This window comes from Lampetra planeri, chromosome 1 (genome assembly GCF_965212315.1).
Source record: "Lampetra planeri chromosome 1, kcLamPlan1.2.h2, whole genome shotgun sequence".
NCBI lineage: Eukaryota > Metazoa > Chordata > Hyperoartia > Petromyzontiformes > Petromyzontidae > Lampetra > Lampetra planeri.
The window spans coordinates 19,931,180-20,061,798 of NC_136107.1; the positions used below are offsets into that span (position 1 = coordinate 19,931,180).

Here is a 130,619-nt window from a genome sequence, read left to right on the forward strand (position 1 = left end):
ATAATAATCATTTACACACACCACACACAACTACTTACTAACAGTGGTTTTGTTATACAAATGTAGCAATTAATGGAAAAATCAAACAAAATCAGTCTTGCAGATATAACATAAGGGCACGTGTCGGGCCGTTCGTTTATACTGCAAAAAAAGCCTCCCAAAAACCAACCCCTATCCACGTCGTGGGAGGTGCTAACAGGTAAAGTACAGGATTGCCAGACAAGGCGAAGTATGGTGGGTGGTTCGACCACCTGGGCCGCTTCGGTAACCAAGAAGGCCTGTCTGGACTCACCTGGAAACGCGCTGGCTAACGGGGCTCTGGTTAGCCACTTAGGCTAAGGGAGTAAACCCCTGATAAAATCCCGGGTGGATACCAAGTGGCCAACGGCCCACCTCGGTGGGGCGGATGAGCTACGGTCCAGATGGCCAACGGCATATGGCGGAGGAGCCACTGGATGTCTGGTGCTTCAGGACAAGCCTTCCAATCTTCTTGGTTTTCTGCCTCGCCGTTGGACCCAGGCTTGGTTCCTGGTTAAGCCCCATGCACTAGCTGGTGCGCAACAGCAAATCTTCTATTCCCAGCTCAGCCATGGATCACGTGCCCCCGGAGGTCAAAGGAAGTGACAACCTTAAAATGCACCTCAAGCGAAGCCACATAGATCCAAACAACTGGGAAATCTATGCTCTTGATAGAACATCATGGAGGGCCAAAATAAACAATGGAACTCAGCATAATGGTAGGTTTTTACCCTTTTAACTGGAACAAAACTGACACCTTTATTCAAGGCATCATGTTTGCAATGACCACAACACAAGTAGTCAATAAAGCAAACAAAAAGAAGCAACTCTGGTAAGGATAATAATATGCACTGTCCTTGAAGTTGATTGGCCCACACCCGAGACGGCTTTCTTTAGAGCCTAGTCCCCATTGGTGTAGGGCCAGATGACACCAGAAGGCGTACAACTCAAAAACAGTGCAATATCAGAGTATTGAGAGTTCGGGGTAAACATTTACACTATGAGATCTCTTTTACCAGTGGCAAAATATAATGGTAGGTTTTTACCCTTTTAACTGGTACAAAACTGACACCTTTATTCAAGGCATCATGTTTGCAATGACCACAACACAAGTAGTCAATAAAGCAAACAAAAAGAAGCAACTCTGGTAAGGATAATAATATGCACTGTCCTTGAAGTTGATTGGCCCACACCCGAGACGGCTTTCTTTAGAGCCTAGTCCCCATTGGTGTAGGGCCAGATGACACCAGAAGGCGTACAACTCAAAAACAGTGCAATATCAGAGTATTGAGAGTTCGGGGTAAACATTTACACTATGAGATCTCTTTTACCAGTGGCAAAATATAATGGTAGGTTTTTACCCTTTTAACTGGTACAAAACTGACACCTTTATTCAAGGCATCATGTTTGCAATGACCACAACACAAGTAGTCAATAAAGCAAACAAAAAGAAGCAACTCTGGTAAGGATAATAATATGCACTGTCCTTGAAGTTGATTGGCCCACACCCGAGACGGCTTTCTTTAGAGCCTAGTCCCCATTGGTGTAGGGCCAGATGACACCAGAAGGCGTACAACTCAAAAACAGTGCAATATCAGAGTATTGAGAGTTCGGGGTAAACATTTACACTATGAGATCTCTTTTACCAGTGGCAAAATATAATGGTAGGTTTTTACCCTTTTAACTGGTACAAAACTGACACCTTTATTCAAGGCATCATGTTTGCAATGACCACAACACAAGTAGTCAATAAAGCAAACAAAAAGAAGCAACTCTGGTAAGGACGACAACGAGTGGAAGCTCCAGGATGGGCCATCCATTCCCCCACTGTGCCAAGATCTGCAGGTCACGGATTGGTCTATTCAGCCGTCTCCGGACCCATGGACAGCCAGGTTCACCTCACAACACGGACAAGTGACACCTGGAGGGAAATCATACTCGACTCCAAGGGATCCCAGAAGAAGAAGACTGAAAAAAACCAGCAAAGAATACTTTGTTAACCAAATACAGACCGACAATATCTTACAATGATTTTGAATAGTTTTATACATGGTACAGAATGTAAACATGAAGCTCCCTAAAAACTAACAAGAATGCCGCCCCCCCTCCCATCGACAAGGATGTGCAGGCTGAAGGCAGAACAAGAGGCAGTAAAACATTAATTGAATATTGAGACTCACTCAGAGGTGTCTGCAGAGCCAGACGCAGCTTGTTTCGTCAATAAAATCGCGAACCTAAAACCCACGTGCGCGAGCAGCGTTCATATTTCACTTCTTCTTATCACCGGTGACCAAATATAACATAAAATAGACGAATTGCCACACTTACTCGCGAAAACAAAGACCATCTGTGCCAAGCCAAAGTAGTTAAACCTTTCATTGCCTCGTTATATCTTACGTTCCACAAAGCTCGTGTCTAAAACCAAGGAACATGTTTTTGGTTAAACCAAGCACACACAAAAAAAGAGGTAAACGAATGCATTGCACAGGCAGCCAATTCAGCATCACCATTAGCCGAGTGTTGTGGGGGGGGGGGTGCAATTACAGGGTGTGTGTGCGTGGCATCTCTGGGTTGTGCTAGGGGTTTAATAGATTCAGTGTGTGGGTGTGTGCATCCACGCGAGTACATTTTACTCAACACATCTGGCCACCAAAAACACCTACCACCAACCCCACTCTGAGCAGAACGGCGCATTCAACTTTTTTTTTCTTTTTACGTTGGGCACAAAAAACTCGAAGTCAAGCCTAGAAAACCTGTGATGCAATTCACACAAAGGTACCTCATTGCACACTCCAGGAGGAAAGCATTTACGCTCCTACCGCTGCTGCTGCATAGGTACCCGCCCGCGGTCGTGAGGAATAGCTCTACCGGTCGATACGTTTTTCTGGTTGTGCCACGTGTCTAGCATGAAGTCCGAAATTTCGCTCATCATCATTACGATCCATGGGCAGATTGCCCGAAGGTGTCCACTGCACATTTCGTCATTTGTTTCCATTTTCCTCTGTCGTGTGCCAATACGCGCAAGTAGTGTCACATCTCTCTGGCACCAATATCTTATGTCGTCAAGCCAATCTCGCTCTACACGCGGAGGGCAATTCCCTTGCTAAAGAAGCTCCCCAGTACGAGGAGCGAAATGTCAGACACGACGTAAAACAAGAAATACGGTGCTGTACATCAGAGAGCTCTAGTAATTTACACGGAACGCTTACTCATTAATAGTCGAGCACTTCTGTGTTGTACAGAAATTTCAGGCCAATCGCAGCTAGTGGGCTTGTAGTCACAAATGCTGTTGTGGCCAAAGTGCTGACGGCATTTTTGGGGGGAGTTTGTTTCAAAGTCGCATCCCTTGTTTGGGATTCCAATTAAGTTTCGTCACATTGTCAACCTTGCTTTCCATTAGTAAAGCGATACGTTCAAAGTGAGCACAGAATGTGAAAATACATTCTCATTAAAAGGTTTGTATTAGTTAAACTGAGTGCCAGATGCCGAAGTACTGTACTCATCATCAGCAGCTATTGTTTATCCACTGCTGGATGAAGGCCTCCCTGCACCATCACAATCGCAGCGGCTTCTGGCTAGTTATCGAACAAAGATGGTCATCGCATCGCATGCTGTCAGATGCGCTACTGTGGCCGTCTGGAACGCTCTTCCGTCCAATATTAGGAAGCCACTGGAATGCACTTTTTAATCTACGAAAGCTTCAAATCGAGGTTTTTTCACGTAGGTAAAAAATAATAATAAAATAATAATATATTTTTTACGTGACTTTACCGAAAAAAACCTAAGAGAATGAATCCTTGCAGTCACGAAAGCTTCAAATCTAGAATATATTTATTTAGAACTGCTTTTTGTGTTGAGTTTGTTGTCCTTACCCCACACCTGCGATTTGGTTACTTACAAGACGTCACTTATGGCCCAGTGCTGCTATCATCTATTTCACTTTTTGCACATGAACCAATCTAATAATAGTAGGTTTTTACCCTTTTAACTGGTACAAAACTGACACCTTTATTCAAGGCATCATGTTTGCAATGACCACAACACAAGTAGTCAAAAAAGCAAACAAAAAGAATCAACTCTGATAAGGATGATAATATGCACTGTCCTTGAAGTTGATTGGCCCACACCCGAGACGGCTTTTTTTAGAGCCTAGTCCCCATTGGTGTAGGGCCAGATGACACCAGAAGGCGTACAACTCAAACACAGTGCAATATCAGAGTATTGAGAGCTCGGGGTAAGCATTTACACTATGAGATCTCTTTTACCAGTGGCAAAATATAATAGGTTTTTACCCTTTTAACTGGTACAAAACTGACACCTTTATTCAAGGAATCATGTTTGCAATGACCACAACACAAGTAGTCAAAAAAGCAAACAAAAAGAAGCAACTCTGATAAGGATGATAATATGCACTGTCCTTGAAGTTGATTGGCCCACACCCGAGACGGCTTTCTTTAGAGCCTAGTCCCCATTGGTGTAGGGCCAGATGACACCAGAAGGCGTACAACTCAAACACAGTGCAATATCAGAGTATTGAGAGCTCGGGGTAAGCATTTACACTATGAGATCTCTTTTACCAGTGGCAAAATATAATAGTAGGTTTTTACCCTTTTAACTGGTACAAAACTGACACCTTTATTCAAGGCATCATGTTTGCAATGACCACAACACAAGTAGTCAAAAAAGCAAACAAAAAGAAGCAACTCTGATAAGGATGATAATATGCACTGTCCTTGAAGTTGATTGGCCCACACCCGAGACGGCTTTCTTTAGAGCCTAGTCCCCATTGGTGTAGGGCCAGATGACACCAGAAGGCGTACAACTCAAACACAGTGCAATATCAGAGTATTGAGAGCTCGAGGTAAGCATTTACACTATGAGATCTCTTTTACCAGTGGCAAAATATAATAGTAGGTTTTTACCCTTTTAACTGGTACAAAACTGACACCTTTATTCAATGCATCATGTTTGCAATGACCACAACACAAGTAGTCAAAAAAGCAAACAAAAAGAAGCAACTCTGATAAGGATGATAATATGCACTGTCCTTGAAGTTGATTGGCCCACACCCGAGACGGCTTTCTTTAGAGCCTAGTCCCCATTGGTGTAGGGCCAGATGACACCAGAAGGCGTACAACTCAAACACAGTGCAATATCAGAGTATTGAGAGCTCGGGGTAAGCATTTACACTATGAGATCTCTTTTACCAGTGGCAAAATATAATAGTAGGTTTTTACCCTTTTAACTGGTACAAAACTGACACCTTTATTCAAGGCATCATGTTTGCAATGACCACAACACAAGTAGTCAAAAAAGCAAACAAAAAGAAGCAACTCTGATAAGGATGATAATATGCACTGTCCTTGAAGTTGATTGGCCCACACCCAAGACGGCTTTCTTTAGAGCCTAGTCCCCATTGGTGTAGGGCCAGATGTCACCAGAAGGCGTACAACTCAAACACAGTGCAATATCAGAGTATTGAGAGCTCGGGGTAAGCATTTACACTATGAGATCTCTTTTACCAGTGGCAAAATATAATAGGTTTTTACCCTTTTAACTGGTACAAAACTGACACCTTTATTCAAGGCATCATGTTTGCAATGACCACAACACAAGTAGTCAAAAAAGCAAACAAAAAGAAGCAACTCTGATAAGGATGATAATATGCACTGTCCTTGAAGTTGATTGGCCCACACCCGAGACGGCTTTCTTTAGAGCCTAGTCCCCATTGGTGTAGGGCCAGATGACACCAGAAGTTGTACAACTCAAACACAGTGCAATATCAGAGTATTGAGAGCTCGGGGTAAGCATTTACACTGAGATCTCTTTTACCAGTGGCAAAATATAATAGTAGGTTTTTACCCTTTTAACTGGTACAAAACTGACACCTTTATTCAATGGGGACTAGGCTCTTGCCACTGGTTAAAGAGATCTCATAGTGTAAATGCTTACCCCGAGCTCTCAATACTCTGATATTGCACTGTGTTTGTACGCCTTCTGGTGTCATCTGGCCCTACACCAATGGGGACTAGGCTCTAAAGAAAGCCGTCTCGGGTGTGGGCCAATCAACTTCAAGGACAGTGCATATTATCATCCTTATCAGAGTTGCTTCTTTTTGTTTGCTTTTTTGACTACTTGTGTTGTGGTCATTGCAAACATGATGCCTTGAATAAAGGTGTCAGTTTTGTACCAGTTAAAAGGGTAAAAACCTACTATTATATTTTGCCACTGGTAAAAGAGATCTCATAGTGTAAATGCTTACCCCGAGCTCTCAATACTCTGATATTGCACTGTGTTTGAGTTGTACGCCTTCTGGTGTCATCTGGCCCTACACCAATGGGGACTAGGCTCTAAAGAAAGCCGTCTCGGGTGTGGGCCAATCAACTTCAAGGACAGTGCATATTATCATCCTTATCAGAATTGCTTCTTTTTGTTTGCTTTTTTGACTACTTGTGTTGTGGTCATTGCAAACATGATGCCTTGAATAAAGGTGTCAGTTTTGTACCAGTTAAAAGGGTAAACACCTACTATTATATTTTGCCACTGGTAAAAGAGATCTCATAGTGTAAATGAACCAATCTTATCGCTGAAGCGTCTTCTTAGATGTGTAAATCCCCTTTGGCTGCCATTCCGTCACCAGTCTTGTCCATTGGCGGTCATCCTGATGGGCGCTGTGTTCCACCCTCCCCCAGTTACACTTCTTACCCATGCCATCGACATATTTATTCATTTTACAAGCACGTAGTCCAGGGGACCGCAACCTATGGCTCTTTAAGGACTGCATTGCAGCTCTTGATATATTGAGGTTTCGTTTTTACTGAATTTAAAGAAAATAGCTCTTCTTGTTATTTTGGTTGCCGACCCCTGGCCATGTGAGTCCAGTTTACCATGGGAGTCCACTTTATTATGTGAGTCCTGTTTACCGTGGGAGTCCAGTTTACCATGTGAGTCCACTTTACCATGTGAAACCACTTTACCATGGGAGTCCAGTTTGCCGTGGGAGCCCACTTTACCATGGAAGTCCAGTTTACCGTGGGAGTCCAGTTTACCATGGGCAGGAGTCAGCAACCTGCGGCTCCAGAGCCGCATGCTGCTCTTTAAGGACTGCTTTGTGACGTTACTTATTAAGGACCACCACCGGCTCGTAATTCACCACATGCATTGCAGCTCTTGAAACATTGAGGTTGTTTTAGCGAATTCGACAAAAATGTGTCTTCTCGATGTCGTCCAATAAGTAATTCACAGAAACTAAGAAAATACACCACACACATATTGACATATTAATTAGACTGTATACCCTCCGGAAAGCAGGCTATTACTGTGAAGCACGTCTAGGAACTATATACACACATTGGTGAACTTGTACATTTACAATGTCTGTTAAAGGGAGTTGACTTTGCCATATATTAACAAACATGATACCTATTCTTGGTTCTTTCGGTAAAGTCACGAAAGAACCAAGAATATGAATCCCTGCAGTCACGAAAGCTTTAAATCAAAACATGATACCACTAACAAGTGATGTTTCCCATTTAATTGGCTGTCAATGACATTTCAACACTTTTGCAGCAAAGGGAATCTGTAATTTCTCAAAAAGTAATTAGTTGTTGGACACATTCAATATCGTCATGGTTTGGATATACAGTGCGTGTGCTGTACTGTTCAATGTTATACATTGCTTATTATCTTTGTTTACATTTATGCAAAAAAATACCCATTTGGCATTATTTTGTGAAAATGTTTAAAGTCCAACTGTTGCAAATAGAATTCAGTCTTCTTCCTCCAAAACTTTCACCTTGGCCAATATCAGTGCAAAATATCTGCATGATGGGTATTCAACATTTAAAGGCTTGCGTAAGCGTTTCCTAAACGAGGTGTTTGGCTGGCACTTCACAGCGATGCATCTGGGAGCACAATGACCAGCTTGGCCATATGGGACTCCTTCTTTAAAAACAAGGGAGTTAACTCCACTGTGCTTAACTTGTTGCTCGTTGTATACTGTATCGTGCCATTTAATGAGGGATGTGGTATGAATGTCATTTGATATCGCAGTACTATGCACAGGGACAGATTAACACAGGGGAGTTAAGAGTTTGCAGCCTGAGGTCTCAGATTTTGAGGGCCCCCAAATATATACAAATACTGTATATACTGCTTTAAAATGGTTGAAACACAATACCATAGCACTATGATACATCATTTAGGTGACTGCATTAAAGCCACAGCATCACTATGTGTAATACTATTGTAGTTATGTGCCAACAAATAGTTTCGTTAATTTTAACTTTGATCAAAGCTTGAGATTTGTATATCACATTTTGAAAACTGTAACTAAAATAACCAAGTAAAAAAAACAAGGAAGTGTTTGGCATTGGGCATAGGTGGTGGACTGATGCAAAGGGATGGAATTGAATACAGTGTATTCCCGCATTATTCACGAATATGCTCTACGCGATTTTGGCTATCCGTGAATCACATCTGGAACTCTTATATGACCGCATCGATAGCAATAAAGTGATGAGAGATAAAGAGTTGTTATTATAATAATGTTCATGTATGCAAGAGCTTATTTATGTAGTTGTCTAATGTAATTAATTACAATATATGTTTTCGTAGTCCATTATAATTATCTGCGACATGTGCTATTCAAGAGCGTCTCCGGAACGTGTCCCTCGCGAATAACAAGGGAATGCTGTCCACAAAAAGGGCCCCCAAAACTTTGACAGCCCCGGGGTTTCCATCAAACTGAATCCAGCCCTGACTGTGGACGCACACACACTCGGAAAAGTGCAACCTTGGAGCACACGGGCTGGACGGATTAGGGCATGTGGCATGCGATGTTCACGCTGCTTGTGAATCAGAGCTTTGTGCATTCAATGTTTTTGGGTTAGATCGCGTAAGTATACGTGTGTCGTACTGGTAGGAACCTCCTGGTTACACCAGCCCACAGGGGATTATTGTGTCCGTCCGTCGTGCAGGGAGGGGCTGGGTGGGGAGGGGCTGGGTGGGGAGGGTGGAGAGGGGCTGGGTGGGGAGGGGAGGGTGGGGAGGGGCTGGGTGGGGAGGGTGGGGCTGGGTGGGGGGGGTGGGAGGGGTGGGGCTGGGTGGGGAGGGGCTGGTCACCCCGTGGTGCCCTTATAAAACTCAACGTTTAACCTACTCACGCCGGCTTGTGCCCGCCCTCACAGTCGGCCATATTTGCAGAATACACCACGCCGCCGTTCACCCTGGCCATTGACCGAGCAACCCAACGTTCCTATCAGCTCCCTCCGCAGGAATGTGTTTTACCTGCCACCACCAGACACAGCCGACCAATAAGATTTGTCTCGTAAACAAAACGCGCCAATTAGTTACTCCTTCAGGATCATCGGGCGATTTTTCCAGAATTCTGCCAAAATCTACTTCCGATGCTGCTGCATGTAATTATGAAAAGTAAGGTGTTACCCTTTCTGACAATAAAACAGGTATTAACATATGCAAACACCAAATATAAACCTTTTGCAAAGTATTAAGTACTGCATTAACCACACGTACTTGTGGTGAACATGCAAACAAACATGTTCTGATAATATATGGCATTGCCTTTGAAACTTATTGGGATACACCAGACAGCCTTTTTGAATGATTATTAAAACATTATATTGTTATTAAATATGTGTGTTTGTACTTCACTGTATACTGTACACAGAATATTAATCATGCAGCAGTGAAGGTCAGTTGAATGTAATGCAAATTCTGCCTCATTCTCGGTGCATGAAGAACGTTATTTAATATGCATCTCATTTATACAGTACATCATTGCGATGATTGACTTTGATTTTTGATCATTTTAACCAAGTTCCCAATTGGCTAGAACCACAATATTTTTTTCTATAGGTGAATGAACGTTGTTGACAAATAATCTAAGTGTTGACCTAATCTTTTGAACCAAAAATAGGGTCACCAAACACGTGAAACTCTAAGTGTGAGCGTACGAGCAAGAAACTACAGTGGGGCCTCAGCTACAACGTGACTTCTAAACGTACATCAGACTCGTGCAGCATACAGAATTGATACATCTAAGCTAAAATAAGTATAACAATGGATGGCACATTATCTTTGAAAAACACGCAATTGGCCTCCTTCACAAGTTAACACACATCAATTGGTGATGCTGCACTGGCAGTGGTTCACAAATAGTTTACAACATATTTTACAACATATTTCATTAATTTTGATGTTTTACCTACGTGACTTTACCGAAAAAACCTAAGAATATAGTTTACAACATACACTACAAATTCGTTAATAACACTGCCTTTAACGCAGTGTTCTTGGCAAATGTGGTGAGTTTTTTTTCCTTCTCGTTCACAAGAATGACTTTGCATGCCGATGGGATGAGGCCACAAAATGTATTAAAGCCTCCAACCATAACGTCCAGCGCTCCAGATAAGGTTTGCATTGGGAGCTTTACGTATTATAAAAATATTAATCACCGTACGTATGACATTTAAAAACGGATGCGTGTGAAATGTGATCCTTGGGGCCCAGGAGGTGGAATTAAGTAACGTGTATCACCAAACGACAATGCGTTGTTTTAAATTATTTTAAAATAAAAATACTACACGTTTTTGTTAAGCATAATTAAAAAAAAAATTTCAATCGATAAACTCTCAGGTTTGATAGAATGAGCCCTTGTGCAGGAAAGTCAACTTTTTGTACGGAAGTTTAGAGGGACATTGCAGTTAAAAATGTAAGGCCCTAGTTAATGCACAGACAACGGGTTGTAATGCGTATGTCGAAATTATTCAAGACTTTAAGGCAATGCTAGATTTCACTGCATGAAAATGCATTTTAGTCACATAGCCTCAAAATTGCGGGGAGCATTACAAAGACACAAACCTTAACTGGAGTGCCGACATCGGTGTTAGGAATGGGACATTGCATTGGTACCTTAAAAAGGAAAGACGTTTGTGAAAACATTGCTCAAATGCTGCATGTGACGTAACAATGAAAATCACTCCATGGACGAGCTTGGGAGATGACCTCCAGTCCCAGTGTTCTGTGAAACCTCGGGTGCTGCGCCGCACAGATGAGTCCATGAGAGCTGCACACGCCTATCCTCTCTTGCCAATCACCCCAAAGCAAACACACACGACAGAGGAGATGCAGGTAGAATTCCTCGTAGCACTCCTAAGCCCCAGGCGATGACACCTCTGCAGAGGCTCCTTGAGAGTATTCGTAGGTGGGGTGTGACTGCCATTGCCGTGAAGTAATTGGTTCCTCTCCTGATCAACCGCTGAATTATCTGGGTTATGAGCAGCAGCACACGAGAAACACGAGGCAGCTCGGAGAGATGTGTCTGCGAGGGGAAGCGTTTGATTCATTCTGTTCGAGTAAGTGTGAGCACTGCAGCGTCACATTTTGATTGAAGCAGGACAGGTATTAAAATAAATTTCGCTCCCCATCTTTTGACGCACGCTTCTGTCTGTAAATTAAATCAGCCAAACAGATTTAGAACGACCCTAGATTCGTGGCGATCACTGTTAGAAATGAGCTATGCAATCAAACGACTGCCCAGATCTTGTGGACCAAAATGAGCCCTATGCATCTCCTCGACAGAGGGGTTCCCTTACAGAATATACCCAACTGTACAGAAAAAAATGGGTATATTCTATAGAAGCAGTCAGTCATTAAACAGAGGCAGTGAGTGGACAGCACGGATAGCTGGGAGCTCCAGACTACGGGGGTGGCAAGGGAGCGTGGATGATCTCCTGCTGAGCGAAGCCTGACTGGGGGTTCTGACAAAAATATTTGTTGCTATTAAATGCCGCACATGCCTGATGATGAGTAAACAAGTCCCACACGATGCAGACAGCGCCAACTAAAATTGAGATCGAGATCCTATGTGTGGCGACTATGTCTCACATGATGTATGGAGAATGCCAATTCAAATTACATTGCCCTCTCTATATGTTATGGTACATGTTTACTTATCGTCAGGCATGTTCAGCATGTAACAACTTCATTTCTATTAAGACAGAAAAACAACTGGCATGCGTCGAAAGGCATACACCATGGGTGTATCACAAGAATCAGAATATATCGGAAACCAGAGGTCGCAAATGGGTTTTGATTCCTTGCCCGTACCCGTACCCGGCCGCACCAGGGTCGCAAATAGGTTCTACCCGTACCCGAAATGAGTGACAAACGGTTACTCACTAGTGACTCACGGCCTACCCGTACCCGTACCCGGCCGCACCAGGGTCGCAAACGGCTACCCGTACCCGTACCCAGCCGGGTACGGGTAGCCGGGTATCGGGTAGGGTACGGGTATCGGGTACCCGGTTGCGACCTCTGTCGGAAACCCATACCATGCAAAAGCAGCCCTTCTGTTGGCTGCTTGGAGGTCCCTATCAACAAGAAGTGACGCTTCGTTAATTTTCCATTGGGTCATACCAACCCAAGTGGTGTGGTGACTTTGTAGGCTGTTAAACACGTGGCTCATCCAAGCTTGTACATTTTATCTCCAGCTTATGCGTTCAGAAGGCAGCACGTAAAATAGAATCACAAAACCGCTTTTGCGTGCCTACTTGGTAAGACATTAATCCATCACATTGTTGGCTATTGTCCGGTGAAATTTTTTTATGTAACACGGCAGGACGTTAGATGCAGACTTAGGCACCCCCTGTGGGCTAATGATCACGAATTGATAATGTTTTATTGGAACCCTCTGGACAAAGCAAATCTTCAATTCGACACCATCCTCTCCCACGCCTCACCCCTGGAACAAAGCACTTACTGCCAAATGGCAAATGCCGCAATAAAGGCAGCGGCATAATAATACTCACGTCAGCAGTCGAGCACGGAGACGTAACTGCACCGACTTCTTTTGTAGCCAAACGGCGCTCCCCCACCCCGTCCCCCACAGCGCACCGACGCTGCGGGGCCGGTGGCTGCACAAGGCGAGGTCGACGCGACCTTGACAATATCGAGTGATTATGACGAACGATTCCCGAGATTAGAAATAAACCAATACGGTGGAATGACAGCTGCTGCTTAACAAAGGGTTGATGATTGCGACCAAGACGGTGAGGGTGGTGGTGATGATGATGGAGATGACGCAAGATGCTGAATTTCGATTTAAAGCTTTCGTGACTGCAGGGATTCATCTTCTTGGTTATTTCGGTAAAGTCACGTAAAAGGAAAATAATAAAAATAAAACGGCTGCTTGCGTTGTGGCCGAAACGTCGTGATAATTATTTGATTATGTTTTATTTTTATTATTTTATTATTTTCCTTCTACGTGACTTTACCGAAAGAACCAAGAAGATGCTGAATGTTTAGGGTTGATTTTTGGCGGTTTGGGGGTGTCTCTGGAAACAGGCGAGCGAGCACTTCTCCTGTTCTCCCGTTGGGCTCAGAAGCTCGCAGGGGTCGTGCTCGTGACCCACGTTAGCCGGGAGGCCTGCCAGTGGAGTGTCCTCGCCTTCAGCCTCGCCTGCACACCCAACGCGCACGCACAGGTAAGGTCAACATGCACTATGCACACGCGCATACACAGAGGTGAGGTCAACACTATACACAGGTGAGGTCAACACAGGTGAGGCCAAGACAGGTGAGGTCAAGACAGGTGAGGTCAACACAGGTGAGGTCAAGACAGGTGAGGTCAAGACAGGTGAGGTCAACACACAGTCCACAGGCAATCACACACAGGTAAGGTTAACATAAACAGTGCCCACACAAGTGAGGTTATCACACGCCAAGCTACTGAGCACACACACAAACACAGCTCCCACTGCCTGAATACCATTGTTGCTTTATTCGTATTTCTAACGTTCAATTCCAGGAATATCACTGAATGCATTAAGCTAATCATCACGCCTGCCAGGTGTATGCTGTTGTTGTATCTGAATATGAATTGCTAATAGGCTTACCCACGTGCACACACTGCTTCCCCCTCAACCAAGTAAATTAAACCAAAAGTGTCAAAGTGTCTCCCTGTACAATAGGACTCATCTCCATTCTTGGCTCTGAAACCGGCAATGGAAATTCCACATTCTAATAGCAGTAAGGGCAAGTATTTTAATGCCACAAGTACCTTACTCATGTAGGAACTGTGCTTGTCACTGTATGGCGCCGGGGCTTGCGAAGCCACGGCCGGTAATGTGTTGTCATTACTGGCAGCCCGGGTTACGGGATGTAGTACCAGCCCTAGCGGGGCTTGGGTGAGCGCTGGTTAGCGCGGAGGCACCGCGAGCAGTGTGTGGTGTGGGCTCCCGGTGAGGGAGCAAGAGGGAGCATCAGCCAGCCAGGGCTACTTTGGGGCATGATACGTTGGTTGACCCGCTGTCACGTGACCGGACGATATTGGAGGGGGGCCACCTGTAGACGGGGGCTGTAGTGTGGTCACGTGGTCCAAAGGAGCTCTCGGGAACCTTCGAGAAGGCGCTCGAGAGACCTGGAAGGTGGGCGGAGCGAAGGGCGGAGCCAGCCCCAGCCCGGGGGCATATAACGAGGGCCCTGTGAGGAGCTCGAGGTTCTTCATGTGCTGGTGTTACGAAGATCCACGTCGGGGAGAAGAAGCCTCAAGCCACGTGGTCCGGGACCCCGTTTGTGGTCCGGACCAGGATAGCGAACCGTGTCTAGATTCTGCCGTAGCGTGGTTAGATGGGCATTCGAGACCAGAGTGTAGATCGTGTTGTGTTGTGTGTTAATGCGGAATAAATTGTGTTGCTCCCAAGATAACGTCTGCGACTCAGTTGGACTCACTACAACTGGTGTCGGAAGTGGCCAACTTGCTAGGCTGTAGCTAGCGGTAGACGAGTTATGTCTCCACGTCGCAGAGTTTGTGTACGTGCGTCGACGACGAAGACAATGAGGAGCTGATTCCGCCCACGGCCACCGAGGACGGAGCAGAGACGCTGCCCGCAGAGCAGGTCGCAGTCGGGGCCCGTGGCGCCTCGCCTTCAGTGGAAGAGCTCGTCAGGGACGCGCATGGCCGTCTCGCTGACCTCCTCCTTTTCGGACACCCCAAGGGCTGTTCGAGTTTAACCGGCTTCCGATGGGGCTCCATTCTACACCGGGTACTTTTCAGAGGCTGATGGAATTGGTCTTGGCGGGCCTCCAGTGAGATTCGTGCCTAATCTATTTAGATGACGTCATCGTTTTTGGCCGCACGTTTGATGAGCATTTGGATCGCCTGCGGGCTGTTTTCGTTAAGATGCATGCGGCCGACTTGAAATTCAAGCCCCAAAAATGTCATCTGTTCCAAAAATCTGTTCGATACTTGGGCCACATAGTCAGCGAATCGGGTATCATGACGGACTTGGCCGACCCCCACCTCGGCCAGTGAGGTGCGCAGTTTTATCGGCTTCGCCTCTTATTATCGCCGATTTGTTGCGGGGTTCGCGTCCATTGCTGAACCTCTCCACGCCCTGATGGCTAAGGGCCAAAAATTTCATTGGGGGGAGTTGGATGAGGCTGCGTTCTGCTCTATTCGTGATGGGTTTGTTAAGGCCCTTCCCCTGCATTATCCTGACTTTTCGTGGCCGTTCATTTTGGACACGGACGCCAATAATACCGGCATTGGTGCTGTGTTATCCCAAGTCGTAAATGGCGTGGAGCACGTGGTTGTATATGGCAGCAGGGTGCTGTCCCGGTGGAGCAGCGGTACTGCGTTACATGCTGATAACTGTTGGCCATTGTGGTTTTTATACAGCCATATTTGTACGGGAGACACTTTGAAGTGCGCTTCGATCATGTGGCGCTCCAATACGCGTTGGGTATGGACCAGCCCTCTAGTCAACTGTCACGCTGGCTTGAAATCCTGCAGGACTTTTCATTCAATGTCACGTATCGTAGGGTTCCCGCCATACAAACGCCAATGCCCTATCGCAATTGCCAGCGCCCGGAGAGTGCGCGTGTTTTTCTGGTTCGGGTCGTTGTCGACCGTGCGGCTCGACCTCCCCCTCCCCTCTCGTTGCGTCTGCCGCAAACGCAATGGGGGGGGGGGGGGGGGGACGGGCGACGTCCCCGTTGCAGGAGATGCAACTTTGGGTCTGGACTATGAGGTCTGGGGACGTCGACAGGCAGAGAATGCGTCCTTCCTTAAGTTGCGCCGGCATGTTAGGGTGACCGCCGATGGTACGGCTCCACGGTATGTTAACTCGTTTGTGCTGCGGGGAGGATTGCTCATGTATTGGGATGGAGGATTGTGCCATTATGCTATTGTTGTCCCTACCGCCCTGCGGAGCGAGGTTGTGTGGGCTGTGCATAAACGGCTGTTGCACCTTGGAGTGCAGTAGACGGTGGCCGCACTTAAATTGGATTTTTATTGGCCGGCCATGGCCTCCAACGTTGAGGATCTTCTGAAAGGCTGCGTGCAATGTGCCTGGCGGAAGCCGCTGGCGAGATCCTGTTGTCCTCCGCAGCAATCCATCCAGGTGTCACGAGTAAATGAAATTGTTGCCCTCGATATTCTTGGGCCATTTCTCGCTTCGGCGAGTGGCAACAAATACTTACTCATGGGCATTGAGTATTTCTCACGCTGGCCTATGGCTTAGTCACTCCCAAATCAAGCGGATGTGGCTATCACTGAGGCGTTCCTTAATGGCTATGTTCGGGATAAGGGGGCTTCTGAGCAACTCTTGACGGATCAGGACAAAACATTTTCCTCCAAGCTGCTGTGTGAGGTTTGAGATCTGGGGGCAGTGGGCAACTGGGACAGCTGAAAGCTACGAAGGGGGGGGGGGGGTGATGTAGTGACTGTGCTTGTCACTGTATGGTGCCGGGGCTTGCGAAGCCACGGCCGGTAATGTGTTGTCATTACGGGATGTAGTACCAGCCCGAGCCTGGTTAGCACGGAGGCACCGCGAGCAATGTGCGGTGCGGGCTCCCGGTGAGGGAGCGAGAGGAAGCATCAGCCAGTCAGGGTTACCTTGCTGGTTGACCTGCTGTCACGTGACCGGACGATATTGGAGGGGGGCCACCGGTGGATGGGGGCTGTAGGGCGGTCACGTGGTCCAAAGGAGCTCTCAGGAACTTTCGAGAAGGCACTCGAGAGACCTAGAAGATGGGCAGGGCGAAGGGCGGAGCCAGCCCCAGCCCGGGGGCATATAACGGGGCCCCGTGAGGAGCTCGAGGTTCTTCATGTGCTGGTGTTACGAAGATCCACGTCGGGGAGAAGAAGCCTCTAGCAACGCGGTCCGGGGACCCCGTTTGTGGTCCGGACCGGGATAGCAAACCGTGTATAGATTCTGCCGTAGCGTGGTTAGTTGGGCATTCGAGACCCGAGTGTAGATCGTGTTGTGTTACGTGTTAATGCGGAATAAATAGTGTTGCTCCCAAGATAACGTCTGTGACTCAGTTGGACTCGCTACACTTGTATAGTTTGTTAGATATGCTCATTCCTTGCTCACAATCTCGCATGCCTGCTGGGAATGTTGAAGGAAAGAGTGATTTAAGCATTAATTTTGTACAGTCTGTTTTTTCTTCATTAAGAACTTGCTGATAAGATGGGCATCTACACACTATTTAAAACATTTAATTAGATAAATATCAAAGTGTTTCACTGAGTGATTTACCATCAGTGGTGGAGAATAAAATCTGTACCTCTGATATTCTGGGTTAAAATCAAGGTTTCAGCCATCCGATTAAACCGGGTTCTCAAAATAAGTGAGTTGATGGTTTTAGCCTGGTCACCAACGATTGTGTGAAAGAACCATTACATTAAATGTGCGTGTTTAACCTAATTTGGCGTACATTTCTAAGCAGCAGCAGGGCGTGTGCGACACTGTGTCTGAAGCGTGTGGATGAAGACGTTTCACTTGAAGTGGTCTCAGAAGCAGTTCTGAGGTCTCATCTTCTCTAACGCTCGGGTGATGCTATGCACCGCTCTGCGAGAGTTCTGAATGGACAATTCTTCATCTCATGAGACGATGCCGAGAACACAATTGGAATACAGTTGGGGGAGGAAAACTCCGTAACATTCGTAAATATAATGTTTTACGTGATGCATTTGATATTACAAAATCCAATAGCTTTGCAATGTCAAAATCAGTATCCTGCACGGGTCTAGCACCCGTGAAGAGATACCAAAGATAAACACAACCCACTGTGTGTACCACTGAGATAAAAGCATCCTCCTATGATGTATTGGATCTGAAAGGATATTTGAGTCACGCATCACGACTCCATTTCCTTCAACAGGAACAGAGAATCTGGAGACTTTCAAACACCGCATTTGAGGTATGAAAACAACACCAGGACCACAACGCAACGAATGAGTGGGCTAATTTGATATTCTTCTTTATTCTGGAATGTTACCAATGTCACGTGTAATACGTCTACTGATTTTTGATGTCCATTACAAATGGATAAAACAAATGCTTTTGTCTTATTGCCAATTTTATTCTAATTGTGGTATCAGTAACCCTTCCTCTCAACCACCAGGGGCCTCGCTCCCATGCGAACTATGCTCCGCTGTGAAGATGCGGGCCGCCTACTCTCTACTCTATAGATAGAGGATGAAAGAATCTCTCCAACGTGTGACTTTGGAGCACCCAAACAAAGATTGCACTCTCTCTTGGCAGAACTGTGCCACTATATTTATTCTCAGGAGGGCCAAGAGGAACACATTCACAATCTCTTAAAGCCAACAACCGCATTTTGAAGTTAGACAATTTACATATATGATTTCTATACAAGCGTCATCCATAAGACACAACTAGTTTAATTACTGCTGAGACCCAGGTTGAGAACTTGGTTTCATTACTGGTGGCTAAAACTTGGATACAGACCCAGGATCTCAGTGGTGTGAGCTCAGAGTTCTCACTTCCAAGCCCTGAGTCACCCAGCCTCCTCAAAAATCATCATCATCATCACGATCCATGGGCAGACAGCCCGTAGGTGTGCATTGGACATTTCACTTTCCTCTGTTTTGTGCCAATTTGCCCTCAAAAATAAAAATCACAAACAATATTTGTGAGGCTCAGAAGAGAAGGTCTGGTCAGCACCATGTCTCGCTAATCTCTTCTGCATTAGTCCCTGTCATAGGAATGTGGATTTTCCAGGAATTTTATCGGCAAACGGACATTACATGCATATGGACATTTCACGCATACGCTCGAAGAGTATACGGCCTTATGCTCTGCGTCTGAAATAAACTGTGGTAATGAGCGTCCCCTGCTGTTGAAACCCCATGGTGGTTAAGAGCCTTACAACCAAAATCCAAGTCTGAACCTGGAAATTATTGAAGAGCGCTGATGTAACTTATTGGAATACAGTTCCCTTACTATACTGTACCATGTTGCGTACGAGTTGAAAGAGCCATCAATTATGGATGCATTTTAAAACAAACAAAACATTCAGGGCAAGTTTGTCTCAAAGAAGTGGAGCATCACCACACAATGGCAGTGTATTATAATTTTCAACCCATTGTAACGTTTAATAAGTCTTATAACCAAGGGGCATTTGAATAAATATGTGAAATTTGCAGTGTCAAGTGAAATTGCAAATAATCCTTAGGGTTATCACCACTTATTGAAGAATGTTAAGTGGAAATAAATGTCAAGTCTGTTGCTGTAATGTTGTAATCCTTATAAATTAGTTTTTGTATTTATTGAAATGCTCAAGTGATCTTCAACACAAAATATTTAGGAGCAGCCCTTCATCAAGTATTTTACAAAGAAATAGCTGATGATAATTAGAATCCTTAATTTCGTGTCTTTAGTGTTATCAATAATTGCATGCAAAAAAAACTATTTCGAAAAGAGATGATTGGTTTACCAACCTTTACCAACGTGGCGAAGTATGGTCAAACAGGCCCCATGGATGACACAGCATCGTGAGGTTTGAACTGACAAAAGGCTGCAGGTTTTAAATAAATATATTTTTTGTAATGGCTAGTCACGTGACCAGAGACAAATTCGCGGTGTGCTTCTATGAATTCTGGATTCAACCATTTATTCTGTAAACGATTATCGACAAATGGATGATCGAATAACAATGGTGATGATTATGGCAATGATGATATTGATGACAATAGTAGTGATCACGTTGAAGAATATGTTGGATTTGGTATCCTGTTAATGATTTTAACAATAATGACGTTGGTGTTGATGGTGGTGATGACAGTTGCTACAATGCTGATAATGACAAAAGACCACTGAAATGACGAAAGCAATGCTGATAGTAGTGACGATATTACTGATGACAATGATGCCAAAAAATATTAATAACGTTCAAAGTGGTTGAAACAATGACTTTGAAAATAGTGATAACAATGACAACCGCGATGATAATGACGATGTCTCTGGTGGGCGTCGTCCTGGCAGAGCGATGGGCCTTCTTGCTGACACACGCATATGCCGTGTTCCCCCACCCCAGTACCTCCGATTATCACGGTTGGCTACGTACGGCACGAAATAAGTTCAACGCGAATACAGTACGTACGTACATTGCTCACCCTTGCTGGCTGCGAGGAGCACATCCTCCGCCTCCCGGCCCAGGTCCACACTCAACGTCGCGTCGCGCAGCACGCCCCGCCGCTGCTGGGCGAGATCCTGCGTGGACTTGACGTGTCCGCTCTGGAAACCCGAGCTGCGGTCAAACACAAAATGCATGGCGGGCGGCCCACTCAAGGCAACGAAGCCAACCTGCACAGACTTGCCCAGGGCCATAGCAGCTCTGAGACTCCTTACGTCCTGCGCAATTGCAAACACTCCCCCCCGCCCCCACCCCTTTTTTGCCTCTTGCTTATTTTCAAAGGAAATAAAATGCATCGGTTATATATATATAGATTAAGCCGTATGATTAGATTTTAAAATCGGTTAAATGGTTTTAGAGTCAGCAGACTAGTGCTTAAATCGGTAGGGTTGGCAGTTGTGATTAGAAAAAAAAGTTAATTCTTTGACGGTTCAGTTATTGTCTTATATATTACAGTCACAAAAGTTTGAAGTGTTCTCAAAATGAAACGTTCAGTGGAGCTCACTCCGGTTGGCAGTCCTGAGCCAGTGGTGGAAATGCCACGATCCTATGGCAAGGATTTTTTGTTATCGAAACATCATGGGACAACCACGACTGACTGTAGCAAATGGTGCAACCTCAACAAGTGCTGCTCATTTCATTGATGCCAAACAGATGAAGAAGTGGGGTCCACCGTGGCCTGGATGTCAACTCGTGCTCGTATAATTGGGTACCTCATTGATGCTTTATTATTCTAAACTATAATTTATGTTTTATTTTTACCAGGTAAGGCCCACTGAGCTCTACAGATATTTTCAGAAGCGACCTGGCTGCAACGAAGTGGCTTGTCACGTGGAAATGTTTAGGAGCCAGAAACTCGAAACGCATGTTTCTAAATGTGGAGGGGAAAACCAGAGGACCCGGAGAAAAATCCACGCGACCACGGGGAGAACATGCAAACTCCAAATATACAGGTGTCGGGCCGGGATCGAACCCACGGCCTCCTGCATATCAGGCGAGGTACTTAACATCTCGCCACCATGGTGCCAACCGAGCAATGTCCTGGTGCTCACTGCGTTATGTAATGATGCAGTGATTCATCGATAAAAATCAATGATTATGCTGTTGACACATACAATGAATATTTCACGCAATAATTCACTTTTTACTCTTCATGAAAACGATAACAAAACTTGGACAAACTGAACAAGTGAAACAATACAAACACAAATCGTTGGGGATGAATCGCTACAAGCCGTAGCCCAACATCAGTGCGATGTTACACTGCGACATATAACACAACTAATTGTATGTATGCAGTACACGCATATACTCCACAGGAGTATATGATGTATGTAATCAGTGAGTTAATTTCCAAGTCAGCTGCCAGGTTTTGGTCATTAAAAAAAAGCAATCACGATCCTGTGTTGGTAGTGATGACAAGCCAAACTAATTAAAACGCTCGTTGGTGAATAACGCTGCCTTAACACATTCCTGCGGAGGGAGCTGGTAGGAACGTTGGGTTGCTCGGTCAATGGCCAGGGTCAACAGCGGCGTGGTGTATTCCACAAATATGGCCGACTGCGAGGGCGGGCACAAGCCGGCGTGAGTAGGTTAAACGTTGAGTTTTATAAGGGCACCCAGGGTGACAAGCCCCTTCCCACCCAGCCCCACCCTCCCCACCAAGCCCCTCCCCACCCTCCCCTCCCCACCCAGCCCCTCCCCACCCTCCCCTCCCCACCAAGCCCCTCCCCACCCTCCCCACCCAGCCCCTCCCCACCCTCCCCTCTCCACCCACCCCCACCCCTCCCATTTTTGGATGCACGACGGACGGACACAATAATCCCCTGTGGGCTGGTGTAACCAGGAGGTTCCTACCAGTAAAAGTATAAATATCTGAGGCGACGTTTGCGGCATACATGGCCCTTCATTTTGAATTAAATGTTCTTCATCCCAGCTCCATTGTGCACCAACAATCAGTCTGATACTCGGTCCGACAGCCCCTTCACAGCTCAAAGACCCGGCCGGCATTTTATTTGCGACCCATGTAACTGTGGGGGTCGCTAGCCCCCGAGATCCCTCCCTCGATAATGCTAACGGCCGGGCTAACATCATCAATCGCCCCCCCCGCTGCTAGGTTCCTCACCCATGGTGTGGGAGCCGTCGCCCGAGGATTCCCCTCCACCGCGGGTCCGCGTAGTAGGCATGGTTGGATACCGCGTAGTATTATGTCCCCCTTTACGCTACCACGATACCTCCCTTTCCTAATCGCGTACCTGCGACCCACACGGAGCGAACGTACGCACACACACACCGCTCCGTGCGCTCCAACTCCACACTGACTACTCGTGTTATGATTGTACACCTGTATCACACACGGAGTGAACACACGCGACACCCACTCTCGCACCGCTCTGCGCCGCGCTCCCCCGAGGCGAGCCGCAGCACTACAGAACCACTGCGTACACACGCTCACCCACGCGCTCACGCTGCACGACAAGATCACGCGAGACCACGCTTCGCTATTGATGATTTATTATCTGCTACCTGGTAATTTAATGTTATGTCAGTATGAATCGACTAGGCTGGCCTATCCTACTTCCCCTGGACCTATTCCCTATTTATCGGCTTACGATACCCTACTTCACCTTCTTACTCCCTGTTAGATGCCCACGGCGGTTCGTTGATCCCGTACTCGCAGCGTGCCTCGATGCGTCTCACGGACGTTCGGGTCGCTGGACTGGAGAGCGTCCTGTCGCCTGGCTCTGGAGAGAAGAGAGCCCGATTTCCTCTTTGCGCCCACTATTTATCCTCCCTACCTCAAAGGGAATGCGGCTCTGGACAATAGGCTCGCGACCTTCTGGCACGCGCACCGCGGTTCCGGGCGCTTTTGATATGCTACTTAATGCTCAACCTGCGCGGCGCAAATTCCAATCAATCCGCTTTTGATATGCTAATTAATGCTCAACCTGCGCGGCGCAAATTCCAATCAATCCCTTTCTCACGCAGGCCCCCCCATTATCGCAGTTTATGCGGCGGCGTCCGTCACAAAGGTGCGCCGTGGGAATTTGTGCACGGCTCCCCGCGTGACCCCGCTCTCCCGATTACTCATACTAACAGCCTTATCCTTTAACTCCCCTAACAATGGTGCCTGCGTGCCCGAGCGTAATTATGCCGTCCCTCCGCTTCCTGTGCGGGGGTGCCTGATTATGCAATTCAGATGCGCTGCGTGTTTTCTAATGATGCTCCTCCATCACAATGCTTATTCCCTCTGCCTGCCCCGTCGATACTTGCGTGTGTGGGGTGTGTGGGATGGGTTTCACCCGCGGTGGCCGAGTGGCCCCTCGCTGCGACCTTGCAATCTTAAGGCCGGTCGCAGCGCCGCGGTGCAAAGTAGCGTCGGGGGAGGTCGTCCAATTCCCTGGTCGCCGGAAACCGTGAAAGTTTAATCCCGGTAAGGGCTTCTCGGATAAAAACCGGTTGGCCAGGTGACCTCCCCTCGGAGCTCTATGGGGGGGGGGAAATGCGTGCGGGTGTGTTCATGTGAGGTGAGGTGAGGGGGACGCGGGGTCGGCTCTGTCGCTTGGTGGTGGCGAGGTCGGGGATGGGGCGCCTGCTGAACGGCTTCGTGGCGGCGGCATGACATAACCATGATTGTGAACTACGTTTTTTATTTTATTTTACCAGGTAAGGCCAACTGAGCTGTATAGCTCCTTTTCAGGGGGGACCTGGCCATAATTGATGGCTCACCGAAGTGGCTTATCGCGTGGAAATGTATAACAGCCAAATACTCTGAACGCATGTTTCTAAATGCGGAGGAAAAAAACGGAGGACTCGGAGAAAAATTTACGTGATCACCGGGAAAGAGACACCGCAAACTCCAAATATACAGCAGGGTTGTCATCGATCCCGCGACATCCTGTATTCCAGGCGAGGTAGTTAAGATGTCCCCACTGTAGATTGAAACTAACATCTGTCCTGTATAACCATGAATGTAACAACTCTATTGTATAACATTTGTACTGCTGCTGAAACAAAAGAAAATCTACATGCAGGTTTTACGCTCAGAACCCACGGCCATGATAAATGAAAGGGTCTTTTGTCTCCGCCACTCAGCTGTTCAGCGCCACTCGATTGGCCTGCGAATGCGCAGCTGCTCCTCCGGTGCAGAGCTGGGCGACGATGCAGAAATCAAAGCGCAGCGCGTGCCCGGTGTCTGTACTTGCCCGTCCGGCCGTTCTAACATCCACAAGGGATTCGACTGCAGAGCACTGCGAGCAAGAGACGGTGTTCCGCGAAGTTCTGCTGCGACAAATTACAACGCGGAGCACAGACCCGACAGCACGGGCCTTTGGCCAGCGTCCGGCGAGCGTCTGGCACGCCTTTTGGCAAGGCTCTCGCGTGTGTATATCTCAGCCATCGCCAATGTGAAAGTGGATAAAATTCGTACCACATTGTGGGAAGTGCGCAGTGATTGCTCCGTGGAGAAACCAGCCACCGCCTTGATACCGTGGAATTTTCACCCCTGGCTTAGGGGCCCACCAATGAGGAGGAACACCATCCTGTGTGCTTGCTTTGGCAGGGCGACACTTTGGCTTTGACAGTCCCACCGCTCAAGAGGAACTGCATCATTCAACAACGTGGACTTCACTAAAGCGTTGCAATGGGAATTATCAGCAAAGACAATTTGAAGACCAAACTAGGACCTGCGTGAGGCATTTGTGATCCCAGTTTTATGCAACAGGTCTGAGAATTGCTGGACTCTGAAGGAGAGAGGATGAACAAAAAAGATACTGTCAGAAGAAATGAATTGGATGAGAATGAGACTGGGAGTACCGAGACGACAACCTCTAGAAAATAAGACCATAAGAAAAACACAAGGGCAGTGAGAGACTTTGGTGCAAATGATACGAAGGTCCCGACTTCTTTAGTTTTGAAAGTGCAACAAGAATGGAGGCCAACAGATTAACATCGATGGTCTCGCACCGCCATGCGGAGGACGCAGGCGGTCCGTGCAAGAGGTGGATCAATGGCATAATGGAGGACTTCAAGGAGAAAATTGAAGGTCTACAGGAAGCGATTACCATGATCGTAGTAAAATAGGAGTGGACTAAGTTTATTCTACGTTATCCTCAGCTGTCGTGTGACAATTATGGGTTAATTGTGAATTATTTTATTCATCAACATTGCCTCCTACTGGCAGACCAGACACACTTTTCAGATTTAGCACTGCTTCCCCTTTATGTCACATAGGGACATCTGCCACCGGAGGGATCCTTTGGGCTATATTACAGTCAGGCATTGAAACTATTGAGATTAGACAGCAGGTGCTTTTAGTCGCTAATGTAATAAAAGACTCGGACGCTTCTCTCTGTCCTGTGTCCTTTATTTGGGTTCGATCTCTTTTCCCTCACGGCACTCCCCTATATACTCTCTGCTCTGCAGCCCCAGGCTGCTGTCGCTCACGTAGCCCAACTCCCTCCTAGCAGACCCGCTGCTGTCTCGTCGCGCAGACCCCTGCTGCCCAACTCCTCCCTTGCAGACCCGCTGCTCTCTGCAGCCTCCTCGCTGCTCCTGCTGCCCGGGGGTCGGTCACCGTTGGCCGACGGTGCCGATCCTCGTGGCCCGGGTGTGTGGCGATCTTGCCACTCTCTCTCTCACCCTTCGCCCTGCGTGGCCTCACACTTTCCCAGTCTCCGATCACTCCCCACTGCTTCCGGTTACCCCCCTTATAGACCTCTACCCTCTCCCCCACGTGACGTAACTCCTCCCCCCATGACGTCACTTCCGGGAGGTCGTTTACGCCCGCATTACACTAAGATATGACGGCAACGTCCCTATAAATCCTCACCTTCAGTTTGTTGTCCTTCCCCCGCACCTACGATTAACACGGTTGGCTACGTATGGTGCAAAAAAAGTTCAACAACAATCGCCATTCGTCACTAAGTGGCACTGACGTTACCACGGCGCTTGTGCCAGGCCATGTGCACTTTAAGGCCAAGTGAAGTGTCGAATGCCCGCTGGCAGGAGGTCACGGGACAGACCCAGGTGCCATGGATTGACTAAGATGACTGGCCGGTGCAGCACCTATCCCCCTTACTTTGCCAGCTTGCTGTGTTGTAGCGTCGCTCCTCTGCCCTCCGTTGTTGCTGGAGAGCGACTGCCTCCAACTGCCTATAGCGTCCTTCACAAGCCTCCTCCAAAGAGGCCAATCTTGACACCGCTTGTACCAGTTCTTGGCAAGTCCAAAGAAATTCAACACATCCACACAACTGACAGAGGGGAACAGGAAGAAGCTCAGGGCCAGACGGGGGCACGTCTCCCCCCCCCCCCACTCACAGCTCGGCCTGCAGCGCCAGAATGGTCGCCTCCATGCCTTGCCGCTTGACACGCCAGCCCAGGGTGATCTCGTGCTGCCTCTGCACGCCAGCCGTGTGCTGATCCGTTGCCTCGGCGAGCTGAGCCTCGCGTACGCGCACCAGCTCCTCCAGGTAGCACTGCCCCGTGGTGGGCGGCGGGGGGTGGGGGGGGAGACGGAACGTGGAAAACAGAAAGGGGAAGCGGAATGACGATCAGTAGTGTCCGGCGTCATTCTACTATTTTTTTTTTATTTTGACCAGGTAAGGCCCACTGAGCTATGTGGCTCTTTTTCAGAAGCGACATGGCCACATAATGAGCTCAACGGAGTTGTTATTCACGTGGAAATGTATCGCAGCCAAATACTCTAAATACACGTGGATTCTAAATGTGGCGGGAAAAACCAGAGCACCTGGAGAAAAATACACGCGACCACGGGGAGAGAGACACGCAAACTCCAAATATGAAGGCGTTAGGGTCGGGATTCGAACCGACGATCTATACACCAGGCGAGGTAGTTAACATCTCAGCCACCGCAGCGTCCTCAGGCTGCAGACGTGACGACCCCGCGGCACACGGAGGCGCAAGCACCCTGAGATGATTTTAGCCAATGAACGAGTGTCTGTGCGTGTCACCTGCGGTGAGAGCGCACCGACAGCCAAAGGCGACTCCAGGTCTCGAATGTGGCCTCGTAGGCAGCAACATAGCAGGGGCACAGAGTCGGCTATTGTCTCACTCCCTCCTCCCCATCTCCCCATCTCCCCCGTGCCCCCCCCCCCCCCCCCCCAGTTTAGCAGACTCAGGTCTGAAATATTCACTACTCATGGACAGCGAGTACGGAGCCAATTTTACCAGGAAAAATTATGTAAAGGTGCAGCCCTGCAATTGCTTGCTTTTTTCCACTAATGGAGGAAGTACCTCCACTGGCTCTAGAGAGTCCCCTCAAACAGATGTTTGGCCTCCTCTTTGATGCTGGTCAGATGTCTAAGAAGATGTCGGGGTTACCCGCACTTTACCTCCACCAGATGCATCTTGCTGATTGACTAATGGTGGACAGTGGCCGGAGATTTAAGAAATCTGCTGGTTGTTTAACCTGCCGTGCAAGGAGAATAAATCAGTGACCTCCGGATTGCAAGTCCAGTGTTAACCATTTCACCACCACCACCACGGCAGCAACCGAATTCCTAATCCTACCATCAAGTGGCATCGACACGTAAGTTCCAAACTTCACGTTGTGTTCATGATATTTCCGAGCGCGGATGGAATAAGTGAGCAAGCTCGCAAATGTTCAAACGAAACTTTGTAACCCGAGCGGAGGTCACCTCTCCACGCAAGGTACCTTCTGCTCGCAGGCCAGGCGGTACTGCTGTTCCAGACGCTTGTACCTGCTGTACCAGCTGTTCTCGTTTGCCAGGATCTCAGCGGGAGGGGCGTCCGGGGTGGCGTCCTCACTGCTGCTGCCCAGCGTGCGCATGTCGTCCCCATCGCTGCTGATCGTGCCATAGCTACACGGACACACACACACCGAGACAAAGATCCCCCCGCCCCACACACACATAGCCTCAAGAGACTGTTGGGGCAAGTGCTGTTGGGCGAGCAAACCTTTCAAGGCCGGCACGGAACACGAGAGGAGGGTGGGTAGCCAGCACCGCACCTTTGTCTCCCACAGTGGCGATGTTGACATATCGCATCAGGTCCAGGACTGGTTCAGATAACTGTCACCGATCTTGGCCGTGAGCGGGAATTGAACTCAGGTTGCCGAGTTCGTAGTTCAGCGCGCTAACACTACCACTCCTCTAAAAATGTATACCCATTCAAACACACGTATATACACACACAAAGCTCCCCCATGTACTCACCAATTTCCATGCAGACCAGTGATATGTGCTGTTAGAGCCAGTCCTGTTAGAAAGCACCTATCAAATCTGCCATGGCAAGTAATAGGGCGGTGAGACCAACACCTTCGGCAGGCTGTGTTTTCCCGACGCTAATGTTGATACATCACACCATATGCTCGCTTTTGGCTGCATCAAACTAAGGGAGTCCATAATAGAGGTTTTTTTGTTGGGTTAGATCGCGTGAATATATAAATGTGTCGTTAAAACCCGCCACCACCCGACACAGCCAACTAGTAAGGGTTATCACGTAAACAGAACGTGGCCAATTCGTCACTAGTACAGCACACCGGTGCGTTGGAGAGCCAAGCCACAACATTTACAATCTGAGTACGACGTTTTGCCAGTAATTACAACTAGCTTCATCAGGCAACATCCAGATTTGTGGCTTGGCTCTCCAACACACTGGTGTGCTGTACTAGTGACGAATTGGCCACGTTCTGTTTATGTGACAACCCTTACTAGTTGGCTGTGTCGGGTGGTGGCGGGTTTTAACGACACATTTATATATTTGCTAGCAGAAGTACCCAGCGTTGCCCGGGTGAAAAATATATTTCTTAATAACCTTACATATATACACAGATACTAAGGTATTGTCAAAGCCCGGTGGGCTTTGACAATACCTTTCACCACTCACAACTCACCCTCACCACTCATCCTCACCACTCACTACTCACCCTCACCATTCACCATCACAACTCACCACTCACCAATCTCCCTCACCAATCTCCCTCACCACTCACCCTCACCACTCACCAATCACCTATCACCACACACCCTCACCACTCACTCTCACCACTAACCCTCACCACTCACTGTCACCATTCACCCTGACCATTCAGCCTCACCACTCACCACTCACTCTCACCATTCACCCTGACCATTCAGCCTCACCACTCACCACTCACCCTCACCACTCACGCTTACCACTCACCCTCACCACCACCACTCACCCTCACCACTCACGCTCACCACTCACTCTCTCCCTCTCCACTCACCCTCACCCTCACCACTCACCCTCATTACTCACTAATCACCCTCACACTCACCACTCACCCTCACTACTCACTAATCACCCTCACCACTCACCACTCATCCTCACTACTTACTACTCACCTTCACCACTCACCTTCACCACTGACCCTCACCGCTCACCCTCACCACGCATCCCCACCACTCACCCCTAACCACTCACCCTCACTACTCACCATCACCACTTACCCTCACCACTCACCATTCACCACTCACCCTCACCACTCACCCTCACCACTCATTCTCACCACTCACCATCACCATAAACCCTAACCACTCACCCTCACCACTAACCCTCACCACTCACCCTCACCACTAACCCTCACCCTCACCACTCACCTTTACTACTCACCACTCAACGTCACCACTCTTCGTCACCACTCACCCTCACCCCTCACCATCACCACTCACCCTCACCACTCACCATCACCACTCACCCTCACTACTCACCATCACCACTCACCCTCACCACTCACCCTCACCATTCACCACTCACGCTCACCACTCACCCTCACCACTCACCCTCACCACTCACCCTCACCACCACCAATCACCCCTCACCACTAACCCTCACCACTCACCCTCACCCTCACCACTAACCCTGACCCATCACCACTGACCACTCACCCTCCCCACTCACCCTTCCTACTCACCACTCAATCTCACCACTAAACATCACCCCTGACCACTCACCCTCCCCACTCACCACTCACCCTTCCTACTCACCACTCAACCTCACCACTCACCCTCACCACCCACCACTCACCCTTCCTACTCACCACTCAACCTCACCACTGACCACTCACCCTTACCCTCACCACTCATTCTCACCACTCACCCTTACTATTCACCACACACCCTGTGTGTGCGTGTCCGGCCCACTCGAGCGGCGTAATGAATGGGCGCTATTGGGCTTCGGATCGTTATTCACGGCGAACTGGAAGCGTAGCAACACAACTTCATTGCGTGTGCGTGCGTGCATGTGTGTGTACGTGTGTGTGTGTGCGTGCGGTGTGTGTGCGTGCGTGTGCGTGTGTACGTGTATGTGCGTGTGTGCGCGTATGTGCGTGTGTGTGTGCGCGTGTGTGTGCGGTCGATATCCCTGTACCGGTATTAGTATTATTCCTACCAGCCCACCCCGCAGGGTCCTGTTTGCGATTAGACAGTATTATTGTAGCGCGGGGGGGGGGGGGGGTAACGGCCCCAGTACCCAGCCTCAGCCGGGTGGGCAATCTAGGCGAGGCCGGAGGCTCTGAACGGTACTAGGCCTCGACACCACACACGTCTTAGACGACGACTTTGTGGTATAAACTCGATATACCCAGCGTTGCCCGGGGGGAAAATACATTTAAAATCTTCTGAAAACTTTCAAACATTACATACCAATGAAAATACAACTGTGTAATTACTTTTAAACCCGACGCGCCAAGAATCGATTCTCTGAATCGCGCAAAGGAATCGAAGGTTGTAGATTCCTTTAGAATCGGACGATTCCCGTTTACTATAAGTTGGTTTTAGTCGATATAAACTGCTACGAACGGGAAATATCCGGCGTTGACCGGGGCAAAAATGTAATTAAAAACTCCTGAAAACATTAAAACATAACATATCAATGAAAATAAAACTCTGTCATTCAAAATGTAAACCCCCAACATGCCAGGAATCGATTCTTTGAATCGCGCAAAGGACTAATCGAAGGTTGTAGATTACTTTAGGATCGCCCTTAATATTTCCGACACACACATTTACACATTTAGCTTTTACATTTAACATACAAAACGTCAGCATGTACTGCTGTCATCAGTGGTAAGAGTGAGTGGTGAGGGTGAGTGACGGTTGTGAGAGGTGATTAGTGAGTGGTGAGGGTGAGTGGTGAGGGTTAGTGGTGAGCATGAGTGGTGAGGGTGAGTGTTGAGCATGACTGGTGAGTGGTGAGGGTGAGTGGTGAGGGAGAGTGGTGAGGGTGAATGGTGAGAGTGAGTGGTGAGGGTGAGTGGGGAGGGTGAGTAGTGAGTGGTGAGGGTGAGTGGGGAGGGTGAGTGGTGATTGGTGAAGGTGAGTGGTGAGGGTGAGTGGGGAGGGTGAGTGGCAGTTGTGAGTGGTGATTAGTGAGGGGTGAGTGGTGAGGGTGAGCGTGAGTGGTAAGGGTGAGTGGTGATTGGTGAGGGTGAGTAGTGAGGGTGAGTGGGGAGGGTGAGTGGCAGTTGTCAGTGGTGATTAGTGAGGGGTGAGTGGTGAGGGTGAGCGTGAGTGGTGAGGGTGAGGTTGAGTGGTGAGCGGTGAGGGTGAGCAGTGAGGGTGAGTGGTGATTGGTGAGGGTGTGATTGGTGAGGATGAGTGGTGAGGGTGAGTAGTGAGGGTCAGTGGTTGTTGTGAGGGTGAGTGGTGAGGGTGAGTGGTGAGTAGTGAGTGGTGAGCGTGACTGGTGAGGGTGAGTGGTGAGGGTGAGTGGTGAGGGTGAGTGGTGATTGGTGAGGGTGAGTGGTGATTGTTGAGGGTGTGATTGGTGAGGATGAGTGGTGAGTGGTCAGGGTGAGTGGTGAGGGTGAGTGGTGAGCGGTGAGGGTGAGTGTTGAGGGTGAGTGGTGAGCGTGACTGGTGAGTGGTGAGGGTGAGTGGTGAGGGAGAGTGGTGAGGGAGAGTGGTGAGGGAGAGTGGTGAGGGAGAGTGGTGAGGGTGAATGGTGAGGGCGAGTAGTGAGCGGTGAGGGTGAGTGTTGAGGGTGAGTGGTGAGCGTGACTGGTGAGTGGTGAGGGTGAGTGGTGAGGGAGAGTGGTGAGGGAGAGTGGTGAGGGAGAGTGGTGAGGGTGAGTGGTGAGGGTGAGTGGTGATTGGTGAGGGTGAGTGGGGAGGGTGAGTGGCAGTTGTGAGTGGTGATTAGTGAGTGGTGAGAGTGAGCGTGAGTGGTGAGGGTGAGGTTGAGTGGTGAGTGGTGAGGGTGAGCAGTGAGGGTGAGTGGTGATTGGTGAGGGTGTGATTGGTGAGGATGAGTGGTGAGGGTGAGTAGTGAGGGTTAGTGGTTGTTGTGAGGGTGAGTGGTGAGGGTGAGTGGTGAGTAGTGAGGGTGAGTGGTGAGCGTGACTGGTGAGTGGTGAGGGTGAGTGGTGAGGGTGAGTGGTGATTGGTGAATTGTGAGTGGTGATTGTTGAGGGTGTGATTGGTGAGGATGAGTGGTGAGTGGTCAGGGTGAGTGGTGAGGGTGAGTGGTGAGCGGTGAGGGTGAGTGTTGAGGGTGAGTGGTGAGCTTGACTGGTGAGTGGTGAGGGTGAGTGGTGAGGGAGAGTGGTGAGGGAGAGTGGTGAGGGAGAATGGTGAGAGTGAGTAGTGAGTGGTGAGGGTGAGTGGTGATTGGTGAGGGTGAGTGGTGAGGGTGAGTGGGGAGGGTGAGTGGCAGTTGTGAGTGGTGATTAGTGAGGGGTGAGTGGTGAGGGTGAGCGTGAGTGGTGAGGGTGAGGTTGAGTGGTGAGCGGTGAGGGTGAGCAGTGAGGGTGAGTGGTGATTGGTGAGGGTGTGATTGGTGAGGATGAGTGGTGATGGTGAGTAGTGAGGGTCAGTGGTTGTTGTGAGGGTGAGTGGTGAGGGTGAGTGGTGAGCGTGACTGGTGAGTGGTGAGGGTGAGTGGTGAGGGTGAGTGGTGATTGGTGAGGGTGAGTGGCAAGGGTGAGTGGGGAGGGTGGGCAGTGAGGGTGAGCAGTGAGGGTGAGTGGTTGTTGTGAGGGTGAGTGGTTGTTGTGAGAGGTGATTAGTGAGTGGTGAGGGTTAGTGGTGAGCATGATTGGTGAGGGTGAGTGTTGAGCGTGAGTGGTGAGGGTGAGTGGTGATTGTTGAGGGTGTGATTGGTGAGGATGAGTGGTGAGGGAGAGTGGTGAGGGAGAGTGGTGAGGGAGAGTGGTGAGGGAGAGTGGTGAGGGTGAATGGTGAGGGTGAGTGGTGAGGGTGAGTAGTGAGTGGTGAGGGTGAGTGGTGAGGGTGAGTGGTGATTGGTGAGGGTGAGTGGTGAGGGTGAGTGGGGAGGGTGAGTGGCAGTTGTGAGTGGTGATTAGTGAGGGGTGAGTGGTGAGGGTGAGCGTGAGTGGTGAGTGGTGAGGGTGAGTGGTGAGGGTGAGCAGTGAGGGTGAGCATTGAGGGTGAGTGGTGATTGGTGAGGGTGTGATTGGTGAGGATGAGTGGTGAGTGATCAGGGTGAGTGGTAAGGGTGAGTGGTGAGGGTAAGTGGTGAGCGGTGAGGGTGAGTGTTGAGGGTGAGTGGTGAGTAGTGAGGGTGAGTGGTGAGCGTGACTGGTGAGTGGTGAGGGAGAGTGGTGAGGGTCAGTGGTTGTTGTGAGGGTGAGTGGTGAGGGTGAGTGATGAGGGTGAGTGGTAAGAGTGAGTGGTGAGGGTGAGTGACGGTTGTGAGAGGTGATTAGTGAGTGGTGAGGGTGAGTGGTGAGGGTTAGTGGTGAGCATGAGTGGTGAGGGTGAGTGTTGAGCGTGAGTGGTGAGGGTGAGTGGTGATTGTTGAGGGTGTGATTGGTGAGGATGAGTGGTGAGTGGTCAGGGTGAGTGGTGAGGGTGAGCGGTGAGGGTGAGTGTTGAGGGTGAGTGGTGAGTAGTGAGGGTGAGTGGTGAGCGTGACTGGTGAGTGGTGAGGGTGAGTGGTGAGGGAGAGTGGTGAGGGAGAATGGTGAGGGAGAGTGGTGAGGGAGAGTGGTGAGGGTGAATGGTGAGGGTGAGTGGTGAGGGTGAATGGTGAGTGGTGAGGGTGAGTAGTGAGTGGTGAGGGTGAGTGGTGAGGGTGAGTGGTGATTGGTGAGGGTGAGTGGTGAGGGTGAGTGGGGAGGGTGAGTGGCAGTTGTGAGTGGTGATTAGTGAGGGGTGAGTGGTGAGGGTGAGCGTGAGTGGTGAGGTTGAGTGGTGAGTAGTGAGGGTGAGTGGTGAGGGTGAGTGGTGAGGGTGAGTGGCGGTTGTGAGTGGTGATTAGTGAGGGGTGAGTGGTGAGGGTGAGCGTGAGTGGTGAGTGGTGAGGGTGAGTGGTGAGGGTGAGAAGTGAGGGTGAGTGGTGATTGGTGAGGGTGTGATTGGTGAGGATGAGTGGTGAGTGATCAGGGTGAGTGGTAAGGGTGAGTGGTGAGGGTAAGTGGTGAGCGGTGAGGGTGAGTGTTGAGGGTGAGTGGTGAGTAGTGAGGGTGAGTGGTGAGGGAGAGTGGTGAGGGAGAGTGGTGAGTGGTGAGGGTGAGCAGTGAGGGTGAGCATTGAGGGTGAGTGGTGATTGGTGAGGGTGTGATTGGTCAGGATGAGTGGTGAGGGTGAGTAGTGAGGGTCAGTGGTTGTTGTGAGGGTGAGTGGTGAGGGTGAGTGATGAGGGTGAGTGGTAAGAGTGAGTGGTGAGGGTGAGTGACGGTTGTGAGAGGTGATTAGTGAGTGGTGAGGGTGAGTGGTGAGGGTTAGTGGTGAGCATGAGTGGTGAGGGTGACTGTTGAGCGTGAGTGGTGAGGGTGAGTGGTGATTGTTGAGGGTGTGATTGGTGAGGATGAGTGGTGAGTAGTGAGGTTGAGTGGTGAGGGTGAGTGGCGGTTGTGAGTGGTGATTAGTGAGGGGTGAGTGGTGAGGGTGAGCGTGAGTGGTGAGGGTGAGGGTGAGTGGTGAGGGTGAGCAGTGAGGGTGAGCATTGAGGGTGAGTGGTCATTGGTGAGTGGTGAGGGTGAGTGGTGAGGGTGAGTGGTGAGGGAGATTGGTGAGGGAGATTGGTGAGTGGTGAGTTGTGAGGGTGAATGGTGAATAGTGAGTGGGAGTGGTGAGTGGTGAGGATGAGTGGTAAGGGTGAGTTGTGGTGAATGGTGAGGGTGAATGATGAGTACAGTCAATATGCACTGTTGTAATCATAGCAGGTACCACCACCACAGTATGTACTGCTCTCATCAGAGCAGGTACCACCACAGTATGTACTGCTGTCGGCATAGCAGGTGCCACCACACTCGGTATGTACTGCTGTTATACCAGGTACCACCACCACAATATGTACTCCTCTCATCATAGCAGATACCACCACAGCAGTATGCACTGCTGTAATCATAGCAGGTACCACCAGTCACTATGCACTGCTATAATCATAGCAGGTACCACCAGTCAGTATGCACTGCTGCAGTGATAGCAGGTACGACCTCAGTTGGTATACACTGCTGTAGTGATAGTAGATACTGCTATCGAGTTGGTAGATACCGCTATAGTAAATACTAAAACAGTCAGTATATACCACTACAGTCAGTCAATACTGCTACAGTCAGTATATACTACTATACAGGCAGTACATACTACCACGGTGAGTAGCTACTAGAGTCAGTAGATACTATTATAGAGTGAGTAGATACTGCTATAGATTTTGTAGTTACTATTATAGTCAGTGGATACAACTATAGAGTCAGCAGATACTATACAGTTAGTCGTTACGAGTATATAGTCGGTAGATACTACTGTAGGCCCAGTAAATACTAATATGGTCAGTAGTTATTACAGTCACTAAATACTACTACACAGTCAGTAGCTACTACTGGCTCAGTAGATACTACGGTACAGTCAGTAGATACTACTACAGAGTCAATAGATACCACTTCCTCTGTTGTATGTGTAGTGGTGGTGTTGACGCGCGCCGACAGTGATAGATCACGGGGCGGCGCGGGGTGCGTGGTTGTGCGCGCTGACACAAGGTGGGAAATAGGATCGTGGGCAGCGCGCAGTGATTGGTCAACTGGGGTGGGTGCTCTCAGCGACGTCCGCATGAAGGACTATAAAGGGGGACGCGCGGTAGCACTCGGGGAGTTGATAACCAGTGGAAGATCGAAGACGGAGTTGAAGAGGTAGGGCCCTGAGACCCCTAGTCCCGCTGTCCTTGTAAGGGCCGGGACCCTGTGTGGCTCGGAGGCGAGACTGTGGGACCCGTGGTCTGACGTCCATGTGGGGCGAGACTGTGGGACCCAGAGTCGAGACGGACAACCCAGCCGGGCGGGTTCCGAGAAGCTACGGGGCGTAAGAGCCCGTGTGGGTGTAGCCAGGGGAACCCCGTGGGTTAAGGCTGCAGTTAGCCACCCGTGTAATATAAGTTGGTGTTAATAAAGAGTGTGCTACCCGTAAGGTCGTCTCCCGCCAAGTTACTACATTACAACTTTCGTCAGAAGTAAACCTGTCTTCAAAAGGATGGATACTAGGAAGACTACCCGTACTCACGAGCGAGATCGGGAAGACGACGGCGTACCGGAGCCACAAGCCTCGGAAGGCGAGGACGAAGAGATGCCGCCGATGCAGCACTTCACAGCGATGGCCGACGCTCCGCTCGCCTCCGACACCGGCCTCCAGGATGCACACTCCCGCCTGGTGGAGTTGCTGCTCGCCGCCGCTTAAATTTTGGCAGAAATCACCGCTTCAGGAGGCGGGAGGACGACTACGAGGTTGGAGGAGGGAGCGCGGCCGGAGGGATCCCGCCAAAACGCGCTCCACGCCGAAAGTTTTGAAATTGGCGCCATCTTTGAGGGTCCACCATCGATTGGCGGGAAGCGTGGACACCACGTGGTCGGGGACCTCCACTCTACACAGCCCGTGTTATCGGCGCGCGCCAAAACTCTCCACCAGGCGCCTGCCGACGGAGCCGACATTTTCGTCAACCACAACGGCGCGCGGGAAAAGCATTCATCGGAGGACGACGACCAGGTCTTCCAACAAAGACTGCCCGCGCTGATGGCGTTCAAGGCGGACGGGGGCGACTGGGGGGCCTTCCAACGAAGGTTCCTCGCACATCAAGAGATGTCGGGGTGGTCCGACACCACTGCCTTACGCGCGCTGCCGGCGACGCTCGACGACGACGCACTTGCGGCCTTCACATCCGCCCCAAGGTTGTCCCGCTCAACGCTCCAGGCCGCGCTACATCTCATGGCTAAGGTGTTCGGACCGCCCTCGACCTGTCGCCACCAGTTCTACGAACGGCGTAAGATGGATGGAGAAACTACGCTCGCCTATCGCACGTCGCTGCTCGCCCTGGCGGACGTCGCTTTTCCCCGCATGGACAAGGAGGGGAAGGACGCCAGGATGACAGAGCAGCTGCTGGCGTTGGCTCACGACCTGGGAGTCCCCATCAATACGGCGGACGAAATGGACATCTGCTCCTTGGGGATTGCTACAAGTATCCACGCACACGAGGTCCTCAAGCGCAAGCGGACGGTCGTCTGTGCATCGGCAGGGATCGCGACACCTGCCGCGACGGTCGCCGAGCCTCAGACTGCTACGGCTCGGGAAGAGGCCTTCACCGTTTCGAGACTGGGGTAGTGGAGATCGGGAGGTCGTTCGCCCATACGATCGTCCCGCAAGCTGGAGCAACCGAAACCTACGACGTCCCTCGTCATGTGTTACAACTGCGGCCTTCGGGGTCACGTCGCGTCCGGGCGACGACCAAGGCCCCAAGTCGTCCCAGCTAACCCCGACAAGTCGCGGCACCCCACACGCTCGGTCCACATACACGGCACACTTGGGTCGCCGCTTCGCGGTGGGGGGACCGCGTATGGGTACTGGGGATTCGGTTCGGCGAGGGGGGTTCGTACACGGCCCGGGAGCAGTCAAATGGTCCGAGTTGGCTCACAGGATAGTGGCTGCGTCGGCCGGGTAGTCCGTAGTAACGGGTTTTATTGACGGAGTTGAGGTCCGGGTGCTGGTGGACACGGGTGCGTCGGCCACTATCATTTCGGACCTTATTTATAACATCCTCCCCGTCCAATGTCGACCCCTTCTTCCGGTGGACGTACCGTTTTACGCGGCGAACGGGGGATCTTTGGGAATCATCGGACAGATTTGGGCGACTATTTGTATTGGCGATATCAAATTGGCGGGTCCTATTTTTGTGTCATCATCTCTGGCAGTTTCTTGTTTACTGGGTACGGACTTTCTGGCTAAATTGCCCATTAAAATTCTCGTCGATCAGGCCTGCATTGAGCTTCCATCGGGTCGGCGGGTTGCATTTTTAATGAGTCCTACCAAAATACGCACGGTTTGTGCAACGGTTCAGGCGCTGGCAACTCAGACTGTGCGGGTGCCCCCGGGATCGCAAATGTTGGTACCCCTTCGATTGCGAAAACCCCTCGGGGTGGATGCGGCGGAACAAGGTGTTCTGTTGGGGCCGTCAAACAGAGCTGTTGGGGGCCTCGACTTAGCGGTAGCTCAGACCATGGTGCGGGCGGACAGGGATCCGTTCGTTATGGTTCTGAATACGGGGTCGCGGCCAGCTGTAATTACACAGGGCACGGTGCTGGCTCACGCGGCGCCGCTACCCGTCAATGAACAGCTCGTTGCACATGCGGATTCTAGCCTCGATACGCATCCTCCATTGGAGGAGGGGACAGAATGGTTGGACTCGTTGTGTGCTGGGTCTAGTAACTTGTCTAGTGTGCAGTTGGGAGCGTTGAGGGGCCTGCTACTCGAATTCGCTGACGTGTTTAGCAGACACAAGTACGATATTGGCTGCACGGACCTGTTGCGCCACCACATAGCGACGGGTGACGCGGCCCCTATTCGGCAGAATCCCTTCCGGCTCAGCCCAGCCGAGAAGGAGCATGTGCAGTCGGCTGTTAATGACATGTTGGCTGCCGACATCATTTCGCCCTCTTCCAGTCCGTGGGGTGCTCCCATCGTCCTTGTTAAAAAACAGGACGGGTCCTTGCGGTTTTGTGTGGATTTCCGCCGCCTAAATAAAATCTCGATGGCCGACGCGTATCCACTCCCCAGGATGGATGAGTCGCTGGATGCCTTGGCGGGAGCACAGTTTTTTTCGACGCTTGACCTGCTTTCGGGATTTTGGCAATTGCCCCTCGATGAGGAATCGAGACCAAAGACCGCTTTCCGGACACCAGGAGGCCTATTTGAATTCAATCGATTGCCCATGGGCTTACATTCCGCTCCCGCCACGTTCCAGAGGCTCATGGAATTGGTTTTGTCAGGACTCCAATGGGACACCTGTTTGATTTACCTCGATGATATCATCGTTTTCAGCCGGACATTCGAGGAGCACCTCCAGCAATTGAGAGGGGTGTTCCTCAGGATGCGTTCCGCTAAATTAAAATTTAAACCGGCTAAATGTCACCTGCTTCGGGAATCGGTCAGGTACTTGGGGCATATCGTTGGCCGTTCAGGGATCTCTACAGACCCTGCTAAGATGCACTGCGTCAGCTCATGGCCAACGCCAACCTCAGTCACTGAAGTCCGCAGCTTCATAGGATTCGCCTCCTATTACCGCCGTTTTGTCGAACATTTTGCCACCATAGCCAGGCCCCTACACGCTTTGACGGCTAAAGGGGTAAGGTTTCACTGGGGGCCGGAAGAGGAGGCTGCGTTCTGCTCCCTTCGGGACGCCTTGGTGTGGGCTCCTCCCTTGTGTTACCCCGATTTCACGCAACCATTCCTGCTTGACACGGATGCCAGTAACACGGGTATCGGGGGAGTGCTCTCACAGGTGGTCGGGGGGGTCGAACGGGTGGTCGCCTACGGTAGCAGAGTTTTGTCACCTGCGGAACAACGCTACTGTGTGACACGTCGTGAATTGCTAGCGATCGTTTTTTTTATACAGCAATTCAGGCCGTATCTCTACGGCCGTCATCTTACTGTTCGTACGGACCACGCGGCTCTCCAATACGCTATGCGGGTGGCGCAACCCTCCGGCCAATTGTCCCGATGGCTGGAGGTCCTCCAAGACTACCAATTCACGACGATTTACCGTAAGGGATTGCGGCACTCGAATGCGGATGCCTTGTCGCGGTTGTCGCCTCGCTCGGAATGCGCATGTCTTCTGGGATCGGCGCGGTGTAAACCCCCTGTCGCCGTCCCCGCGGAAGTTTTGCTCGCCGCCACTGACGCTCCGGGGGTCGACGCGCCCGCCGCTCCCACGGGCGGGGACTCGTTACTCGCGTTGCCTCTTATCGAGTGGGGCCGTCTCCAAATGGCCGACAGCTCCCTACTCACGTTGCGTCGGAAGGCAGACGCTCCCGGGGGGGGGGAGACGCGGGTCGGTTCCTGGGTGGTCAGACAGGGCCTCCTGATGAAGTGGGACAATATGTCCCGGCGTCATACGCTCGTTGTGCCTTCTGTTATGCGGGGTAGGGTCGTTCTGGCTGCTCACGAACGACTCATGCATTTGGGATTTCATAAAACGCTCGCCCTACTCCAACGGGACTATTATTGGCCGGGTATGGGCAGCGACGTGGCAAACATCCTCAAGGGATGTGTGGGCTAATCCACCGCTACAATCCATTCAAGTTTCGCGCACGAACGAACTGGTTGCGCTCAACATCTTGGGGCCCTTTCCCGCTACACCGAGGGGTAACAAGTACCTGCTGGTTGGCGTAGAATACTTCACCCGATGGCCCATGGCGTGGCCACTCGCCAACCAGTCGGCTGCGGCAGTGGTGGACGCCTTTGTCCAGGGCTATGTTTTGGACAAAGGCGCCCCCGAACGCTTGCTGACGGACCAAGGAAATAATTTTTTGAGCATTTTGTTGCGCGAGGTGTGCGACCTGTTGGGTACGAAGAAAGTGCGTACCTCCCCGTACCACCCGCAGACTGATGGAATGGTTGAACGTCTAAACAGGACGATTACTTCTATGCTGTGCCAACAGGTCTGCAACGATCAGGTTGATTGGGACTTACAGGTACCTGGGGTACTCGCGGCCTATCGAATGGCCCCCCATGCGGCGACGGGGTTTTCCCCATTTTTTCTCATGTATGGGCGGGAGGCCGATCCGGCCATGGATGTCCAACTGGGAATTTCCCAGCCACGTGCGAAATCTAAATTGGCCGACCACATCAAATTTAATATCGCCAAACTGGCTGAAGCGCGAGAGGCTGCGAGGTTGAATTCAAGGTCTCGCCAGATCGCTAACGAAAGATTGCATGCACGAAAGGTGTATACGCACGATTGGAAACCAGGCGATAAGGCCTGGCTGCACTGCCCACATGCACCGTTGGCTACGTCCCCTAAATTGTTGAGACCATGGAGGGGACCGGCGGAAATCGTGCGTATTGCGCGACCCCAGAGTATCCAGATTAAATGGGAAAAATGCTTTAGTACGTACACCCCTCCCGGCTGAAACCCTTCGCGGCACCACATGGCCTCCCTTTGTGCCGTAACGACCGAGCGTGTGATGTGGCCGTTGACTCGGGGAGGGATGTGTCGCAGTCTGATCCTCACGTGTCTCCACCTGACCCACTCCCAGGTGTCTCGGACCTGACGGCTGTTGACCGTCGTGAACCGGAACCCCGAGGCACGCGCGGATCTCCGATGCCTGGCCCGTGCCTTCCTGGACTGCCGCCGCCACCGGACGGTCAACCGCATCTGGTGCCGTACGACGGACTGGCCAGGCGGACTCGTGCTAAGACACGACACTTTTCATGAAAAAAAAAAAAAGAGGGGGGCCTGAGGTTGCAGCTCGTCGCCGCGTTCCCCTTCTGCCCGGTATAATGTCCCGTTATAATGTTCTGATTCTTGCGGATGGCGGAGTTCTTGTTGTGTTGTTTTGATTGTTGCTTGTGTTACGGGGCACACACGGGGGGGGGGGGGTAATACATTTTTTTTATAGCAGCCGGGTCGGCTGTGAGCTATGTGGTAGGGGGTGATGTAGTGGTGGTGTTGACGCGCGCCGACAGTGATAGATCACGGGGCGGCGCGGGGTGCGTGGTTGTGCGCGCTGACACAAGGTGGGAAATAGGATCGTGGGCAGCGCGCAGTGATTGGTCAACTGGGGTGGGTGCTCTCAGCGACGTCCGCATGAAGGACTATAAAGGGGGACGCGCGGGAGCACTCGGGGAGTTGATAACCAGTGGAAGATCGAAGACGGAGTTGAAGAGGTAGGGCCCTGAGACCCCTAGTCCCGCTGTCCTTGTAAGGGCCGGGACCCTGTGTGGCTCGGAGGCGAGACTGTGGGACCCGTGGTCTGACGTCCATATGGGGCGAGACTGTGGGACCCAGAGTCGAGACGGACACCCCAGCCGGGCGGGTTCCGAGAAGCTACGGGGCATAAGAGCCCGTGTGGGTGTAGCCAGGGGAACCCCGTGGGTTAAGGCTGCAGTTAGCCACCCGTGTAATATAAGTTGGTGTTAATAAAGAGTGTGCTACCCGTAAGGTCGTCTCCCGCCAAGTTACTACATTACATATGTAAGGTGTTGTTAGTATATATACCTACGAGGGGTAAATATATGTTTTGAGGGGGGGGGGGGGAGACAACAATTTTTGGAAACCTTTTGACATCAACTCTTTACCCCACACTTTCTACAACTTTTTGGATTTGTGAAAGCCTCTTATATATTTGTTGGTGGAGAAATGTACAAACAGCCAACCGGGCTTTGACAATACCTTAGTATCTGTGTATATATATGTAAGGTTTTTAAGAAATATATTTTTCACCCGGGCAAAGCCGGGTACTTCCGCTAGTATTAAATAAATAAATAAAGAGAAATCGCACTAAATCGATAATCGGACCGATTTAAAGGCGACGGACGATAAATCGGAAATGCCTAAGCTCACCGCGGGGCCGGGGGCGTGCCCACCTGCAAAATGTTTTCTTCCTAAACCCCACGGCCCGAGCGCCAAATCCCTCAAAAGCGAGCGTATGCAGAGGGACAGACGGACAGACAAAAAGTGACGTTTATAGGTTAGATACGATCTAACCCACCCCCCCCCCCACAAAAACCTGTATAATGGATGATATTGGTCGCGAGAGCCCATGTGTTCAACTAATCTAAGGGAGATCCAGGCAAAGTGCAGATCCATTTTTGGACAGTGTTGTGCACAACCAGGAATTGTACCCACGCCACGGGATCATGTAGCACATCACCGTGCCACACGCAAACACGGGTACTTGTGCACAAATGTACACGAGTACTTGTGCAAAAATGTACACGTGGACATGCGGTAGAACTGTATATTTTCTACATATTTATTCAATACATTGCAACGGCGACCTGTTATTTGGTGTTTTTTTAGTGATTATGCAACGGTTGTCAACAAATCTCACCGAACGTATTATTCATTAGAGCTCCATTACAGTGCACTCAACACACACACACGTGTGAAGCAAAAGACTAATTTCACACTTCTATCATAACACAAATTTTGGAGAGGTATGCCTTTGGACAGGCAGTGAGATTAACAGCCGAGAGATGGCGGGAGGGGGCTGAGATGTGGGCACATGTAGACTCATCTCGAGCTGCCGCATGAGATTCTGCAAGCAACCAACAAGACGGCAATAACCAAACAAATATGTGCACGCACGCAACGCTGCTCACAACGCTGCTCACAACGCTCACGTGCCCTGCCATAGACTGGAGGCAAAACCACGCACTTAAAGGGCCGGCAGATAATGTGACAGACACGCGCACGCAGTGTGTCACGATGTCGGATGTAGATTTATGACGCTCTTCAGATGGGGTGATCGTAACAATCGTAATTATAATGATAAAAAAATATATATACCATGGAATCAGATGCACTCAGACAAACTTGATTTGCCATCGACGCCGTTGGGAGAGTGATGGTACATTAAGTGTTGTGCATCTGTCAAACCGTTCGCTAATACTGGTAGGAACCTCCTGGTTACACCAGCCCACAGGGGATTATTGTGTCCGTCTGTCCGTCGTGCATCCAAAAATGGGAGGGGTGGGGCTGGGTGGAGAGGGGACGGTGGGGAGGGGCTGGGTGGGGAAGGTGGGGCTGGGTGGGGGGTGGGAGGGGTGGGGCTGGGTGGGGAGGGGCTGGTCACCCCATGGTGCCCTTATAAAACTCAACGTTTAACCTACTCCCGCCGGCTTGTGCCCGCCCTCACAGTCGGCCATATTTGTGGAATACACCACGCCGCCGTTGACCCTGGCCATTGACCGAGCAACCCAACGTTCCTACCAGCTCCCTCCGCAGGAATGTGTTTCTACAACTACGCCACGTTTTACAAGACGAATAGTAATACCTTCATAATAACGCCACATATGCTTTATTAGGATGTTTTATTTTGTAAATTTTACTGCAGGTCGCTTAAATTGAGGAATCTGCCGAAATCATGTTCAACCTAAACCATTAGTGTCGTATTCTCTTGTTAATACGAGAACCCGGTCTCCCATTGCACGGCCATTTCTCAATTTATAACAATAGTTATTCATGCACTGCAGCCACAATGCATCCCAGCCAATGTAAGTGGTTGTCCTTGGAGTGTTTCACTCGAGGAGAGTTGACATTTCAACACAAATAGATTCTGTGAATTGTTAAGGTCCAGGGCCACGATTTATAATTCAACGGGCACGTTATTTTTCATCTCTCATTTTTTAGGGTGCTAATAATTGTGTTGACACGATAAGCATGTCGCTTGCGTGTCGCTTGCAAAATCGATTCTCACACGCGTGAATGTGTCACTGTGGCGCTTAGCGCTGCTGGCACGGAAGGGGATCGGCAGGTGTAGTAGCCCTGTTGTCTCGGGCTAAGCTCAAGAAAAAAAGAGGAAATATTGAGCTGATGAATAGCTGCATTGTTTCACCTGTAATTGAAACCACGATAGCGTCACTGATACTGGTAGGAACGAAGTGAACCAGCCTACAATAGATTATATCGTCCGTCCGTCCATCCGTCCGTCCGTCCGTCCATCCGTCTGTCCGTGTAGCAACATCGCCCCCTACTGCAAACACTTGGCAGGACCCTACAAAAACCTTTAGACTCCGTGACGCTTTCCTGGCTAAACAAGTGTAACATTCCCTTATAATTCCCTGAGATAGCTTTTTAATTAAAATACCTTTAGACTCAGTGACGCTTTCCTGGCTAAACAAGTGTAACATTCCCTTATAATTCCCTGATATAGCTTTTAATTAAAACATTTAAATTAAAAATTAACTCACAGCGGCCTCAAGCCTACAGCTAGGCCTAAAGCCTAGAACTAGGCCTCAAACTCTCCCTTCGTATCGTACCCCCGCGTGTGTGAAAGGGAGTTAATGTTTAACAATGTTACATTCCCTGATGTTTTTAAATAGAAACATTTAAATTTAAAGCTTTTACATAAATAATTAAAACATTTAAATTAAAAATTAACTCACAGCGGCCTAAAGCCTACAGCTAGGCCTAAAGCCTAGAACTAGGCCTCAAACTCTCCCTTCGTATCGTACCCCCGCGTGTGTGAAAGGGAGTTAATGTTTTACAATGTTACATTCCCTTATGTTTTTAAATAGAAACATTTAAATTTAAAGCTTTTACATTAATAATTAAAACATTTAAATTAAAAATTAACTCACAGCGGCCTAAAGCCTACAGCTAGGTCTAAAGCCTAGAACTAGGCCTCAAACTCTCCCTTCGTATCGTCCGATTAGGTGTAGCAACATCGCCCCCTACTGCAAACACTTGGCAGGACCCTACAAAAACCTTTAGACTCAGTGAGGCTTTCCTGCCTAAACAAGTGTAATAATACATTATGTTTATATTCTTTGGTTATTCGTTCCTACCAGCCCACCCCGCAGGGTCCTGTTATATATCTCGCGGAACTTGCAATACTCTTCATGAGCATGAAGAATGGTGCACAGGAGATATACTGAAGTTGAACTGGGCCTCCATGCATTTACCCCAATGGATTTGAGCGACGGCACTCACCTAAGCTCTCACGTTGGATTCAGCGACAACCTCACGCAAGTTGCTCTCAGCGCGAGAAACCGGCCGCGCGACGTCAAATTCCCCGTTGCCTCGTGGCTCAGTCCAATCGATTAACAGACGCATGCAATGCAATTCTCGGTGCCGTACCTCTGCGTGTATTTCAAGTACGGGGTGTAGTCAATGACTGCGTTGTTCTCATTCGCCAGGTCCTCTCCCTTCAAGCAAAAGCTGTAAGAAACGAGAAAAAATATCCATGAGCAGCATTTCACACCGAGCCTCGGACAGAACGATGCCAACACGGTCAGGCTTCTGTAGCTGAAAGTGGGGTCACACATTCTGATATTTCCCAGGCAGCTTTGCCCGCTATTCGTTTGGCAAATACACACAGGAGCAAGGCGTGCGTGAGAAATCAGCGCGTTTGTTTGCGTGGCAAGATTCGTTATTTGGCCGCATTGGGTGGAGGAGGGCGTACGACACATTTTGGCATTTTATACTCACGTGGCGATCTGATTAAAAAAATCGATTATGAATAAAGAACACGAACGTTTGGTTTTGGATTCGCATTGCAGAATACGGTAGATCATCCAGCAGTAATACGATACCAATTACTTTTGAGTCAAATTTCGATTTAAAGCTTTCGTGACTGCCAGGGATTTATCTTCTTGGTTCTTTCGGTAAAGTCACGTAGAAAGGAAAGAACCAAGAATATACTTTTGAGTCCCCGAATTATTACGTGTGATTTTTAGTCCTGGTTGCTGGCTACATTTCCCCCTCATCTTGAGGAGTTAACTCTGCTGTGAAACTAAAGCCTCATGTTACACCGTGTGTTGACTTCTCATAACACATGCACACACATCGATTGTTATTATTTTGTATGCATTGCGTGACATAAATCAAGCCATTAGGAAAAGTGGGCTTGAAAATAAGTGAATTCCTCAGTGGGCTTTGTCTGTAAGAATAGGGATGGTTTAGTTTTATTTGTATGTATTTGTGTTCCTGTTATTTGTTTACCTTTCCTGTACTTTGCACTCATATCGTGTTTTTGTACTGTTTGTTGTTGTTGTAACGTTCTGACCCAGTGCCCAGACTGGACATCTGTGAAAAAGAGCTTCATAGCTCATCGGATTCCTCCTGCAGTATAAATATTCAGATTCTGATACATTCATGATGGAGTTGCAGCAAAGGATTGGAACCTCTCTGAGAAAACATACACCGAGGAGATGGAGCAATGAAATCAACCCATGTGCAGTTGGCTAGGTAAATTGTTACACCTCAGGATCATGAGAGGTGACATTGGCTTTTGACAGCCTTCATCCAGCCGTGGATTAAACATGGCTGATGATCATCGCATGTACCAGAGATATGCGACGATTGTGTCTCAAATTGGATACAATTATAGCCGAAGAAGTAATTATTGCTTCAGCTATGAAGATTATCGAAATGGGCTGATGCATTGCGTACATGCCAACCCCAAAGGGTTACTTACAATCGGTGAGGTCTTGAGAAAAACCCAAGAAACCCCAGTAGCAATCCAAGACAGAGAGAAACCCAAGCCAAAGAGGGAAAGAGCTGTTGAACCGTCCCAGAAGGGTGAGTCTACTTTTGGAGAAGAGGCAGCATGGGGAGGAGTGACAAAATGAGTTTGCTTAGCAACAATAGAAGGCTAATGTACACCACTTAGTGAATACCCCCCACGGTGAAGAAAATAATAATCACATTGGACTGTTGCTATGAGTTTCCCACCGTTTTCTCATAGAAAGTCTGCGAGTAAAGATATCACTTTTGGAGCTGATCCTTGCATAAGACCTGAATCATCGGAAGCTGCCGGTGCCTTGCAGTAAACAGGACTGAGAGTAATTATTTACAACATGTAAACAACAACAAAGGTGAGCATCCATTGCATGGCCTTGAGACACTCAACATTGTGAAAAATTGTGAGTCTTAGGCGTAGTCCTCGAAAAAAAGGTTTAGCTTAGTTTACCTTGACGTCAATGCCGAGAAAAATGGCTTATCAATATAATGCTTTTGAAATATGTGTTGACATCAACATAGTAATGGGAACACACTAAACAACCAACGAAGACGCACAGACACACACGCAATGCTAATGCATGTAACAGGAAGGCAGAATGCATCAAAGAAGGGTGCTGAAAACAGGCTTGGCATGGCCAATTTGACTGCAAAATTACCCCAGATTATCCGAGTGTAGAGCGTGCAGTCTCCGTGGAAGAACACTCGGATTAAATGAGCTATCTTCTGTGCAGGATGAAACTTAATGGTTGAAAAATTAAAGACATTCGTTCATGAATTAATTTCCATTGTTGAGAACCAGTACACGGAAACAAAAATGTATCTTTAAAAAGGGAACCTGGATTAGGGTTGAATCGAGCAAATAATGTTTCACACAAGATAAGGAAAGCGTGCATGAAATAACCAAGACTATTAACACTTTACGCAAAAAGCCTTGAATCGAACAATTCACACGTTTACTAAAACGTAATAATGTAATTCAATGACAGCCAACATACCGCATTACTATGCCTGATATTCAATCTAATTAGGGCCGGACACACTAGTTGAACATTTACGAGTCTCTTGTATATATATAATTGGCTTGTTTTGAGACATGACACACACAAAACGCAGACCAGACCGATAACCTTCATAGCCCAGGCAAGAATATTAGGCACTCCGAGTGCCAGACAACAAGGAAATGCAGGCAAAGAACCTCAACAGACTTTTGGGGCAAGGGCTGTGAGCGAACACCTACCTATGGAGGCCAGCAAGGCACACGAGGGGATGGGTGGCTGGCCAACACCACACCTGGCCGCCTTTGTCTCTCTTGTACAACAAAGACAAAGATGCCCCGTATAGTCTTAACAGATTGTTGGGGCAAGTGATGTTAGCGAGTCGGCTGACACGGCACACGAGGGTGTGGGTGGACAGCACCCCGCCCGACCGTATTTGTCTCCCCAGTGGCGATGTTTAGACATCCCAGCAGGTACTCATTTGAGGCTGGGTCGACCAAATGGAAGCCCAGTACAGGATTGAAATATTTCTTCACTGCATCATTCATTGTTCCTGTCGTATTGCTGTATTGCTCTTGTGTCAGATGTCTTAACATATGTTTGTGCGAGTGTGTTGTGAGTTCGACAGCCTCAAATGAGTACCTGGTGCGGTGTGTAAACATCGCCACTGGGGAGACAAAGGTGGTCGGGCGTGGCATTGGCCACTCACCCCCTCGTCTACCGTTCCAGCCTTCATAGGCGCTCGCTAACATAACTTGCCCCAACAGTCTGTTAAGGCTATACGGGGGGGTGGGGGGGGGTATTTGTTTGAGTGTACATCTGTTCAGTTGTTACATGACCTTGTGGCGGTAATGAATGGATAGACGTGGGAAATTTGGAAGGATTTGAAAAGACTGGAGCCTGTGACCACATTAAATATCAGAAGCTACGCAGGGGGTTGAGTCTGGAAAGTGCATGGATGGGTGACTGCCATGAATCACAGATGTTACAGGTTTTCATTTTATTTTATCAGGTCAGGCCCACTGAGCTAAATAGCACTTTTTCAGAAGCTACCTGACCACAAATGATAGCTCAACGAAGTGGCTTATCATCATCTGGAAATGTATAGCAGCCAAATGCTCTAAATGCACGTTTTTAAATGTGGAGGGGAAAAACTGGAGGACACGGAAAAAAATCTGCGCGACCATGGGGAGAGATAAAGCAGACGTTAGGGTCGGAATTGCACCCACGACCTCCTGTACAACAGACGAGGTAGTTAATATCTGGCCATTAAATTGTGCGGAGGGCCCTCGTACAAAGGCTGTTTCACGTACATTCGAAAAATATGAGAAGGCAGAGGAGTGGGGAGCTTGGTCAGTGTGGAAAAAATGTTGCGGCAAATTTACCTGAAATCAATTGAGTTGAGGGCCAAGAACATTCCAGTCAGCAGAAGTGCTTCGTCTCCAAGCATGGCTGCTCCTTCTCCATAAAACCTCCTGTGGGCCCATGACAACAACGGCACACGCATGCCATTATTGTTAGATTTCGTGTGCACGCAATCGCCTTGCAGCAATCTGGCTGAGGAGGATCCATTTAGCTCAAGATGAGGGCATCTAGTCCGGACAAGCATTTATCATGGGACAATTGCCCAATTTTAATAATAACACGATGTAACACAATTTTTGTTCCTGGGTAGTAAGTGTTATTTCGTAATTGTTTTGCCTAAAAAGTATATAAAATGGCTATTATTACCCACAAACTTTGCTTTTGTGACCAGGACAGTGATATTTAGAAATTTTCCTATTTTCAATGAGAAAACGGGCGAATTTGTATTTTTTCGTTCACATAAAGTCATAAAAAACAACATGAATACCAATTAACATGTATTTATATTAAGGTAAGACAAAAATACGAGAAAAGATTTAGAAGTGAGTAGTTTTTCGAGATTTTCGATAATAGTGTAAATCACTTTCACGAATCAGCCCCCAAATGTAGTCTCCCATCATGTTCTCGTTATACTGTCCTTGATAGTGGCGTTCAAAGTACAGTATATCCTGGTGGAAGCGCTCGCCTTGCTCCTCCGAGTACGCTCTCATGTTCTCATTGAATTTATCAAGATGAGCATCAAGGATATGTAATCCTCTTTGAGGTGCACCGAGTGAGCCAGGGGAAGAGACGGGTACTTGTTACCATTATGAAGAAGCATGGCTTTGAGGCTCCTGGATAAGATGTCAATGAAGAGGCACCACTCATTCTGGTGACAGGCGATTCTGATTGCCTCGAACAGACTGGTCACATTGTGGCAGAAGCAGAGCCCATCTTGATGGGTGAAGAAGTTGCAAAAAGGTTGGTGACGCTTCATCTGATCTGCGACTTGCACACTTTCATCCAACAAGTTCCACTGCTTGAGTCTAGACGTCAAAAGTTCGGCATTGGACTTGGCGAGACCAAAATCTCTGATCAAGTCGTTGAGGTATTTTTTGTTATAGTATGGGTTTCTCTCCTCAGCTCCACCTCTGAAATTGTCATCTGGATCTACAATGTCTTCCTCGCTCTGACTTGCTGCTCTCTTCTAAAGACGGCTGCTCTCTCTCCGGAGGAGTGGGTACGGGGAGCTCATGGCAAAGTGGCACCGGGACAATGGATGAAAAAAAGTCCGGATACGTGATAGCAGGTGCATTCTTGCCAGTCCGACGTTTGGAAGGGTCCACCATGCAGAAGTAGCAGTTGCTTGAGTGGTCAGTGGGTTCCCACCAAATACTTGGGATAGCAAACTTCATAGCTCTCTTTTCCCCTCTGTACCATCCTACAAAAATACATTTATTTCACCCATGACTAATGTGTAAGAGATTGTCGCAACAGTTTTCATACATGATATCTTTTTTCAATTAAATTGAAAATTGTAAAACATTTCAAAATGAAAAACTTTCACAATAAAATTTTTAAAAACAAATTTTAGAACATAAAATTCCGAGCAACAATTGTACATCTTACCTTCCAGAGTTTTTTGCATTGCTCGCAGGTGAAATTAGGTGCCCAAGGTTTGTCTTAATCCCCGACAGGCATGCCGAAATATGCTTTGTAGGCCTCAAACATCTTAGCAGATGCTTCCAGAGAGTAATTTTTCGCTCTTGTCTTGATAAATTGGCCGCAGACATAGCAAAATGCGTCTGCCGGATGCTTGCAGCCTCTTGATGCCATCTCAGAAAAATGCAGATATGTATCCACGTAGTCAGCTGGAACTAAACTGAACTGATAGGCTTAAGGCCCCTGTATTTATACTACTATTTACATTACTGGAAAGTTCTAGAATGTTCTAGAAGTTGCTACAAGTTTACTCAGCACTGAATCTATCTGAAATTCATATTTTATGGTTCTTTCAGTAAAGTCCGCCCCCCCTGTTCCTGATGACGACCGCTTGTGTTGCGATCGAAATGTCGTGATATTATATTATTTTGTATTCACTTAATTTTAATTTTCATCATTATTCTTTTATTGTTATTATTTTTCTATCTACGTGACTTTACCGAAAGAACCATAGCATATGAATTCCTGCAGTCACGAAAGTGTTAAGTCAAAATAGATCTGGAATGTTCTAGAAAATAGGTAAATTTCAAAATATCACTGTGCTGGTCACAAAAGCAAAGTTTGTGGGGAATAATAGCATTTTCTGTACTTTTGAGGCATAAGCAATTCGGAAATAACACTTACTACCCAGGAATTTTTTTTTTACACAGTGTAATACAACTCTTATTTCCCTACAAAATCAGCAAACGATTGACTATTTCAATCTAGATTTGAAGTTTCCGTGACCACAGGGATCCATACTCTTTGATTCTTTCGGTAAAATCACATAGGTTTAAAATAAAATAAATTAAATCACGACGTTTCGGGCGCAACACAAGCGTCCGTCATCAGGTGGGACAACCACAGCAAGAAACATTGCAATTGTTTCTTTACCGAAATAACCAAAGAGTATGGATTGACTACTTATTTGAATAATATAAGGTATCTTCCCCCCCCCACCACCCGAGATTGAACATAAGGCAAGCTAGTTGTGTGTACCAACAGTGCACAGTGAGGGATGTGAGGGTGAGATACGACCCAGGTGAGAGGGCACCTCCAAATCCAACAGGAGTGTGCGCTCATTGCAAAGACACACGACACCACACAACCATATGGGGACATCACACCGGCGATTAAATACCCCACAATAGGTAATGGAACACTGACTAATTGACAACAATCAGCAAGAGATAAGTCCTGATTGTGAATGTGGCACCCATTAGAGAAAAGTGTTTAGTTAATGAAGCATTGTATTTATTATTCAAAGGCCAAAATAATGAAGGACAACTGATTTTCTGGAAATTAAATATTCTCCCTTGGGAAATGTGTTGACCTGGTTTTGGCATCTGCGAGACATTTCCTGCAGAATATACCATGCTGTTTGAAGGTGTTTGTGCCTATTTCTCTCCATGAATATTACAATAATAATGATAATTCCATATATTTAGCCAGGAATGCCCGAGTCACAAGACTCCTTTTATGGAAAGTCCTGCATAGGAACGTTGGCAAATTCCATTTCAAGGAGTATTTGCACATAGGAGGAAGGTGAGATTTTTTCATAAAGACTTACATTCTTTGCAAGCCTGCTAGATAAAGGCCTCCACATGCCATGTCGGTAATGGCAATCTGTTTAAACCATACTACACCATGCTGGTCAGTGCATTTTGGTGAAGGGAAGGCCCTTTCTACGTGACTTTACCGAAAAAACCTAAGAAGAAGGGAAGGCCCTTCACCAAACCGTAATCACAACTCAGATAAGTGAATTCAAAGTGGAGTGCACCACATCGCCACTGCTCCAGTCTGGGTGTTGAGTACCCCAGAGGCCCCAGGAGAAAAGAATGGCACCATGCCCTCTCAGACACCTTGCAGCTCGAGGAAGAGTCAGTAAATTGGATGACTGTAATTCATTCACATTGAATATTGGCAATGACAGCGAGACATGGGATATGCAAAGCAGGTTTCATTTAATTAATATTGAGTTGAACAGTTAGTGATTTGTATTCACAATTAGGCAAGAGGAGTGGCACTCCAAAACTAATAAACACATCAAACATTAAGATACACATAGGAAATATAACCCCTAATCAAGTGGCGTATGTCAATCTATTGTGGGTTTTTCCATGTATTTCTGATGTTGCGTGTAGCATGTGATGTTTACGTGTGTGTACGGCGACTCGAGTTCTATTCCCGCTCATGGCAAACATCAGTGACGAACTGGTCCTCAGACTGCCCAAGGTCGATGCAGCCTTACATGATTAAGTGTATGGGTGTGTTAACATCGGCACTCGGGAGACAAAGGTGGCCGGGTGTAGTGCCAACCACACAAGCTCCTTGTGCACCGTGCCGGCCTTCTTCAAAGGTCCCCTGCTAAATGTACTTGCCCCAACAACCTGTATAGGCTACATGGGGGATCTTTGCCTTTGTTTAGGAGGGTAATATTGCATAATTGATGTTCTTACATGTGTAATAAACGACTCTGGACCACGATGTCTGGCTCAGTGTCCTTTATTATTCGGTTCGTGCTGTACACCCACACGGCTGTCTTGACTCGGTAGCTTCTCCACGGTGCTGACTCCAATGTCGGCCCGATCCACAACAGCAGCTCTGCTGCTGTTTCTCTCACACAGCCCCCCTTGGCTGTACTCTCTGCTGCTCTTCTCCCTCCGCAGCTCTCACAGCTTCTTGCTCTCTCTCTCTTCGCAGCTCCTCCTGGCAGCCACACCGCTGCCTCTAACACACAGCCTTCCTGGCTGTACTCTCCTCTCTCTTCGTCGCTCCTGCGACTCTCTGCAGCCACACCGCTGCCTCTAACACACAGCCTTCCTGGCTGTACTCTGGGGTCGGCCCCCGCTCGCCGGCGGTGCCTCCCTCCTCTCGTTCGCCCTCGTGGCCTCACCACACTCGCCCCCGTGGCCTCACTCTTTTCCGCTCACACCCCGACTGCCTTCCCCTTCCGGTTTACCCGCTTAAAGCCCCGAACCTTCCCCCCACGTCACATGACTCCACCCCCCGTGACGTCACCTCCGGAAGGTCGCTTACGCCCGCATTACACCACCCTCCCCCGTAGAAAAATCCCAGCCGACCTCGGCTGACCAATAGCAAATCGTAATGCGGCGAACCGAGCTTCCCCCCCTAAAGGACACTAAGCATTTAATGTAACAACAAGAACAACAACAACGCAAAGCACAACAACGCACATCCGCATGTCGTACACGACAGCCCCCCGGCCCCAGGATAGAGATGATGTAATTCCGGGCCGCTTAAGAAACCCCCAATAATTACCCAAATAACCGCGATGGACGCCCCAGTATTTACATTAGAACAGCAATATTATTTACACGTGAAACAACAACAACAAAAAAATTTCTGCTCTTACCCACCAGCAGTCCTCCCTTGAGGACCAGCACAGACCTCAGACGTACACAGCATGTACCCACAGTCACTCTCAACAAACCAACAACCCCTAATCGCACACCCTCGCGTGGAGAGCCACGCTCCCCAGCGGTAACGTTTAACTCGCCGTAACCCTCACCGTGGTCGTCAACCCACAGCAACATCCATTTACCATACTCTCGGCTAGTGCCATTTCGGGGATGAGCAGCACTCGGCCATGCTCCTCCCTTACTATCCCATCAGCGATGGACACACACCAGCCTCTTATAGTCTGACGCTTTATAGCCAAGGGAAGATCAATCCCTCGGCAAGGCCAGATATCAACGACCCCCCCCATGGGGTAATGTTCTCTTATAGAGACAATAACGCCCTAACCCAAATCCCGTGAGCCCCCGGCACACCAGGTTCAGTCTGCCACCGCACAACTGAACCATGACTCCCCGAGCCATATGAGCACACGGCCCATTAGTTTAAGACATACCACGGAGGTTTCGCCTCCCGGCTGTCAGGTCAGCCATCAGCCATAGGCCGACGTGACCACCACTCGTGCATCACCCAATCAACAATGGCAGGCATAACAGATGGAATATTTGCCCCACCGAGGTTTTTCCCGCGCGCTCAAAATGGCGGCCCCCTTCGCCCAGCGCGTTCGCACAATATCTCGCGCGCACTCAAAATGGCGGCCCTTTCCGCAAAGCGCATCGACGCCATACCCCGCGTGTGCGCAAAATGGCGGCCCAACGTGCGAACACGTGGCCAGTTTTCTCCATTCGTGCACCCCAGCTTCCCTTTGCTGGGGGTCACAAATTGCATCCCCCGTCTTATTGTAACAATCCCAACAACGATAGACGCACAGCCCCAGCTTGCTGCGCGCAGCAGTCATATCGGGGAATTTTTAACCAATATTTTACCAACCACATTGGTTACACAACCCAACTCGCAAAGCAACTCGTGGCTGCATGCGACCAACCGAATACGCGCCGCAACTTGGCGCCAATTTACGGTCCCCTTAGCATTAACCTTTGAGACACCCACAACGGCGTCATCACGCACCCCCAAAGCGCGCTCTCTCTCTCACAAAGCGCCGTTACCCATAATATACACAAAATCGCGTGTACATAACATCCATACGACCAAATAATAGGGTCCCCCTCGAATTTGTTACCAATTTCCAAACAGGTACGCACAATTAATAACATCCCAACCCCAATAGTCAATCAATGCATCGCACCCCATAACCGTACAGAACGGTGTAACAGCACATACAGTCAACATATCGCGATCACACGCGCACATTTAAGCACAATAGCAACCCGATCTGCAGGTAACCAACACACCATTAATCCAGTCGTAACATTGCAGCAACAACACCAATATTCTCTCTCTTGCAACAACCACATCGCACCTAGCACCTCGCAGCACAATACACCAAAAAAAAAATATATATTTTCCAATTAAGCCCATCGCACAAGGTAACCCACGAGATGATACAGCGCAAGATACCCGACGCTCCCGAGTTAATAATTAACTTCGCCATCAATATAACAACTCCACACCGCAGCGCACACACTCAATTTAACACTCAGCAAGCACAGCATACTCTCCGTCCATTCTCAACACACGTACACACTTTAATTGACACCGAGCAAAAAGCAGATAGCGCGTTCATCGTTATTACACACACATACACACTTTCCGAACCGCGCTCCGCACAATCGAGTCATGAGAGAACAAAATCGCCCCCACCCGGCCCTTGAAAGATGGGTGAGGTGTGTGTAAAGGCCGGTTGCGTATCGTTACGACCCGCCCGGGGCTGCAGCAAGAAGAGGATGGCAGGGCGGCAACTTGAGTCGTCTCGCAGAACTCGTTCGGCGACTTGACTGCTCCGTTGTCACGCACCCGAGCCAGGACGGGAGAGCTCCCGCCCCAGCAGCTGTAGCGTCGTCGTCCTCTCCTCGCAGCTCCCCCTCGCAAAACAGCAGCTCACAGCAGGCTGCTCTCCCCGCGGCACCTCCAGATGGCAGCGCAAGGCTGCCTCTCCGCCGCGATGTTGAAGATGGCGGCGTCTCCCCGCCGCGGTGAAGACAAGATGGCGGCTTCCCGCCGTTTCTCCCCTGCCACGCCCAAGATGGCGTCTTCGTGCCACGTGGCAGATGGCGCTGGCAGCGCAGGCAAGGCGTCGGCCTGCAGACCACCATCGGCTTTCCCCACTGCCGTCGTCGGCGTGGTGAGCTCACACGGTTTCGCCAGCACGATTTTCCAGGTCTCCAGCTGCGCCATCTGTCTCAATCGTAAGTCGGATGATGTAGCAGATGATGGCACAGGAATATTCTTTCTTCCGAGCCGTCTTGACAAGCCGTTTCACTTCTGACACCAGTGTAATAAACGACTCTGGACCACGATGTCTGGCTCAGTGTCCTTTATTATTCGGTTCGTGCTGTACACCCACACGGCTGTCTTGACTCGGTAGCTTCTCCACGGTGCTGACTCCAATGTCGGCCCGATCCACAACAGCAGCTCCGCTGCTGTTTCTCTCACACAGCCCCCCTTGGCTGTACTCTCTGCTGCTCTTCTCCCTCCGCAGCTCTCACAGCTTCTTGCTCTCTCTCTCTTCGCAGCTCCTCCTGGCAGCCACACCGCTGCCTCTAACACACAGCCTTCCTGGCTGTACTCTCCTCTCTCTTCGTCGCTCCTGCGACTCTCTGCAGCCACACCGCTGCCTCTAACACACAGCCTTCCTGGCTGTACTCTGGGGTCGGCCCCCGCTCGCCGGCGGTGCCTCCCTCCTCTCGTTCGCCCTCGTGGCCTCACCACACTCGCCCCCGTGGCCTCACTCTTTTCCGCTCACACCCCGACTGCCTTCCCCTTCCGGTTTACCCGCTTAAAGCCCCGAACCTTCCCCCCACGTCACATGACTCCACCCCCCGTGACGTCACCTCCGGAAGGTCGCTTACGCCCGCATTACACATGGGAACGGGTTACCTTGAGCAAACCTCTTGAAGGCCGTAAGGATACACAAAGAAGTTGGAGTGAAACATAAAATCGTGTTTGTTCATACATTGATCAATGCATGGGGAAATACAACTAAGGAGAAAAATCGCTGTTTCGCTGCCCTGTACATTAGTGTAATGAGAGAGCGCCATCTAAGGAACGACGAGGGGTAATTGCATAGTCACTGCTGGGTAACTAATATCCAATGAGAAGGAAGGGTTCCATCTGGGCCAAAGGTAACGGGCGGAGCTCGTGGGTATGTACGGGAACCATCGGGAAGCTTCCACGAGAGGGTGTCTCTAGAGGCGGAGCCTAGCTCCGCCTAGGGCAATATAAGGAGAGGCAGTGAGAGGACTCTTGGTCGGTGTGGGGAGCCTGGAGTCCGGACTGCATCATCGCCTACCTCTACTCGCCACCGGCCACGTGGCGGCCTCTGCCAGCGAAGCCTTCTCTCCCTCCAGCACGCCGCCAGCCAGCGGCGAGCGTGGAGAGAGAAAGAGACACGACGGTGGAAGAGGGAGTGCACGCGTTACGGCAACACATAGCGAGAGGGAAGCCATCCGGAGAGAGAGAGAGCGGAGCTGTGCAGTAGTTCTTCTTGGTTCTTTCGGTAAAGTCTCCAAGGCGCCCCTTCCCCCCTCCAACCCAGCTTAAATATACGCTGCCAAGCCTGGTGGTGCCCATTCAGACGCTGTCTTCCCGACAGACCTGTTCTTCACCTGAGGACGGCTGCTTGCGTTGTGGCCGAAACGTCGTGAGAATTATTTTATTATTTTATTTTTATTATTTTATTATTTCTCTACTACGTGACTTTACCGAAAGAACCAAGAAGATGAATCCCTGCAGTCACGAAAACTTTAAATCGAAATTTGTGCAGTAGTTGTTAATAAAAGACACCAGCCAATATTCGTCGTGGAAGTGCTTTATTACTTTAGCATAAGGTGACCCTTTGAGACAACTGTGAAAATAAAATGAGATTTTTAAAAAAGTTTGTTCTAGTGCTAAATGCATTTCACAGCATATTGTGAAATTGTGCATTCGAGGGGGCTAGACAAAAAAAAAACACCAAGTCAAGCCAAAAGACCGATCATTTAAGGATAAATACGAGGGCATATGGTGATCTTGCTATCATTTCCTTAAGGGTGTGCTGGGAGTAAGCTAATTGGATTTTCCTTTAGTGGCCAAGTGCGATTTTATTTCTCAATGTGTAATCGTGTCCGATAGCCCTCCACTGTTTTGAGCGCACTGATAAATTTTGCTCCCGACAGAAATGAAGAGGTGGATCCGATGCATTCCCAACAGAGGTTTTAGGTATCAGGCTCTAGTAATCGAACATGAAGTATGTAATTTCACAGTTAAGATAACTGAGGAAAAAACACCTTAAGGCTGTCATGAAAAGCAATGAACTACGAGTAAAGAATCAAAGTTTAATGTAAATGGTGCGTGAGCTATAGGCATGCAATGATTTGCCCTCTTCGAAACTATACATTGTCATGATTCGACTTAAGAATAAATTCTTGTTTTTAACTATCGTGGTGAATGTAGCGTTTAGGACTTTAGGGCAACAGCATTGAAGCAAAGGCACACGCAGAACACTTCAAAACTAAAAGCAGGCAGACCTCACAGACAAGGCTAATTCCACGTGTTCACATTAATTCCTGGTATCCAATTTACAAGTGAAGAGAGATAATTACAGCTGCAATACTGTAATTTGGCGACTGCTTGTAATATCGAATTGAAAAAAATACTCAAGAGTCTGGCAGGTATGAAAACGTTGTAAATTTATTCAGCAAGTCACGAATTTGCCCTTGGTAATCTGCTTTCAAGGTAACGGTTGATTTAATGTCTTCCGCCAGTCTTAGGGTTATCTCCAGCTGTTCGTGGAGGTTAATTTGGGAAGTGATGCATTCTTCAAGGATACGAATGTCACAGTCAAGCCAATAGCCTCCTTAAGGTCTCCCATAAACGTGTAGTGACTGACTCAGAGACACTAAGAGTAGGAGGTACTCTGTTTATTAACACGGCCTGACAGTAACACTTAGTAACTACGGTTCCCAGTCAAGACAGCTGGTAGACTGCCTGACTGGCAACGCCGACAGCCCCGAGGTCCCCTCCCGGGGCCCCTCTTATACTGTCAGCGTGGCCCTGGCTCCGGCCCCGGCCACGCCCCCTTCTGGAACCTACCAGCGGGTTCTCGATGTGCCCCTTCCGTGACCTTTCCCCTCTCTGGTCTATCACGTGGCCTACTGTCAGTCAGGGCTGCTGTAAGCTGCAGATCCCCTTCTCTGCCAGCAGCCAGCGCTATGCTTCTACGGGACCAATTCTATGTCATACTCTTAGGTTTTTTCGGTAAAGTCACGTAGGTAAAAAAATACAATATTAAAATTAATAAAAGTAAGAATACAAATAAAATTATAAATCACGATGTTTCGGAGGCAACACAAGTCTCCGTGAGGCCTCACTTGATACAGTAAATCTAGCTGTGACGGTCCCACCTGATGACGGAGACTTGTGTTGCCTCCGAAACGTCGTGATTTATTATTTTATTTTTATTATTACGTTTATTAATTTTAATTTTATTATTTTTTTACCTACGTGACTTTACCGAAAAAACCTAAGAGTATGAATCCTTGCAGTCACGAAAGCTTCAAATCTAGAATTAATTCTATGTCACTACAAACGTATAAATGCATCTCACGGTTTAGATGTTTACGGGATTAGAGTCTCACAGTTCCAATCACAGACTGTGCCTTCAATAACCTTCCCGTGTTTTCCATATTTAGCACAAGTTATTAGAGCAGTGTCCCATCCTCGGTTTTGAGATCTTTTCCTCCCTCTTGTTTGAGTCATCGTCAAGAACTCAAATGCTCACTGATGTGGTGATCATCTCCTCTATAGAACCTTTAAGACAGCAATGGACATTCCACATTACTCCGGAGGGGAGAATGTCACCATGAGGACAACCACTGTTGACTTGCCACAAAAGTGGTACTAATTGTATTGACCTCGTAGAGAGATGATGGGCTGAGTCAAACCCCGACCAGGATTTGAATGCACAAATTTCTACATTTGAGCCACTCCGTCTACCGCTGAGTCACTGTGTTCATCAGATTAGTCATTTAAGAAGCTCCCTGACACATTTGTCTGTGCTGCATATCATTCTCGTTGTGTGCCCTGGTGGCAAGAAGGTTGGCGAGATGTTAACTACCTCGCCTGGTATGCAGGAACTCGTGGGTTCTATCTCGACCTTGACCCATATATATTTGGAGTTTGCATGTTCTCTCTCCCCCTGATCATGTGGATTTTTCTCCGGATCCTTTGGTTCTTCCCTCCACATTTAGAAACAAGCATTTAGAGGATTTGGCTGCAATACATTTCCACGTGATAAGCTATCATTTTAGTTTTTCGTCCTTCTCCGCACCTCCGATTAGCACGGTTGGCTACATACGGTGCGAAAGAAGTTCAACACGCATACATTTGTGGCCAGGTCGTTTCTGAAAAAGAGCTATATGATGGCTCAGTGGGCCTTGCTTGGTAAAATAAACATATATATTTTTAGTTTTCAACGTGACCAATGCTGTGCAGTGTAGCCATTATCACATGTGCTTAACAGGAGTGGGTTATTTTATTAGTTAAAAAGATTTAACTACACTTATTTGGACCATCTTATTTGACAGACAACTATTACAGGTTATTGATAGACAGCCAGGCTTGTTTTACCATGTTTAGTTGTTTCTTTTTTCACACTATTGTTATGTAGGCCAGGCTTAGTCACAAACCGTACCTCTCCATAACAAAGGCTCAGCCTCTTAAGCCTCACCTTACCATATTAATAAAAAGTGTGCCATACTTGGCCCTTCCCCCTCTCCAACCATTATATATACGGAGTGGTAGCTCTTGTAATCTCTCATTTACTTGATACAGCTGTCGTGGCTGTGACGGTTCCACCTGAAGACAGAAGCTTGTGTTGCCTCCGAAACGTCGTGATTTTTATTTTATTTTACTTTTATTAATTTTAATGTTTTACCTACGTGACTTTACCGAAAAAACCTAAAAATATGCCTGTACATTAGTCAGGCGTCTAATATAAGGGTGACAATTTGTCACTGAAAATGTAATACGTACATAGCCAAGTTTGAGATAATAGGAACACTTTTGAAAGGGTTATAAAATAGGTACATATCAATATTATCACTTACGTTCGGCCTCAATTATGTTTAGGGCTTATGCTCTCGACAGTATCATAACGAGCGTTGGGGCAGGGGGTGCCTTGGCCTCCCCTGGTGACCAAAGCTGGGGCCCCCTTGACAACCACCATGAGATAAGTTTTCAACAACAGTGTAAAATAACAAACACTTATTTAAAATGCAGTTTAAACGTATTTTTTTTATGAACATGCCTTCATTTACGTTCCACATTTTATTTAAATTTAATTAGAGCAGTCACGTTTGTCTTCCCACAAAATTGCACAGATCAAATATTGGGGCCCTACCTGACCAATTGCCACACATACATCCCCCTGAGCTGACAATGTCGTCTACTTCGTTCTCCTTCTTAGAACGTGTTTCTAATGCGGGTGTCCACACCTATCAACATCTGATCCTGTGTCATTTTGTGCTGAGATATGAGCCATGATGCCTTCCTGCAAGGTGGAAAACAGACGATGAACTGTAATCATTTGAGTTGCCCATTCAGGGCCGGATTACGGTTAAGGGGGCCTGGTGTGGTTATCGTTTTGGCAGGCCCTCTTTTGTTTATATAATTCCTTTCCTTGACTGTTTTACTACCACCCATGCCCAATGCCAAACACTCCACTATTAGCTACCTTGATATACGAATCGTAAGCTGCATTCAACTTGAAAGAAACAAAGCTCTTTTAAATTCGACATGCAACTAGTAAAAAAGACGACCTGGGCTGTTTTCCCTAAAGAGACCCTGGGCCCATTATCGACACCTCCGATTAGCATGGTTGGCTATGTACAGTGCGAAAGAAGTTCAACATACACACTTTTAGGTGAGGCCGTGTGGATCAGAAGGCTCTTAACACCCATTCCGCAGCATCAATAATACCGCTGGGATCTCAGTTTAACATATTGGCAGTCAAGGTGATTCGGCCACGTTCTTAAGTTTAGCGAGCCGATGGCTTCACCTCAATAACCAACAATTTCAAAAGTAAAAAAAACATGTAATATTATTATTTTTTAAATACATTTTTTACTGAATTATACTCAGTCTAAGCTTCTAAAATAGTGTTTCGGGGACTGACACGTGATAAACGATTCACTTTTGAAGCGTCTCATGAGAGCGACTCGTGAAATGACATCTTCAAAGGTTGTTCTGTCACAGATAAAGTTGATCAAAGCCATAAATGTCATGATATGAATTCCATAACCGGAGCTGGTGATAACACTAAAATATGCACTATGTTTGAAACGTAATTTGCTACACTCTTGAGTAAGTGGAAGTAGTATTGCTCTTTACATTTCATACGACCATTTTCAATTATATATTTTCTCAGATCTGCAAAAGTAGTTGATGCATTGAACTGAGGTGGGCATCAATAATCAGATAATATATTTAGCATATGTTGTGTATTCATGAACAAATTAAGGCGATATCTTTTGCATGGCACATGCCTGACTCGATTTTTAAGCATTAATGTGGTGTTTAGTCTCATAAAAGTAAAATACTAATAACGTGTGGCACTTTGTCAATCCAATGCTGGATGAAGGCCTTCCCATGCTATGTCGGTCATGGGCATTTGTTTGTGCATTCATCAACACCCTGGGCAGTCCGAGTTGCCGAAGGGGGGCCCAGGATGTGTTCGGATATCACTCTCCAGTGATGTCAACCATAAGCGGAATTCAAACTCAGGCGGCCGGGTACATAGCGCAGTGTAAAAACCACGCTCACAATCGCTACCAACTAAACTGTCAGGTTGCTAGGCAAAGAATATATGCAAAGCGTGGGAGATTACGCTCCGTCTTAGTTGCTCTGCTAAACCTGCAGGATGTAAGATTTTGGGTTTTCAATGACGTGACAGCTGCGCTGACCTAATGGGGCATATGTCCCATGTGGTGTTCTGAAAAAATTAATATGGGGTTAGGGCATCTATTGGATGCTGAAATAACAAGCCCTGTTGATTCCTTTTGACCCACGTACCACGCTGAAATCTCATAAATGTCAAAACAAATAATAAATGTAAAAAAGAGACCATCAAAGAGACCTGGAATGGTTCAACAAAAAGCAACCGGAACGATCTTGCTCTCGTGGCAATTGTCGTGAGACATTATTTATGAAATGAAAGCCTCGACTTAATCGCATGACTCTTATCAAGATTGAACTAACATGAGTTGTTTTACTGGAAGGAACCTCCTGGTTACACCAGCCCACAGGGGATTATTGTGTCCGTCCGTCGTGCATCCAAAAATGGGAGGGGTGGGGCTGGGTGGAGAGGGTGGGGCTGGGTGGGGAGGGGCTGGTCACCCCGTGGTGCCCTTATAAAACTCAACGTTTAACCTACTCACGCTGGCTTGTGCCCGCCCTCACAGTCGGCCATATTTGCGGAATACACCACGTCGCCGTTGACCCTGGCCATTGACCGAGCAACCCAACGTTCCTACCAGCTCCCTCCGCAATGCTTAATTATGTATTTATGTATCTATCAATGCGCGTGCAAGTAAAACGGAGTGCACGGAAATAAGACGTATCCTACAGACCGTGCAATGCCCTTGATCACCATGCATAGGACTCAGGGCTGCTTGATGCAAAATGGAACAGCTTGCAGCACAGCGTGAAAGGAGCTGTGACAATGGTGATGACACCAACAACCACTTGTAATTTGCCGTTATTGTTGTTCTGCGCCATGACTGCATGGCACGTGCAGTATTCCCGCGTTATTCACGAACTTGCTATCTGCGATTTTGGCGATCTGCAAATCGCATGTGGAACTCTACACGAGTGCATCGAGAGAGAGAGAGAAAGAAAGTGATGAGATAGTGATGAGAGGGAATGGGATGCGAGAAAGTCATGAGATCAAGCGATGAGGTAAGTTCATTAATAAACTATTCTTTAATACTTTTATATTGCTTTGTATTTGATTTTATTACAAGTCTTTTTTGTACTATGCAATTTTTCATATATGTGATAGATTATTCAATGTAAATTCATTACAAAGATAGGCTTTCGTAGGCTAATATCACTATCCACGACATTTGGGAATTCAGTAGCATTTCCGGAACGTATCCCTCGCGAATGACGAGGGAACTCTGTAGTTTGTGATCAGACCGCTCCTTATCCTAGCCGAGTAGAATGCCCCACTATTTTAACAAAAAAAAACCTGCATATAATTGCCAGGAGTGATATCACAACTCTGTTTAGTGAATATTTGACAGCATTCCTATTCTCTTTGTTTACCCGTGTGTACATAAATGACAAATTTTAATACTCTTTGGTTCTTTAGGTAAAGTCACGTAGATAGAAAATTAATAGATCACGACGTTTCGATCGCAACACAAGCAACCGTCATCAGGTGAGACAAACACAGCAGGAGAACTGCTGACGTTTGTTTGTTATTTTCTACCTACGTGACTTTACCGAAAGAACCAAAGAGTATGGATTCCTGCAGTCACGAAAGCTTCAAATCAAGATTGGCATATTTTAAATACTTTCCGACTACGGTTGACAGCGTTAACACGTGAGTTCTCTTCGTCTGCCTCCCTGTCCATCTGTTGTAACGTGTAATTAAAATAACGCTCATATGAATTATCCAATATACAGTCGGTGAAATGTGAGCATAAAGCTGTGTCGATATTAGAGACTTACCCCAAAGCAATCTGGTTTAAGGGGTTACTCAAAGCTTGGTGATAAAAAAACAGCGCTAAAAGCATTTGCTTTTTCGGTCAAGATGATGACATCACACGTCAAGGGCGCACCTCGCCTCCCCGTGACGTCATTGTCTGTGAGATGTCGCAACATCACTGATTAGCACGGCTGGCTACGTGCGGTGCGAAAGAAGTTCAACATACGTACATCACACATCATTAAAATGTTGATCTAAAGCTTTCGTGACTGCAGGGATTCATATTCTTGGTTCTTTCGGTAAAGTCACGTAGAAGGGAAATAATAAAATAATAAAAATATAAAACAAAAAAATTCTCAGAATTTTTAAACAATAAAATTCTCAGAATTGTATTGGTTTATATTTTTATTATTTTACTATTAAAATCCTCAAAAATGTTTTACAATAAAATTCTCAGAATTGTATTGTTTTATATTTTTATTATTTTCTTATTTCCCTTCTACGTGACTTTACCGAAAGAACCAAGAATATCACACATCATGTTTTCTGCGATGTCATCCCATTTTCTGACTCGGAAGGTAAAATTTGTTAAATTACAACCGCTAATTACCGCACTTCCAGGATCACACTTACACACGTTGGAAAGCTGTACAGAGGTCGTGCATTCACACGAGACATATTTTTTCCCAGTTTTAAATTGCGCCATGTTTATACGCGTACATTATTCATGTTTAATTCAGGATTTGTCTGAAGTCTGTGGCTTAGTTAGGACACATCACAGGGAACCCCCCCCCCCCCCCCCCACTTAGCGGGGAGGTCATCGACCGAACATCTCCGAGGAGGCAGATTGTAGTGATTCATTACAAGCAGCTGCTCAGTTTCCTTTGCACAGCTACAGCACACGCAGGAGGTCAGGGCGCGCATGTACTGCGGCTTCCTCCTAGAAGCTCTCACCTGCGTGGTAAGTACCACCACTGCAAACAATAATAATGCGTTGAATTGATATAGCATCTGAGCACCAGGGGAAAGTACGTATACATGTTTAAAACAAAATAAAATAAGCATTTACACCATTGGAACCTCATTTGCCAGTAAAACATATGATAATTGGTTTTTTACCCTTCTATCTGGCAACAAAACTGACACCTTTTTTTACAAGGAGTCATGTTTGCATAGACCACAATACCTGCAGTCATAATGCAAACAAAAAACACAACTCTGATAATGTATGCACTGTCCTTGAAGTTGATTGGTCCACACCCGAGACAGCTTTCCTTAGAGCCTAGTCTCACATGGGTTGGACCAGATGACGCCAGAAGGCGCACAACTCAAAGCTCTCATACTCTGATGGTGCATTGTCTTTTTGTTTGCATTATGACTGCAGGTATTGTGGTCTATGCAAACATGACTCCTTGTAAAAAAAGGTGTCAGTTTTGTTGCCAGATAGAAGGGTAAAAAAACAATTATCAAAAGAAAATAAATTAGCAAAACAAAATGACAAGTTGAGCAGATTGAGCACAACAAGTTGCGCACGGCCGTCTCAACATTGTGAACCGAACTGTCGCATGCTTTCGGATAGTCAACAATTCTTGTGATGACGGCCAGATGTTAACTACCTCGCCTGGTATACAGGAGGTCGTGGGTTCGGTACCGACCCTGACGGCTGTATATTTGGAATTTGCATGTCTCTCTCTCTCCCCGTAGTTGAATGGAATTTTCTCCAGGTCTTCCAGTTTTTCCCTCCACATTTAGAAACAACGTGCGTTTAGAGGATTTGGGCTGCTATAAATTTACACGCGATGAGCCACTTTGTTGAGCTATCATTTGTGGCCAGGTCACTTCTGCAAAAAGAGCTATATACAGTAGCTCAGTGCGCCTTACCTGGTGATGTCAAAAAGTTTAAATAGTTTAGAGTTTAGAACAAGGTGCAGATTAGAACATCCTCCTGAATTGTTTGAGGTGGACGCTGTGCCGACTCTCTTTGTGATCACCGTACCGACGTACCCATGTGCTGGTGATACGTTCGGATGGCTTCAATGTAAGCATTCCACTGTCACGCACAATTATTTTTGAACGCCGCCTCATAACGCGTTTTTTTTTAAAGCCGAGGATCAAGCGAACACCGTGGAAATGGTTGTGGGGAAAATCCAACTGCTTTTAAATAAATTTAATGTGCACGCCTCGCTGGGCTGGACGTCCCTCCTCACTTTTCTCTTCGCCAGTCGAAGTTTTATCCCCAAAGCACTCCGCCTCCCCCCATTCCTCATGGACGTGACCGCACAAGTCTGGAGCACCGGTAAGTTCACGAGGACGTCCAACATTCAATGAACACCCGCATTTCATAAAAAAGATTTATACTTAAATTCGATGAAACCCTTCATTGGCGAGATGTTAACTACCTTGCCGAGTATGGAAGGAGGTCGAGGGTTGGATCCCAACCCTTACGCTTGCATGTCTCTCTCCCCATGGTTACGTGGATTGTTCTCCAGATCCTCCGGGTTTTCCCTCCACATTTAAAATCATGTGTTTAGAGTATTTAGCTGCTATAAGTTTAAACATGATAAGCCACTCTGTTGAGCTATCATTTTTGCCCAGGTTGCTTCTGAAAAATAGCTATATAGCACAATGGGCCTTACCTGGTAAAATAAAAATAGTTTAGTTTAAATAGTTTTTAGTTTATTTAGGGTGCTGACATAGCTGAGCAGTAGCGTGTTTCCCACTTTGTTTGCAGAGGTTTGAACCCATCAGGCAGCCCTGGTTAATTAGATTCGCTTTCGAGTCTTTGTCCATTGGTGAAATTCCGCACAATGCAAGCTGTTTATTATTATTATTACTATTTATACGATGGGTGTATGAGTCAACATTTATATCAGCTGCTTCACAGCGGAGCTTCAAAAGATGTGGTGACATTAAACGAAAAAGCGATGACCAAGGGTGCTGGCATCACCGTCCAAAATTTGCCATATTTCAAAACGACTCATAAATTACCCAATTGGATAAAGCCCCACAGCAATATCGCTCCCTGTTTTGAAACCACCGCGGGCGATAATAGTCTCTCAAACACTGCACTTTCGGGATAGCCTTGCCTCGCTAGAATAAATTGCCAGAATACCAAATGAACTAATGATTTGATATCCAAACCGACAGGTGTGACCCCACACCAGGAGGTCATACCTCCTGTTGTGGGGTCACCGGGAGGAAGGGCTGTATTTAATGAGCGTGTGTGTGTGTGTGGAGAGAGTGGGTGTACCGCGTGGTCTTGACGTCGCGCAGGGCGGAGGAGATGTACTCGCCCAGGCGCTTTTCCATCAGGGTCATCCGGATCCAGGCTCGACCCTGGGTGAAGTGTGGTCAAACAATTCCCGTGACTTACGTGACCTAGGGAGGCTTCGTCCAGCAGTGGTTTGAATAACTAAACTTTTTTTTTTACCAGATAAGGTCCACTGAGCTATATAGTTACTTTTCAGAAGCGACCTGGCCACAGGTGATAGCTCAACGAAGTGGCTTATCACGTGGAAATTTATAGCAGCCAAATACTCTAAACGTTTCTAAATGTCTCCAGATCAATCCATAGCCAGCCATATTTCTAAATGTGGAGGGAAAAACTTGAGGACCTGGAGACAATTCGGACATAATTTACCATTTGGGCTCGTCCTTCCTTGTGTAGTAGTATTCAGGAGGCTTGACGACGGGATCGGAGGCACACTTATTTATTGACACCAACTTGTGTACACACAGTACTTAAGGGGTTAACGTCCCCTTTACTCAACTAACAGGGAGACACGACATCTAACCCCGCTAACCTAAGCCCGAGTCCTCCACTACGGAGCTAAGGGAGGCTACCTATCCCAGCCCTGGTCAAGCTGGGATCCCGGCACCCTGAGTCTGGGCTCTCGGGGCCACGCCACCGGCTTGCCCTGGTCGGCCCTGACAAGGACAGCGAGCCAGGGGAGCTCCGGGGCCTATGCTAGCTGGTCTTTGGTCTTCGCTGGTTAAAGCTGATACTCCGACCTCGAGCACTCCGGCTCACCACCTTTAATAGTACTCGGCCCCCGGGAGGGGCCCGTGGGGGATGCAGGTGCGGACGTCGGTGTGAGCACCTCCTCTGTGTACGGCCCTAACCACGCCCCTTGTGTTTGTTCGCCATCCGCGCCCATACACAATTACACCTCTACACTTGTGTTGAAAGATGGGACAGTAAACTTCCAGGTCGATTTGTGTAGGAGAGTAGTAGTTTTGTCATGAAGGAGTTTATCTAGTGTCCGCCTGAGTTTATGTATTTCTGATATTACTTCATTCGAGTAAGAGGTCATTAGTTTCTTATGTGCCCCTCCTATTCAAGCTGCAGTATAGAGGTGTTTCTACTCCTTGCTTTATAAAGCACCTAGTGTAATAAATTTGCCTCTGATGACTGCCTTTAAGGCGTCCCATAAAGTACCTGTGTCAGCTCTATTTTGGTTGAGGAGTTCCGATCCCAGTAGTCTCTAATGTCGTCTGAAATCTGCATCACTGTCTTTTTGTCTTGCGTTGCATTGAGGGACCATGTTCTGGGAACAACGGAGGGTAATGTGAGAATGGTTAAATAGTTAAAATTTTAAGATTTTGGGCTCTGTTATTTGCAGGAGCAGTTTTCTGGTTATCAGAAATAAGTAAATTCTGGATAGCGATTTGTGGGCTCGGGATATGTGCATGTAGTTCTTTTCAAGGGTGTGTGTTGTACGCCAAGAGTCTATGAGAGAGAGAGTCGTGACATCATAGCTAAGGAGGGCTTCTCTTTTGCTGTCCTTTTTCTCTTGAGGTGGAGAAGGAGTTTTGTCTATTCGGTGGTTGCAAGTCAGGTTCCGGTCCCCCTCTATTATGACATCATCATGAGAGTTTGAATGTAGGTGCTTTGTGACCATTTTTATGGTGGATGTGTAGTGACTGGGAATGCCACTGTGTGGTGCCGGGCTTGTGAGGCCACGGCGGGATGTCTACTGTTGTGTGTACACTCCGGACACGGGGTGTAGTACCAGCCCTAGTGGTGGCTTGGGTGAGTGCTGGTTAAGCACGATGGCCACGCACAGTATGCAGTGCGGGCTCCCGTTGAGAGAGCGAGAGAGTGTCAGCCAGCTAGGGTTACGTTGGGGGCATGATACTCTGGCTGACCTGGGGACATGTTACTGGATGATACTGGAGGGGGGCCACCTGTGGAGAGGGCCAATAGGTGGTCACGTGGTCCGGGAAGAACTCTCGAGAGACTTTGGGCAAGGGGGCGAGAGAAATCGAGAAAGTGGACGGGGCGAGAGGCGGAGCCAGCCCCAGCCCGGCCCGACATAAGGGGGGCCTTGTGAGGGGCTCGGGGTTCTTACTGTTGGAGAGGCAGGAGATCCACGTCAAGCTTGAAGAAGCCTCCAGCCACGCGGACCGAGATCCAACTTGTGGTCCGGACCAGGAAAGTGGAAACGTGTCTAGTTCCGCCGTAGCGTGCTTAGTTGGGTGGTCACCACCCGAGAGTGTGTTGTGTCAATAGCCTGGAGTATGTTGTGCATATAGTTTAATAAAACGTGTTGCTCCCAACACAACGTCTGCGACTCAGTTGGACTCACTACAGATGTGTTCGCTGGAGGTGGGTAATAGACGTTGCAGAATGTCTAAAGGGTATCTTATATTTTGCCATTGCTCTATTATGTATCTAACTGCCGGGTCTGCTATTTGTTCGGAGGGCATGAATGGCATTTTTTTGTGGATCAATATTACAACACCTCTACTTTGAGATATTGTAGTTTAACTGAGTAAGTTAAAGTTAAGTTGCTTTCTTTTAGAAAAGCAATTTCAGTCTTTAGTTTGTTTAAGTGTCCAGTGTTCTCTCTCTTGATTGGATGATTGAATCCATATTTAAGGAAGTAAATTATAAATAGGCTGGGGCAAGGATAGGAAGGTTCTCACCCCCGGGCATTATGGAGGTTGAAAGGGGGTAGTCGGAGGGCAATAGGCTAGGGAAGGAGATGGGGAAGGGAGGGTGCGCCAAACACTGGCGCTGCCAACCAAAACTATTCTTGCTTCCAGCATAGCATGTTGGAACTCCTAATTCTCACCCCTAATAGTTGGGGGTGCTCTTGAGCTATTTATTAGATCTGAATGCTATTCTTATTTCCTTAGTGGGGCGGTGTTCCCTTCTCCAACTTTCCAGTTTTAATTTCTGCTTGATTATGGTCTACTGTCTAGGACCTACTAATTACAAAAAAACCCTATATTATGGATAACTACAAAGTATTCAACTGACACAATCTGCAAAGCAACTTTAATAATTAAATGGCACCAGTTGTTACATTTGTGACTTTGAGAAAGGTAAGGATGTCCATTACTAACTGCTGAGTAGGCAGAGGAGCAGAACCTGTGTTTTATAAAAAAAAAGATAATGGCATCCATCACTAATATATTATTTTAATGTTGTTTTTGTGTCCTAACCATCTCGCCAGACAAGTGGAATAAAATAAATTATCAACAGAAAGAAATCGAACCAGAGCGTATTTGAGAGCAATATGTAATCACGGCTGTATAGCTGCGCAAGACGGTGATGCATGGTATATTCAACATTGAGGTTTTTCTCGTGCAGTGGATTTAGAATGATGACGATGATAATTACGATGACAAAAATGATGATGATGACTGCGATGATGATGATGACCGAGAATGATAACAATTATGCCAATGCTTTTGTTGATGACAAAAATGATGATTAAATCATTATGGTAAAATCGTCTACTCTAATAAAGGTAAGGAGGAGCACCAGAATTGTTGCCTTTTGTAAGGCGTGAAATTGCAGGCAGTGGCAGAGTTAGAGCTCGGAAACGCTATCAGCTCGAGGACTGACAGAACTAGATTAGGTTATTAACGTGTGCAGGTGCCCCTACCGTGTCAACCAAGAGCAATTCCAGCATTTCATTAGGGAATGAAGATCAAAGAAGATCGTTCGGCTACCACGCACAGCATAGGCACTCGCAGAGTGTGGCATTTATCCTGAACAAAAGCTCACACTGCCTCACGCAGAGAATACCGTCACTTATTCGAAAAATGAAAAGAATGGGTTGGCATGGCAACTAATTCTGCCAAAGAAATAAAACATGGGTGGAGTTAGATCCCTATGCGTTGAGCTTGGAAAGGAAAATTAAGTTACGTGAAATAACCTAGATGAGTTGGCTACGTAACAGTTTGTCAAGATGCAAGCTGCATTTAATAATAATAATTTCGTTTTATATGGCATAAGTCATGCTGATAGCATCCAACAACGCTGTCCATATCAAGAGTAATTCTAAAGCACTGTTGCAATGTATCAGACTGCTCTGCCTTTATGTGATGTGAGCTATGCATCAATTGGCAGGCGTGTGCAGAGTAACAACTCACTTTGTATTTGAACACCGTAGACAGGCAAAGATAAACCATGTGGTTTAATGACGAAACCCTGGCCTAATATTGCATTTGCACCGTAGTTGAAATGTGTTCTGGCTGCTCTATAAGTAAATTCATGCCTTCAAATATTATGCTGCTGGCTTTGGGCACCGGTCCACAGCACAAACTGCCAATTAGGACGCTATATTCTTGGATTCTTTCGGTAAAGTCACATAGAAGGGAAATAATAAAATAATAAAAATATAAAACAATAAAATTCTCACGACGTTTCGACTGCAACACAAGCAATCATCATCAGGTGTGAAATCCACAGCAAGAAAATTAGATTTTTTTTGTGTTGCAGTTGAAACGTCGTGAGAATTTTATTATTTCTATTTTTATTATTTTATTATTTCCCGTCTACATGACTTTACCGAAAGAACCAAGAATATGAATCCCTGCAGTTACGGAAGCTTTAAATCAAAATTAGGACGCTGTTAACAATGCTGTCCAGACTCGCCTCCGAAAATATCGCTCTAACCTAACATTATAATTGTGTAAGTTTTAATACGGTTACATTTTTATTTAATGGCATTTGGAAAATAAAATACAGGAAATTGGGCTAATTTGTAAGTAAATTAGACTAATTATATATCTATGTAATCATAGTTGCAAAATAATTGCTTGTGTTTAAGGTTACTTTGTAGAATATTTTTTATTTGACGGTGTGTGCGCGCGAGTGTGTGAGTGCAAATTTTCCTCACAATAATAAATAACCGTTCAAGATATTTTCTCCGCTTTTTGTACAACAGTGAGCCAAGTACTCCTATTGCGTGGAGACTCAACATTTCAAATAGATAAGAGAATATCGAGTCGCAGTGGAGGTGGGAGTGGCGGGAAATCTCCTTTAATGGGCAAAGATGTTTTGTCGTTGTTGCAATTATCATCTATTTCTGTGGGTCTACGCAGATTACCGAAAATTGCCGTGTCCAAGTTGAAGGGCATGCATGCGGTTGGGAGCCGCGGTTGGGAGCCACCGTTTCTCCGAATTTTGAGGATGTATTGAGTGTGTGACCACACGGCTCCTGCCATCATCCCCCTGCACATCCGTATCGCCACCAAAGGTCTCATGCGGGCTTCTTGACATATCTTTCTTTTAATGTCATGAAGAAAAAAACAAATAAATTGGCTTGCGCCGCTATGTTTATCGTAATTGAACAATAATCTTTTGCAATTACGTGCAGTTCACATTCCTGCGATAACACTGGTCAACACACTTTTTCTGGCATAAGGTATTCCAACGGTGTTAAGGTAATTTTGGGGTGCTGATTCCAAATCTGGCATCAGTTTTTGTCTATCACATCAGGTTTTTGAGATATCAAATATTGCATTTTCAATAAAAACTGCAGAAGAAAAATATTAAATAAATGTGGATATCTACATAAAATGATATTATAAACACACTATCCTAAATATACAGCACCATATTTTAACACTAAAGCAGTCACTGACTCGCAACAACTTGAAATCATAAGTGACAGAGTTAATTTAGGGTAAAATCAATTAAAATGGGGTATGCCGATAGCATAAAAATTAGACGTGATAGAGCAAATCTGAGATCAGTTTGGAATCAGCACCCTGAAATTAGTCTAAAACAGCTGCAAAAGTCCAGGCCAGAATTTTTATTTTTTATTTTTGTTGACCAGTGTAATCTATCCGCATGCTACACCTGCGAACAGGGCCTCATTAAATACAATATTATTAAGGCTTCGTATTCTTTCTCAAGCAGAGCTAAGCAGGTAACGCGTGAAAAACGAATCCCTGCATTTTGAAGATAATTGTATCCGCAATCAATGCACCTGCATCTATACCCATCATCGCACGTCTATATCACGATTTCTCTTAGCTTGACGATGCTATGTCACTCTTCAAGATCATGCACTTCTTTTTTCCTAAACTTTACCATCATACACGGGCCCCCTTTTCATGGTTACCGTATTGTATTGTCCAGCTTGCCAATGAAAACCAAATACACGTAAGTCTATACCCCATCATCTCGCTCGCAAGGTGTCCAGGGACACTTGTCAAGTTTTTTTTATATATTTATTTTATTATTTCCCTTTGTACGTGACTTTACCGAAAGAACCAATAATATTGTCAAGTTTGGTTAACTTTACCTCTTTTAGACCAGATGAGAACGCAAGAGATCAGAATGCAGTCGTCTCATTCATTTGCAACAGTGGCCTGTGTGAAGGCATGCGGGTAGGGTGGCGGGGGGGCGGTGCTCAGAGGTCCCACCTTGGCCCTGCCGCCGCCCACGTGCTCCATGCTCTCCACGCTCGCCAGGCAGTTGTGTGGCACCTTCTGGCACGCGGTGCGCACATAATCCCAGAAGCAGCGCGGCATCTCGTAGCCGAACCAGCTCAGCTGCCCTGCAATGAGAGCCCGGACCCCGCACGCTCAGCCGTCGAACCACGGAACTCGGCAGAGAGAGAGAGCCGGGGGTGTGGGGGGGGATTCCCACAAATGCCACGCGAACCACAAAAGCAAAAATCATGGCGTAAGAGCGTGTGCTACACGGCACATCTTGCTACGGCAGCGAGATGTGAAACTACCTCGCCTGCGATGAGATATTAGTGGAAGACACCTTACAAATACATGTGTAGTATAGCTCTCAGAGACGGCGGCTTGTCTTCTGTATATTTGTTAAAAATAGAGTCTAATGACAACTCAACACGTAACCGCGAGTGAATCTGTACACTTGGCTAGTGACGCAACTCTATTCTGAGACAACATCGCTTCTAGTCTCAGGACAACTCGCAGACGATGGAGACGACCCGATCCAAGTAGGCGACGATCGCAGTTCTCACAACCAAGCAGCCCCAAGCCTCCGCTCGCGCTGGCTCTTATCCTCGCCCGGTCCGGCAACGCCACTTATTCCCGAATTCTCATCACCGCACCTGGCCCTGCCGATCACCGCCCTTATTACACTTTCCACACCATTGGAGCCCGTGCTCCCCCTCACGTGACCCTGTCAATGCTTGTCTCATTCATTATCATTACCTCGTCCATTAATAACCATGGTCCCAGGGAACCAGACTGTCCCGCTATCACTCCGCACTGTCTTTACACAAGTAGATTATATTGGTAGGAACCTCCTGGTTACACCAGCCCACAGGGATTATTGTGTCCGTCCATCGTGCAGGAAGGGGCTGGGTGGGGAGGGGCCGGGTGGGGAGGGTGGGGAGGGGCTGGGTGGGGAGGGTGTGGCTGGGTGGGGGGTGGGAGGGGTGGGGCTGGGTGGGGAGGGGCTGGTCACCCCGTGATGCCCTTATAAAACTCAACGTTTAACCTACTCACGCCGGCTTGTGCCCGCCCTCACAGTCGGGCATATTTGCGGAATACACCACGCTGCCGTTGACCCTGGCCATTGAACGAGCAACACAACGTTCCTACCAGCTCCCTCCACAGGAATGTGTTATACAGGAGATGGTGGGTTAGATCTGGACACTGACGCCTGCTGTAAATTTAGAGTCTGTGTGTCTCTCTCCCCGTGGTCGCGTGGTTTTTTTTCCGGGTCCTCTGGTTTGTCCCTCCACATTTAGAATCAACGTGCGTTTTGGGTATTTTGCTGCTATAAATTTCCACGTGATAAGCCACTTCGTTGAGCTATAATTTGTGACCAGGTCGCTTCTGAAAAATAGCTACATAGCTCAGTGGGTCTTACCTGGTAAAATAATTTTTATTTTTATTTTACATCATATTTGTACACGATTACAGCATAACGTCGCTGATCCAATTCACTGAGGACTGAGGTATCGGTGGATACGTGAAACGGTCGGATTTGTGGACATCTATAGAAGACGACAGCCACACCATAGCGCAGAAATACGACACTGGGTGTGGGCGATCGATCGGTCAGGGTGGATATGTGGCAGGCGGATATTTTGTGATGAAGGTATGTACCTATTTTGTGATGTGGGAATCTTCCAGCATTGCATATTAAACCCCTCTGTTACACGATTGTAAATTAGAGTGGGGACACGTAAAAGGTGCAGCCCCTGCAATTTCTTGATCACGCCACTGCTGTCGCAAGGGCCTCCCTGTCAGAGGGAGCTCTGGAGATCCCCTCCAGAGGGCCTTTGTTCCTGCTCTTCACAATGGGCAGTCACCTTGGGAGTGGTGCTGTTACCCACATTTAACCCACCACACGCGACTTTCCAAATCGACTAACTGTGGTGGTACCCATTTATACTGCTGGGGGGGACAAAGGTAGGGAGTTCACAAACCTGGCCATTGTTTCAACTGTCGTGCTGGGATATTGATCTGGAGAGCTATGGATTCATCTGGAGACATTTAGAAACGTTTAGAGTATTTGGCTGCTATAAATTTCCACGCGATAATCCACTTTGTTGAGCAATCATTTGTGGCCAGGTCGCTTTGGAAATAAGAGCTACAACACTCAGTGGCTCTTACCTGGTAAAAAGAATAAAAGGAAGCATAGTTGAGTCCAGTGTGCCAACGATTATACCACAGCAACGAGTGTAATGACTCTTACAGTTTTATGCACGTTAATTAATTCAATGAGACCTGCACAGTTCATTATAAACACTAAACAGCGAGTGCAGTATGCACGTTACATTTGTCAGCAGATTTGTGAATGCCGACCAACGCTCGCTGAAGTGCAGGCGGCAATCAGGAAAAACCGAAATCATTTTCATTTGACACCAACCACGAATAGAGCAAGTCTACACCATCATCTTACTTCACAGTTTGGGCACACGTTCAACAAAGAGTAACCGTAATTTACAAAAAGAAAAGATTGTTGACGCAGGGTCACAAACGTTATCAGGGATAGCGATGGAATTGGTTGAAGACAAATGTTGAGGCTATTTACCCAGGATATAGGTGCGTTGCCAATTTTTTAGGCAAAAGAGAAAAATGCAAACGGTCCTGATGATGGCTTTGAACCGTTCAGCTAGCAAGAGTTGATGCACGGTGATTCCATGCATGCACTGCTTGACTTGATAATATGTTCAGTTTCCGATTGGTCACTCACTACGTTATTCTTCAATGTTGAGAGGGAGGGGGGAGAGGGCTCTTCTGAATAAAATCTATTTTATTTTACACGGGAAATGAGAACGGGAAAACCGGCATATCAGCGTTTTTTGACTATTTTTAAACTCCACTATATTCTCTACCCGAGGCAACTACCAATGTTACCTCCTTCTAATACGATGACACCACCACTGTCTTAGAGATCCAAGGAAACATAAAAAGCTACTAATTCTCACATTTCACATTCATTATCAGCCATGATCAATCCACTGTTGAATGAAAGCCTCCTCAATCCACCATATTTCACCGTCCTGCGATGTAACAATCCATCTAGCGTTTCCACAGAAGCCTATTTCATTGCTCCATTTCACGATGAACGTACTATTCGGTGTATTTCCTCCTTTAAACTGCTACTCATTAATTAGTCCCACCGACCATCATCCCTTCTGGGTGACCTGCCCAAGCTCACTTACTTTTCTTAACAGTCATTGTAATGTCTATAACAGTCATTGTGATATCACCAACTTTCACGTGTTCTCAAAGGCACGTGGTTTCCTTTCTGTCTCTCAAGTGCAATTCCAAGGATGCACATCTTTTTTTCGCTTCTTTTGCACAATTTCAACTTTTGTCTCATTTTATGTAGATTTTTTTCACATCTCTCTTTCATGTCACAGTAGGTGAAATAATCTCAACGTTAGTTTGGTCAGAATGAATGCACATCTGGCAAAACCAAAGCTCTGCGAAATGACTCGTGCCTCGCACACTTTCGTGCCAAAATCAGTGGCGACTGGAGAAAAGCAAAGGGGTGAGCAAGGGGAGCATGCGTGAGGGTTGCTGGAAGGTAGAAGAAGAACCTTGGAAGGGTTCAACAAGAGCCGAGATGGACGAGAGTAAGCCACTTCGGGAAAAATGAGGCTGATGAGTTCTAACACTGTCACTGGTTTTGCTTGTGCATTACACACGGGATGTTTAACCCGTAGGCTTTCGCGACCATTATTATCTATAAGAGGGTTTTTTGAGTTAGGTGACTAAAACTAAAATGTGTCGTTCAACCCAAATCAATTTCTAAGGTTTGTCACGTAAACAATTTGCATCTTTTGTTTACATGGCAACCCTTACTAATTGGCTGTGTCGGGTGGTGGCGGGTTTAACGACACATTTATATTTTCGCGATCTAACCCAAAACAACCTTTATTATGGATACAAGTGTAATGCGGGCGTAAGCGACCTTCCGGATGTGACGTCACGGGGGGTGGAGTCATGTGACGTGGGTGGAAGGTTCGGGTCCTTAAGCGGGTAAACCGGAAGGGGAAGTCAGTCGGGGTGTGAGCGGAAAAGAGTGAGGCCACGCGGGCGAGTGAGAAGAGGGGGGGGGGCACCGACGGCCATCGGGAGCCAACCCCGAAGACAAGAGGAAGCTGCGGAGTGGTGTGCAGCTGCAGAGGAGACAGCCAGAAGGGCTGCGTGTTAGAGGCAGCGGTGTGGCTGCCAGGAGGAGCTGCGGAGAGAGAGAGAGACAGCACGAGGCTGTCAGAGCTGCGGAGGGAGAGAGAGGAGACAGCACGAGGCTGTCAGAGCTGTGGAGAGAGAGGAGTTGCAGCGAGTACAGCCAAGGGGGGATGTCATTTTCCATCTGTTGGGCATCCCGCCGGGGGCTGTGCGTCCGGTTTATGGGTCGTGCGTCGCTGCGAACGGGGGTAGCATGGGTATCGTGGGTCAGGTGGATGCTAAGATATCTATTGGGGATGTGTCGGCCTCGGGTGTTGTGTTGATATCGAGATCTTTGGCGGTTCCTTGTTTGTTAGGCACCGATTTTTTGGCTAAGATGCCCATTTTGATCAAAATCAATGAGAATTGTATTGAACTGCCGGGGGGCCGTCAAATCTCGTTTCTGCCGTCGCCCTGGGGGCGACCTGCTTCGGCCGTACAAGTGCAGGCGCTGTCCGTCGCATCTGTGGACATCCCACCTGGTACACAGATGCTTATACCCTTGCGGTATCGGAAGCCCCTGCCTGATCGGCTAGGAGCAGTAGGGGTCTTGTTGTCACCGTCCGCCACGATAACAACCGGGTTGGCGTTAGTGGGGGCACAGACCATCGTCCGGCCGGATCAATTACCGTTTTTACAGGTGCTTAATGCGGGGGGAGAAAACGTCCGTGTCCCGGCCGGTACGGTTGTGGCACATGCCACTACGGCGTTTGCGACCCATGATTGTCAACATAGCCGGGGAGTTGTTGCTGGGGTTTCCGAGCCAAGGAGTTCGGATGATCGTTGGGTTGCTCATTTATGTGACGGAAATTCTTCCCTGTCCATGGAGCAACGTGGTGCGCTGCGTAAATTGTTGTTGACATATTCCGATGTGTTCAGCTCCGATGATTTGGATTTGGGCCGCACTTCGTTGCTTTACCATCACATTGAGACGGGCGATGCTGCCCCTATTCGATTAAATTCGCATCGGATGAGTCCTGCGGAGCGAGAACACGTACGGGGGGCAGTGGAAGACATGTTGGCTGCGGACATTATATCGCCATCTAACAGCCCATGGGGCGCTCCAGTCGTCTTGGTTAAGAAGAAGGATGGCAAATTGCGATTTTGTGTTGATTTCCGCAAATTGAATAAGATATCGGTGGCAGATGCGTACCCCCTGCCGCGTATGGATGACTCCCTCGACGCATTGTCGGGGGCTAAGTTCTTTTCCACACTGGACCTCTCTTCGGGATTTTGGCAGCTTCCCCTTGACGAGTCCTCACGGGAGAAAACCGCATTCCGTACGCCGCAGGGGTTATTTCAATTCAACTGTCTCCCGATGGGATTGAATGCGGCCCCTGCTACATTTCAAAGATTGATGGAGCTCGTTTTGACGGGGTTGCAGTGGGAGACGTGTCTTATATATTTGGACGATATTATTGTCTTCAGCCGCACATTTGATGAACATTTGACGCGGCTGGAGACAGTGTTCACGAGGATGCGTTCTGCCAAATTGAAATTCAAACCAAAGAAATGTCACCTACTGCAACGGTCCGTCCGCTATTTGGGGCACATTGTGAGTGCTGAGGGAGTGTCCACGGATCCGGAAAAGATGGCGTGCGTCCGGGATTGGCCGACTCCGGCCACCGTGGGGGATGTTCGGCGGTTTTTGGGATTTGCCTCGTATTACCGAAGATTTGTGCCGGGTTTTGCGACGATTGCGAGGCCCTTGCATCTCCTTACGGGTAAAGGACGGAAGTTTGTTTGGGGACAGCCGGAGGAGGCGGCCTTTCAGAGTCTGCGTGATCTATTGGCCACGGCCCCAACATTGGATTATCCCGATTTCGATCACCCATTCATTCTTGATACGGACGCGAGTGACACAGGTATTGGGGCGGTGTTATCACAGTCTAAAGGGGGTGTAGAGCGTGTCGTGGCGTATGGTAGCCGAGTCTTGTCTCCTGCGGAAACCCGCTACTGTGTCACTCGCAGAGAACTATTGGCGGTTGTTTTTTTCCTACGGCAATTTCGACCATACCTCTACGGTCGTTCTTTTATTGTGCGTACGGATCATGCGGCCTTGCAATATGCCCTTAAAATTGACCAGCCATCCGGACAGTTGGCACGTTGGTTGGACACGCTACAAGAATTTTCCTTCCAAATTCAACATCGGAAGGGAGTGCGCCATGCGAACGCTGACGCACTTTCCAGATTACCGCGGCGCGCCCCTTGTAAATGTGAGTCGGGGACGCATAGGTGTTCGCCGATTCCAAACCCCCCTCAGCCGCTTACGTTGGCCGTCGAGAAGTCGGACACTCCGATGGAACCGGGACCGGCTGACGGGGTTTTGAATCTGCCGCGGTCTGTCTGGATCCGGGAACAGATGATGGATGAGTCATTGGTGTCCTTGCGGAAGCGGTCTGCTAGGGACAATGGGAGTCCGAGTACGGCTATGGGACCGCAAACCGCTCTCCGAGATGGTCTGCTTATGTGGCGGGAGGGGTTCCAGGAACGTTGGCGCCTGGTGGTACCAACGTCCTTGCGATTCGAGTTGATTAGAACCCTCCATTGTGACACTCTCTTACATTTAGGGGTGCAGAAGACCTTGTTGACGTTGCAACGTCATTATTTTTGGCACGGCATGGCGACAGATGTCGTAGGGCACGTGCGCGCGTGCCCTGCGTGTGCACGACGTAAGCCGCCGAAACATCCTTACGTGCCGCCTCTCCAGTCGATTCAGGTGTCTCGAGTCAATGAATTGGTGGCACTGGACATATTGGGACCTTTTCCACCATCGGCGAGGGGTAATAAATATTTGCTGGTAGGGGTTGAGTACCTCTCCCGTTGGCCGATGGCCTGGCCGTTGCCCGATCAGTCGGCCGCGGCCATTACCGACGCCTTTTTGTTTGGGTATATTATGGATAAGGGGGCGCCTGAGAGACTCCTCACGGACCAGGGCAGGAATTTCTCTTCTAAATTATTGGCGGAAGTGTGCGCGGGCCTTGGGACTAAGAAAGTACGGACATCCCCATACCATCCGCAGACGGATGGTATGGTTGAACGGCTGAACAGGACATTGTCTGCCATGCTTTGCCATACCGTGAGTGAACAACAATCAGATTGGGATCTGCACATCCCCGGGGTGCTTTCGGCGTACAGGATGACGCCTCATGCGGCTACAGGATATTCGCCGTTTTACCTTATGTATGGTCGGGAAAACGTGTCGCCGGTGGATGTGCAATTGGGAACTGGGGTGAAGGGACCTCGTAAACCACTTCCTGAATACATTCAGGACACGGTTCGCCGAGTCACGGAGGCGCGGGAGAATGCCCGCGTGGCTACGGCTAAAGCCCAGGCCCGGAACGAGCGATATGCGCGACGGTCTGAGGGGGAGTGCCCTTGGAAGGTTGGGGACCTAGCCTGGCTTCATTGTCCACAGGTACGTCCGGGGACCTCGCCGAAATTGCACAAACCCTGGCATGGTCCCGTACGCCTCATTGCGGTTCCCAACCCTCAGTCAGCACGCGTCCAGATTGGGTCTCGTCGCTGGGTTGTGCATACGTCGCGCTTGAAACCATATGTTGCTCCCTTACATGATGCGTCATCCCCCAATGTTGCCTTGCCGGGGTCTGTTGCTGCTGACTCTCCCCTGCCTGCGTCCATTGATCTTGCTAGAGCGCCTGTCGTACCTGTTCTAGACAGGCCGGCCGTGACATTGCGGAGGACGCCTGCCAGGTCTGCGGGACCTTCGAGCCCTGCAGCCCTTCCGACCCAGCTGCGGGCACGGTCACAGGACAAGCCCAAGACTAACTCTTTAGGGACGCGGGACGTCGGTGGACTTCCAGCTGCGACAGGGGGATTACCCCCTGTCATTCCTCGACTTTCATCGCGTTCCCGTTCTGCGAGTGGGCCGCCGACCGTCCGGGACGGGCCGGCGACCCGCACACGTTCCAAATCGCTTACGTTTCGTTGATTGTTGCTGTCTTGTTATTTTTTTTCTTACAGTTGTATTTATTGCATGCTTTTTGTACGTTCGTTGATGTTAATTGCGTTGTTGTTGTTGTTCTTGCTGTTACATTGTATGCTTAGTGTCCTTTAGGGGGGGAAGCTCGGTTCGCCGCATTACGATTTGCTATTGGTCAGCCGAGGTCGGCTGGGATTTTTCTACGGGGGAGGGTGGTGTAATGCGGGCGTAAGCGACCTTCCGGATGTGACGTCACGGGGGGTGGAGTCATGTGACGTGGGTGGAAGGTTCGGGTCCTTAAGCGGGTAAACCGGAAGGGGAAGTCAGTCGGGGTGTGAGCGGAAAAGAGTGAGGCCACGCGGGCGAGTGAGAAGAGGGGGGGGGGCACCGACGGCCATCGGGAGCCAACCCCGAAGACAAGAGGAAGCTGCGGAGTGGTGTGCAGCTGCAGAGGAGACAGCCAGAAGGGCTGCGTGTTAGAGGCAGCGGTGTGGCTGCCAGGAGGAGCTGCGGAGAGAGAGAGAGACAGCACGAGGCTGTCAGAGCTGCGGAGGGAGAGAGAGGAGACAGCACGAGGCTGTCAGAGCTGTGGAGAGAGAGGAGTTGCAGCGAGTACAGCCAAGGGGGGCTGTGTGAGAGAAACAGCAGCGGGGCTGCTGTTGGGGATCGGGCCGACATTGGAGTCAGCACCGTGGAGAAGCTACAGAGTAAAGACAGCCGTGTGGGTGTACAGCACGAACCGAATAAAGGACACTGAGCCAGACATCGTGGTCCAGTCGTTTATTACACAAGTATAAAGCCTGAATCTAGACTCATCAACAGTAACGGCAAGGGAGATGCCACACGGTCATGCGAATCCCTCAGAGCTGTCCGTATATCGATGGTATTTGTAAAGTCCGCCCGAAAGGCACACTTTCACTTTGTGTATTTTTTATATTCCTTCAGCAAAGCCCCTTTACTTCCTAGCAGGGACCTTCTTTCTTGTCGTCCCTGGCAGGGCGATATGCAAATGAGGAGCATTATAATTCCAACCACGATCTCTGCAAAGTAATGCATTTATGGGATTTGCTGCATTAAAATTGTGTATGGTTGCATATGCAGCGGATGTGTCCCGACAATGCAAATGCTGCACACGAAAAATCGTAAATCCTTGAACAAAACGCCTGCCAAAGCAGCTGATAACATTCTAATTTAATTAAAAAATGTTCAACAAAATTGCTTTCTTATTTGCACATTATTTAACAATATTATTATTATTATACTCTTTGGTTCTGTCGGTAAAGTCACATAGGTATAACATAAAATTCATCTCATGACTTTATACCTCCGTGACTTTACCGAAAGAACCAAAGAGTATGGATTCCTGCAGTCACGAAAGCTTTAAGTCCAGATGGAACAAAACTCTACTCGCCTATGGTACATTTGACTGAGCAGCTACCAATATAATTTGGAATCTAACATTCTCACCTTCCTCTAAAGAATTTGCTTGATTTGGATGGTAATCATAGTCTTGACGGTGAAGACATTTTAACTAAACGATGCTTTAACAGTGCATTCATTTCCATATTATGTTTTTCTTTCGAAATCAAGATTGTTATTAACCCTCGCACAGCCAAGGAAACAAAAGCGGTTTTCACTGAAACGAATGTAGGGTGACAGTCCTGTTTGCACCCTTGAGCCAGTGATTAAAATGATACATTCCTATCGCAAGGCCTATCCATAGCACAACCGCTGCTGACAACATAGAAAGTAGTACTCAATTTGTTTCCATGATTCCCTCGTTATTCGCGAGGGATACGTTCCGGAGCAGCTCGTGAATAGAACATTTTGCGGATGATGATATTGGCCCACGGAAAACCATCTTTTTAAAATTAATTACCATAAAGAAATACATACATTATACATATCGTCACTTTTTCTATCATTACTTTATCTCGTAACTATATCTCGTCACTTTCTCGCATCACATTAACTTTCATTACTTTATGTCATCACTTTATCTTATTACTTTATCTCTCATCACTTTCATCACTTTATCTCATGACTTTCTCGCATCACGTTCTCTCTCATCACTCCATCTCCTCGATTTCTTTCTCTCTCTCTCTCTCTCTATGCAGTCGTGTAGAGATCCAGATGCGATTCGCAGGTTCGTGAATAACGAGGGACTACTGTACCACAGAAATGAACGACTGAGCCAACCCCTAACCAGAATTTGCGAGCCATGAGGTCTCCCTCCTGTGGCGCTTGGATGTGTAATGCGGGCGTAAGCGACCTTCCGGATGTGACGTCACGGGGGGTGGAGTCATGTGACGTGGGGGGAAGGTTCGGGGCCTTAAGCGGGTAAACCGGAAGGGGAAGGCAGTCGGGGTGTGAGCGGAAAAGAGTGAGGCCACGCGGGCGAGAGTGGAGAGGGGGGGGCGCCGACGGCCATCGGGAGCCAACCCCGAAGATAAGAGGAAGCTGCGGAGTGGTGTGCAGCTGCAGAGAAGACAGCCAGAAGGGCTGCGTGTTAGAGGCAGCGGTGTGGCTGCCAGGAGGAGCTGCGGAGAGAGAGAGAGAGAGGGCTGCATGTTAGAGGCAGCGGTGTGGCTGCCAGGAGGAGCTGCGGAGAGAGAGAGAGACAGCAAGAGGCTGTCAGAGCTGCGGAGGGAGAGGAGTTGCAGCGAGTACAGCCAAAGGGGGCTGTGTGAGAGAAACAGCAGCGGAGCTGCTGTTGTGGATCGGGCCGACATTGGAGTCAGCACCGTGGAGAAGCTACAGAGTAAAGACAGCCGTGTGGGTGTACAGCACGAACCGAATAAAGGACACTGAGCCAGACATCGTGGTCCAGTCGTTTATTACACTGGTGTCGGAAGTGCAACGGCATGTCGAAACAAGTGAGGAAGAAAGTTAATCCGGCGCCTGCATCGGCTTCTTCGTCCGACGACGACGAACTCCCTCCAACCACGGATCCTGTTGGGGTGGTGGAGGAGAGCCCGGCTGAGGCGACCACGGGAACGGGAGTGGAGGATGTTGGCGCGGTGGCGGGTCCGTCGACATCATCAGACGCGGATCAATGATGGCAAGCGATGGCGGTACAACTGGAGGCACTTAAGGACGTCCTGGCGCATCTATGCCATCTCGTCGCGCCAGGGACGATGGAAGATGCAAGTGGTGCTCCGCGGGCCGCCACGTTGCCTGTCCTGCCGCCGCCATTGCCCACGCGGCAAGAGGCCGCCATTTTGCGCTCCGTGGCGCCAAACCGCCATCTTGGCCACGCCGCGGGCCGACGCCATTTTGAATTTGCCATCACAACCACCACCATTGGAAGACGGCGGGAAGAGGAGTCGGAGTCGCCACCTTACAACGGTTAAAGAATTTTCCGTCGGTGGGGACTGGAGCGCGTTCGCCTGCCGCTTCTTGGCGGCGGTACGCACAGCAAGATGGACCGATGCGGAGGCTTTGGAGGTGTTGCCGACTCTCCTGGACGACGAATCTGTCCGATTCTTCCGTTCCATAACGACCGATAAGAAGGCAACTTTATGTGGTGTTTTTCAAGAAATGGCCGATGCTTATGAGCCACCAGATGATGCGCATCGGCGATTCGCTCAACGACAACGAGCACCAGAGGAGTCGCCCGTGGCGTTCAGGGGTGCGGTGCTGGAGCTGGCCATGGCAGCTTATCCTGAGACGCCACAGGATCTGCTCGAGCCTCTCATATTAGGGAAAATGTTGGAGCTGTCTCGGGATCTAGGGATCCCCATGCCTGTGTGTGGGCATGAGAAGCTAACTTCCCGGACGGCTGCTAAGTGTCTCGATGCGCAATTCAACCTCCGTCGCTGGAAACAAGTGACGGCGTGGACGGGGGGGCCCGTCAAAGAAGAGGATGCACTGGGGTGGAACCCTGCGCAGGCTGTCTATGTTCCGGATGACCGGGGCCCTCAACAACTGACGGCCGCCTCCGCTCCATGGACGGGACGCGGCGGGCCGAGACCGCGCGCGGCGCTACCAGAACGGGGCCGTCAGGAGGCGAGGCCTGCGCTTCGGCGCAACGAGGCCGAATGTTTCCGCTGCGGGCGTAGGGGCCACTACGCCAGAGACTGCTGGGCCCGCTTCCCGGCTCCGCCGCAGCAGGAGGCCTCGGCACCGGTCAAGTCGGCTAAAGATCCTCCGAAACAGACAGGCCGGCCGTGACATTGCGGGGGACGAGGGGCCCTGCTCGGAGGACGCCTGCCAGGTCTGCGGGACCTTCGAGCCCTGCAGCCCTTCCGACCCAGCTGCGGGCACGGTCACAGGACAAGCCCAAGACTAACTCTTTAGGGACACGGGACGTCGGTGGACTTCCAGCTGCGACAGGGGGATTACCCCCTGTCATTCCTCGACTTTCATCGCGTTCCCGTTCTGCGAGTGGGCCGCCGACCGTCCGGGACGGGCCGGCGACCCGCACACGTTCCAAATCGCTTACGTTTCGTTGATTGTTGCTGTCTTGTTATTTTTTTTTTCTTACAGTTGTATTTATTGCATGCTTTTGTACGTTCGTTGATGTTAATTGCGTTGTTGTTGTTCTTGCTGTTACATTATATGCTTAGTGTCCTTTAGGGGGGGAAGCTCGGTTCGCCGCATTACGATTTGCTATTGGTCAGCCGAGGTCGGCTGGGATTTTTCTACGGGGGAGGGTGGTGTAATGCGGGCGTAAGCGACCTTCCGGATGTGACGTCACGGGGGGTGGAGTCATGTGACGTGGGGGGAAGGTTCGGGGCCTTAAGCGGGTAAACCGGAAGGGGAAGGCAGTCGGGGTGTGAGCGGAAAAGAGTGAGGCCACGCGGGCGAGAGTGGAGAGGGGGGGGCGCCGACGGCCATCGGGAGCCAACCCCGAAGATAAGAGGAAGCTGCGGAGTGGTGTGCAGCTGCAGAGAAGACAGCCAGAAGGGCTGCGTGTTAGAGGCAGCGGTGTGGCTGCCAGGAGGAGCTGCGGAGAGAGAGAGAGAGAGGGCTGCATGTTAGAGGCAGCGGTGTGGCTGCCAGGAGGAGCTGCGGAGAGAGAGAGAGAGACAGCAAGAGGCTGTCAGAGCTGCGGAGGGAGAGGAGTTGCAGCGAGTACAGCCAAAGGGGGCTGTGTGAGAGAAACAGCAGCGGAGCTGCTGTTGTGGATCGGGCCGACATTGGAGTCAGCACCGTGGAGAAGCTACAGAGTAAAGACAGCCGTGTGGGTGTACAGCACGAACCGAATAAAGGACACTGAGCCAGACATCGTGGTCCAGTCGTTTATTACAGATGGATAGCAAATAAGTAGCAATAATACTGGTAGGAACCTCTGGTTACACCAGCCCACAGGGGATTATTGTGTCCGTCCGTCCGTCGTGCAGGGAGGGGCTGGGTGGGGAGGGGAGGGTGGGGAGGGGCTGGATGGGGAGGGTGGGGAGGGGTGGGGAGGGGTGGGGAGGGGTGGGGCTGGGTGGGGAAGGGGCTGGTCACCCCGTGGTGCCCTTATAAAATTCAACGTTTAACCTACTCACGCCGGCTAGTTCTCGCCCTCACAGTCGGGGATATTTGCGGAATACACCACACCGCCGTTGACCCTGGCCATTGACCGAGCAACCCAACGTTCCTACCAGCTCCCTCCGCAGGAATCTGTTTAATATAATGTAATCTGACTTAATGACCAAATCACAAAAAATGCACCCGATCATATCAGATCTCCAGTTATATTTGACCAGGTAAAGCACAATGAGTTTTGAGCTCTTTTTCAGAAGTGACCTGGCCGCAAATGATAAGCTCAACGAAGTGGCTTATCACGTGGAAATTTATAGCAGCCAAATACTCTAAACGCATTTTGATTCTAAATGTGGAGGGAAAAACCGGAGGAGCCAGAACAAAATTCAAGTGATCACGGGGAAAGAGACTCCATCAAACCCTCGAACCCACGACTTCTGCATAATAGGCGAGCTAGTTAACATCTCACCACCACGGCGCGGTTCTGTACATCTATACTACCCATGCTTATGCAGACTACATTCACCAACCCGCATTGACCAGTATATTCACATATTTTCCCAAAGATACTACGTAGCCTACTGGTGTGTATATTTACATTATAAGCGGTATTACCGATGAATTTGGTGAGGAAATACAAATTCTGTTAGTGGCCTATGTATTTAGTGTGCAGGTGGTTCGATTGCACCGTAGCTCACGGGGAACAGAGAGGCCCAGGCACTGGACGACAACAAGAAAGGAAATTGGACAAGGGGGCTCCATGTTCTACCGATCGTTTCCCACGGCGGGTTTCCATCGCTTCACGCGGTAGTAGTAGTAGATGCGTTCCAAAAAAACACGGCGCACAAAGCGAAACCGCACGAAGAGACAACTGCTTGCCGAGTAGCACGCACAGTACACACACAGTACACACACACAGTACACACACGCAGTACACACACAGTACACACACACAGTACACACACAGTACACACACACACACAGTACGCACATACAGTACACACACACAGTACACACAGTACACACACAGTACACACACACAGTGCACACACACAGCACATGCACAGTACGCACACAGTACACACACAGTACACACAGTACACACACACAGTATACACACACAGTACACACAGTACAGACACAGTACACACACACAGTACACACACACAGCACACGCACAGTACGCACACAGTACACACACAGTACACACACACAGTGCACACAGTACACACACATAGTACACACACAGTACACACACACACACAGTACACACAAAATTATTATCCCACGTCCGACCGCATAGCAGCATCTTAGTGAATTCAATCCGCATCATAGAGCGAATGTTTGGTAGAAATAGGTGAGCCGCGTGTAAAGTATGCGAAATCCCACACACCGCACCCGCATAGAGCAAGCGAAACCTGAGCACACTTTTGCAAGAGGTACAAATGTTATCCATCCGGTGACCCCGGACACAATCGAATGGCTTTCCTAAACTCAACGCACCACAAACTCGTCTGTTGCTTTTTCAAATATCATACAGCAGACGAATAGGTTCCATACCAACCACACTACGCTCCAGTACCTCGCATTGACCGTCTGTCTTGTCTACATACCCCAGCAACTAATTCGCGAGAGCCACCATGAGTTGCAGATATTTAGAAATTGTCCAAGCAGGAGGCAAGATTATAATAATCATGTCAGTCGTGCGATTAGCTCTGCCTGTCAGCCGGGGAAGTGAAATGTCAACGCACAGCTCAAACGAAACAGATCGGCGCTCGATGGGAGCGATTCCATCTTACGTCTTTTGAAAAAGAAAAAGTGAAACTATGTGCATCACTTAATGTCAAAAGTTTTCCCTTTACTTCCAGTGCATGTTAGTGCAATTTTTGAGCACATTATAAAATGGCATATTGAATTTAATTGCACACTGTCACGCTATAACTGCTACATATATTGCATTTGTCAAAAAATGGACCGCCAACATAGATAAGGCGAGCGCATTGGATTTCGTCCGGGCATTTTTATAATATAGCATAGCAAATTAAGCACTCAAGACAAAGAAGATGCAAAATCATGCAAAATGTGACTGTGCTAGGTAGCAATACATTTTCTCACTGTATACATGTGCCGTGAATAAGGCTCATTACCCGAAACATCACCGATTATATATTTTTCATTATACAGCACTCTTATTCATGGATTTGTTGAGTTGTTTTTATTATTTGTACTGCGCTTGTGTATGACGGCCAATGCAGCATCACCAAATAAATGGCTCAAAGAGAACTACATGGAAATTGCTACTCCCTAGCCATTGCTGAAAGTAGGGCCTCATAAGTTACTGTCTTAAAAGCCCTCGTCTCAGCGGTGATCAAGTGATGCTGTGCGACAGCATAATGCGCCGAATAGTGCCAATTTTATGATGTGCTATTTAAGTAACGAGGTGAATCCCAGCAGTACTTTCACATTTCTCATGGCATGTCTGAACGGCACATGCACGCATAGAAACCGTGATAGGCAGCGGAACATTTAAATTGGTTAACGTGAATTACATTTGGGAGAGTTGTGGTGCAGTGGCTGTCGCTCCACGTGAACCCAGCGAGCCGAGTTCGATTCCCTGCCACGGCTAACATGAGCGGCGAGTGATGTCTGAAGCAAGCAACCAACCAACCAAACCCCCTCACCTCCCCCACCGCCACCACCCCAACGTGAGGTCTGGTCGAACTACCACCATGACAGACTAACACGGCATGTGTAAGGCTTCATCCAGCCAGCAGTGCATTGACAAAGTGCTGTTAATGTTCAGTTATTTAATTCATAAGATAACAAGAAAAACAAAGTCGACCTAAAATTATTCAGTGCTTGTAACAGCACTACATCTGCATACTATAAAATTAGCGCAAAGTAAGCTGTTTATAGACCTCTATACTACGTACAAGTCTTAGGAATCATATAAAGTCTTCTTATTCTTGTGCCCTTGCCACTGGCCGTATGTGTATACAGTATCGGGCACGTGATTAGAATGGCAGCAGTAGATATAGCATGGCTCACGACGACTATGATGATGTTGCGTCGTTGGGAGTAAGCCACGCTGCTTCGATGGCAACTACGTAAGCAACGCAAGTCGCCATTCAAGTCGCAAATGAGTCCATGCGACCGCTCTTACTCGCTGAGGCCGACTCACAACCAGACCGCCCGAATGCCACAGTCAAATTCGCAAACGGAGACACTACTGTAACGTGAGCATCTTCCACGCTGTAAGGTTGTAACTAATGCACAATTTGCTCGGTCTTCGGAAGGCATTGTGTGTAAAGTACGCTGGTGACAAATATTGCAGTTCATCTCATCTGAATGCAAAGCCGAAGCAGATTTGACCTTAGTAATTGCGAGTGCAGTATAGCATAACAGTCAGACTCTAGCACAGATAAACCCAGGCTTATCCAAACAAATGCTTCACTTTGCCTCCGAGACCAAATACAATCCTATTATATAAACCTGCCCTTTTCAATATAAAGTCCTCATGACCCACATACTGCACAGCTTTCACCGATTACTGACCGTCAGGGACACGCAATATCTATTGGCTTAATTTGAATATGAATGGAACAGATTACGACTGTGTAGGCTTTTGTACTTGTGCTGTGTTGTTCACCGACGTGTTGTCGGGTTGTACCGCGTGTTATTATACGCAGCGTCTGACGTTTGCACAGGCGCCGCGGTGGCGAGATGTTATCTCCCTCGCCTGGTATACAGGAGGTCGTGGGTTCAATTCCGAGCCTGACGCCTGCTGTACATTTGGAGTTTGCGTGTTCTCCCCATTGGTCGCGTGGATTTTTCTCCGGGTCCTCTGGTTTTTCTCTCCACATTTAGAAACATGGGTTAGGAGTATTCACATTATGAGCCACTTCGTTGAGCTATCATTTGTGGCCAGGTTGGTTCTGAATTAAAAATATATATATATATATAACTCAGTAGGCCTTACCTGGTAAAACACTAAAATAGTTTAATAGTTGAATATTTTCGCTCCACGTGCTGGGAGTTTCTTTAATCACCCACTCACAGGATTCCTGGCTCATTGCTCGGACCCCTTTATTGCAATATATGACTGTGTCCATCCAGTACTCGCTGAGCTGCGCTGGCTTCTGGTTGCCGAATGAATATGAACCACAATACCTTGCTCATCTCGTCAAGGAGCATCAAATATCAAGTAAACTCCGGTCATTCGTGCAGTGGCTTTTCGCTGGCCATCGAACTAAGACGGTCATTGCATCGCACGCTTTCAGATGGGCTTTTGCGATCGTCTGAAATGCTCTTTATTCCAATAATAGGACGCCACTGGAGTTATGCACTTTTAAATCATCTAGATTAAAAACTCATTTCTTTGAAACTGCTTTTTGTGTTTAGTTTGTTGACCTTCCCCCGCACCTCATATTGGCATGGTTAGCTAAGTACAGTGAGAAAGAGTTCAACATACATACTTACGAAGCTTCCCGCTAAGCGGAGGGAAATGTTGGACGTGAATATCATGCCAGAAAAATGCGCGGTACAACCCGAAACACATCGGAGAGAGATCGAAACGACCGGTGACTCCTAGAGCAGCGCACTGTGGAAGGGTTTCCAGGACTGTGGTTTGAGAAAGACACCACTGGGCCACACACGTTTTGACGTTCGTGAACAAGCAGATTTTAAATTGCAACGCAACGTCACATTGCACACAAACAATGAATTCGTTAAAGCATATTCATACATACTCTTAGTTTTTTCGGTAAAGTCACGTAGGTAAAAAATGAAATTAAAATTAATATATATATTTTTTAAAAATTTTATTTCATATTTTACCTACGTGACTTTACCGAAAAAACTAAGTATGAATCCTTGCAGTCACGAAAGCTTCAAATCTAGAATTCATATTCATACAACCACACACTAATGGTTGTAAATTCCACGCACAGATGTCACCATAACAAATGCACTTTCTGTGATATATCAAACCTTAATAACACTTGGAAATAGCATAATATTTTCATCTAATTGCGCTATCATCCATATGTCATGGAAAAAAATAATGCCTTGTTCTGAACCCTTTTACGTGGCATTAAAAAGCTCATGTAATAGAAGGATCTGTGGAATGCAATATCACACAACTGTCTTTGAATTCCCTTAAAGTGAGCTTTTATTAATCCAGGATGACAATTTACAGTACACCCTGCTGCAGTGAAATGTTAATTCCGTGGTAGTCAAACTGATATTTTTATTTCTCGAAGCTGGAAATTAGTCATATTCAGTGCAAAACCAAACGCAATGTTACATGTTATTTCTCAGTCATCGAAGACCAGGCTGAAACCATCAACTCGCTAAGCTTGAGAACCCAGTTTAGTCGCATGTGGCAAAAAACCTCGATTTCAAAGATGCTGGATCATTGCTCTGACCCGTGAGTGACCCAGCCCCCTCAATGTCACGGAATTATTTTTTTCAATTATGTTTTGATTATGGAAAGCGCACACACCCGTGTCAAAGGTTTCTGGGGAAGGTGGACAGAAAATTGTCATGGGATACTTAAGTGTCCACAGATGACACGCTGTGATTATTCCCTCCGTGCGTGATCTCTGGTCGAAATTAATACAATCGTTGAGCCATTGGTATACCTGTCAACCCATACGATTTACCCCTATACTTGCACAGGGAAGTTGAGTTTTCAGGTCTATACGGCGTACAGCCATTTGAATACGGGCACATTTTTTTGGTCTATTTGTTTGTGTTTCTCCCTTGTGATGGGACTTTGTAGGATGAACGTTGAGATTTATAAGGGCACGGGGTGAACAATAAGGTCTGAATTGGTCTGTAATAAGATAGGCACTAATAAGGGTTTGACAGGTATGCATTGGCTGATTGGCAAGTTATTTGAGTGGCAGGCTACTCACCCATGCAATTGCTGTCATGATCAATGTACCTTGAGTCAGAGGCACACTGCGGTACCGTACATGGGGGAGGGGGTCTTCGTCACACATGCACGTTTCCAGAGGGCTCCACTTGCTATTCGAGTCATATGCACGAGCAAAGTAAAATCACTAGGAGACTGACGGGTCGAACGAGAAGATCAACAAATGCTGCCTTCTTGGGGGGACGTGCTTTTCAAAACCCTTCCTCGTCAAGGTACCGTTGTCATGAAATGAGTGTGTCTGACCCACAATAACAATAAACCCTCCAATAATAGCCATGAACTCTTGGTTAGAGTAGAGCAAGGGCTGGATTTTGGTATGAAATTCCAAGGCTTTTTGAGCGGTGAGAAGAAAAAAAACACTTCAGAAACTCAGCATTTCAATGTTTTCAAAGCACCACTGTCTAAACGTGCAATGTGCCCATGCATGCACGATATAGTAAGTGGTTCTACACAGTAGAATACCCATCTGACTGTAATGGGTTAGATCCCAACAGCACACCGATTGAATCAGCTTGTATACTAAGGACCATCCATTTAAAAACGACGTAGCAACAAGATTCAACACGTATCTATTTTGCCACTTAACTTTACTTCCGTCCAACTAATTAAACACACAACTTACACCATTTTTTTTTTACAATGTAATGTGTATTTTTTAATACCCTTAAGTCGCACGCGCGTACATGTACGCCAATTTTTTGTCAAATCCCACTGCTGAATGCCGGATGAGGGCCTCCCGACAGTCGCGCGGGCTGTGGGGATCATTCGAGCTTGCTTCGTCACTCTGGTCAGTGTGTTGGTGAAGTTGGGGAGCGTGGATGTGGAAGCGTTCAACTAGCGTGCAACAACGTGCTCTGTTGCACTTGCCCTATGCTGCGCCAAGACGTGAGGCTGCAGCCCTATCACAACTTGTTTGTGACAGGGCTGGGGGGTCCACCCTCTGATTAGTACGGTCGGATACGTACGGTGCGAAATAAGTTCTAGATGCTTACTGCATACATCCAAGATAATATCCAGGCTGAAATCTGCTGATTTTCCATGATCTGAGATCGGGTGCATTGCAGGTGATTTGTTCATAGTAACCGCCCGGGTTTTACACGTCTAACGTGATCGATCACTCCCGTGTGCAATATTAAGGTGATGAGTTTGCTGATTTTGTACCTTTTAATGTGACACTAATGTATTGCCGTCATCGTGCCAGGACGCTCCCTGCAAATGAGATGCGAGTCTGTGATCCCACTGGTTCGTCTGGTATATCGTATATTATCAGGGCTTTTTTTATTCTAAAGCTTCAAGGGGGTGGAGAAAACATGCCCCGATCAATGAATTCTCACAATCCCACTCGCATGTGCAATTAATACGCGCGCACACAAAACTGTACGTATGTGCAAACAAGATATTCCCCTGCCATTTCAATACAATTACAATCATGAGTACATTCCAATCTCTCAGACTACATCACTGACTGATAAACACGAATGTAATTAGATTAGAAGCTGATCTACTGTCAACCTGAGCAGATTCCCCCCCCCCAAAAAGATTTAATTAATATTATTTATTATAACGACAGCTCTGATTGTTTTATTACTTTTGTAATATGCAATTTAGTACGTGATTTTATCTCTAATTGAATGTCTTTCTTGCAAAACAATCTTATTACGTATATTTGTTCATTACGAAATTCATGTTCTCGCATATTAATCACACGTGAATTTTTCCTAAAATGCATTTGCATTCTTCCTGCATTTAACTTTTAAACGCTGCACCCTTCTGCGTGCCGCCAAACAGCGCTGCCTTTCCTCCTTATCCAGGGGGTGAAATAGTTGCGCAGTGGTTAATGCACATCATTACGAATACGGCGCCCTCAGTTCAATTCCCGGCCAAGGCTATAATATCAGTGGCGAGTGATATCGGATCCAAACCTGAGCCACTCTTTCGCCAATCTGCATTGACTAGCCGGGTGAATTGATCCTGGGAACCCCTTTATTAAAGTGCAATAACCAACATGGCGAAATATGGTCAAACAACCCCCACGACCAAAACGGCACGGGGAGGATTTTATCTATTAACGGATTAACACAGAGCTGTAAATTATTGTTATTTCAGTTAATTTACCCATGTCTCCTACGCATATGAGAAGCTTTGTCTCTTTGGGCTCTCACTAGATTGAAATAAAAGAAACCAGTCGATCACGACGTTTTTCGCTCACAACAGTCACGGCCGTTTTTGATTAATTCAAATCAGCAAAGTGAAGCTGCATCACATTCAAATGTGCAGCTGCCTCTTGCCTCTGCACAGAGTGTACCCCGGGAGATATATAACCTATGAGATATGCAAGATATGCAAGCAATGCTCAGCGTAGTCAAGCCTTCTCTTTTGACTCTAGCAGTGCCACCCTTTCCGTACTCTTGTTCCTGAGCCATACCCGAGTGGAGGCCAGTTGAGTAAGTTTCCCGCCTTCCTTTGCTCAACAGTATTTTCTTTGCAACGCAACCGGATGCAGTTTAATGTCACACCCAGGGTGAAAATTGTGGTGTTATCACCGCTTGTCGAAAATAAAAAGAGGAAAACAATCGACAGCGACGGGCTACTGCCCACCACCAGCACTGGGAGAGTGGAAGGTCGACTGTGCCACCTGGAGGAATAGGGTTGCCAATTCCGAAGTTAAGATACAAGACATATCATGGGAAGAAGAATATCTCATGAAATCAAGGAGAGAGAAGAACTACATATATATATCCATTGACCCGAGTGGTGCGCTATTATTGGAAATCTGACAAACACTAAGACTTTTCACTTTTTGCCATTCCGATAAAGTACGTGTACATGATCAGTTTTTCTTCGGATTAAATTCCCGGAGGGTGCGTGGCAGAGTTTGACACCAGCCATCACAGAGTTCGGATGTGTCGCTACAGTTCTTTGCGGCGATTACGTCTTTACAAACAGCGACGCTACGCCTCTCTAAATAAAATGAACGCTGAGCGTTCATTTTATTTAGAGAGGCGTAAATAAAATGAACGCTCAAGTTGCAGGATTGGGGAAACCCAATCCTGCAACTTGCAGACGTCTTGGAACGGGAAAGGGTTAATATCCCCAGAAGTTTCGATTTAAAGCTTTCGTGACTGCAGGGATTCATCTTCTTGGTTCTTTTGGTAGTCACGTAGAAGGGAAATAATAAAATAATAAAAATAAAACATAATACAATAATTCTCACGACGTTTCGGCCACAACGCAAGCAGCCGTCCTCAGGTGAAGAACAGGTCTGTTGGGAAGACAGCGTCTGAATGGTGGTGTTTCATTCAGACGTTGTCTTCCCGACAGACCTGTTTTTCACCTGAGGACGGCTGCTTGCGTTGTGGCCGAAACGTCGTGAGAATTATTTTATTATGTTTAATTTTTATTATTTTATTATTTCCCTTCTACGTGACTTTACCGAAAGAACCAAGAAGATGAATCCCCAGGAAGACGTACATATTTCCAAGGACAACAACCTCTAAAAAAAATGAACTCTCTTGGGGAAAACCAGGACAGGTGGCAACCCTAAAGGGGGTGCTTGGTGGGTGCCTGGTGGGTACCTTTGAGGCGGTGGCTAAGCACCTGCTCCAAGATGGCCGCGAAGTTGACAAACTCCTCGGAGGAGTCGCCCACGGGCTCCAGGCCTCCCCTCTCCACCAAGGCCTTGACTGCAAACCTGAGGAGGGAGAAGGAGACAGAGGGCCCAGTGTGGCAGGCCAAGGTGCACAGAGGGAGGTGAGCAGCGAGGGAAGGTATAACACGAGGGGGAAAGGTTTAAAAGTCAGAATCGCGAACATCCATTGAGAATGACAGTTACACTGAGCACAAATAGGTTACAAGACAAACATAAAGTGTGAACTGCTTGAAAGCGAATTTATGCAATATTAAGAATGTCTGCATGCGAAAGTGTCAGATTGGTGAACATCAACTGAAAATGAGAGTTACACCGTAAAACAAATACCGCACTCGGTATGGGCAGTTAATTGGATTTGGGTGGCTACGTGATGGTTCGATATGCGATGTTGTACCAAAATAATAGCAATAGGAATCAAAGCATTCTTAACATAGCCTCTTGTTACAGAACGGTTGGCTACATGCTGTGTGATAGAAGTTTTAAGATGCGTACAAACGGCGCCCTTGTTAATGCCTTGCTGTGTTAAGGCGCCATAGAACTTGTTATAGTTATTATTATTATTCACACTAGGGAAGCTGCTCCTTCTCCTGTGCCCTGCTATCCAAGAGTCAGCTGTACGTCAATCAATCCAAAGACATTTCATTCCTCACGGGTTTTAAATATGTAAAAAAATACTAGATTTTTAAAGATCGTTTTATTGAGCAGTTGTCACTGATGGACGTAGTGAGACCGTGGAATTGTGACGATGAAGAAGAACCCAGTCTAATCGTGCGAAATCAAATGGAGAATCTCCGGCTCAGTGTTTCGACACAGTATTAGCCCCTGGGCCAAGCAGCCCCCTTCCTTCATTTGCCTGAACAAATTAACCCCGTGATTCCTGTGAAATCAATTGCCCCGAGGGGAATTGATCATTTGACAATAGTATTTACTTATTAGGAACAAACTGGCAGAGACTTTGCGAGTATTACATTTGCAGGATAAGAGCAGAAATTAGACTAAGCCTTGTGACCCCGTATGTGCGTGTGTTGAAAATGCACACACCCCATTAATCGTCCCATGCATCGCGTCGGGGAAGGATGACAAACTAAACACAAAAAGCAGTTCTAAAGACATTCGTTTTCAATCTAGAGGATTTAAAAGTGCATGGCTCCAGTGGCTTCCCAATATCGGAAGGGAGAGCATTCCAGATGGCCGCAGAAGCGCATCTGAAAGCACACGATGCAGTGGCCGTCTTTTCTTGATGGGTAGCAAAAAGCCGCTGCAAGGATGACCGGAGTTTGCTTGTTGGCTTTGCTTCATGCTTTTGCTTAATGGTCTATTTACCAACCGTGCTTAGCGGAGGTGCAGTGGAAGGGCGACAAACTAAACACAAAAAGCAGTTAAAAATAAAGAATTAAACAAATTCTGCCCATGCAGTGCGTACAAGACGAACACACAGCCAGTAGCGGTGGGAGGCATAAGCAGACCATAAAAAAAATATTGTAGGATCCAGATCAGTTCAATGGCCCCCGCGAATCATGGGGATCTTTCAAAATTATTGTTATGAAAACTCAGAAAAACTTCTTCCTGTTTATTCGTATTGTACTAATTAGTTTTCTTGGGTCATGGAAATATATTTTAGGAGGTGGGTGATGCATCAGGGGGGTTGAAGGGGTGAGGATGGGCTAGTTAGGATCCACCCCATGGGATGGCACCACCGCTGCACACAGTATTCGTATTAATACAACATACTGTAGTTGGATTTATAGATCACGTAAATACACAAGCCATCTCTAGTTGCTGTATAAAGGTGAACTCCACAGTGATATGTATGTATATGTTGAACATCTTTCACACCGTACGAAGCCGACGAGGCTAATCGAAGGTACGGGGGAAGGACAACAAACTAAACACAAAACGTAGTTCTAAAGAAATTAGTTTGCAATCTAGATGATTTAAAAGTGCATAGCTTCAGTGACTTCACAACACCGGAAAAAAGAGCGTTTCATACGGCCGCAGAAGCGCATTTAAAAGCAGGCGATGCAGTAACCATCTATGTTCGATGGCTAGCCAAAAGCATCAATATCGTGGCTCCTATTATCCGTGGGATTATCTGCAATATTACTGTTATGTAAAAAAAAATCAGTCTCGCGGATAATATGAGTTTACGCAGACCCTACAGATACCGCAAAAATAATTAGAGTTGTGGGTAATGTGGCAGTCGATAAAATAAGTTATCCTGTGCTGACACGCCAGCAGAATGTGACAGTGCCGTCACGCACTGCACATGTTCTGTGCGCATGGCACTCAGTGTGCGGTTATGCACGCCGTTTAAGCACGCACCAATTTTCGGACAAATATTGTGCACTTTGTGGGCCGAGGACACGAGAGATGTGTTCACATTGCACTCAATTCAGTGTGCATCTTTGCACGCACAATTGCATGTGCATAGAGAACCGGTGATTCTAAGAAGGCACTCGTATCAAAACTCGAAATTTTAAACAACTAGCGGGAAGTACCCGGTGTTGCCCGGGTCAAATTTATATTTCAAACCTACTCTGAAAAATCTAACAGCAGTGCAAACTGACTGTGGTGGTACCTGCTATGATTATAGCAGTGCATACTGACTGTGGTGGTACCTGCTATGATTATAGCAGTGCAAACTGACTGTGGTGGTACCTGCTATGATTATAGCAGTGTAAACTGACTGTGGTAGTACCTGCTATGATTATAGCAGTGCAAACTGACGATGGTGGTACCTGCTATGATTATAGCAGTGCAAACTGACTGTGGTGATGCCGGCAGAGAGGCAGTGCAGACATCCGTACGGAACACTCCAGCGAAGTTTAAAAAAACTCGCCTTATAATAATTACTTACTGTATCGGCTGTGCGCTAAGTGTCACCTGATGGGGCTGCCTGAACAGTCCAATGTGAATCTGTACTGTTTATGCCAATAATCATCCCCGGTTTGTATATAACGACGCAGGCTGTGATATGCTCCTGATGAGCGCTTTCATAATGCAATAATACTCGCGCAGTCAGAGAGTAATTAGAGTTTTTTTTACAAAATTTAAATAAATGTGAAGTTCTGACGCTAAATTCCAAAACAGAAATCAGAAGCTCCAGTTTTATGCAATTAACATTTGTATATTTCCTCTCAGTTACTATCTTAGCGTTGATATTTTAAAAATCTAATGTTGACTCAAAATAGTTATTTTTGTAAACATCACTCCTGAATTTTGCTACAAAACTCCAACGTTGAATATAGAATAAGAGTATACCATACTAAAACTTTTGCAAAATAATCTGTTAAAAATGGGCCTTTTTTATAGCACGTAAATATGCTATTGAGGACCGTTGCCTGAACCAGTCTTATTTTTAAGGCCAGAGTTGTTGACGTATTGAGATTTTAAAAAAGTGTGCTTATGCACCACGAATAATGCAGTATCACCAAATAATCAGCAAAAAAATGGTGTGTAAAGTAAAAATTTCCTCCCAAATTAAAATGTACGGGAAATACCAATGAGCAGCTGGCTTCATTAAAATTTAATAAAACTTAATGCTGGTTGATGTGGCGAATTTCACATCAAAGTTAATCTAATGGAGGCGAATCGCCATCATACAAAGCACTTAAAGGGAAAGTGCTCAGATAGGTTATTTAAATTGAGCACAACGTTAACATTATTCTGCAACAGTATCAAATTACATCCTGGGAAATGTGTGATCCATGTGCCAGACATTGCCTCGCAAACAAGAGTTGGTCTGAGAAAGCTGAGGCTGTTCGATGTAGACTACAGCAAGAGTTTGGCTTTGGAGTGAGAGCACAAAGAAGTGACTTCTGAATCTGGGCAAACACCCATGATTAATATTCTTAGGCTTTTTCGGTAAAGTCACGTAGGTAAAAAATTACAATTAATAAAAGTTAAATAATAATAAAATAAAAATCACGACGTTTCGGAGGCAACACAAGCTTCCGTCTTCAGGTGGGACCGTCACAGCACGATAGCTGTATCAAGTGATACAGCTATCAAGTGATACAGCTATTGTGCTGTGACGGTTCCACCTGAAGACGGAAGCTTGTGTTGCCTCCGAAACGTGATTTTTATTTAATTTTTTATTTAACTTTTATTAATTTAATTTTTTTACCTACGTGACTTTACCGAAAAAACCTAAGAATATAAATTATTGCAGTCACGAAAACTTCAAATCTAGAACCCATGATTAAATTGGGATTTATGGTTTCGCGAGGTGACGCTCTCAGCCCAGTCACCAATGAGTGCACCAAAAAAATCCGTGACATTTAATTTGGGTAATTTTTTAAAACGTAATTCGGCTAAATTTCTGCTGAGAATTTAGAAAAAAATAATATTGTCGATTGCCACGCTACGAATATGTATTTGTAGTTGTGTGTTCAAGTGTGCCTCTAGTGTATGAATAAAAGGGAATCGCTTGAAGAGACCTCAGAAGTAGTTCCGTGAATTCCTCCCACGGGATGTTGGCACACACACATGGGTTTATGCACTCTGGCATTTCTGCACAGACACTTCATATTATATGGTGCCAAATCGAATTATTGGGAGAACAAAATTTATATAAAAAAAATTGTATAGTAATACCACTAATTAGCTTCCATCACCAGTGATACGGATCACTTATTTGGCCAAAGGCTTGGGCGTGAAGTTGGTCAGTGCTCTTCACGCTTAGAGCCAGTTAACGTCGACATCGAATGCAGAACATTCGTATTATAACGTCTCATAGTTCAAACCTCATGACTGTGTCCATGCTAATAATAGTGCACGTGACAAACAAGTGCAGTGTGACATTCGCAGTCAGTCCCCAAGGGGAAAGATATCTCACGAGTGGTGCGACTGCGCCAAAAAACTACCAGCAGCTAAAATTGCCAAGCAAAACGTTAAGAAGTGTAATTGTTTCAATTTACAAAACAAAGTTCATCCACTATAGACTTTATCACCGGAGCCAAACTTTATTTATAGACAGAGGCGGTGGTTAGAGCAATGCAGCTGGCTTCCAAGTATTACGTTTTCAATGTTTCTGGAATATATCGCCATGTATAGCCGTTTATCAATCCACTGCTGGATAAGGGGCTTTTCATGCCATGTAGGTCATGGGAATTATTTGATAATACTTCACCACGCTGGTCAATGCGCATTGATTACGGTGGGGGGGTGTAGACCTGGGTGCATAGAAGTGCAGCACAACAATGTGTTTGTCTGCACTGCCCACTGCTGCCCACCACATAATACAGCAGCCTAAAACAAACTGCTGCGCGTGGTGATCACCAATCCAAGCGCCACCCGGACTGCGTGACTTCCAAGACTTGAAGAACTTGGGGGGGGATCATTCGAGACGATTTGGGCATGGGCGTTTCTAAAGTCCAAAACCACAACCCATGTACCATGCAAGGAGACAGAATAACCATTCTCTTACCGATTTAAAGCTTTCGTGACTGCAGGGATTCATCTTCTTGGTTCTTTCGGTAAAGTCACGTAGAAGGGAAATAATAAAATAATAAAAATAAACCATAATAAAATTATTCTCACGACGTTTCGGCCACAACGCAAGCAGCCGTCCTCAGGTGAAGAGCAGGTCTGTCGGGGAGACAGCGTCTGAATGAAACACCACCACGCTTGGAGCGTATTATTTAAGCTGGGTTTATTGATGCTCCAAGCGTGGTGGTGTTTCATTCAGACGCTGTCTCCCCGACAGACCTGGTCTTCACCTGAGGACGGCTGCTTGCGTTGTGGCCGAAACGTCGTGAGAATTATTTTATTATGTTTTATTTTTATTATTTTATTATTTCCCTTCTACGTGACTTTACCGAAAGAACCAAGATGACAGTCTCTTACCGGTTTTGTATTTGAGCATCAATAAACCACCTGAAAAAACGTAACCACCTCTCCATTGCATATATTTTTTTACGTTCAGCCCTCCGAATCAACTGCTGGATGAAGGTCACATCACACTGGTCAAGAGGGAGTTGTTTCAGCATACTTCACCGAGCAGTGTGGTTTGGTGAAGGAGAGGTCCTGAGACTAGTTCATATATCGTTTGCCACGAATGTTAGCCATGATAGCGAACTGAGGCAGCTGGGTTCATAGTGCAGAGCACAAACCACTTTTGGTCCCCAAACACCATTCGTGTACTGTATTTTAGAGTCAAGGACTCCATCTGGCTATATCACACGGCATTGAGTATTGTCAAATGGCTGTAAAGCAAGTGCGCATTTTTAATTTCCTGCCAATTACAATGTGCTCCAATTAAGATTTAATTCCTATACTGTACCACTGCTGCCTTTCAATCTTGATCCTGTATATACTTTTTTTTTTATTATACTGCATTTAAGATTTTTACAAATCTGCAAAACCAGCACTGGAACCTATAAGTAATCCTTCATTCGGTAAGAGTATATCCTGGTAATGAGTATAATATTGTAAGTGCAAATGGTACTAGGCAATGCACATTCAGCCGTATACGATGTTGAATGTCTTTTGTTCCGTATTTACCACCCTCACCCATTAAACGCCCATTACCACAACTCTCAAAAAAAGACTTTAGCTACTTGATCCGATGGAAAATGCTTGGAATTATAACCTCCTGAGCATAGGACGCACATTCACTTATCAACCACGGATTTTATGCTTGCATGTTAAAGTAACTGCTTACCGGTTGATTTCACTTAAGCAGTGATGTTTTGCCCCCCCCCCTCTGTATTCACATGCAGGCTCTGTGCAGCCTCTGAACAACAATGAGTTTGGGGAAGAGTCAATTTTGCAAGGGATATTGGTGAAATCTGCTACGATCAAGCCATGCAAAGTGTTCATTTGCGTGGCTTTACTGTGAAATGTAGGTACATGGGGATGAAAGTGCAATCTCTGTTAGAAATGTATCTATCTTTTTTTTACACGCGAGCTATAACTCCTTTAAAAAAACAGGACACCCCCACTCTGCCAGCTGTGCGAAAAAAGTCAGACCGATTACAGAAAGTCAGACCGACCAGATGTTACCATCAGCTCATAGCAAGCCCTCCCCAAGCCTCTCCTTCCGAGGTGATCCGTCTTAAAAAATTGGTACGATTGCTATTGTTGAGCAAAAGCTGTTGTAGAGGTCCCAGTTTAAGGCCTCATTACACATTTTACCTCACTGAACAAGTCACAATCTACAACATTATCCAATGATCTCATTAAGCTGATGTGACCGAGTCGCTGACGGGTCAGAGTACCGAGGCTGCACCACCGAGATTTGAATTCAAGCTTCGGCCACCCGTGATGACATTTGTTTGCCAAGTATAGTGAGTTTACAGCCTCAGCCGGGTCACAAATGACTGCAAACAAAAAACTAATATTTTGTTTAAACTTAATTGGCCTAGTTTCCAGCTGAGAATTAACGGGAAAAAAATATTTCAGTTTGACTGCAATTTTGACAGACATTCCCTGTAGCAGGGCAGATGGGAAAAATGCTGGGCCCCCTTCTGTGTGGCTAAGAAGGTCACTTGAAGGGGTCTCAGATGTAGTTCTGTAATATCGCTTTCATTTGGCCATTTCCTAATGCATAGGATGATGACTGCTCGAGTTTGGAATGAATACTATCTTGGCATGAAGTCAACATCATAATTAGAAACAATTGAGAATACTTTTTTTCGGTAGTATTAAGAGCATATAAATATCATATTTCAATGCAGTCCAATTGATCTTGTGTTAATGTTCGCATCTAGATTGACATAATTAAAGTATAGATTATTAATTAAAATGACCTAATTTGAGATAAACCGACAATATTGTTGCAACTTTTATCAGATTTCATAGACAAAGGTGACAGCAGTACATGATTATAACCCCTTGCGTAATGTGGTTTAAAATCAAGAGCTCGTTGATATTGCAGAGATCATATCTCTCCTGACAAAATGTAGTTTGTTTTACTTTATTAGGCAGTGGACCTTCCAGAAATACGATCCAGCAGCATTTGCTTTCTCAGGAAAAATCTGAACCATTTTTCATCCTCTGAATCTCATGGGATATAGGTGGTTTAAATTGGTACCGAATTTGCTGGCTTAAACAAATTCTGCCGGATAGCTCTCGTTCCGAAATTGCACAGCCTAATGGAATAAAAAATGGATTTGTTATGCGGAAAGATGGATATTTGTCCGTGTTATTTCACCATCCATAATCATTCACAGCGTATCATGAGTTTTGATTGTACTCAGAGCGGCATGTACATTAAGAGTCGTGTGGCGATGCTTGGCATGTGCCCTTGCGCAAAGAACAATATTCCCACCCCCTATTTGCAGCCCAGCGGCTGGGCTCGTCTTGCTCACGGGTCCAAGAGCAATCTGACCACCTGCACACTCGATAGCTACACCACAGCACAAAGGACCTGTTCTGACTAGTTGCAGGCTCCCCTGGTGATGTACACACGGCGAGCACCTGCACAGAGCCGCACGGTAACGTGGCAGCGATTCATAAAGCACTCAAGCCGCATCTCCACTTTCAGACTTGCGTGCAAGCATACAGATTCACTCAATAAGTGCACGTGTACAACTGCACCCTTGGGAGTTCACATTAGCCATGCTTAATCTCCTGCTGGACAAAGGCCTTCTCCATCCCTCACGGCTCTGCGATGACGTAAGAAGCAGCCGAGCAACCGAACACAAGTTGATGTCATCACTCTGTGGTGGCGTCCTCTGGCCCGTTCCTCCCATGAGCTGCCACTCCAATGTTCGTCTCCACCACAGGCCAGCACTCCTTCTAGAGACGTGTCCTTCCTGTGCCCACGCAATTTTCTTAACAGAAAATGTGATGTCCGTATAGCTGTTTATTCTCCTCCGTCTCAGTGTAACGGGAGTTGTTCGGAACGAACACATCCCGGAGACGCATGGAGCGCTACACTACACAAATGTATAGGAGTAAAATGGGGACGTGACGTCAGGTGTGCCGTTCAGTGCGATGAAGTCACGTCTCCTAGGGTACTAAGGGATACCCCGTGACCTAAGCGGGGTCACTGTGGGAACGGGTAGAGTAAGAAGGGTGAAGAGGGAACCAGGGGTAGAGAGAGGGATCGAATAGGGAGTCTGGGGAGAAGCCGGTGGTAGCCGTAGAGGTGCTTCTCTCTCCGGTCGGTGGAGTCGGCAGAGTCCACGATCCGACACGAGAGAGAGAGACCGGAGCTAGCCGGCAGGGACCCGGACTCAGAGTAGGACCCCTAGCCCCTGGGAGTTGTGTGTACCCTGTGTATTATTGATAAGCTTTAATAAACCCTGGCGAAAGCCCTTAACATACCTTCGTCTCCGAGTACATCCGTGGGAGCTTCTCTACACAAGTAACGGTGCGCTCAAGACTCAACACGTCTGCAAGCTGCTGTCAGGTCCAGCCTACACCACCGCACGTAGCGAGCTCGAAAACCCATGCATTTACCCAGTGGCGTAGCTTTGAACGATGCAGGTGGTGCAGGTTAGTGAAAGCTGCACCATGGCCCACAGGCTAGATGGGCCAACGTGCCAGCTATGGAAAGAGAACCCCCCTCCATTAATGCCTTGCACGAGGGGGCATGCCAACCAACCATGTTATGTCACCGCATGCATCTTCTTCTTCTCCTGTAGCGCATATCTATTATGTTTAGCATGGCACCACGGGAGACTCGGTTTTTTCCCAAAGGTTCCACCGACGATCAAGCAAATTGGATGCAAAAAGTAGCACGTAGCTGCAAGCGTGGATAGAGGAGCCGTGCTTCACAACAGCATTCACTGAAAGGAGCCCGGCATCGTTGATTGCAATCAGCCTTTGATGTGCACAACTAAAACACTGCAATGTGTGTGCCAATTGCACACGCATTGCTACTGTCCCAATAACAAATCCGAAGACCTAAACAACATATTAAAACCAGTAATATTTGATCATATTCGCCTTGAAAAAAATCGATAATTTGTTAATGAATATCGCACACACGTGCGAGTGAATGTTTTAAATAACAGGTTAATTTATTAAATGTGCAGAGGTCATGTCATTTAATTAATTTCATCCCCATGCATGCGGCTGCCAAGTCAAACATCACTAGCCATGCAAATACTGCACCTTTGACATGTGCGAAGAGAGGCTTGTGAAGAATATAACGCAGTACCCAATGACCCCCAACTATACAGTATTAGGACATCCGATGAGCACGGTTGGCTACGGACGGTGCGAAAAAAGTCCAACATACATAGGGACAAATCATAGCGAAAAGCACGGACACCAGAGACTTGGATACACGGTCGTCGGTCGTGCACTTCACTCGCAGCAGACACGTGCATGGGTGAGATGCGCTGGACAAACTCCACGCGAGACCACGCACGAGGGCGGCATCAATGATAGCTCGAGATATTGTCACGAGTATTCAACGCACACGGGGAGGGGGGAGGGGGGGCATACATGCACAACACAAGCGATGTCCATTCAAGACACGGAACTATTCCTGCAAGACAACATCCCAGCAAGACGCGCAAGAAGTCTCCGTGCGAGACACGCGCATCCAGAGTGTATAAGGCGCACAGGAAACCCAAGCGACACACGCACACATGCACACGGGTCGCTCCATATAAGACAGACAGACTATCCGCGTAAGATGCGCGGGACTAACATTGCACAAAGACAGACACAGGACACCCCTTGCATCACGCACACACACACATCGGACGACGACCCAGGCATACAGAACATAAATGTAACACACACACACACAACATTCATAACACACGCCAACCACACAAGACGCTCAGCGCAAGCCACGCAAGGCAGGTACAATGCAAAGAACACGCGCGCACGAGCGCGCACGAGCCATCTTCGCCGAAGACGTACAAGCCTCCGCTGCGTTCGCCACAACACCGGACGCTTATGTGCGGTGTGAATATAAAAAAAAATCCTAAATCACACGGGCGCATGGATGAGACCCCCTCCCCCCCCTGTACTGGATGGAGTCCGCACACACCGGCATACGGTCACCAGGTTCCTGCGCTCGATGAGCACATCCCTCGCGTCCGCCTTCCTGCGCAGCAGGGCGCGGCCGAACCCCAGTGACAGCGCCATGCCGAGGAGGGGATGCCGAAGGGATGGAGGGCGGAACGCTGGGCAGGATGCAGGGCGTGCGCAGACGAGGATGCGCCTGCTGCTGCTGCTGCAGCTGGAGGATGGCAGCGATTCTGGGGACTCCCAGAGTGATCGGCGGAGGGGCCGTTCCCCCGGGCACTGCCGCATGATCGGCTCGGATACACGACACGTGGAGGGGGTGGGGGGAGATGTGGTGGAGGCGGTGAGGGAGGCGGGGTAGCACGCGACCCTTTCTTAAAGCAGATATCGCATTATTCATGAATTGCCACCATCCACCAATGCTCATCAATCACCTGTCTATGAATTGCCTCGTCTCAATATATTCACCCCCCCCCGCTGGATACAAATGTACAACTCTCATTATTCATTGGAGGCACGCCTAATTAAGCAGGCCTCCAATGGATGACCCACGTGCAGATTTGTAAAATTCTCCAAAGTGACCAGGAGATGGCAGTGCCAGAATGTAGATTCGTGAGCCCGTCTGTGCGGACGTTGGAGTGTTATTCCCTCGTGGGGTGGCAGGGTTTTCACCGTGTTCTGCGGTTTCCTCCACAAGCAAAACGAACAGGAACACTCCAACCACGACACGCTCCCGCCGGCCAGATTTGTTTTGCAAGAGGTGAGAGCATACCTCCACTTTATCCCAGCAAATGCAACCTGCCGTTCAACTGTCATTTACCCATGTGATATTGCTGGGTGGACAGCGCGAACCATCACACCACGGCAGCATCTCACGTGCACCGCACCCGTGTTAATGTTGGTTTAGAGTGGAAGAATTCCGGTTCTCTGGTACAGAAGCATGCACGTTAAAAGGCAGCAAGGCTGCATCAGATTTTTACCGTCAATTAAATTCACTGAATGTCTTAAAGTGTGCAGAATGTCACTTGTATAGACATCAATACATGACTTGCACACTTAAGGCTTGGGCACCTGGAACATAATGATTGTTACTACCCATGGAATACATTTTTGGTTTAATACATTGTCCTTCCATCGAACCGCTGGTAAATATTTCAACTGCGCCTGAAAGCATTCAACAAGAGTGGGCAAAGCACACGATTGCGTGCATGGGGGTAGTGTCGTCACAGACCTACTGCCGAGAAAGTGTCCCAAGACATGCAGACAATTGCGACGGATCAGCGCGTAAACTGATTTAAAAAGCATGGAAAATATCGGTCGTGCTCCCAGCACACGTGCTGAAGCCGAGCATTTCACATGGGATAATGACGCTGACGAATGCAAGCCGCGCTGTCAGTGAGTGTCACGATAAGAGAGTCCATGACAGACGAAGTTAAAGTTGTGGGAAAGGAATCATGCGGACCTGTCAACTCTCACGCACATCCTCTCGATTCACGTAACTATCACGGAGCAAACAACGCCCGCCCCCCTCTTTCACTGACCAGGTGAGGTCTGGATCATTGGGAGCTCACGAACCTGGTCTGTGTATGCCTCGGTACTCGTTGTCTACCGTGTTCAAATCGGCTGTCCCCTGCCCGCAAGGATGTCATGCCGCGTCTATCGCGAGTATAACCATGATGAACATTTATACTGGTAGGAACCTCCTGGTTACACCAGCCCACAGGGGATTATTGTGTCCGTCCGTCGTGCAGGGAGGGGCTGGGTGGAGAGGGAGGGGCTGGGTGTGGAGAGGAGGGTGGGGTGGGGAGGATGGGGCTGGGTGGAGAGGGGAGGGTGGGGAGGGGCTGGGTGGGGAGGGTGGAGAGGGGCTGGTCATCCCGTGGTGCCCTTATAAAACTCAACGTTTAACCTACTCACGTCGGCTTGTGCCCGCCCTCACAGTCGGGCTAATTTGCGGAATACACCACGCCGCCGTTGACCCTGGCCATTGACCGAGCAACCCAACGTTCCTACCAGCTCCCTCCGCAGGAATGTGTTTACTGTATTCATAGAATGGGAATACAAAGGCAAACTCTGCTTCTTGAGTCTCACCTGGTTAAAGTCCCATCGTAAGTATATCATTGACACCGAATCCGCGTGTGTATCAAAGTGTATAACATCGTCAGCGAGTATTTATTGACGGTTCACGTCCATGCCATTGAATGCAGTATCTACGAATCAGCACTGTCTCCTATTGGCAGTGGACGAAACTACACTTATTCACGATGGGAAACTGAAATTTAAACCCACCATGTATGTTTCCAAAGTAAAGAAAAACGTCAGCGTCTCCCCTGATCATAGGATCGCTCATCTTTCGTTCATGGCTCAGAGCCACTGGAGAGAATGGTGTTCTTGGGACAGGGCCATTCTACCTAAAAGAAAAGCACTGTTGCGTTTCCAACAGTTATTACTTCGACATCATGGGGCCTCCTTTGCCAGTATCAAAATATGAGAATAGGTTATTCCCACTTTTTTCTGGCAACAAAAAACACCTTTTACAAGGAAACATGTCTGCATGATTCCTTGTAAAAGGTGGTTAACACAATGCTTGTGGTCAGAATACAAAAAATATATATATTCTGATAATATATGCATTCTCTTTGGTTCTTTCGGTAAAGTCACGTAGGTAGAAAAAACAAAAAATAAATCACGAGGTTTCGATCGCAACACAAGCAATCGTCATCAGGTAGAAAGATACAGGAGTAGAACTGCTGAACAAGAAAGGGCTGTTGCAACAAGAGGTTATATATATAGGTTTGAGGTGGGTGTCACCCACAGGTAAGTAGGCGGGGTCAGAGATGTAAAGGAGTTACGTCGCCGCACAACAGATGATCCAAGGATTGGCATGCTAATGCAAACGAGTACAATGGGAAATGAGCCCGTATCCTCTGGTCTAATACCGTTTGAGACGAGGCTCAAAAGAAAGCTGTCTGGTGTGGACCAATCAGTTTCAAAGACAATGCATATATTATCAGAGTATGTTTTGTGTTTGCATTTTGACCACAAGTATTGTGGTTAATGCAGACATGATTCCTCGTAAAAGGTGTTTTTTGTTGCCAGAAAAAGGGGGGGGGGGGGAATGGGAAAAAAAATCTATTCTCAGCAATTACTTCCTCAATACATATTTGAACGAGCAACTTAAAAAATTAACAGATTTAACACAGCTGAGCTACCGTAGACGGATACAAAAAAACATGTCAACAAATGACACGGAAGAATGCTTTTCGCTATTGAAATTGCACAAACTTTCCAATTTGTCATCTCAATACGGGTACCAATCACCAGGGGAGGTTTCCGCATCAAGGGTTTTGAAACATTATTTCCGAACAATTTTGGTGGAATGATTGGCAATTGTTACATACAGTAAAAGGCGGCAATGTGCAGAAAGATAACTGTTGATTTTACACACACACGTACGCACACAATGCACACTGCAATTTCAACGGAGCAATTTTGTCGTCATGTCGCCAAAAGTGTAGACCTGTAAATGTCATGAAAGTGAATGGAAGTCCACCACACGCGTCGTCCTGGCAAGGTGATTTTCTTCCGTTGACATCAACACGAACACGTGCAGGCAGGCGACACAGCATGAGGACGACCGGACACTCGGCATTGACTTTTTTCAGAGACCTGTTTAAAGTTATTCTTTGGGTCTTTCGGTAAAGCCACGTAGATTGTACTACAGCCCAGCCTGATGTGCAGCAGACCGCTGCATTCCATTCAGCACCAGGGAGAATTCAATCTCCCCCTCTCATGGAGCATCCCACGTTATCGCTGGGTAAACACAACTTGTTACGGCGGAATACCCGACAGTGTGATGGTTTCATTTTAGTCAGTAACCTAGTTCGCGTTTAGTAGGAGTGTAATGACGCATCGATTAATCTAACTGATTATATTAGTTTTTTATGTAGGATATGTGCATCGAAACACGCACGCAGGATCGTATGTTGTCGATGTGTGATCCGTTTTGTAGAGCCGAGCTATCAGATTGAAGTCATCGATCAGTTCACAAATTGTCGTTTAGATTATACACAGCATCACATCTCAGCCCCTTCTGTTACTGCAAGGTGACAGGTTGCCAGAGAGAACTAAAAATTTAAACCGTGTTTGCCAGGCCAAAATATCCCCCCCCCTCCAACCCCTCTTGCACCCGATTAGTGCAACGAAGATGCAGTGCCGTAGATCTCGTTTGCTGGCCGCTTTGAAGGGTCAAGCCTCGCGTAGTCCGCAGGGTCATATGGCACGTGGTCAGCACGCCGGCTGTAGATTCAACAGAGGTCGCAACCGGGTACCCGATACCCGTACCCTATCCGATACCCGGCTACCCGTACCCGGCCGGGTACGGGTACCCGTTTGCGACCCTGGTGCGGGTAGACCGTGAGTCACTGGTGAGTAACTGTTTGTCACTCATTTCTCAACGTCTTGTCTCTTCTCACAATTCAAGTTCCTAGAATCAACCCACCTACGCCTGCAACATGGCTTCATCCCAGAGGTCGCAATCAGGTACCCGATACCCGTACCCTACCCGTACCCGGCCGGGTACGGGTAGGGTACGGGTACGGCCGGGTACGGGTACCCGTTTGCGACCCTGGTGCGACGGGTATGGGTAAGGAATCAAAACCCGTTTGCGACCTCTGAGATTCAACCACCCTGTGATGTAGAGCAATCCATTGGGCAGATTTGATGGTGCTTCGAGTGGACCCAGGGTGTTCTCCATGTGTGCCAAGTCTGAATAGCTCCCTACTAGCAAACGTGGAACGTTCGGCCAACGTTGGCCTATTTTTTAACGTTTTATCAACGTTGGCTCGACGTTCGTTGTTTACGGGGTGGGAAACTTACAATGTGCCTTGAGAAAACCACCACATTCTTAGGTTTTTGACGGAGACTTGTGTTGCCTCCGAAACGTCGTGATCTTTATTTTATTTTATTTTTTTAATTTTGATGTTTTACCTACGTGACTTTACCGAAAAAAATCTAAGAATATGAATCCTTGCAGTCACGAAAGCTTCAAATCTAGAATTAAAACCACCACAGTCGAATCTGTATAACTACGTTTGCGCCCGAATAGCTGGCAATTTAAAGAAGTCGGTTTTGTTTTCAGTGGTTAGCTGATGAAGATCGTAGCCTCTGTAGTAAAGTGCTCGTCCTCACAATCTGTGTTGGCTGTTGACTGTCGTACTACGTTGTGTGGGCGTGAAGAGTCTCCCTCTCGCGGTTCAATTAAATATTGCAATTAATAATGAAGTCCGATCGCGTGAGTAAAAATGCATTAGGGGCCATCCATTTATTACGTGGGAGGGTAACTCAAATGTGTACGTTTGCGTATGGGGGGGGGGTCTACTGACAATGTACGCATAGGAAACGGGTGGGGGGTGGTGAAGCCTCGATAATAATTTGTCTACATTAGCCTTCAAATGAGTTAGATAGTCCGGCTATTGACTATCTGCGTGGATTAAATATCGGCCGTTCTATAGGATTCGGGGGGGGGGGGGGGGTGCGTCAAGCGTACGTACGTACGCAGGTGGGGGGGGGGGGGTGGAAAAAGTACGCGTGCGTACAGGGAGGGGTCAAGTTTTGACAGATTTTTGCGTACGTACGAAATGGATGGCCCCTTACTGCTTCAGCACGCCGGTGTGATGGAGTGCGATCTCACAACAATTAACAACTGGACACAGACGTTTCGCCACGGTTTGTATAGATGCGGTTTAGGGTGGACCATGAGCTTCGTGGAAGATCAAACCTCCGGATTTTCTGCGTGGGGTCTTTCACAACCTGTATATACAGGTAAATACAGGTTGTCATGGAATTAGTTAACGATGTGCTTCTAAGCCACACTCGGCCTATAGCCATCAGCTCTGTCGTAGTCATCATTTACCTCAATTTCAAAAGATTCTCCCGATTCGTCTTGGTGAGGGTAGGGCGGCCTCACAACCAAAATTGCTCTTGGAGCGATGTGACATTGCACAAATTGTAAACATAACTTGTGTTTAAGCCATTAATCTCCACGCCTCACTTGTGGGCAACATTGATGACCCCCTATTTAAAGCACAAGACTGGAGGACGCTGTCACAACTGCGGCAATTTACCTGATGATGCTGGTTGTAATTATTGGCATAACGTCTGTACCAAAATGTTCTTTTTTCTTATTCAAGAACCCGAAATACAAACATCCGCGAGGGAAACACAGGTGATGAACGCGTAACATTTAGGGGCGAAACCAACCTCAAAAATTCGGCGTCAGCTGGACGCACTTGGGGCTCACCGCCCTACCATCGTATTGATGACGATCGGGAGTAGCATATTTTCAGGGGAGGGGAAGGAAAGAGAAGAATAGGATGGGGGGGATAATGTAACCAAACAAAAGGAATAAATAAGATAACATGAACGCGATATCCGAGTATCAATATAAGTTTACTGGTAGGAACCTCCTGGTTACACCAGTCCACAGTGAATGCAGCAGCCGAGGTACTGGTCCTACCGTGTTTCAAATCTGCCTTATGCTCGCGAACTCGGTCCGAGACATGTCGCTTAGTTTCCTCAATGTAACTGCTGCTGCAGATACAGCTTAGTTTGTCGACGCCGGGATATTGCATGTCAGGAATCTTAAACTTCACAGATGGGATCAGATCACGAATTTTATGTACTGTGTTAAATCGTACCTAGATCTTGTCAGAATTGATTACACAATCCGCAAAGCCATCACCCCAACCGTGAGGAAGGAGCCATCTGAGGATAAAATCAAAACCATCACCTTGCCATACATATCAGGGGTAACCAAAAATATTTCAAAAATCATAAACACATCATTTTCATTTGTATTCACTTTATTTACATTTTTATTATTATTTTTATATCTACGTGACTTTACCGAATGAACCAAATAATATTAATTCCTGCAGTCACGAAAGTTTTAAGCCAATAGAGCTGCTTCTCATCCTCGTTCGACTGGTTCTTGCTTGTTCTGGTGATCAAAGCGGAGGCATCTCCACTCTGCCACAAAATCAACTTCACAGATTACTTCAATCAACACATTCCGCATAACTAACATATATGTTTAAACCTCTCTCGGGGCCTTATCCCGGGTAAGCAGAAAATAAATAAAGGAAGCTCAACACCAGTGGCGGCTCCTGCAAAATCTCTCAGGGGGGGCAAATGTCTGGATGATTGATAAGGATAAGGTCCACCCATGCAATGGATAAATTAACAGCTTAAGCATGTAAAGGCAACTTCACTTCTTTAATATTAATGAAAAATAAAGTGACTCTTACAATACATCTTGTTTGTTTCTATACTCATTATTAATACAATCCACTCAGTTTCTTGTATTAAAGATTCCACTAGGTGGCGACAAATAATATTGTTGGATGAAACGTGCTTACGTATGATGACGTAAGCACGTTAGTGCGAGCCCTCCCGGAAGCCATAGAGAATGCATTGCAGCGCCCGCCGTTCGAAAAAAACATCTTTGAATGTAAGTCTATGGGAACACTCTGGGCGATTCTCAGCCGGAGTGAAATCGCCCAAAAAGAGGCGGAACTCCACAGAACGTGACATGACGCTGATTGGATTATATCCAGAGGCACAGTAACGGCTCGCAAAACTCTGTGGTTGAATGACATTGGTGGTGCGTCGCCCAATCGCCCTAATGAAGAAACCGCCCCTGCTCAACACCCTCTCTCATGCAATAAATTTATTTAGAAAATTGCACACATTAGCCCCGAGTTGGTTTTGAATCCTGGTTTTCATGTTTCCAGGTGAAAAAGAGGACGATTATAGACACACCACTTTATTTCAAATCATCTACACTTATAAAAATCCTCCAACGCTCCCCTGGTTACGCTTTGTCCAGCACCATTTGTCTACAACGCTCAATAAAGCATTCGCTGATGGTATAGTCATCGATAACTGGCCGTTTTGTCGCCTGCAAATGCGCTCTTTGAAGTGACTGCCCCCCCCCCCACGCTAAGGTTATGTGAGGTGGTATGTGATGCCGCCACCACGAAGCCGTTCAGCAGGCGCCCCATCTGCGGCCTCGCCACCACCAAGCGACGGAGCCGACCCCACGTCCCCCTCACCTCACCTCACATGAACACACCCGCACGCATCCCCCCCCCCCATAGAGCGGGAAGGGGAGGACACCTGATCGACCGGTTTTTATCCGAGAAACCCTTATCGGGATTAACTCTCACGGTTTCCGGCGATCAGGGAATTGGATGACCTCCCCCGACGCTACGTTGCACCGCGGCGCTGTGACCGGCCTTAATATGGTGTGGCCGCGGCGAAGGGCATTCGGCCACCACGGTTGAAACGCATCCCCCACACACACCCCCCCCCACGCGTCGACGAGGCCAGCAGGGGAAGGACGGGACAGCATGAGTAGCAGGACTGCAGGGGCTCTTGCGCATAGTCACGGAAGGTTGGGATAGTTGCGCTTGAGCGCGCAGGCACAATTGTTGGGGAGGGTAAATGATTGAGCTGAAGCTATGAATAGATCGGGAGAGGGGAGGCGCGCGGGGAGCCCGTGCACAGATTCCCACGGCGAGCCTTTGTGACGGACGCCGCCGCATGAACTGCAATAATGGGGGGGCCTGCGTGAGAAAGGGATTGATTGGAATTTGCGCCGCGCAGGTTGAGCATTAATTAGCATATCAAAAGCGGATTGATTGGAATTTGCGCCGCGCAGGTTGAGCATTAAGTAACATATCAAAAGCGCCCGGAACCGCCGTGCGCGTGCCAGAGGGTCGCGAGCCTATTGTTCAGAGCCGCATTCCCTTTGAGGTAGGGAGGATAAATAGGGAGCGCAAAGGGGAAATCACTCTCTTGACTCCAGCACCAGGCGACACCACTAGCTCCAGCCCAGCGACCCGGACGTCCGTGAGACGCACCGCGGTATGCTGCGAGCAGGAGATCAACGGACCGCCGTGAGCACCTAACAGTGAGTAAGAAGGTGAATTAGAATCATAGTAGATAAATCGGGAATAGGTATAAAGGTATCAGCGTAGGCCAGCCTCGTCGACTCACGGATTTAACACCTAGTTCCAGGTAGCGGACAATAAATCATTAATAGCGAAGCGTGGTCTCGCGTGATCTTGTTGAGCAGTGTGTCGCGTGGGGAGCTGCGTGTGTGTGCGTGCGTCCACCCCGTGCGCGATACAGGTGCGCGATCATAACGTGAGTTGAGTTGGAGTGCGCGGAGCGGCGTGTGTGGGTGCGCGTGTGTACACAGTGGTTCGCCACGTGAGTGAGCGCTGCGTAGAGCGGCGCACGAGTGGGTGTCGCGTGTGTGCAGGTGTGTGCGCTCGTAGTGTGGGGGAAGGGGTCGGTGCGCCCGCAGGTCCCCGCTCCGTCTGTCGCCGCCGGGACTCGCGCAGTGTGAGGGCAGCGTCGTTCGCCCTCCGACCCCTGACCCCCGTTTAATAGCGCGTGAGCCGTGGAGAGACAACGCAGCGTTTGCAGGTGAACGAGAGCGGGCGGCGAGCTATGCCTCTCACACGAGCTCGCGGAGGGACGGACCAGGGAGGGGAGCCGTCGGGCGATGAGCCCAGCGACGGCAGCAGCTACTCGCAGAGTAGTGAGGGGTCGGCGCACGGCGGGGCCCCTGCCATACGCACGGAGCATGGAGGGACTTCGGGGGCCAGCGACCCCAACAATTTGGTGTCAGAAGTGGGACGAACCCTCACATCTTCACGGGAAGGTGGCGCGCTATTCCACGCAAAGGTAAGGCATGTGTTCACCGGCCAGGGGACCCCTACATGGAAAGCGTTTTCCCGTAATATCATAGGGGCTAAAGAGCTTAATGGCTGGTCGGACGCGCAGGCGTTGCGACATCTTACGTTTAACTTAGATGGGCGGGCAGCCGACTTTGTAGAGGCACTACCCGAAAGCGCGCAAACACAACTAGAAGAACTAATGCGTAGATTAGACCTGCGTTTCGGCACGCGCAACGCGATACGGGCGAAGACGGCCTTAGAGGCGCGCCGACGCCAAACTGGCGAGGACTTCCGAGACTACGCTGAGGACGTGCGATCACTAACCCGGATCGCCCGTCCAGAGTTCTCGAAGGAGGTCATTGACGCGCTAGCTGCAGACAAGCTACTCAGGTACCTAGCTCGCACCACGTGGTGGCAGCTCAAAAAGAGTAGCGCAGGCCTCCCTTTTGATACCCTAGTCGAGCAAGCGCTGGAGTGTGAGGAGCTCTCCAGCGAACGCGCGCAGCTCCGAGGGTCGGGACAGGAGTACACCGTGGCGAGACTGATCCCTGACGAGGAGGAGGATGAGGATGATCCCGCCAGCCCCATAGGGAGACGGGCAAGAGAGGCCCAGAGACCCCGCGAGACAACCCCGGGTTGGGTAGCTGGGTTACAGACCGGCATGGGAGATATTGCTGGCCGAGTAGACCGAATGGACGGTAAGGTAACCCAAGTAGGGGAGAGGGTAACCCACGTAGGTGAGAGGGTAACCCAGGTACGCGAGGAAGCGAATAAAAATATGAAGACCCTCCAGTCTGAGATGGGGGAACTACGCTCGACCGTAGGGGGGCTGGCCGGGAGGGTAGCCCAATTAGAGTCTGATGTGGGACAACTGCGTACTGGGGGAGGGAGAGGGAGCGGACAGGGGACCCGCTACGGAGCCGCCCCCCCTCCCCGGGCATGTTATGTGTGCGACCGGCGAGGGCATCTCAGGAGGGACTGCCCTCAGCCTGCCCGTGCGAGGCAGATGCATAGGTCAAACACTAAGGTCCCCCTAGAGAGGGGACCACCGGGGGATGAAATCGACGTAGACCCGACCCAAACCAGCTGTAATGATAATGGCGAGCGAGCGATCTCCACACAGATTCCAGCCACAACACCAAGGAACGCGGCGACTCCTGGCGACTGGCTGCGGGAGCTGGTGGCGGGAATCACGGGGGCCACGTCGCTGGTGGAAGGGGAGGTAAACGGAGTGCGTACCCGAATCCTGCTGGACACGGGGGCGGTGGCCTCGCTCGTGAGCGCAGCGCACTGCAGCGCGATCAGGGTCGACGTGCGTCACCTGCAGGCACCGGACCGCGCGCTGCACACGGCGAGCGGAGCCGGAATGGGGCTGCTGGGGAGAGCCACCCTAGAGGTCCGCATAGGCAGCCAGGTAGGCACCCAGGAGTTCTACGTGTCGAGTGTGTTGTGTCACGAGCGTATCGCAGGTACCGACCTCTTAGAACAGCTGGGACTCAACGTGCAACCCCGCCAGCGATGCGCCACCATGGAGAGCAACGGCGAGCGGATACCGTTCCTGGGACGAGAACCAACGTGCCCCCGCTTCGCACCTGTGGCCGCTATCCTGGCGACGGCAGTCACCATCGGGCCGCTCACCGAGATGCTGGTGCCGGTGGCAACATCCCCCACCGACCCCGCGCTCCGACCATCAGGAGAGGTAATGCTAACTCCTCACCCGGAGTTGGCAAAACGGTATGGGGTCGTTGGATCCGCCACGTTGGTAAACGCAGATGGGGACCGATTGTTTATGCGGATGTTTAACCCCCACAGTACCCCAGCGATACTGCGACGGTGCACCCCGATAGCCACCGTACAGCCCCTGCACGCACGCCACTCTAACGACTCGGTGTTCGCACTCTGGGCTGAGGACCCCGGTCGTCCTGAGGGTGACCAGGACCTGGCCTGGCGAGTCGGCCCGACTCCCCAAGCCGAGGTCATTCCCCTGCTCGACGCGTTACATGTACCATGGGCGGATTTACCTAAGGGAGAGGCCGATCGGCTGCGCGTGTTACTGCGGGAGTATGCCGACGTATTCAGTGAACACGACTCGGACGTGGGTCGGACCGACCTTGTTAAGCACCAAATTGACACCGGTGCAGCCCGACCCATCAAACTCCCTGCGTACCGAGTGGGCGTACCCGAACGCGCCCAAATCAAAGAGGCAGTTGGGGACATGCTTCGCGATAGCATAATTCAGCCCTCGGCGAGCCCCTGGTCAGCCCCAGTGGTACTAGTAACGAAAAAGGATGGGTCAACCCGGTTCTGCGTCGATTACCGTAAACTGAATGCAGTCACGCTCGGCGATGCCTTCCCCATACCCCGCATCGACGACACCTTCGACAGCCTCGCCGGAGCGCGATATTTTTCCACACTCGATCTCGCGTCCGGGTACTGGCAGGTGGAGATGGCGGAGGAGGATCGGCCGAAAACCGCATTCACCACCCCGATGGGGCTATTCGAGTTTCGAGTACTCCCGTTCGGACTCACCAATGCGCCCGCGACGTTCCAGCGGCTGATGGAGTTGGTGATGCGGGGCTTGCAATGGGAACAGTGCCTGATTTACTTGGACGATGTGATAGTGTTCAGTAGATCTTTGTCTGAGCATTGGTCCAGGTTACGGGAGGTATTCCAGCGACTGCGAGCGGCTCATCTCAAGCTCAAGCCACGTAAATGTTACATCGCACAACGCGAGGTGGGGTACCTCGGGCACCGCGTCAGCGAGGCAGGCGTGCACACCGATTCAGAGAATGTACGCGCCGTAGTGGAGTGGCCACGGCCAAGGAATCTGACGGAGATCCGATCATTTTTAGGGCTCGCCACCTATTGTCGTCGATTTGTAAAGGGATTCAGCGAGATTGCACGCCCTCTCACCCAACTCACCTCCCCTAAGCACCCCTATCAGTGGACGGGGGCCTGCCAGACGGCCTTCACCACTCTCAAAGATCACCTCACCCACGCCCCCACCCGCGCTTTCCCCGATTTTACCACCAATTTTATTTTGGACACCGACGCCTGCAGCAGCGGGCTGGGCGCGGTGTTGTCACAGGTACAGGATGGGACGGAACGAGTCATCGCGTACGCCAGCCTGACCTTGAGTGGGGCCGAGCTGAACTATTGCGTGACCCGCCAAGAGTTGTACGCCGTGATTTTCGCATGCAAACAGTTCCGGCCGTATTTGTACGGCAGGAGATGTCGCGTACGCACTGACCATTATGCTCTGCAGTTCCTTCTTACATTCAAGGAGCCGCGGGGGCAGATGGCCCGGTGGTTGGCGCAGTTGCAGGAGTACAACCTGCAAATCGAGTATCGGGCTGGCCGGATGCATGCAAACGCGGACGCCTTGTCGAGGCGACCCACGGTGTACGCCGAGACAAGGGCGGAGGAGGCCTGCCCGTGTTTCACGGGGGGACGCTGCCGGCAGGCAAAGGACCCCCGAGAGGCCGCGGCCACTGACCCCCCCCCAGCGAGAGAGAGTGCAGTGTGCGCCACAGAGACCCTCACAGGTGGCACCGAGGATCCCGTCGACCGCCCGGCAAGCGCGGGACCCGCGGCTCGGGACCCGATCGGACGGATCCAGGAGGACGTCGGCTGCGCCTTCCCGGGCCTAAACGACGAGCAGCTGAGACAGACCCAGCAGCGAGATCCGGATCTGGCGGCAGTGGAGGCGGCACTGCGGGAGGAAAAGAGCGCCCTACCAGGACCCTGGAGCGGTTTGTATGCCCGGTTGTGTGTGCAGAACGGAGTGGTACGGGAGTTAACCGAGGCCGGCCAGCCGGGGTGCATCTGTGTTCCTGCCCAGGTGCGACCCCAGCTGCTACGGCTGGTGCATGACCACCCACTCGGGGGCCACGATGGGGAACGACGCACTCGAGAGACCCTGCGTCGCCAGTATCTCTGGCCCAAATTGGCACAAGACGTGGCGGCCTGGGTACAGGGCTGCCGCGCCTGTCAGCAGTGCGGGCCGAAACCGGCACGATACCAGGTACCCCTAAGGCCGTTCCGCGTCAGCCGCACGAATCAGCTGGTCGGGATCGACCTACAGGGGCCATTCCCGCGATCCCATCGAGGAAACCGGTATATCCTGATCGCAGTAGAGTATTTCACCCGCTACCCCGTTGCAGTGGCCATCCCTGATAAAACGGCCTTGGTGGTGGCCCGGGCATTTGTGGAACATTACGTACTGAAGCACGGGATCCCAGAACGAGTCCTCACTGACCAGGGTAGCGAGTTCGAGGCCGAGCTGTTCCAGGCACTGTGCCGAGAATTCGAAATCCAGAAGGACCGAACCACAGCGTACGACCCCCAAGCGAACGGTATGGTAGAGCGCATGAATCAGACCCTAGCGGGGAAACTCAAACGTATGGCGGCCGCAAATCAACGGGATTGGGACGAACACCTCCCCTACGCCCTTTTCGCCTACGCCACCACCGTACACACGTCGACGGGACAAACCCCGTTTTTAATGATGTTCGGCCGTGAGTCTCGTTTACCCGCAGATCTGCTATTCGGCGTCCCTTCCCCCCAGCCGGAGGAGGGAAGCCGCCCCGTGGAACACCTGTTGGAGACCCTGCGAGAAGCCCGAGGCCGAGCATACCCGCAAGGTGAAGCCGCGCATCGGCGGCAGGAACAGGGCACCCGGCCCCGCATGGAACCCCCCTTATTCCTGACAGGCGCTAAGGTGTGGCTACACACCCCTCTCGTCGGGGCCGGGCAGGTGGGGAAACTGACGACCTACTGGCAGGGACCCTGGACCGTGGTGCGACAGATCTCCCCCTGGACGGTACTAATTTATGGCGGGGAGAGGGATCGAGAGACGGTGGTCAACGTCCGCCGCTTAAAACCGTGGAAAGCGGCCCCGGCGAGAGAGAACCCCGTCACCCGAAGGCCCCGAAATCCCGGAGTACCCGCACCCCTCGTGTTGGGGGGCCTCGCACCCTACATGGGCCTCGCCGGGCCCCCGAGACGCCCCGATCCAGTCAGGAGACGACGCGGACGACGGCCCCAAAACCCTTCCCCTGCTGAGTTTGTGCCCCAGCCCACAGGTGCCGGAGGACGGGGAGAGCCGCTGGAGTGGAGGAGGAGGCCGCCGCAGGAGCTACAGAGGACGGAGCCACCCGCCCCGAGACCAGCCACCAGGTCCGGACGGATCCCCCGGACCCCCCAACGTTTCCTCGTGGGCGCGGCCCAAGCAAGGTGCTCCAGTCAACCCGGGACGGGGACTGGCACCTCGGGGGGCTATGTGATGCCGCCACCACGAAGCCGTTCAGCAGGCGCCCCATCTGCGGCCTCGCCACCACCAAGCGACGGAGCCGACCCCACGTCCACCTCACCTCACCTCACATGAACACACCCGCACGCATCCCCCCCCCCCCCCCCCATAGAGCGGGAAGGGGAGGACACCTGATCGACCGGTTTTTATCCGAGAAACCCTTATCGGGATTAACTCTCACGGTTTCCGGCGATCAGGGAATTGGATGACCTCCCCCGACGCTACGTTGCACCGCGGCGCTGCGACCGGCCTTAATATGGTGTGGCCGCGGCAAAGGGCATTCGGCCACCACGGTTGAAATGCATCCCCCACACACACCCCCCCCCACGCGTCGACGAGGCCAGCAGGGGAAGGACGGGACAGCATGAGTAGCAGGATCGCAGGGGCTCTTGCGCATAGTCACGGAAGGTTGGGATAGTTGCGCTTGAGCGCGCAGGCACAATTGTTGGGGAGGGTAAATGATTGAGCTGAAGGTATGAATAAATCGGGAGAGGGGAGGCGAGCGGGGAGCCCATGCACAGATTCCCACGGCGAGCCTTTGTGACGGACGCCGCCGCATGAACTGCAATAATGGGGGGGCCTGCGTGAGAAAGGGATTGATTGGAATTTGCGCCGCGCAGGTTGAGCATTAATTAGCATATCAAAAGCGGATTGATTGGAATTTGCGCCGCGCAGGTTGAGCATTAAGTAGCATATCAAAAGCGCCCGGAACCGCCGTGCGCGTGCCAGAGGGTCGCGAGCCTATTGTTCAGAGCCGCATTCCCTTTGAGGTAGGGAGGATAAATAGGGAGCGCAAAGGGGAAATCACTCTCTTGACTCCAGCACCAGGCGACACCACTAGCTCCAGCCCAGCGACCCGGACGTCCGTGAGACGCACCGCGGTACGCTGCGAGCAGGAGATCAACGGACCGCTGTGAGCACCTAACAGTGAGTAAGAAGGTGAATTAGAATCATAGTAGATAAATCGGGAATAGGTATAAAGGTATCAGCGTAGGCCAGCCTCGTCGACTCACGGATTTAACACCTAGTTCCAGGTAGCGGACAATAAATCATTAATAGCGAAGCGTGGTCTCGCGTGATCTTGTTGAGCAGTGTGTCGCGTGGGGAGCTGCGTGTGTGTGCGTGCGTCCACCCCGTGCGCGATACAGGTGCGCGATCATAACGTGAGTTGAGTTGGAGTGCGCGGAACGGCGTGTGTGGGTGCGCGTGTGTACACAGTGGTTCGCCACGTGAGTGAGCGCTGCGTAGAGCGGCGCACGAGTGGGTGTCGCGTGTGTGCAGGTGTGTGCGCTCGTAGTGCGGGGGAAGGGGTCGGTGCGCCCGCAGGTCCTCGCTCCGTCTGTCGCCGCTGGGACTCGCGCAGTGTGAGGGCAGCGTCGTTCGCCCTCCGACCCCTGACCCCCGTTTAATAGCGCGTGAGCCGTGGAGAGACAACGCAGCGTTTGCAGGTGAACGAGAACGGGCGGCGAGCTATGCCTCTCACACGAGCTCGCGGAGGGACGAACCAGGGAGGGGAGCCGTCGGGCGATGAGCCCAGCGACGGCAGCAGCTACTCGCAGAGTAGCGAGGGGTCGGCGCACGGCGGGGCCCCTGCCATACGCACGGAGCATGGAGGGACTTCGGGGGCCAGCGACCCCAACAGGTACGTGGTGGTTGGGGGTGGGTGGGTGGGTTCCGCACAATTGTTTCACTACGAACTTCAGCCAAGCCAACGAGTAAATGTGTCGCGTGACCACGGCTTAACCGATGGGGCCATACGACGGCGACAGCCCCGCTGTGTGAATGCGGGGAGCAGGAGACCGACCGTGGCGCGCATCGTCTGCGGCTGTGGAGTCCACCACGCCGTGGCCGGCGCTGCTTGGTTGTTGCGGTTGCCCTGCACGTGCTGGAGGAGGCTATTCACGTGGCTCTGTGGCTACATGGGCTGACATCCACACACACGATCAGAATATCTATTTATACTGGAAGAAATCCGATGAGCTAAAAAGCTCCTCCATTGTTGAACTTCTTTCGCACCGTACATAGGCAACCGTGCTATTCGGAGGTGTATGTGGTGCTCCGTGTGAAAGTCACGTGTAAAAGCATTCGCGAATTAAATAAACAAATGTATGCCAGCGCTGTCCAAGGCTGAGCTCTGGAAATTGCCCCCTCCCCCCACCCCCTATAAAATAAACAGGCGGTGGGAGGGGCCCAGCAACTCTGCTTTAAACCAATCAGTGCACGAATCCAGGGTCATACGAAATCAGTGAAGGGTCTATAAATGTGTATAGTGTCTTATGTGCGCGCGGGTGGCCTGCGACGCACACACAGTCAGCCGGAGACGAGGTGGTCGCAGGATGCACCGCTCTGCTCTGTTTATTCGAAGTTGTTGCTGAGCTCACGCCTCCCACACATGACCACGCTGCCGCACGACCCGTCCCAGACACGACCCTGTCCGCGTTGCACCGACGGCGTCAACCGGGACAGCCAACCACTGTCCGGCCGCGCAATGATCGTGCCAAGGCGTCAGTGATGACGGCGACAGCGACGAGACGAGTCCACTCCCAGAACCGGCAGCTCGGAGCTCTCCGCTGCTTATATTCCCATCGGCGCGGCTGAGCTCCGCCTTAGGCGCCTCCCTTCTCGAACCCTCTAGAGCAGCTGTCCCCAACCTCTTTGGCAGCAGGGACCGGTTTCGTGGAAGACAATTTTTTTCACGGACCGGGGGGGGGGGCGTCATCATTGGGTCTTTCCCCCTTTTCAAAGAAGCTCTCCAGCGACGTTTGTTTTTTACTCATTTTGGCTAGGGGTTAGCTTGTGGGCTTATCAAAACTGTGACTTTGTGACTTAGACAAGTGGTAAATAAAATAATGGGCGGGCCACGCGTGGACTCACCGCTCACCTCCTGCTGCTGTGCGGCCCGGTTCTTAACAGGACACGGACCGATACCGGTCCGCGTCCCGGGGGTTGGGGACTTCTACTGTAGAGGGTTCCAGGGGCTTCCCAGCGAGGTCTACCGTGACCCTTGCCCCAGTTCCTCCGAACCTGCCGGCACACCCCCGGACATGTTCAGCGGCGTGTGCGCTTCGTGCCCACCTGCAGTTGCTGCTACTGTCCAACAGTTAGCGCTATGTCACTACAAATGGATCACCTTGTTTAATATTCCTCACTGAAAGTCTATGGGCAATCCTGGTTTGTTTCTCGTTCGTTTTAGTCTGTCCCGTTAAAGACAACCATGGGCAGTGGCGATATAGGGAGCACCAGTAGAGTGGAGGCAGGCCCAGTTTGTCACCAGCAGGAGAGAGCACATTGACGGGCAGATTTCGTCCATGAGCCCAGAACGAACATTGCATTTGTTCGTACCATTTGCGGTGGCATAACTCTAGCGGTTCCCATTTCTTTGTGTGGACAATAACAGCGAATTATGTGATACCCATTTGCAATGAGTGGGGGTATTACATATTTCACTCGTGTTAACCACGTAAATAAATCGGTATTACGTTTTGCTTCCCTAGGTGGTATCGGTTCCTGCTTTGGCCCACGGACAAATTGCCCAGTGCAGCGCTTCTCAACCTGTGGGTGATGCCCACGCCACCACCCGAAAGCATTTCTAGAGGGAGTGTAAGCTGCGGCACGGACACCGTGCAGGAGAAATCTCGAAATTTCAAATATGAAACGAAAATGTCGGCACCACGTTACAACAACAAAACATTTAATACAAGACAACACTCGAGGAGAGGTGATAATTATCGATCATGAGTGGGGTTTGGGGGTGGCGGGGGGTTGGCGGTCAGTAGTAGTGTTGATTTGGGGGGCTGACATACCACACACTGGCCTAGTGGCAGTGGGAGGGGGTGGCAGGATAGGACCTGGAGAGGCATTGGTATCACAAAGACGATAGTCTTTCATGTTGATGCTAATTAACAACTTAAATGATAACAATTTAAGTAATAACCGATGGACAACTTCAATATAACTTAGTGGGACCGGCTACAGCTACTATTAGGGGGAGCGGTTGTGGCCTGGCTTCACGGGGAAGTGCTTCAAGTGCTTGTGCCCACGCGTAACCCCGCACCCCCGATTAGCGCGGTTGGCTATGTACGGTGTGAAAGAAGTTCAGCATACACACGGCACACACAGAACGTACATACGTTCACACTCACCACCGTGAATCAGCGGCTGGGGCACGTAAAGGAGCACGCGCGAGACTCATCTCGACCCGGCGTTGATTGAGGACGGCACTCGGAGTCTTGAGGTGCGCGTTTGGGTCCCCCGGGGTCACTTGGCCGGCCACGGCAATGACGCGCCTCTCGCTGCCTTTCTATTACACGCGCAAATATCTCCGAAATTCAGAAATGCATTACACTGTGTGTCCACAGCCACATATTTATTTATTTCGTCAAAAAAAAATCTGGGGGTGGATGGGAGGGGGGGAACCCCCCACACAACGCAATCAATTCCAGCGACTTGCCTGGCTGGATTAGAAGTGAAATTTGCGGACCTCCATTTTCTTCCAATCTGTTGTGGGGCCAATAGATGTTGCATTAATACATGAAGGGTGACTCACGTAACGTTACCGTTGCTTCGTAATAGTAATCGATTGTACTTCGCTGCTGCGCGTGGGCCAAATTATGCGCACTTAGTCAGAGTGCGCATTCCACACCCCTGCAAGACGATTGCCCAGTGAACGCATTCCTTTACGTGTCCAGGAGGTCAAATGCATCGATACGTGGGGTCGAAGTGAAGCAGCGTACAGCATTAATCAATGGGTATTAATGAGCATAGGGCAAATGTCATGGCAGTTGTGGACACGCCCACCTTGACGCACCGAAATTAAGATGTTCTCAACCCTCCCTGTGTAGATAGGGTGCGAAAGAAGTTTTAACATACGTACCGTAAGTGGTGGTGCGGTGGAGGGACGGGTAGGGGGGGTAGGGGGGTAGTGGGGGGGGGCACTATTGCCCCTATCCATGACTTGGCAGATTTGGGGAACAAACGATGCACATTGGACCTCCACCCACAATTGTTATAACTAGATTTTAACTGTAGAACACATGGTGTTAATACTGATGCTAAGTCATATTTATAGTACATGACAGTACTCACATTTTTATTTTTACTAAAAAATTGCATCACTCACCGGAGAGACGCTGAAGCCAAGTAATCTATATAAACAATAAAACCCCCACTGAATCTTGAAGTAGGAATTTAAAAATGCATTTTTGTGTGTGAAAACGAAGCCACCTCACATCCCTTATTCCCCTTGGCTACAGCTCTTCTATAATTAATAGACATCAGCTGTGCTGCTGTAGCACCGCCTCCTAGCTCTCACCCCCCCCCCAACCCACTTAATAGCCTCCATCCACACGCACAGCTCTCTTGTCAATCCACTGCTGGATGACGTTGCTCCTCGCTTTATGCAGGCCGTGGACCGACTGGCTCCCTGGATTATCTGTTTGATCTAGAGCAGTGATTCCTGACCACTGGTGGGGAATGGTCCGTGGAACTGTTGCAGGTGCTACAATTTAGAGTCGTTTAAATGCTTTTAAAATGTTGTCGGTCCATTGTCGTTGGTAACCATACGTAGGTGCTGGGGGAGG

The 130,619-nt window shown here is 48.7% G+C and overlaps 1 protein-coding gene across 3 annotated transcripts; it reads right to left on the reverse strand.

Annotated features, from left to right (window-relative positions):
• Window positions 1–12,848: 12,848 nt before the first annotated feature.
• LOC144719901 (RUN domain-containing protein 3B-like) lies at window positions 12,849–110,223 on the reverse strand. Of its 3 annotated transcripts, none has more exons than XM_078596218.1 (10): window positions 110,003–110,199; window positions 98,972–99,087; window positions 75,796–75,929; window positions 69,377–69,462; window positions 50,282–50,371; window positions 46,516–46,596; window positions 28,160–28,325; window positions 26,803–26,960; window positions 20,465–20,598; window positions 12,849–13,498 (listed from the first exon to the last, which is right to left on the reverse strand). In XM_078596218.1, the coding sequence occupies exons 1-10, from the start codon at window positions 110,098–110,100 to the stop codon at window positions 13,341–13,343; spliced, it is 1,221 nt and encodes a 406-aa protein (XP_078452344.1). In that variant the 5' UTR covers window positions 110,101–110,199; the 3' UTR covers window positions 12,849–13,340. The 3 variants fall into 3 exon arrangements, with proteins under 3 accessions (XP_078452344.1, XP_078452362.1, XP_078452353.1); XM_078596236.1 differs by having other exon boundaries at window positions 13,252–13,498; window positions 20,456–20,598; window positions 110,003–110,223; XM_078596227.1 differs by lacking the exons at window positions 12,849–13,498; window positions 20,465–20,598 and having other exon boundaries at window positions 26,799–26,960.
• Window positions 110,224–130,619: the final 20,396 nt, after the last annotated feature.

Bases quoted from the DNA above. Each gene is read 5' to 3' on its own strand.
- LOC144719901 (XM_078596236.1), bottom strand. From the start codon at position 110,100: ATGGCGCTGTCACTGGGGTTCGGCCGCGCCCTGCTGCGCAGGAAGGCG. The intron at 69,463-75,795 runs GTGGGACCTCTG...CACTTCACCCAG, and splicing joins TGGGCGGCGGCAGGGCCAAG to GGTCGAGCCTGGATCCGGAT. The intron at 20,599-26,802 runs GTGAGTGGGGGG...GTTTGACCGCAG, and splicing joins CTGGCGCTGCAGGCCGAGCT to CTCGGGTTTCCAGAGCGGAC.